The 130,668-nt window shown below is 40.2% G+C and overlaps 1 protein-coding gene and 1 pseudogene across 2 annotated transcripts; both read left to right on the plus strand.

The window, feature by feature from the left end:
• Positions 1-53,353: 53,353 nt before the first annotated feature.
• Positions 53,354-62,874, plus strand: LOC148000662 (glyceraldehyde-3-phosphate dehydrogenase pseudogene; annotated as a pseudogene).
• A 13,876-nt stretch (positions 62,875-76,750) lies between these two features.
• Shcbp1 (SHC binding and spindle associated 1) lies at positions 76,751-114,799 on the plus strand. Of its 2 annotated transcripts, NM_001399215.1 has the most exon segments (13): positions 76,751-76,879; positions 83,838-84,005; positions 84,123-84,238; positions 93,735-93,943; positions 98,110-98,202; positions 100,749-100,982; positions 101,078-101,246; positions 101,550-101,670; positions 104,738-104,869; positions 107,403-107,521; positions 110,033-110,119; positions 110,452-110,593; positions 113,223-114,799. In NM_001399215.1, coding segments are annotated over 13 exon segments (2,007 nt in total). In that variant the 5' UTR covers positions 76,751-76,776; the 3' UTR covers positions 113,537-114,799.
• Positions 114,800-130,668: the final 15,869 nt, after the last annotated feature.

A 130,668-nucleotide genomic window follows, 5' to 3' on the forward strand; every position in this document is an offset into this window, starting at 1 on the left:
GATTACAAAACCATGCATGATGGCATGCAGTTTAATTCTAGCTGGGATAGCTGGATCTCTGGAGCTTGCTGGACAGCTAGCTTAAGTAGCAAGCGTCACACAGTGAGAGAGCACCTGTCAAAAAGAGAGAGAGAGAGAGAGAGAGAGAGAGAGAGAGAGAGAGAGAGAGAGAAAGAAAGAACAGCTACCGTATTTTAAAAAAAAAGTGGGTAGCACCTGAGGAATGGCACTGAAGGTTTTCCTCTGGCTTCTGCATGCATGCACACATACCTACATACACATGTACACCTGCACACTATGCATACACAAACATACACACACTTACACACCTATAAAAGAAATAACAGAAATAAGATCTACATGTCATTTATATCATCTATATTTTATGTAAACTGAATTATAATTCATAATATCCCAGAGATAAAAATAACTGGAGTGGTCATCAGCTACAGAAGGGCTAATGAGAGTCCAGTGTATCTCTCTGTATATAATGAAATACTATTTGGCTATTACAAAGAACAGGATTCTGTGATTTACAACAACATGAAAAAAATAAATATCATTATGTTAAGAGGAACAAATCAAGGTCAGAAAGACATACACACCCTGATCTCATTCATTGAATCTCTGTCACCCTCATAGATTAGAATGGAGAGCTCCATAGACTGTAGAGAGAAACAACAAGGTAGGAGGGACAGAGAGGGTTGATCAACGGGTCCTATTAAGTTAGATAAGAGCTAGAAGTGCCACAGTAGTGATGAAAAATGACAGTAATGTACTAACATTTCAGAAGAACATGGAATAAAAGATCTGAAATATGTTCGCCGCAGATAAGTCGAAGATGTTTAAAGACATAAATATGTCTAACCTGATTTGAGCATGACCCCGTGTACACACATATCAAATCTAACATGGCAACCAAGCCGTATGTATAATGTTTGTGATTTGATATACCCAGTTTAAGATATTAACTTACATTTTAAAATTCATCATAAAGGCAGGGTAATGGCTCATTGCATAAAGTCCTTTTTGGACAAGCGTAAGGACCTAAATTTGTATCTCAGGCACACAAGAAAATCCAGGAATGACAGTTCATGCCTGCAACCTTAGTGCTGGGAAAGTAAAGACCGGTGAATCCTGAGGCTCACTGGCCACCCAGTCTAGTCATAACGTCAAGTTCTAGGTTTAGTGAGAGACATCTTTTCAAAATATAAAGTGTAGGGCATTCAAGAAAATACCTAAAGTCAACCTCTGACCTCCACATATACACGAACGAGCACACACAACACACACACACGCACACACACACACCACACAAACACACGCGCGCGCGCGCGCGCGGCATAGAGGGAAGGAAAATGTCACACTGTCTGGTAAATATTTGAGAAATATAGCAAAAAGAAAAGGAAAGTTGGGCAAGCCTCTAAACTATAGCTGCTGCACCTCCCCCACCCCAACTACCTCTGCCATCCATAGAGCTGCCTCATTCTCACACAAAAGCCTAGTCTCATGGTGCCATCTGGTGGCCATGAGAAGAACTGCTTGATTTAGATCCTCTGCAAAGAGCCATTTTCCCTGAATTTTCCCTCTCACTCCCAAAAAGCCTCAGTGCTAGCCAAATTCTTCCAAGCCCATTTTTCAAAACTACACTTAATTGAATTCAATTATTTTCTATTTGTTTTATAAATAATAAAACGATAAGATTGTTCCTTATTATAATTTAAAGGCTAGATCGGGCTGTCTGGACTAGGTTATAAACTTATGGGTGACATGTATTCTTTATTCTAATAAATTTATGGAAAAGTGAGCAGCCAGCTATCTGTCACTTAAAAACCTCTTTCAAAGCAGAACACTCTGTTCCCATAACTGGCTGAAAGAAAACAGGAAAACAGGTCTACAGCACTCCTGACACACAGGCTTATAGGACAGTCTAGCCACTGTCAGAAATAGCAGAACAAAGTAACACTAGAGATAATCTGATGGCGAGAGGCAAGCGCAGGAACCCAAGCAACAGAAACCAAGACTACTTGGCATCATCGGAGCCCAATTCTCCCACCAAAACAAACATGGAATATCCAAACACACCAGAAAAGCAAGATCTAGTTTCAAAATCATATTTGATCATGATGCTGGAGGACTTCAAGAAAGATGTGAAGAACTCCCTTAGGGAAACACAGGAAAACATTAATAAACAAGTAGAAGCCTACAGAGAGGAATCGCAAAAATCCCTGAAAGAATTCCAGGAAAACACAATCAAACAGTTGAAGGGATTAAAAATGGAAATAGAAGCAACCAAGAAAGAACACATGGAAACAACCCTGGATATAGAAAACCAAAAGAAGAGACAAGGAGCTGTAGATACAAGCTTCACTAACAGAATACAAGAGATGGAAGAGAGAATATCAGGAGCAGAAGATTCCATAGAAATCATTGACTCAACTGTCAAAGATAATGTAAAGCGGAAAAAGCTACTGGTCCAAAACATACAGGAAATCCAGGACTCAATGAGAGGATCAAACCTAAAAATAATAGGTATAGAAGAGAGTGAAGACTCCCAGCTCAAAGGACCAGTAAATATCTTCAACAAAATCATAGAAGAAAACTTCCCTAATCTAAAAAAAGAGATACCCATAGGCATACAAGAAGCCTACAGAACTCCAAATAGATTGGACCAGAAAAGAAACACCTCCCGTCACATAATTGTCAAAACACAAAACGCACAAAATAAAGAAAGAATATTAAAAGCAGTAAGGGAAAAAGGTCAAGTAACATATAAAGGCAGACCTATCAGAATCACACCAGACTTCTCGCCAGAAACTATGAAGGCCAGAAGATCCTGGACTGATGTCATACAGACCCTAAGAGAACACAAATGCCAGCCCAGGTTACTGTATCCTGCAAAACTCTCAATTAACATAGATGGAGAAACCAAGATATTCCATGACAAAACCAAATTTACACAATATCTTTCTACAAATCCAGCACTACAAAGGATAATAAATGGTAAAGCCCAACATAAGGAGGCAAGCTATACCCTAGAAGAAGCAAGAAACTAATCGTCTTGGCAACAAAACAAAGAGAATGAAAGCACACAAACATAAACCCACATCCAAATATGAATATAACGGGAAGCAATAATCACTATTCCTTAATATCTCTCAACATCAATGGCCTCAAATCCCCAATAAAAAGACATAGATTCTTCCTGGTTGCTGCCGCTGCAGAGAGCCCCTGGGCAGCACCCCACGAGCGAACCTGAGCCTTGGGACCACAGGTAAGACCAAATTTTCTGCTGCAAGAAAGCTGCCTGGTGAGCTTGGGACACACGGAAGCAGAATTTCTCTAGGACCGGCACGTTCTGTGTTTACCGGAAGTCCCACACCCGCGGATCCCGGCCCGCAGCAGCTCTCTGCTCCCAGACCCGGTGAGAGAGAGACCGAACCGCCCGGTCAGGTGGGCACTCCTGAGGCTGCAGAGCGGAAGAGACCACCAACACTGCCCACCCCTGCCCACATCCCTGGCCCAAGAGGAAACTGTATAAGGCCTCTGGGCTCCCGTGGGGGAGGGCCCAGGAGCGGCAGGACCCCTGCCTGAGACACCGCGGGAACCTGAAAGAAACAGACCAGATAAACAGTTCTCTGCACCCAAATCCCGTGGGAGGGAGAGCTAAACCTACAGAGAGGCAGACAAGCCTGGGAAACCAGAAGAGACTGCTCCCTGCACACACATCACGGACGCCAGAGGAAAAAGCCAAAGACCATCTGGAACCCTGGTGCACTGAAGCTCCCGGAAGGGGCGGCACAGGTCTTCCTGGTTGCTGCTGCTGCAGAGAGCCCCTGGGCAGCACCCCACGAGCGAACTTGAGCCTCAGGACCACAGGTAAGACCAAATTTTCTGCTGCAAGAAAGCTGCCTGGTGAACTCAAGACACAGGCCCACAGGAACAGCTGAAGACCTGTAGAGAGGAAAAACTACACGCCCGAAAGCAGAACACTCTGTCCCCATAATTGACTGAAAGAGAGGAAAACAGGTCTACAGCACTCCTGACACACAGGCTTATAGGACAGTCTAGCCACTGTCAGAAATAGCAGAACAAAGTAACACTAGAGATAATCTGATGGCGAGAGGCAAGCGCAGGAACCCAAGCAACAGAAACCAAGACTACATGCCATCATCGGAGCCCAATTCTCCCACCAAAACAAACATGGAATATCCAAACACACCAGAAAAGCAAGATCTAGTTTCAAAATCATATTTGATCATGATGCTGGAGGACTTCAAGAAAGATGTGAAGAACTCCCTTAGGGAAACACAGGAAAACATTAATAAACAAGTAGAAGCCTACAGAGAGGAATCGCAAAAATCCCTGAAAGAAATCCAGGAAAACACAATCAAACAGTTGAAGGAATTAAAAATGGAAATAGAAGCAATCAAGAAAGAACACATGGAAACAACCCTGGATATAGAAAACCAAAAGAAGAGACAAGGAGCTGTAGATACAAGCTTCACCAACAGAATACAAGAGATGGAAGAGAGAATATCAGGAGCAGAAGATTCCATAGAAATCATTGACTCAACTGTCAAAGATAATGTAAAGCGGAAAAAGCTACTGGTCCAAAACATACAGGAAATCTAGGACTCAATGAGAAGATCAAACCTAAGGATAATAGGTATAGAAGAGAGTGAAGACTCCCAGCTCAAAGGACCAGTAAATATCTTCAACAAAATCATAGAAGAAAACTTCCCTAACCTAAAAAAAGAGATACCCATAGACATACAAGAAGCCTACAGAACTCCAAATAGATTGGACCAGAAAAGAAACACCTCCCGTCACATAATTGTCAAAACACCAAACGCACAAAATAAAGAAAGAATATTAAAAGCAGTAAGGGAAAAAGGTCAAGTAACATATAAAGGCAGACCTATCAGAATCACACCAGACTTCTCGCCAGAAACTATGAAGGCCAGAAGATCCTGGACTGATGTCATACAGACCCTAAGAGAACACAAATGCCAGCCCAGGTTACTGTATCCAGCAAAACTCTCAATTAACATTGATGGAGAAACCAAGATATTCCATGACAAAACCAAATTTACACAATATCTTTCTACAAATCCAGCACTACAAAGGATAATAAATGGTAAAGCCCAACATAAGGAGGCAAGCTATACCCTAGAAGAAGCAAGAAAGTAATCGTCTTGGCAACAAAACAAAGAGAATGAAAGCACACAAACATAACCTCACATCCAAATATGAATATAAAGGGAAACAATAATCACTATTCCTTAATATCTCTCAATATCAATGGCCTCAACTCCCCAATAAAAAGACACAGATTAATAAACTGGATACGCAACGAGGACCCTGCATTCTGCTGCCTACAGGAAACACACCTCAGAGACAAAGACAGACACTACCTCAGAGTGAAAGGCTGGAAAACAACTTTCCAAGCAAATGGTCAGAAGAAGCAAGCTGGAGTAGCCATTCTAATATCAAATAAAATCAATTTCCAACTAAAAGTCTCAAAAAAGATAAGGAAGGACACTTCATATTCATCAAAGGAAAAATCCACCAAGATGAACTCTCAATCCTAAATATCTATGCCCCAAATACAAGGGCACCTACATATGTAAAAGAAACCTTACTAAAGCTCAAAACACACATTGCACCTCACACAATAATAGTGGGAGATTTCAACACCCCACTCTCATCAATGGACAGATCATGGAAACAGAAATTAAACAGTGATGTCGACAGAATAAGAGAAGTCATGAGCCAAATGGACTTAACGGATACTTATAGAACAGTCTATCCTAAAGCAAAAGGATATACCTTCTTCTCAGCTCCTCATGGTACTTTCTCCAAAATTGACCATCTAATTTTCAAAAAACGGGCCTCAACAGGTACAGAAAGATAGAAATAATCCCATGCGTGCTATCGCACCACCACGGCCTAAAACTGGTCTTCAATAACAATAAGGGAAGAATGCCCACATATACGTGGAAATTGAACAATGCTCTACTCAATGATAACCTGGTCAAGGAAGAAATAAAGAAAGAAATTAAAAACTTATTAGAATTTAATGAAAATGAAGATACAACATTCTCAAACTTATGGGACACAATGAAAGCTGTGCTAAGAGGAAAACTCATAGCGCTGAGTGCCTGCAGAAAGAAACAGGAAAGAGCATGTCAGCAGCTTGACAGCACACCTAAAAGCTGTAGAACAAAAAGAAGCAAATACACCCAGGAGGAGTAGAAGGCAGGAAATAATCAAACTCAGAGCTGAAATCAACCAAGTAGAAACAAAAAGGACCATAGAAAGAATCAACAGAACCAAAAGTTGGTTCTTTGAGAAAATCAACAAGATAGATAAACCCTTAGCCAGACTAACGAGAGGACACAGAGAGTGCGTCCAAATTAACAAAATCAGAAATGAAAAGGGAGACATAACTACAGATTCAGAGGAAATTCAAAAAATCATCAGATCTTACTATAAAAACCTATATTCAACAAAATTTGAAAATCTTCAGGAAATGGACAATTTCCTAGACAGATACCAGGTATCGAAGTTAAATCAGGAACAGATAAACCAGTTAAACAACCCCATAACTCCTATGGAAATAGAAGCAGTCATTAAAGGTCTCCCAACCAAAAAGAGCCCAGGTCCAGACGGGTTTAGTGCAGAATTCTACCAAACCTTCTTAGAAGACCTCATACCAATATTACCCAAACTATTCCACAAAATTGAAACAGATGGAGCCCTACCGAATTCCTTCTACGAAGCCACAATTACTCTTATACCTAAACCATACAAAGACACAACAAAGAAAGAGAACTTCAGACCAATTTCCCTTATGAATATCGACGCAAAAATACTCAATAAAATTCTGGCAAACCGAATCCAAGAGCACATCAAAACAATCATCCACCATGATCAAGTAGGCTTCATCCCAGGCATGCAGGGATGGTTTAATATACGGAAAACCATCAACGTGATCCATTATATAAACAAACTGAAAGAACAGAACCACATGATCATTTCATTAGATGCTGAGAAAGCATTTGACAAAATTCAACACCCCTTCATGATAAAAGTCCTGGAAAGAATAGGAATTCAAGGCCCATACCTAAACATAGTAAAAGCCATATACAGCAAACCAGTTGCTAACATTAAACTAAATGGAGAGAAACTTGAAGCAATCCCACTAAAATCAGGGACTAGACAAGGCTGCCCACTCTCTCCCTACTTATTCAATATAGTTCTTGAAGTTCTAGCCAGAGCAATCAGACAACAAAAGGAGATCAAAGGGATACAGATCGGAAAAGAAGAGGTCAAAATATCACTATTTGCAGATGACATGATAGTATATTTAAGTGATCCCAAAAGCTCCACCAGAGAACTACTAAAGCTGATAAACAACTTCAGCAAAGTGGCTGGGTATAAAATTGACTCAAATAAATCAGTTGCCTTCCTCTATACAAAAGAGAAACAAGCCGAGAAAGAAATTAGGGAAACGACACCCTTCATAATAGACCCAAATAATATAAAGTACCTCGGTGTGACTTTAACCAAGCAAGTAAAAGATCTGTACAATAAGAACTTCAAGACACTGAGGAAAGAAATTGAAGAAGACCTCAGAAGATGGAAAGATCTCCCATGCTCATGGATTGGCAGGATTAATATAGTAAAAATGGCCATTTTACCAAAAGCAATCTACAGATTCAATGCAATCCCCATCAAAATACCAATCCAAATCTTCAAAGAGTTAGACAGAAAAATTTGCAAATTCATCTGGAATAACAAAAAACCCAGGATAGCTAAAGCTATCCTCAACAATAAAAGGACTTCAGGGGGAATCACTATCCCTGAACTCAAGCAGTATTACAGAGCAATAGTGATAAAAACTGCATGGTATTGGTACAGAGACAGACAGATAGACCAATGGAATAGAATTGAAGACCCAGAAATAAACCCACACACCTATGGTCACTTGATTTTTGACAAAGGAGCCAAAACCATCCAATGGAAAAAAGATAGCATTTTCAGCAAATGGTGCTGGTTCAACTGGAGGAAAACATGTAGAAGAATGCAGATCGATCCATGCTTATCACCCTGTACAAAGCTTAAGTCCAAGTGGATCAAGGACCTCCACATCAAACCAGACACACTCAAACTAATAGAAGAAAAACTAGGGAAGCATCTGGAACACATGGGCACTGGAAAAAATTTCCTGAACAAAACACCAATGGCTTATGCTCTAAGATCAAGAATTGACAAATGGGATCTCATAAAACTGCAAAGCTTCTGTAAGGCAAAGGACACTGTGGTTAGGACAAAACGGCAACCAACAGATTGGGAAAAGATCTTTACCAACCCTACAACAGATAGAGGCCTTATATCCAAAATATACAAAGAACTCAAGAAGTTAGACCGCAGGGAAACAAATAACCCTATTAAAAAATGGGGTTCAGAGCTAAACAAAGAATTCACAGCTGAGGAATGCCGAATGGCTGAGAAACACCTAAAGAAATGTTCAACATCTTTAGTCATAAGGGAAATGCAAATCAAAACAACCATGAGATTTCACCTCACACCAGTGCGATTGGCTAAGATCAAAAACTCAGGTGACAGCAGATGCTGGCGAGGATGTGGAGAAAGAGGAACACTCCTCCATTGTTGGTGGGATTGCAGACTGGTAAAACCATTCTGGAAATCAGTCTGGAGGTTCCTCAGAAAATTGGACATTGAACTGCCTGAGGATCCAGCTATACCTCTCTTGGGCATATACCCAAAAGATGCCTCAACATATAAAAGAGACACGTGCTCCACTATGTTCATTGCAGCCTTATTTATAATAGCCAGAAAATGGAAAGAACCCAGATGCCCTTCAACAGAGGAATGGATACAGAAAATGTGGTACATCTACACAATGGAATATTACTCAGCTATCAAAAACAACGAGTTTATGAAATTCGTAGGCAAATGGTTGGAACTGGAAAATATCATCCTGAGTGAGGTAACCCAATCACAGAAAGACATACATGGTATGCACTCATTGATAAGTGGCTATTAGCCCAAATGCTTGAATTACCCTAGATCGCTAGAACAAACGAAACTCAAGACGGATGATCAAAATGTGAATGCTTCACTCCTTCTTTAAATGAGGAAAAAGAATACCCTTGGCAGGGAAGGGAGAGGCAAAGATTAAAACAGAGACTGAAGGAACACCCATTCAGAGCCTGTCCCACATTTGGCCCATACATATACAGCCACCCAATTGGACTAGATGGATGAAGCAAAGAAGTGCAGACCGACAGGAGCCGGATGTAGATCGCTCCTGAGAGACACAGCCAGAATACAGCAAATACAGAGGCGAATGCCAGCAGCAAACCACTGAACTGAGAATAGGTCCCCTATTGAAGGAATCAGAGAAAGAACTGGAAGAGCTTGAAGGGGCTCGAGACCCCAAAAGTACAACAATGCCAAGCAACCAGAGCCTCCAGGGACTAAGCCACTACCTAAAGACTATACATGGACTGACCCTGGGCTCTGACCCCATAGGTAGCAATGAATATACTAGTAAGAGCACCAGTGGAAGGGGAAGCCCTGGGTCCTGCTAAGACTGAACCCCCAGTGAACTAGTCTATGGGGGGAGGGCGGCAATGGTGGGAGGGTTGGGAGGGGAACACCCATAAGGAAGGGGAGGGGGGAGGGGGCTGTTTGCCCGGAAACCGGGAAAGGGAATAACACTCGAAATGTATATAAGAAATACTCAAGTTAATAAAAAAAAAAAAAAAAAAAAAAAAGGATGAAACGAAAAAAAAAAAAAAAAAAAAAAAAAAAAAAAAAAAAAAAAAAGAAATAAAGAAAGAAATTAAAAACTTTTTAGAATTTAATGAAAATGAAGGTACAACATACCCAAACTTATGGGACACAATGAAAGCTGTGCTAAGAGGAAAACTCATAGCGCTGAGTGCCTGCAGAAAGAAACAGGAAAGAGCATATGTCAGCAGCTTGACAGCACACCTAAAAGCTGTAGAACAAAAAGAAGCAAATACACCCAGGAGGAGTAGAAGGCAGGAAATAATCAAACTCAGAGCTGAAATCAACCAAGTAGAAACAAAAAGGACCATAGAAAGAATCAACAGAACCAAAAGTTGGTGTTTTGAGAAAATCAACAAGATAGATAAACCCTTAGCCAGACTAACGAGAGGACACAGAGAGTGCGTCCAAATTAACAAAATCAGAAATGAAAAGGGAGACATAACTACAGATTCAGAGGAAATTCAAAAAATCATCAGATCTTACTATAAAAACCTATATTCAACAAAATTTGAAAATCTTCAGGAAATGGACAATTTCCTAGACAGATACCAGGTATCGAAGTTAAATCAGGAACAGATAAACCAGTTAAACAACCCCATAACTCCTATGGAAATAGAAGCAGTCATTAAAGGTCTCCCAACCAAAAAGAGCCCAGGTCCAGACGGGTTTAGTGCAGAATTCTACCAAACCTTCTTAGAAGACCTCATACCAATATTATCCAAACTATTCCACAAAATTGAAACAGATGGAGCCCTACCGAATTCCTTCTACGAAGCCACAATTACTCTTATACCTAAACCATACAAAGACACAACAAAGAAAGAGAACTTCAGACCAATTTCCCTTATGAATATCGACGCAAAAATACTCAATAAAATTCTGGCAAACCGAATCCAAGAGCACATCAAAACAATCATCCACCATGATCAAGTAGGCTTCATCCCAGGCATGCAGGGATGGTTTAATATACGGAAAACCATCAACGTGATCCATTATATAAACAAACTGAAAGAACAGAACCACATGATCATTTCATTAGATGCTGAGAAAGCATTTGACAAAATTCAACACCCCTTCATGATAAAAGTCCTGGAAAGAATAGGAATTCAAGGCCCATACCTAAACATAGTAAAAGCCATATACAGCAAACCAGTTGCTAACATTAAACTAAATGGAGAGAAACTTGAAGCAATCCCACTAAAATCAGGGACTAGACAAGGCTGCCCACTCTCTCCCTACTTATTCAATATAGTTCTTGAAGTTCTAGCCAGAGCAATCAGACAACAAAAGGAGATCAAAGGGATACAGATCGGAAAAGAAGAGGTCAAAATATCACTATTTGCAGATGACATGATAGTATATTTAAGTGATCCCAAAAGCTCCACCAGAGAACTACTAAAGCTGATAAACAACTTCAGCAAAGTGGCTGGGTATAAAATTGACTCAAATAAATCAGTTGCCTTCCTCTATACAAAAGAGAAACAAGCCGAGAAAGAAATTAGGGAAACGACACCCTTCATAATAGACCCAAATAATATAAAGTACCTCGGTGTGACTTTAACCAAGCAAGTAAAAGATCTGTACAATAAGAACTTCAAGACACTGAGGAAAGAAATTGAAGAAGACCTCAGAAGATGGAAAGATCTCCCATGCTCATGGATTGGCAGGATTAATATAGTAAAAATGGCCATTTTACCAAAAGCAATCTACAGATTCAATGCAATCCCCATCAAAATACCAATCCAAATCTTCAAAGAGTTAGACAGAAAAATTTGCAAATTCATCTGGAATAACAAAAAACCCAGGATAGCTAAAGCTATCCTCAACAATAAAAGGACTTCAGGGGGAATCACTATCCCTGAACTCAAGCAGTATTACAGAGCAATAGTGATAAAAACTGCATGGTATTGGTACAGAGACAGACAGATAGACCAATGGAATAGAATTGAAGACCCAGAAATGAACCCACACACCTATGGTCACTTGATTTTTGACAAAGGAGCCAAAACCATCCAATGGAAAAAAGATAGCATTTTCAGCAAATGGTGCTGGTTCAACTGGAGGAAAACATGTAGAAGAATGCAGATCGATCCATGCTTATCACCCTGTACAAAGCTTAAGTCCAAGTGGATCAAGGACCTCCACATCAAACCAGACACACTCAAACTAATAGAAGAAAAACTAGGGAAACATCTGGAACACATGGGCACTGGAAAAAATTTACTGAACAAAACACCAATGGCTTATGCTCTAAGATCAAGAATCGACAAATGGGATCTCATAAAACTGCAAAGCTTCTGTAAGGCAAAGGACACTGTGGTTAGGACAAAATGGCAACCAACAGATTGGGAAAAGATCTTTACCAATCCTACAACAGATAGAGGCCTTATATCCAAAATATACAAAGAACTCAAGAAGTTAGACCGCAGGGAAACAAATAACCCTATTAAAAAATGGGGTTCAGAGCTAAACAATTCACAGCTGAGGAATGCCGAATGGCTGAGAAACACCTAAAGAAATGTTCAACATCTTTAGTCATAAGGGAAATGCAAATCAAAACAACCCTGAGATTTCACCTCACACCAGTGCGATTGGCTAAGATCAAAAACTCAGGTGACAGCAGATGCTGGCGAGGATGTGGAGAAAGAGGAACACTCCTCCATTGTTGGTGGGATTGCAGACTGGTAAAACCATTCTGGAAATCAGTCTGGAGGTTCCTCAGAAAATTGGACATTGAAATGCCTGAGGATCCAGCTATACCTCTCTTGGGCATATACCCAAAAGATGCCTCAACATATAAAAGAGACACGTGCTCCACTATGTTCATCGAAGCCTTATTTATAATAGCCAGAAGCTGGAAAGAACCCAGATGCCCTTCAACAGAGGAATGGATACAGAAAATGTGGTAGATCTACACAATGGAATATTACTCAGCTATCAAAAACAACGAGTTTATGAAATTCGTAGGCAAATGGTTGGAACTGGAAAATACCATCCTGACTGAGCTACCCAATCACAGAAAGACATACATGGTATGCACTCATTGATAAGTGGCTATTAGCCCAAATGCTTGAATTACCCTAGATCCCTAGAACAAACGAAACTCAAGACGGATGATCAAAATGTGAATGCTTCACTCCTTCTTTAAATGAGGAAAAAGAATACCCTTGGCAGGGAAGGGAGAGGCAAAGATTAAAACAGAGACTGAAGGAACACCCATTCAGAGCCTGCCCCACATGTGGCCCATACATATACAGCCACCCAATTAGACAAGATGGATGAAGCAAAGAAGTGCAGACCAACAGGAGCCGGATGTAGATTGCTCCTGAGAGACACAGCCAGAATACAGCAAATACAGAGGCGAATGCCAGCAGCAAACCACTGAACTGAGAATAGGTCCCCTATTGAAGGAATCAGAGAAAGAACTGGAAGAGCTTGAAGGGGCTCGAGACCCCAAAAGTACAACAATGCCAAGCAACCAGAGCTTCCAGGGACTAAGCCACTACCTAAAGACTATACATGGACTGACCCTGGACTCTGACCCCATAGGTAGCAATGAATATCCTAGTAAGAGCACCAGTGGAAGGGGAAGCCCTGGGTCCTGCTAAGACTGAACCCCCAGTGAACTAGTCTATGGGGGGAGGGCGGCAATGGGGGGGAGGGTTGGGAGGGGAACACCCATAAGGAAGGGGAGGGGGGAGGGGGATGTTTGCCCGGAAACCGGGAAAGGGAATAACACTCGAAATGTATATAAGAAATACTCAAGTTAATAAAAAAAAAAAAAAAAGACATAGATTAACAAACTGGATACGCAACGAGGACCCTGCATTCTGCTGCCTACAGGAAACACACCTCAGAGACAAAGACAGACATTACCTCAGAGTGAAAGAAGGCTGGAAAACAATTTTCCAAGCAAATGGTCAGAAGAAGCAAGCTGGAGTAGCCATTCTAATATCAAATAAAATCAATTTTCAATTAAAAGTCATCAAAAAAGATAAGGAAGGACACTTCATATTCATCAAAGGAAAAATCCACCAAGATGAACTCTCAATCCTAAATATCTATGCCCCAAATACAAGGGCACCTACATACATAAAAGAAACCTTACTAAAGCTCAAAACACACATTGCACCTCACACAATAATAGTGGGAGATTTCAACACCCCACTCTCATCAGTGGACAGATCATGGAAACAGAAATTGAACACAGATGTAGACAGACTAAGAGAAGTCATGAGCCAAATGGACTTAACGGATATTTATAGAACATTCTATCCTAAAGCAAAAGGATATACCTTCTTCTCAGCTCCTCATGGTACTTTCTCCAAAATTGACCATATAATTGGTCAAAAAACGGGCCTCAACAGGTACAGAAAGATAGAAATAATCCCATGCGTGCTATCAGACCACCACAGCCTAAAACTGGTCTTCAATAACAATCAAGGAAGAATGCCCACATATACTTGGAAATTGAACAATGCTCTACTCAATGATAACCTGGTCAAGGAAGAAATAAAGAAAGAAATTAAAAACTTTTTAGAATTTAATGAAAATGAAGGTACAACATACCCAAACTTATGGGACACAATGAAAGCTGTGCTAAGAGGAAAACTCATAGCGCTGAGTGCCTGCAGAAAGAAACAGGAAAGAACATATGTCAGCAGCTTGACAGCACACCTAAAAGCTCTAGAACAAAAAGAAGGACATACACCCAGGAGGAGTAGAAGGCAGGAAATAATCAAACTCAGAGCTGAAATCAACCAAGTAGAAACAAAAAGGACCATAGAAAGAATCAACAGAACCAAAAGTTGGTTCTTTGAGAAAATCAACAAGATAGATAAACCCTTAGCCAAACTAACGAGAGGACACAGAGAGTGCGTCCAAATTAACAAAATCAGAAATGAAAAGGGAGACATAACTACAGATTCAGAGGAAATTCAAAAAATCATCAGATCTTACTATAAAAACCTATATTCAACAAAACTTGAAAATCTTCAGGAAATGGACAATTTCCTAGACAGATACCAGGTATCGAAGTTAAATCAGGAACAGATAAACCAGTTAAACAACCCCATAACTCCTAAGGAAATAGAAGCAGTCATTAAAGGTCTCCCAACCAAAAAGAGCCCAGGTCCAGACGGGTTTAGTGCAGAATTCTACCAAACCTTCATAGAAGACCTCATACCAATATTATCCAAACTATTCCACAAAATTGAAACAGATGGATCACTACCGAATACCTTCTACGAAGCCACAATTACTCTTATACCTAAACCACACAAAGACACAACAAAGAAAGAGAACTTCAGACCAATTTCCCTTATGAATATCGATGCAAAAATGCTCAACAAAATTCTGGCAAACCGAATCCAAGAGCACATCAAAACAATCATCCACCATGACCAAGTAGGCTTCATCCCAGGCATGCAGGGATGGTTTAATATACGGAAAACCATCAACGTGATCCATTATATAAACAAACTGAAAGAACAAACCCACATGATCATTTCATTAGACGCTGAGAAAGCATTTGACAAAATTCAACACCCCTTCATGATAAAAGTCCTGGAGAGAATAGGAATTCAAGGCCCATACCTGAACATAGTAAAAGCCATATACAGCAAACCATTTGCTAACATTAAACTAAATGGAGAGAAACTCGAAGCAATCCCACTAAAATCAGGGACTAGACAAGGCTGCCCACTCTCTCCCTACTTATTCAATATAGTTCTTGAAGTTCTAGCCAGAGCAATCAGACAACAAAAGGAGGTCAAGGGGATACAGATCGGAAAAGAAGAAGTCAAAATATCACTGTTTGCAGATGATATGATAGTGTATTTAAGTGATCCCAAAAGTTCCACCAGAGAACTACTAAAGCTGATAAACAACTTCAGCAAAGTGGCTGGGTATAAAATTAACTCAAATAAATCAGTAGCCTTCCTCTACACAAAAGAGAAACAAGCCGAGAAAGAAATTAGGGAAACGACACCCTTCATAATAGACCCAAATAATATAAAGTACCTCGGTGTGACTTTAACCAAGCAAGTAAAAGATCTGTACAATAAGAACTACAAGACACTGAAGAAGGAAATTGAAAAAGACCTCAGAAGATGGAAAGATCTCCCATGCTCATGGATTGGCAGGATTAATATAGTAAAAATGGCCATTTTACCAAAAGCAATCTACAGATTCAATGCAATCCCCATCAAAATACCAATCCAATTCTTCAAAGAGTTAGACAGAACAATTTGCAAATTCATCTGGAATAACAAAAAACCCAGGATAGCTAAAGCTATCCTCAACAATAAAAGGACTTCAGGGGGAATCACTATCCCTGAACTCAAGCAGTATTACAGAGCAATAGTGATAAAAACTGCATGGTATTGGTACAGAGACAGACAGATAGACCAATGGAATAGAATTGAAGACCCAGAAATAAACCCACACACCTATGGTCACTTGATTTTTGACAAAGGAGCCAAAACCATCCAATGGAAAAAAGATAGCATTTTCAGCAAATGGTGCTGGTTCAACTGGAGGGCAACATGTAGAAGAATGCAGATCGATCCATGCTTATCACCCTGTACAAAGCTTAAGTCCAAGTGGATCAAGGACCTCCACATCAAACCAGACACACTCAAACTAATAGAAGAAAAACTAGGGAAGCATCTGGAACACATGGGCACTGGAAAAAATTTCCTAAACAAAACACCAATGGCTTATGCTCTAAGATCAAGAATCGACAAATGGGATCTCATAAAACTACAAAGCTTCTGTAAGGCAAAGGGCACGGTGGTTAGGACAAAACGGCAACCAACAGATTGGGAAAAGATCTTTACCAATCCTACAACAGATAGAGGCCTTATATCCAAAATATACAAAGAACTCAAGAAGTTAGACCGCAGGGAAACAAATAACCCTATTAAAAAATGGGGTTCAGAGCTAAACAATTCACAGCTGAGGAATGCCGAATGGCTGAGAAACACCTAAAGAAATGTTCAACATCTTTAGTCATAAGGGAAATGCAAATCAAAACAACCCTGAGATTTCACCTCACACCAGTGAGAATGGCTAAGATCAAAAACTCAGGGGACAACAGATGCTGGCGAGGATGTGGAGAAAGAGGAACACTCCTCCATTGTTGGTGGGATTGCAAACTGGTACAACCATTCTGGAAATCAGTCTGGAGAATCCTCAGAAAATTGGACATTGAACTGCCTGAGGATCCAGCTATACCTCTCTTGGGCATATACCCAAAAGATGCCCCAACATATAAAAACGACACGTGCTCCACTATGTTCATTGCAGCCTTATTTATAATAGCCAGAAGCTGGAAAGAACCCAGATGCCCTTCAACAGAGGAATGGATCCAGAAAATGTGGTACATCTACACAATGGAATATTACTCAGCTATCAAAAACAACGACTTTATGAAATTCGTAGGCAAATGGTTGGAACTGGAAAACATCATCCTGAGTGAGCTAACCCAATCACAGAAAGACATACATGGTATACACTCATTGATAAGTGGCTATTAGCCCAAATGCTTGAATTACCCTAGATGCCTAGAGCAAATGAAACTCAAGACGGATGATCAAAATGTGAATGCTTCACTCCTTCTTTAAAAGGGGAACAAGAATACCCTTGGCAGGGAAGAGAGAGGCAAAGATTAAAACAGAGACTGAAGGAACACCCATTCAGAGTCTGCCCCACATGTGGCCCATACATATATAGCTACCCAATTAGACAAGATGGATGAAGCAAAGAAGTGCAGACCGACAGGAGCCGGATGTAGATCGCTCCTGAGAGACACAGCCAGAATACAGCAAATACAGAGGCGAATGCCAGCAGCAAACCACTGAACTGAGAATAGGACCCCCGTTGAAGGAATCAGAGAAAGAACTGGAAGAGCTTGAAGGGGCTCGAGACTCCATATGTACAACAATGCCAAGCAACCAGAGCTTCCAGGGACTAAGCCACTACCCAAAGACTATACATGGACTGACCCTGGACTCTGACCTCATAGGTAGCAATGCATATCCTAGTAAGAGCACCAGTGGAAGGGGAAGCCCTGGGTCCTGCTAAGACTGAACCCCCAGTGAACTATACTGGTGGGGGGAGGGCGGCAATGGGGGGAGGGTCGGGAGGGGAACACCCATAAGGAAGGGGAGGGGGGAGGGGGATGTTTGCCCGGATACCGGGAAAGGGAATAACACTTGAAATGTATATAAGAAATACTCAAGTTAATAAAAATATATATATATAAAAAAAGAAATACTCAAGTTAATAAAAAAATATATTAAAAAAAGAATGTTACATGGGTTTCTGGTTCCTTAAATAACTTGAAAACTACCCTTTTCATGTGATAGATTTATTAATTGGGTTATTATAAGGTTACCTGCATGTACGGCAATATTCGAATGGCCCAATTATAAAATCAAGCAAGGTGACCATCAATGACACCTTGATATCATATACATACACATACACACATACACACACACACACATATGTATATGTATATATATATATATATATATATATATATATATATATATCTCCACATAGTGGTTTTAATATGCTTGGCTCAGGGAGTGGCACCATCAGGAACTGTAGCCTTGTTGGAGGAAATGTGTCACTGTGGAGGTGGGCTTTGAGACGTTTCTCTTATTTGCCTGGGTAACAGTCCTCTTCTGGTTGTAGTTAGATCAAAATGTAGAACTCTCAGCTCCTTCTCCAGCACCATGCCTGCCTGAACACTGCCATCCTTCCTGCCTTGATGATAGTGGACTGAACCTTTGAACCTATAAGCCAACCCCAATAAAATGTTGTCCTTCTAAGAAAAAAAAAAAAACCTCTTTCAAGCTTTTCTAGAATGTAAGCAATGGGTAAATGCATTTGTTTATGATGCCCTTCACTGAGGAGGTTGGAAGCCATGCTCCTACGTATTGTATTTTTAGTTGAGAATCAGGTCCTCACATGAAATCATAACATCTGGAACAGCTGGTGAGACCTGCAAGAAGTCTTCTTTTTTGTTTTTTGTTCTTGTCCTTTTTTTCTTTCTTAAGAAAAGCAGCAATTTGAAGGAGGGGTTTTGTTTCAAAGGGACATTTATAACTTCAGTTAGCAATTATTGAAACTTGCTTTGGCTACCTGTACACAAAATGCCTGTTTCAAGATTCTGGTTGGATATAATGACCACTCCAATACAGTTCTTTTAAAAAAATATATGATAAAGGGCATCAATCCTTCTGAGGTTTTCTACTTGCTGTACAGTGGCTAATTGCACGGTTAAAAGGGACTACTCTTCACCCATTTCTTCTTGTCCTTCAGATTAAAAGATCTTAAAAGCAATGCTTACTCACCCAACTTTATTCAGGAAATTTTCACATTACAGAAGTGCGTTAAATTTTTTTACACTGGGCATAACTTTCTCCTGCTGCTTTAGGTAAGCAGGGCAGAAGCAATGACTTTCTCTCCCCTGTGTAATTAGAATGACCTTACTTTGGGAACACTTTTGTATCCTTCCATATCAAAGTAAGATTTGGAGATGCAAAGGTGAAATTCCTCTTTCTGGAAAAATTAATCAAGTGTGGTTTTCAGTATCACAGTAGACCCTAATGAGACAGGGTCCTATGCCTCTAATGACCTTCTCTTACCAGCTCTGCCACTTGTCATGTTATCCTAAAGTGCCCAGTCTCATGGGTCTAGTCTACATGAAATGAGTGAGGGGTCACAGCTCTCCTTTTTGCAGACTTGTCTCAGAATCTTTCACCACCACCAGCAGCAATTAGCCCTAATTGGCACTCTGGATACCTGTCAAACTGTGAGGTCAGTGATGGAGGGAACAGGCAAAACAAATTACCTTTCTGCTTCTGGAAATGAACTCATTGGTTCTGTGTGGAACTGCTATGTCCCTGTCATATTTGTGCTGGACTGGGGAGGTAGATTAAGGTAGAATTATCTTTTGATACTGTCAACCACTGAGGAAGGTCAGTTCACAACATGGGCAATGCAGAGTGGTTAAATAAGAATGCATTGTCTTGCAGGCCTCTTTTCACCACCCCCATATCACATCACCCCTTACTATATCCTTCATCCACATTCCACTTTCTCCCAATACAATATCATAAATCAAATCAAATGTAGTGTTCTGTCATCATTTGTATCTCCTTTCCTTCAGAGTACACACTGTCTATATTCAAATGCTTTGCAACCCAGACACCCAGTAGCTACAAAGGGATACCATTGTCTTTGATGTCTCTCCAGAAATCTGCCCTAACTACTTCACAAGAGCTGAGGGAGCACCATAAAAATATGTTTTAAAAGACTAATCTGAACCTTTATTTTTGCAGAATATTAATTCTGCTAAGTGACTATATTTGTAATTCTAACATCTTTGTCATGGCTACTTTAAGTTGGAGTTGTGGGGAGGCACCTTTCAAGAATTATCAGGAAACAGTAATCCTTTTCTCTGTTATAAGTAGCCAAACAGAGATGACTTAGTATCACTCAGGAGACATCAAAAAGCAACAGAATGCATCATTCTCCCCCTTACAAAACTCTCTTTCTCCCTTTCACTTTGTTCAGAAGCCAACAGTTTTCTGCAGGCTGAAAACAGAGGAATCCGAAAGGAGTGGGCATTTGACTAACTCCCAATATATAAGTGATGGCTTCACACCACCAGGAAGGGCTCTCCTGGCTGCTGGAGAAGAGCAGTAAACTTGAAACTAAACAAAGAGCATTCAGATTCCACTTTGCATGACTTAGAAAATATCCTTTATCTGAGTTTTTAAGCCTCCCTTTGGGATGGGAGAAGCTAGAAATGGTTGACCTAGAAATAATTCAGTCCTGAGAGCTGGCTAGACCCAGACATTAGCCAAAACCAAAGGGACCTTTTAGGACCATTTATAACTCGATCAATATGTCACCTAGTCCTGCCCTAACTTTATTCAACATTTTGTTGGAATGGAAATATTTAACCCAGAAATGAAACTTCCAGAAGAAGAAACAATGTATTGAGGAGTCTAAGGAAGGAATCTGTTTTCTCTAGTTTCCCCTTTACCTCCCAGAAGAGTCCAAGGCAAGTTGATGAGCTGCAGGTTTCAGCATCTTTTTATTCTCAATGAATACATGTACAACATGTAACAGAAAATACTCAGCCGCAGCTCATCACAAAAGAATAGAGAGCTAAGGAGATAGCTGAGTCAAGGCTCATCTCACAAGCATAAGGACCTGGGTTCTCATTTTAGCAGCTCTGTAAAAAGCTGGACATGGCAGTGCTTCACAGCAGAGGGGAGCCAAGAACAGGTAAATCTTTGGGGTTCTCTGGCAAGCTAACCTCATCTAACTCCAGGCCTGTAAGAGTCTTTGTCTCCAAAACACAAGGTTCAAGGATAGACTTGCAAACATGAAACACACACACACACACACACACACACACACACACACACACACATACACATGGGGTGGGGGAATAGGTAAATGAAGGGTCCTTTATGGCCAGTAATAAAACAGCAAGCTTTCTAGAATTGAGTCTACTTCATTCAGCCTAAGAAATAAATGTCCTTTGCTGAAGTCCAGAATCAAAATGCTTGGAATGAAACAAAAAATATATACTATTGGCTGGAGAAATAATACGCTTTCGTTTACTCTCTTGACAGATGTCATTGTCACCAATGACACCGTAGGCCCTATCCTAGAACAAGGATATAAGACATTAGCTGCTTGTACTTGCTGGTTTTGTTGTCAAATTGACAAGGCCAGAGTCATCAGAAAGAGTCATCAGTCAGTTAAGGAAAGGCCTCCGTTAGACTCAGCTCCAAACAATTTTCTCAATTAGATCATTAGGAGAGGGCCCAGTCCACTGTGGGTGGTACCATCCCTGAGCTGGTAGTTCTGGGTTCTGTAAGAAAGCAGAATGGTTAAGCCATTTGAAGCAAGCCAATAAGCAGTACCCCTTCACGGCCTTTGCGTCAGCTCCTGCCTCCAGGTTCCTACCCTGCTTGAGTTCCTGTCCTGACTTCCTTTGGTGATGAACAGCAGTGTGGAAGTGTAAGCTGAATAAACCCTTTTTCCCCCAGCTTTGTTTTCGTAATAGCATTCCATTGCAGCAAGTGAAATCCTAATTAAGACTCTTTTTCAGTAAGAGATGAGAATAGTTGAGACTGCAAATAGAGGCAGCTACTTGAAACTGCTATCCTTGCTGTATCATCAGAGTACAAGATGTGTAGGAGGAATGCATCTAAGTCCCATCTTTGCAGCATGATTGGGGACCACAATGGGAAGAAGGGTGCCTTTGGTTCAGAGAAGAATTGAAAGTGGATTGGATAAAGAGGGCTTGAGGAAGAGGGAGAAGATGAGTGTAATGGGTATATAAAGAAAAGGAAATACTCAGTAGAAAAGAAAGAAGTAGAAGAAGAGGAAGGCAAAAGGCTAAGACAGCCCAAATAAGATGGTTGTACCCGGACCTCTGTTCCACTTAGAACATAAGCTTGAATCCAACCAGCAGGCAACTGCCATGGAAGAGAATTAGATGGGAGATCACTTTGTCAGATTGCCTGAGAAGACTACCCATTCTGGTCATCAAAACGTATTTCTTGTTCTCTGTTCCTTTCTATGTAGCCATTCTGGAAGCTTCAAATTCATGAACCCAGAAAGATGCCAAGGTTTGAAGAAATGCTGACAATGGAACACAAAAATTAAGTTATATAAGAAGAACAAGTTCAAAAGGTTTATTGCTGGGGATGGAATGTGGCTAAATTGATAGAATGCTTACTAGCATGCAAGAAGTCCTGGATTAGATCACCAACAGGACATAAAACTTGGCACGATGGTGCATGTATGCAATTCCAGCACTCGAGAGGTGATGAGACATTCAAGGTTTTACTTGGGTACATAGAAAGCTCAAGGTAATCGATGCCCCACCAAAATAGTATTGCATATAGTATTGGCCTATGCTCTCTGATTTTACAGCATAAAAGAGACACTTGACCCTTAAATTGGTCTCAAATTTTTCATCATGACATTGATAAAATTCATGCCTAAAGATTTGGGCATGTACACATTTCCTGTGTCAAAAAATGACAAGAAATGCCTTAATCTAGAGGAGGCTCTGTGAGCTCAGGGATAGTATTATCACACAATATTCTAATTTTGCCAAGGCACTGTTTCTGTTCTCTGTGCCTGTTCTGTATATGTACAAATATACAGAATACTAGCATTGAGGATGAAAATGCATTTCAGTAAAGCCTTGCTTCATCCACTTCTAACATTCTGATTTCAATTTTATCTCACCTAAGCAGAGTAAGCTTGCAGTTCTCTTAGAAAACTTGGGTTCACCCAGTGTACGTGATTGTTGGGGGGAGGGCGGTAATGCCGGGAGGATGGGGAGGGGAACAGCCATAGAGAAGGGGAGGGGGGGCTAGGGGGATGTAAATAAGAAATACTCAAGTTAATAAAGATGGAAAAAATACATACATACATACATACATACATACATACATACATACATACATACATACAGTAACTGCCTAAAAAAAACCTTGGGTTCAAAAACCTATGCAATGTCCTGAGACTCAAACTGCAGAGCAGTGACAATAAAATGAACCCCATTTTCCATGACTTTGAGGGGCTATGTTTGAACTGGTCACCTGTCCCTCCCTCAGTCTTGGTCTTGCAGATTTCAACTCCAGGGCCTTGGGCTCTGTGATCCTGACCAGTGCATTATTTATTTATTTTTTTACTTATTATTTATTTTACTTTTAGGATCTAGAGCTGGACATGTGGATAGACAGAGGTATGCTAATAGTCACTTACTTTCCTATTACAAAATGTACCTGAAAATCACATTTTTCCCAAGCCTACCCTTGGACACTTTAAACACTTAAAACCCAATAAAGTTGTTTTGGTTTGATTTGGTGGTTTTTGTTAGTTTGCTTTTTAATTTTTATTTATTTTTTCCCAATTTTACACTGAAGTTAGCAAGTACTATACTATGCAAGAATTCTATCCACTTTCCAAAAAGTAGTTTTCAAAAGTTGTAAGCATCTCAGATATGGCTTTTCACAATAAACTGTTTCATCAAAGTTTTAATCTGCATTAAAATTAAACCGTAAAAATGCTACCATTTCTTAACTGATTTTATCAAAGGCTTTATTCTGCATCTTTATTCTCTCTTTCCTCTCACCAACCCAGGAAATTAAGGATAAAATGTATAGCAACAATGTTCATATTACAAATGTAAATACAAGAAGGTTGGGAAGCATTTGAGTAAGGTCCTCATGCACATTGCAATTCATCCACTCTATTCTGTTAAAGCCCTACACTCATGAGCTGTTTCCCACATCTACAGTTTAGTGAGAAATGAATGTCTCCAAAATTTCTTTCTTTCATAAAGACAGCCTTCATTTTTACCTTTGCTAACATGAGTCTATAATCCAAATAAAGCAAATTATTCATTGTTTACCATGTAACAAACCCAGAGTTTAATTTTTCTCTTGTGTTTTTATAATTTTATTTGTTTTTGTTTGAGACAGAATATATATACATATATATGTATATATTATATATATTCATTCCCTGGATATATATGTATATATATACACATTTCCCTGGATACCCTGGAATGCATTATATAGACCAGGCTGGCCTAGACTCACAGAATTCTGCCTGCATCTACCTCTGCCTCCCAAGTGCTGGGATTAAAGGCATGAGCTGTCACACCCAGCCCTCTTGTATTTCTTTGTAACAGCTCTCAGGACAGTATCACAGATTCAAAATCTTCTCTGCCCTCCCCCCCAAAAAAACTAGTATTTTTTAAGAAAAAGTCTTTTCAATTTATTAGAGGATCTAGGAGTGGTAACTGATATCAATAATCCATGAATGTAGGAGGCTGAGGTAAGAGAATTGACCTGAATGCTAGGCCAATCTTAACTAGAAGAACTTGTCTTAAAACTTAATTAATTAATTAAAACTTACTATAAGAAATATATCATAAATGATGGGAAGCAGCTGTGGGGGGTGGTAATGGGGGGAACCTTTAGAAAGTCCCAGACCTGGGAGGCCCTGTCTGCAAGCACAGTGTGGCATTAGTAAAGTGACAGGGTTTGGTGCTCTGCACATGGGATGGATCCAAAGTTGGGCCAGTCACAGGATGGCCTTTCCTTCCATCTCTGCACCATTTTTATCATTGTATTTCTTTTAAACAGAAACTAGTCTGGATCAAAAATGTTGAAGGTAGGCTGGTGACCCCATTTCTCCACTGGGGCCCTTTCTATTTACTGGAGGTGGTCTCTTCAGGTTCCACCTCCCCACTGTTGTGCATTTCAGCTAAGATCATCCCCATTGAGTCCTAGGAGTCTCACCTCCCAAGTCTCTGGGACTTTCTAAAAGTGCCCCCCCATCTCCACCCCCTGCAGCTGCATATTTCCATTCATTCTCCTGACCCTCTGGGATTCTCTCCTGTCTCCCCTAATCCTGCCCTCACTTTTCACCTCCCCCTCCCACTCAGGCCCCCCTTCTCTCTGCCTCTCATGATTATTTTGTTTCCCCTTCTAAGTGGGATTGAAGCATCCTCACTTGGGCCTTCCCTCTTGTTAAACTTCTTACTGTCTGTGGATTGCATATATCATGGATATTTGGTACTTTTTTACTAATATCCACTTGCAAGTGAATACATATCTGTGCATGCCCTTTTGAGTGTGGGGTACCTTATTCATGATGACATTATCTAATGGATTCATTTGCCTGTAAAATTGATAATATCTTCTTTTTTAATAGCTGAATAGTATTCCATTATGTAAATTAACCACATCTTTCTGTATATGTTCTTTGGTTGAGGGATATCTGTGTTGTTTCCAGCTTGGCCCTCATTCAACACTATGTCCCACTTCACCTCTACTCCCCTAAAGCTAGGCAGGTTCCCAGCAGGGAATGGCCAACCAATGAGTGGCCCAACTTGAGACCTATCCCATGGGCAAGACCCAATCCCTGACACTACTAATGATACTCTGTTATGCCTACAGACAGGAGCCTAGAATAACTGTGCTCTGAGATGCTCTTCCCTGAAACTTACTGAAACAGAGGCAGAGATACCCACAGCCAAACATTAAACAAAACTTGGTGAGTCTTGTGGAAGAGTTGGTGGAAGGATTGAGGGACACAGGAATCCACAAGAAGACAACAGAGTCAAACTAACCTGGACCCTTGGGGGATCCCAGAGACTGAACCACCAACCAAAGAGTGAACAGTGGCTGGACCTATCCCCACCCCCCACCAACGCCCACACATGTGTAGCAGATGTGCAGCTTGGTCTCCATGGATGTTCCCCAACAACTGGAGCAGGAGCCACCTCTGACTCTGTCGCCTGCCTGTGGATCTTATTCCCCTAACTGGGCTGCCTTATCTGGGCTCAGTGATCAAGGATATGCCCAGACCTGCAGTGACTCGATGTCCCAGAGTGGGGGTGCTGAGTGCAGACCTTTCCCTTCTCGGAGAAGAATGGAAGGGGGAATTGGGGGAGGGTTTGTGTGAGAAGGATACCAGTAGAAGAGGAAGCTGATGCAATTGGAATGTAAAGTGAGTGAGTGAGTAAATAAATAAATAAATAAATAAATGGAAAAAAGACTTTGAACATCTTATTTCCAATGCAGCAGATTTCTTGACACAGCTGCCTGTTAGTCTTTTTAAATTAGAAGGCAGATTATTAGTGTTTCATACTTCTTCAAGGAACTAAAACAATATTCCACCAGGTTTCCCCCTTTTAGACAGTTACAAAGACGCCAGCAAAACAATAAGGGGGGAGACAGAGAGAGAGAGAGAGAGAGAGAGAGAGAGAGAGAGAGAGAGAGAGAGAGTTAATCTTTAAATTGCTATAAAAGAAGAGAAAAGCCAAACCAAGAGGGTCATTCCAGACAGAAAAAAAACAAAACAAAACATACACACACAAAAAAAAAACCTCCTTCATAATCAAATAAAATACCAGCAAAGCAGATTGATACACACCTTTAATTCGACTGTTTAAGAAGCATAGGCAGAGCAGCAAACCACTGAACTGAGAACGGGACCCCGTAGAAGGAATCAGAGAAAGAACTGGAAGAGCTTGAAGGGGCTCGAGACCCCATATGAACAACAATGCCAACCAACCAGAGCTTCCAGGGACTAAGCCACTACCTAAAGACTATACATGGCCTGACCCTGGACTCTGACCTCATAGGTAGCAATGAATAGCCTAGTAAGAGCACCAGTGGAATGGGAAGCCCTTGGTCCTGCTAAGACTGAACCCCCAGTGAACGTGATTGTTGGGGGGAGGGCGGCAATGGGGGGAGGATGTGGAGGAGAACACCCATATAGAAGGGGAGGGGGATGGGTTAGGGGGATGTTGTCCCGGAAACCGGGAAAGGGAATAACATTCGAAATGTAAATAAGAAATACTCAAGTTAATAAAGAAAAAAAAGGAAAAAATAAATAAATATCAAATATAATTCTTAAAAAGAAGAAGAAGAAGAAGAAGAAGAAGAAGAAGAAGAAGAAGAAGAAGAAGAAGAAGAAGAAGAAGAAGAAGAAGAAGAAGAAGAAGCAGCAGCAGCATAGGCAGTAGCCACTAGAAAGTCCCAGATGCCAGGGACCAAAGAGGTTCCCAGGACCCAAAAGGGAGAACATTAGCCAAAATACCCAACAAAGGGGAGATAGACCCAGTAGAGACCGTATCCAGTAGATAAGCACAGCCCCCAGTTGAGAGATGGGGCATACACCCCCCCTCAAAAATATTAATTCAGAATTCCTCCTGTCAGTAAGAAATGTAAGGACAGAATGGAGCAGACTGAAGGAGAGGCTGAAAAGCTCTCAGGGAGAACTTTCCCTCGGGATGGAGACCCTCTAACTCCAAAGACCAGACCGAGACACCACAGGATGCAATCAGCAAGAGGATTTGGTTTATTGTCGGGATACACAGGCACAGGCACCTGCGGGCGCTACAGTCACTCGGGGGACTGGCGCACCCCACAGAACCAAGGATGGGCTTTTATAGGATTTTGGGGAGCAGAAGCAAGCATACAGAAGCAGATGCATGGTTACAGGGATATAATTGGTGGATTCTAATATGGCAAGGGTTTAGCCCGGGGGCAAGTTTCCTAGCTACCTTCCTGAAACATAACGACTGACTCGGCCCCCCAAGGGTTCAGCCCGGGGGCAAGTTTCTTAGCTACCTTCTTGGAACATAACGGCTGACTCGGCCCCCCACCAGGGTGTGGGACCTCTCCCGGGGCTTTTCTCATTGTCAGGTGCTCAACGGCAGTCCTCCTGTTGCCAGGCCTTCAACCAAACACATCTTGTTTGGCAACCGCTGTGTACTCAGTGTTCTAACCTTTCCCTGAACCAGTCATCTTAAGTACAGCCTTGCAAAATGGCGTTACTGCTGCTAAGCTGGGGTCTTTCAAGGCCATCCAAAGACTGCCCTACCTAGGGATCCATCCCATCTGCAGACACCAAATTCAAACACTATTATTGATGCCAAGAAGTGCTTGCTGACAGGAGCCCAGTATAGCTGTCCCCTAAGAGGCTCTGCCAGAGCCTGACCAATACAGATGTGAATGTACAGGCATGCAGCGAAACATAGGACTGAGCACAGTGACGTGAAAGGAGCTGTGCAACCCCACAGGAAGAACAACAATATCATCCAACCAGACCCCCCAAAGCTTCCAGGGGCTAAACCACCAACCAAAGAGTACGCATGGCTCCAGTTGGATATGTAGCAAAGGATTACCTTATTGGTCATCAAGGGAGGGGGCCCCCTTGGTCCTGTGGAGGCTCAATGACCCAGGGTATGGGAATGCTAGGGCACTGAGGTAGGAGTGGGTGGGTAATTTGGGGATCACCCTCATAGAGGCAAGGAGGAAGGGGGATAGGGGAGTTGTGGAGGGAAAACTAGGAAGGACGATAACATTTGAAACGTCAACAAATTAAACAACCAATTTTAAAAAACTCTTAAAAATACTTAAGTCAAAATTAAGGCTGAAATAACATTAAACATTTTACCTTTTGTTTTAAAAAAAAAAGAGGAAGAAGCAAAGGCAGGCAGATTTCTGTGACTTTGAGGCCAGGTTAGTTTACATAGTGAGTTCAAGAATAGCCAGGAATATCTAGTAAGACTCTGTCTCAAAAGAAACTATTTTATTATGTAATTAAACATCATGGAGCTATTTGCCAAAAGAAAGGGGAAAAAGGCTATGTCTACTAAAGATTTCTTGCCAAAGTTACTAATTTCTCTTGACAATATTTAATGTTGTGAAAAACAAGTAAGTTTGAGGTTTGATACCTATATTTGTCTGTTTCCATGAAGAAGTTGAAATAGTTTAAAAGAAGAATAATATAGTTAAGTGATCTATCAATAGAGTTCCTTTCCTTCAATAGAACTAAAGTCAAAAATAAAAGTGTTTCCTGTCTAGTTCTTCTTCCTGTTGCACGACACGTGACAAACTTCACAGCTCACAGCCCCTACCATAAGCTTCATTGCTAAACTGTTGTGTGCTCTCTGAAACCATGAGACAAACTAAGTTCTTCCTTGGTCGTTCTGTCAGGCATTCTGTCACATCACTGAGAAAGTTATTAACATAATAGGCATAGGCCACATGGGGCACAGCCCCTGAAAGCCTGTACAAGGGCTTCATAACCTCATAAGTAAGATTTCCCTCGTCCATAATGAGAACAAGAGCTCGGCTTACCGTGGAATATCAGTGCCTCCTCTAGTGACACTATCAACTTCCCTGTATAGAGAATCTTCTGAAATAGTCTTAAAGACCAAGCAAGTCTCCAGAGCTCCTAAACAGAGTGGAGCTCTGATAGCCTTTCAAAAGAATGAGTATATGATATTTTAATACCAGAATTGTGCTTCATTTATGTTCCACTCATGAAATATAAACAAAGTTATGAAATTCACCGTTAGTAAAAGGTGGACGTAAATGTACCAATTTAAAGGCCGCAGAGCCGCCATTGGCACTGTGCTGTTTTTAAGCAAATGATCTGAGCTGGTAGAAAGATTTCTTTTAAAAAGTAAAACTCCTAAGTAAGTTTTACCATGACTGAAGTCAAGCTTTCAGGAGAAGACATAAGTGTTTTTTTTTAATTAATTGAATGCAGCCTTCAAATTCCTTGGTTTAATCTATGAACTCAGAAGAAAAAAAAAAGTCCAACCCAAAAGACAAAGGCTCTGTCCCATTCTGATCTTCCTACCAGAGGCCAAGTTCAAGTGGGTTCGTAGAATTCCCCAGCAACTTGTGAAGGGCCACACCTTGTACCTATTGCTTTACTGTTGCATTGCTTTAAGTAATTTGAAGCTATAAAAGTGAAGCATTGGACTCTGAAATGGCCACACAAATAAGATTTTTGAGCTTACAGATCACAGGGATTTCCATAGGAATTACCACTGATTGTATCCTACATGGGGGAGCTATATAAATCATTATAGTCTAATATTCCATTTCCAAACGACCAGTGGCAGTCAGAATGAGAACATGCTTCCTTATAAGGAATAGAAATATGATTCTCTCTTGTAAGAGGCAGGAAGAATGTCTCTTGGTTGCTATACTATCTATGAACTACCTTATCCTGGTACCAAAGGATCAAGCACATCTATAAAGAACAGTCCCCATCTTGGTTAGACCATTTGTATATCACTGCCTCAAGTTCTGAAGACTATGACTTCAGAGACAATGTTAACTGTGTCCAAAGAGTGATATTAACACTTGTAAAGTAGTATCAATGAAAAATGATTGACAAAAAATTGGATATGATTGTCCTGGGGCTCATAAGGGGAGCATGATACTCATTCCTTCGCAATTTTGTAAAGGACTTTGTTTTGCATAGAAAATATAGGAAACATTTGTAATTTATTAATTACAAGAGAGAATCATATTTCTATTCCTTATAAGGAAGTATGTTCTCATGGCTAACTTGTTTGTTATCAGGGGTAGGACCCTGGCTTGAAGGAATTCTAACTAGTCATCTATTACCAATCTTTTTGTGCTACATAAAAGATTGGACTTCTAATTTCTAAAGTAGCTTTAAATTCCAGTTCCCTAATGATTAACTTGCACAGTACTTTGAAGTCTACATGGGAATTCTAAATCATTTCCAGGGCAAAGAGCTTCTTCTAAAGTACAACAAGAAGTAAAGCTCATGTGATTTGATGACAGATGCAACTCCCATTGCCTTATAGATTGGGTTGGAGATAGACCTGTAAAAGCATGAACTCATTGTTAGACTTAGGTTCAAATCCCTCCTTTACTACTTACAATCATTTGTAACCTAAGCAAGCTTCTTACACGTAGAATGGGACAAATCACTCACATCTGGATATCTGATTTCCAAGATAGTTTAAGGGATAAATATAACAGTGAGTGTGAAGAGTTCAGCCAAGTCCCCATGTAAACCCTGAAACAGGACAGATTACTTCACACTCTGCATCGCCCTAATACCTGAGCCCAGAAAGTGTTCTTCTCTGCATTATTTAAATATTTTCTTTATGTACCTTATACACCAGAGAGAGAGAGAGAGAGAGAGAGAGAGAGAGAGAGAGAGAGAGAGAGAGAGGAGAGAGAGATGAAAGAGAATGGGAAGGAACACAATATTTTACATGTATAAAGGTATAACCTATAATTATTTCTGGACATACACACAACTCCATTTGTTTTAAAAATTCTAGTTTCAAGAAACAATACAAATAATTCATTAAACTAAGCATACGTCTTTCTCTGTAGTTCTTTGTTTTTGTATAGCTAGGCATGCTGTCTCAGTTAAGGTTTCACTGTTCTCTCTCTCTCCCTCTCTCTCTCTCTCTCTCTCTCTCTCTCTCTCTCTCTCTCTCTCTCTCTCTCCCTCCCTCCCTCCCTCCCTCCCCATGTTGACTATCCCAGCTAACACTTGCCCACTCTTTAGACAGCAGACCCGTGATATTTAAGGTCTTAGAAAAGGTCAGAGGTATGGCTCATTTGGTCTGAGGACGCAGTTCATGCTTAACACAATTATATTTCAATTTCTACTGACTAGACTAATACGCATTCCATGGCTGGGAAGAAGTATAAGTTTTCTTTCCTCCAAGAACAACTCCTATGCATTGACTAAGCTCCAAGGAACCTGTATACTGTGATGTGACTGATGTTTGTTTCAATATAGTTGGAGTCTTTCATGTGGAAAATTCTCTATTTAGCAGTTACATGCATAAAGAAAACTTGGAATTCATAAGTGGTTCAGTAAATCACCAACCATTTAAAGTACAGTAAGAGCAAAAGTCTGTACATGATTAGTTACGTACACCAGGGCTAATCAACAATCTTGTGGGGAGTCTAAAAACACAGAAGTCTACATCCAATTGCATGTATTTCAACCCACACATTCCATACTGCCCCTGAAAACTCTAGATCCAGAACTGTTACTATCTGTGTAATCAGATCTTCTAAAGACAATGTGCAGGTTAGGAGTCACATCTCTGGAACGAGGATCATCAACACATTTTTAAACTAAGAGTATGTCTAACTATATGAAGCCATTATATACTGTAAAAATAAAAATAAATATCATCAGTATCTGTTCTTTAATAGTGTACTAGCTTTTTTTAAAACTTCAGAGTTCCTAAACTAGAATTTCAAGAAATAAACCCTTTAGCCTTTGTCTATAAAGTCATATCTGCACAATTTTTCTTACTCCATATTCAGATGTTATTTGCAATCATACTTAAAGTATGAGGCTCAAATAGACATAAATAGTACAAAACATAGGAGACTATTAAGTACAAGTAAAAACAGTTCATCCATATTACAGAATGTGAACTAAAGTGGTCTCCCCAGCAACTTGGAAAACGTAAAATCTTAAGGCATTAATTACTCCACTTCATGAAGGCCTTTTGGTAAGAATATTCATTATAGGGAGAAAGGTGCACAGTAAGAGGCTGAGTTTCAGATGAAGCAGATTCAACAAGTAGAGGAATGAACAGAGAGGCAATGTGCAGGCACATGAACATCTATCTCTTTATCAAAACACCCAGCTCCTAGTGATTCCTGCTTTGAGCTGATGTGAGAAGCATGATAACAGTGGATCAGAGATTCTAGCAGAATCAGCACCACCTGTGAATTTAGATAATCTGTTCTAACCCCAATAAGTAAGCAACCCTAGACTAGGGCTCAGCAAATTAGGTTTTAATAAAATCTCCACTTGTTCTGACACCTGCTCCCAGTTGAAAACCACTATAACATAGATAGGTATAGATAGATATATGATAGATAGATAGATAGATAGATAGATAGATAGATAGATAGATAGATAGATAGATAGATAGAATAAGTAAATAAGTAAGTGAAGTCAAGAGCTCACGAAATGGATTCATGGGTGGAGTGTTTATTGTGAAGGTATGAGGACCTGAGTTTGGATCACCAGAATCTGATATACATGAAAGCCAAGCACTGCAGTATGTGCCTAAAATTCCCATGATAGGAGGCTATGTCCAGAGGGGCAAAGACAGGAAGATCCTGAGGCTTGTTATTCAATGGGTCTCGCTAAAATAGTGAGTTCCAGGATCACTGACAGACCTAGTCTCAAAAATATAACGTAAAAATTGATGAATGAATTAGGCAAAGTCAACCTTCAGTCTTCACTCATGTGTATACACACACCCACACACACACACACACACAGAGAGAGAGAGAGAGAGAGAGAGAGAGAGAGAGAGAGAGAGAGAGGGAGGCTCACATGCAATCAAATTCAGTTAAGGAACTGAAAATCAGTCTTTATTTTCTCATTTCTTAGAGCATTTATTTTGTAGTGTATGTATAGACTGAGAACAAGTTTAAACATTTCTGATTAAAGAAGACGACATTGTATATTTATTAAATTATACTGTTGAGTATTTACTCTTTATTGGGGTGCATTTGCATAAAATCTTTCATAATTCAATTCACTTATTTAAGTAATGGCTTCATTTATTATCATTGGTTTACTTGGAAGGGCAAGTTCATCCTGCTGGTTACTGCCAAACATATGTAATTCCAGTTCAATCTGCAGAGCTATCTTTGGAGGAATGGTATACAAATTCATAGATTTGGAATCATAAAAAGAAAGGGAGAGAGGAAGAGAGAGGGAAGTAAATCAAAACAAGGATGTTTTGAAGATATACACATCCAAGCTGAAATCTCTCCAGATGTTGGCTTCAACCTCTTACATTTATCAAACTCCAGATGTAGTTCTTGCTTGGTAGAAACAGTAGTCCAAAGGGTTCAAGTTTTACTTGTCAACTTAAAAACTGACTAGAAACAGACACAATAAGAGTATTGTTCAGAGACTGAGGTAAAGGCCATCCAGAGACTGCCCCACCTGGGGATCCAACCCATGTATAGCCACCAAACTCAGACAGTATTGCTGATGCCAAGAAGCGCATGCTGACAGGAGCCTGATATGGCTGTCTCCTAATAGGCTCTGCCAGCATGACAAATACAGAGGCAGACGCTTGCAATCAGCCATTGAGAATGGGGTCCCCATTAGAGGAGTTAGAGAAAGGATTGAAGGAGCTGAAGGGGCTCACAACCCTATTAAGAACAACAATACCAACCAACCATAGCTCCCAGGAATGAAACCACCATCCAAAGAGTACACACAGACAGACCTATAGCTCCAGCTGCATATGTTGTGCATATGTAGCAGACGATGGCCATGTTGGGCACCAATGGAAGGAGAAGCCCTTGGTCCTGCCAAGGCTCAACACCCCCCCCCAGTGTAGGGGAATGTCAGGGCGGGGAGGCAGGAAGGGATGAGTGGATGGGTGGGGTAACACCCTCATAGAAGAAGGGGAAGGAGGGATTGGATGGGAGGGTTATGGACAGGAAACCAGAAAAGGGAATAACATTTGAAATGTAAATAAATTAAAAATACAATAAACAAAGAATATTGTCAGGCTAGAGAGAGAGTTCAGCAGTTAAGAGCACTAGCTGTTCTTCCAGAGGTCCTGAGTTCAATTCCCAGCAACCACACAGTGGCTCTCAAGCATCTGTAATGGGATCTGATGCCTTCTACTACTAGTGTACATGAAGACAGCATACAAATATACATAAAATAAATATACATATACATAAAATAAATACAACTTTAAAACACTGTGGTGTATATACATATATAGGGACAAATACATTTAAAAATTTTTAAAAAGGAGAATATTGTCTGAAATTTCAGGTTCCTCCTATCCTGTCTTGGAAGTGCTAAATATCCAACATAACCATTTCACACCAGCAGTTTTTTAAAAAAAAAATCTCTCCTTAATCCTGTGGAAACTGGAAAACTGGATGCCCAAGGGAAGAGGGATGCTTGCTGATGGAAGTGAGGTGGCGGGGGGCGGGAGTGGCAGATGTTGCAGGTGGGAGAGCTCCTTCTCAGAGGTAGCAGGAGGGTGGGACGGGATGGTAAACTCTGAGGGCAGGAGTTGGGGGGGGGGGCAGGTTGACCAGGAAGGGGGACAACTTGTGGAATGTAAATAAATAAAATAATTTTTTAAATTTTTAAATCTCTCTTCTTGGGCTAGAGAGATGGCTCGGTGCTTAAGAAAACTGACTGCTCTTCCAGAGGTCCGGAGTTCAATTCCTAGAAACAGCATGGTGGTTCATGGCCATCTGTAATGAAATCCCATGGCCTCTTCTGGTGTGTCTGAAGACAGCAACAGTATAGTCACATATATAAAATAAGTAAATCTTTTAATAAAATCTCTCATCTGAAGACTAGAACACTGTATTGCTACTTGACCTGGCCATGCTCTGCATAAACATTAGCACCACCCCCTAAACCTGCTTCTCTGGTATCATGAAAACACACAGAGCCACCCTCTGCTGCACGAGCTAGTGGCTGTCACCTGTCAGAGGGCTTCAGGCAGCAAGTGAGGCTGACTTAGCAATATTCGCCTTCAAGGAAAAAAAAAAATGCCTGACATGAGATGGCTCTCAGGCTAACGGACACTTGATGTAATTTCCATGTAAACCATTTCACTGCAACAGGTTCTTGTCTGCTCTTCGGGGCACCTCTGTCCTTATCCTTGACTAGAAGGTGATTTCCAAGAGCTGCTATCCTCACCTCACCCCACAGCTCTTTTCTACTCTGTTGATACAGTGAGTGTCCCCGCCTAGTTACCAGGCAACAAACACTAGCACCACTCACCAACATATCAGGTGATGTTTTAAAGTTCAGCTCCACCTCACTGGCCTTCTCTGATGAAATGCCATATAAGGTTACTGTACCCTGCATTCAGATCACTGTTTCCCGGTTATCTTTCACTTCCATTCATTCTCAGAGCCTCCTTTATACAAAAGTATTCTTTTATTTCTTTTGGTGGCTGTGTTATCACCATATCTCTATAAATTGATTATTCCAACATGTGTCCAATATTTCTTAAAACCAGAAGTATATTTTCCATTTGGACCCTTTGGTAGGTCTATATAACTATGTTATAATCATGCTTTTACAAATAAGGCCGCATCTTTCCAGGTATGTCTCAGGAGTATCCAATTTAAGCTAGTTTGTGTCCAGGAGGCAAACACAATGCCCACAAAACGTATAACCCATTAATAGGAATGCAAATCAAATTCAGGATTTTCTTACAGAGCTCAAAGGCAATTAATTACCTGAAAGAATGGAGGCTCCATGCCTGCAGAGGCCAAAGTTCCCATCCCAGTGATCACATCTGTGCGAACTTGGGAAAGACGGCCATACCCACTGTGTCTCAATGCCTCGCCATATAAATTGGACAAATGCCTTTAGGGATACTGAAAAGAATCTGTAAGATACTATGTGAGTGATCTCTAACCAAGACCCTAAAGCAGTGGGTATTCCACTGATGACAGTTATTATTCAGCATGAGTTAGCAGAAGTGACGATTTTTCCAGTGAGTAATTTAAGCAGGGTTCTCTCCTCTGCTTCTACAGCACAGCACACACTGTTCCTATGCTGGAATCTGTCCATTCTCCTTTCTGTCCTTGTCCTTCACCTCTTTTGCCCAGATATCAGTTGCTGCTCAGTTGCTTTTACTCTTCCCTGGTTGGGCAGTACATTGCATTTTGCTGTTACCTCCTCCCTTCCACTTCTCCCCTTCTCCTGCCACTGGCACTTCTGTCCAGCCAATTTCTAATGATCTAAAAGTCTCCAAGAGAATGAGCCCTGCCTAGTTTTTCCCCTTCTGTGTCTGCAGCCCTGGGATGACACATTGTGAGATTTTAGTAAGTGATAAATGAGCAATTAGTAGTAAATTTGTAGATGGGTGAATGATTGAATGAATGAATGAATGAATGAATGAATGAATGACAATAATGACACAGCCCTCTAAAGAATAAAAGCCAAACAACAAGAAAAATGAGTTAGTTATATTTATTATTTGGCTCTCTTGTAATCACCTTTAAGTCCCCTTCAATTACTTCTCGCTAAAAATAGAATGGAGCTTCTTTACAGATGCCTTTAGTCTTTGCTCCCTCAACCCAAAGATATCTCGTAGAATTTTTTCTCAACTCCTCTCTCCAGTGCATAACTTTAAAACACTGTCTGACATCCTTCTAATTCTTTTTTTTAATTCAGCCAATCATTTTAATTAAGGAGTAAGGTTACATTATATCACTTGGTATATGTGAGAATTTCCTCATCCCTGAGGTAACTGTATCTTCAGGACAGTATTTAACATTTCGATACATAGCAACACACCAAATTGCAGCAGCCTTGTTTTAGGGGAGTTTCTTTTAATGATGATATACATGTAATGATTCAGAGTATAGCATTTTTATCCATTCCTGACAACAAGTCATATGATGCATGTATATCATATGCAAATCACAGTTTCCCTCCACATAGGAACACTATATTACATATAAGTTCTAGCCTTGGGGCCATATAAACTATCTATTAGCCACAGAAATACTAAGAGAATCTTTGGTTAAAAAATATTAATAATTTAATAGTAGCAAACTGTACTTTTCCCCTTAACAGCACGTGGGCAGAAGCATTAGTTATGTTTTTTGTTTTGTTTTGTTTCTTCTTTGTTTTGTATCGAAAATAGATTACACAAAATAAAAAGAACAAAACAGAAATAACACTACCCAATTCCTTCTATGAATCCACAATTATGCATATACCTAAACCACAGAAAGACCCAACAAAGAGAGAGAACTTCAGACCAATTTCTCTTATGAATATTGATGCAAAATTACTTAATAAAATTCTTGCAAACAAAATCTAAGAACACATCAAAATGATCATCTATCATGATCAAGTAGGCTTCATTCCAGGGATGCAGGGATGGTTCAATATACAGAAATCCATCAATGTAATCCACTATATAAACAAATACAAAGAAAAAAAACATGTTCCTATCATTAGAAGGTGAGAAAGCATTTGACAAAATTCAACACCCCTTCATGTTAAAAGTCTTGGAAAGATCAGGAATTCAAGGCCCATACCTCTTCAATAAAGTACTTGAATTCCTAGCCAGAGCAATCAGACAACAAAAGGAAGTAAAAGGGATACAAATTAGAAAGGAAGAAGTCAAAATATCAGTATTTGCAGATGATATGAGAGTATACTTAAGTAACCCCAAAAGTTTCACCAGAGAACGCCTAAGCCTGATTAAAAAAAAAATTCAGCAAGATGACTGGATATAAAATTAACTCAAAAGAATCAGTAGCCTTCCTCTACTCAAAGGATAAACAGGCTGAGAAAGAAATTAGGGAAAGGACACCCTTTACAATAGTCACAAATAATATAAAATACCTCTGTGTGACTCAAACCAAGCAGTGAATATCTGTACCACAAGAACATCGTGTCTCTGAAGAAAGAAATTGAAGATCTCAGAAGATGGAAAGATTTCCCATGCTCACAGATTGGCAGGATTAATATTGTTTATATGGCCATTTTGCCAAAAGCAATCTAAAGATTCAATGCAATCCCCATCAAAATTCCAACTCGATTCGTCACAGAGTCAGAAAGAGCAATTTTCAAATTCATTTGGAATAACAAAAAACCCAGGATAGTGAAAACTATCCTCAACAATAAAAGAACTTCTGGGGGAATCACTATCCCTGAACTCAAGCAGTATTACAGAGGAATACCGATAAAAACTGTGTGGTATTGGGACAGAGACAGGCAGGTAGATCAGTGGAATAGAATTGAAGACCCAGAAATGAACCCAAACACCTATGGTCACTTGATCTTTGACAAAGGAGCTAAAACCATACAGTCGATAAAAGATAACATTTTCAACAAATGGTGCTAGTTCAACTGGAAGTCAGCATTTAGAAGAATGCAAATCAATCCATTCTTATCACCCTGTACAAAGCTCAAGTCCAAGTAGATCAGGACCTACACATCAAACCAGATACACTCAAACTAATAGAAGAAAAAGTGGGGAAAAGCCTTGAATACATGGGCACTGGAGAAAATTTCCTGAAGAAAACACTAATGGTTTATGCTCTAAGATCAAATCAATAAATGGGGCTTTATAAAATGTCAAAGCTTCTATAAAGTAAAGGACACTGTCAGTAGGACAAAACAGCAACCAACAGATTGGGAAAAGATCTGTATCAATCCTACATCTAATAGAGGACTAATATCTAATATATACAAAGAACTCAAGAAGTTAGAATCCAGAGTTTCAAATAATTCTATATTTAAAAGTGGGGTACAGCACTAAACAAAGAATTCTCAGCTGAGGGTTATCGAATGGCTGAGAAGCACCTAAAGAAATGTTTAACACCTAGTCATCAGGGAAATGCAAAACAAAACAACCCTAAGATTCCACCTCACACCAGTCAGAATGGCTAAGATCAAGAACTCAGGCAACAGCAGATGCTGGCAAGGATGTGAAGAAAGAAGAACACTCCTCCATTGTTTGTAGCATTGCAAGCTGGTACAACCACTCTGAAAATCAGTCTGGAAATTTTCTGGTTCCTCAGAAAATTGGACATAGTACTACCTGAGGACCCAGCTATACCTCTCTTGGGCATACACCCAAAAGATGCTCTAACCTATAACAAGGACACATGCCCCACTATGTTCATAGCAGCCTTATTTATAATAGCCAGAAGCTGGAAAGAACCCAGATGTCTCTCAGTAGAGGAATGGATACAGAAAATGTGGTACATCTACACAATGGAATATTACTCAGATATCAAAAACAATGACTTCATGAAATTCATAGGCAAGTGGATGGAACTAGAAAATATCATCCTGAGTGAGGTAACCCAGTCACAAAAAAAAGACAACACATGGTATACACTCAATGATAAGTGTATATTAGCCCCAAAGCCTAGATTACCCAAGATACAATTTACAGACCACATGAAGCTTAAGAAGAAGGATGGCCAAAGTGTGGATGCTTCAGTCCTTCTTAGAAGGGGAAACAAAAATATTTTTAGGAGGAGATATGGAGACAAAGTTTAGACCAGAGACTGAAGGAATGGCAATTCAGAGGCTGCCCCACCTGGGGATCCAGCCCATATACATACAGCTACCAAATCCAGACAATATTGCTGATGCCAAGAAGTGCATCTGACAGAAACCTGATATAGCTGTCTCCTGAGAGTCTCTGCCAGAGCCTGACAAATACAGAGGGGAATGCTCGCAGCCAACCACTGAACTGAGATTGGGGTCCCCATTGGAGGAGTTAGAGAAAGGATTGAAGGAACTAAAGGGGCTTCCAATCCCATAAGAACAACAATACCAACCAACCAGAGCTCTCAGGGACTAAACCACCATCCAAACAGTACATATGGACAGACCCATGGCTTCAGCTGCATATGTAGCAGAGGATGACCTTGTTGGGTACCAGTGGGAGGAGAAGCCCTTGGTCCTGCCAAGGCTCCACCCCCCAGTTTAGGGGAATGTCAGGGCTGGGAGGCGGGAAGGGGTGGGTGGATGGGTGAGGAACACCCTCATAGAAGATGGGATAAGTGGGTTATGGACGGGAAACCAGGAAAGGGGATAACCTTTGAAATGTAAATTTAAAAAATCCAATAATAATAATAATAATAATAATAATAATAATAATAATAATAATAATTAAAACCTTGACAACCAGAACTTTATTGAATTGGAAATCAGAAAGCTGCTGCAAAAATTGGATCAAGTTTTTTTAAAAACTTAATTTCACTTGTCTAAAAGCCAAAAGAAAAGGAGCAAAACTTCACAGGTACGTTGTTTGGGTTGAAGCCAACAAATCAATTTCTATCCACTTTTAAAAGAATAATTGTGTGGTAGAAAAGGCTTCATCAAGTTTCATCTTTTGAAACTGAATTGCTGTGAAATTAAACATAGGAAAACAGAAGCTGCGGAGAAAGAAAGAGGGGGACAGGAAGGAGGGAGGGAGGAAGAAGGAAGGAAGGAAGGTAGGAAGGAAGGTAGGAAGGAAGGAAGAAAGAAAGAAAGAAAGAAAGAAAGAAAGAAAGAAAGAAAGAAAGAAAGAAAGAAAGAAAGAAAGAAAGAAAGAAAGAAAGAGAAAGATCGAACACAGAGTAAACTGAAAGGGAAGAAACATCGTGTGCGGAGGTGGTGTGAGAATTCTCAAGTGAAATCTATAAACAGAATAAGACAATGGATACGGAACAGTTGTGTTTGACAGGGTGGCACAAGAGAAAGAAGAACATTAAAGAACCATATGGTTGGTTTGGTCCCAACAGTCTTTGAAAGGACACTTTTATACTCTACTTAAAAATAACCTCACAGTGATATTCAAAGACATTTTTAAGAAAAGAATTGGGTGAGTTTTAGGGGTTTTCTGCTTTGTTTTGTTTTGTTTTTTCCCCTCCACTTATTACACCAATATCCTTGCTACCAGGATTATGATATTCATACCTCTAGATTCTGCACAAATAATTTAAAGGAATTTGTAGAAACAGATTCTAGAAGCTGTGATATTAAACCCACATTTTTCATAATCCATATATATTACTATACCTGAGGGAGAGAAATAACCTCAAAACATTCTGAAAATGTGCCTGTGTTTGGCCCCTAATGCCACTGAATCTCTTGTGTCTCTGTCCTTTTTACTCTCTCTTGCTCTAGGAGGGAACTTCACAAGATATCTCTGAACAAATGGCTGAGTTTATGCACTCATAGCTCTCAGGAAAATTTCAGTCAGCCCTGACTTTCTTGCTCGTATTCCAGACTCTACCTGCTGCCTCTGGTTTCAGGGTACAGCTGGGGCTGCCCAATCTCCCCCTCCCCTTGTAAATGCCTTGCTGTCCTCTGCTTCATGGATACTAAAGCTCCCAGATTGTCCCTTAACTCTGACATCCCATTCTCAGAAAGCCAGAATGAGCAATCCTTACAAGCAATAACATTATTCTACCCCTCTACGTAGAACCATCTAGTAATTCTCCATTTCAGTGAAGGAAAAAGCCAAAATATTTTCAGGACCCTGAAATTCTGTGGCAGACATAGTGATGAACATAAGTTAAGAATGACTTTATCACCAGGCAGTTGTGAATACAGACAGCTCACAACCATCACTGTCTTCAAACTATTCTTCCCAAGATAGCTATAGGAATATTTGGAAACCCAAATGCCTTACTCTAATCAGAACCACCATGAAACAGGCCATTTAAAGTTTGACACTAAGTGGGTTACCTGAGACTGTACCTGTACTGTACCTCTCCACCTTTACTACTGGCCTTCATTCTTTTCTTTACTTCTCCATAACAACAGCCTATCCAATGATGATTCAGTCCAAGCAATGGCTGCATAATTTAACCCATAACTGCACAGCTTAATCAATGATCTCACATCACAAACTTGTAGACAAATTTCAATCCAGCAACATGGCTGCTCTGACAAGGGATCACATCCAAAGATAAGATCTGGCCGCAATGCAGACATGACCAACACCTTTAACCCCTCTGGGTGGAATGCAGACATACCCTTAGTACATACCTTTGATCCCAAACAATGACTTCTGATTGAGAGACAGACAAAGCTATGAATCAGGGAAATATTTGACAGAACAAGTCAGAGATAAGCTATGCCCAACACTCATGAGAACAGACAGGAAAGAGAGTGAGAGGGAGATGGGCACTTTAGTACAGGTCAGTCCTTCCAGTCAGTTTGGTGCAGTTCAGTTGAGTGCCATTAAGCTCAGGTTAGTTCAGAGCAGTACAGTTCGTGGGGTTCAGAGAGATTTTCCAAGCAAAGCAAATCAGTTAAAAGCTTAGAGAAGCCAATTTGAACCAGGCAGATTGGAAAGGATTTTAAGCCAAAACAGCTGAGTTAACCAGTCAGCCAGCCAGGGTTCAGAAAGAGCTGAAAAGTGTGAATTTATTTAGCAGTAAATCTGGGAAGCTGAAACATTCTAGGCCTAGGTTAGCAGACAGAGGGTAGAAGCTAAGGCCTTCAAGATGTGGATTTACAGAAGATTAGATTGTACAGAGACTAGAAGCCTCCAGGCCTAAGCCCGGGAATATTAGAACAGAGAAGGAAATGCTCTGGGATCATCTCATCCCTTCATCAGAGGAAATAAAAGACACATTTACACCTAAACAGTCTCCACATAACCTGTATCTGGGTATCCTGTCCCACAGCATAGAATTTCTTTGATTCATTTCCCCAGCGCCTCTCCTACTTCAAACCTCACCAATCTTGCTGCCTGCCCCTCTGGCACGCACCATTGATGTTTCTTCAAGAGGATGGGCCTGCCTCTATAGCTCGATGCTCCTGCATGGCTACGCTTCCTGCCTAAGATACAACCCTCACCCCTTCCAATGGTACTGACATGCACTTCCTGCCCTGGCCTTCCCTGAGGTCTTCTTCCATGGGTAGAAAGTCTATGGAAAGTGTTAAGAGAAACAAGTGTTATTTTTTTCTAACACATTTGTTATTCTATCCTATTCTAAATATCTATATTCTTTTGAAGAACTAACTTTAGTTGTTTAAAATAGTGTTTGATAGTAATTTTTCTTAATGCATAAAGGCAGTACTGTAGTTATAAGTTCAGACTCTGTACTCAAACAGACCTGGGTGTGACTGTTTCTACATTTCACCCTGTAGCTGTGCAACTGAGCCTTTGTTCTTATCTGTGAAATATTATTACTGCCCTGTGTATGCTAAATATTAAATGAACATGAAAAGTACAAAGATCCATGCAAACAGGAAAGTATTGAGAAGTAGTCCTAAGAAATCTTAGGCACCAAGAGTCACAGTATAGTAACCTTGCATCCTAACTTAAGGGCAGGGCCTGGGAGATAATCGCAGATATGTTTGACCATGACAATGTTCATCCAAGACAGCAGAGCTGACCTTGGAGGAGCAAGCGTCACCAAGACATGGCAGCCCAACTGAGTACATTGCAGTATGTTGTCAACCAACACAATCTAGGCAATCATGTGGCACAAAGTCCTAATTCTTTACTCTTCCACACTGATTTTATTTACCTTAAACTTTAATCTCCAAGGGCCACATAAAAACAGGCAAAAGGATTTGAAATATCTAGGCCTATCTGTGTTTATTAGAAGATATTTAAACTTTAAAATAAACCATGTGTCTGCTTATTTAAAATTATAAACTTAAATATCATGTTTTTCCAACCCAAAGTTTTTACACTCATTTCCATTTCTATAAAACAGATAAATTTACTTGGCTTAAAAAACAATAATGAAAATAATTTTAAAAAAACATAATGGGTCCAGAATCTCAGCTATTCTTATGTTGTTTTCACACTTTTCCCCCCTGTTAGAGGGAAATGTTCTTGTCCATAACATCAGATCCATACGCTTGGTTGATTCAATGGTCATGCTGAATGGTCCAAGCTGCCAGGCAGAAATGACAGTCCACCTCTAGAATGGCACTAGTAAGAACCACAGTCACACAGCACTGACCATTACATCACGTATCTGTCTTTTCAGATTTATTTGTAAATTATCTGTAGTTTGATCTTTATTTTTAAAGATACATCTACATATAAAAGAATTAACAAAATAGATGGGTGTGGTGGTACATACCTAGCATTTGTGACACTGGGGTAAGAAGATTTCAAGTTCAAGGATAATTTGGCTACTTTTTAAAAATGAAACAAAATAACATTCAGTTAGAGACATTGTATTGAAATTTATCATTTTGCAATGATGGCATACTGTTGTTAAAAGTTTGTGTTAGCATGAAATTAGAGGGCTGAGTAAACAGATTTGGTAACAAGTTACCCTAATGGTATACATGCATCTATTTCATGTGTGTAAAGTATTTGCCTAAGATAAGGGGAGTTCAGAGTGTTTGTGTGTTTTATGTGTGTGTGTAATGATCTGCTGGAAATTGCCTGGTGTTCCCGTGTCTTCATTCACAGACATTATACACTATGCAACCCTATAATTTTCTTCATAACTTTGTACAACTTAATATTCAGGCTAGTCGCCACAGTTCTCTGTACACAGATCTCTCAGGCAGAGAGCTGGTTTTTCAGAAGTGCTGAGACACCCAAGAGCACAGATGAGCCCAACACTTCTGCTCACACTTCTGGCCCAAAAGGAAACCTCACAGAGCCCTCTGAACACAATAACTGAGGAGCAGTCTGGGACAGAACCCTTCCAGTTTCCACATATGCCTGGAGCTAAACCTGTGCCACAGCTTTCTGTACCCAGATCACACTAGGAGAAAGCTGGTCTCCCAGGACTGCTGACACACCTGAGAACACAGGTAAGACAACCACATCTGCTCTGAGGGACTAGCCCAGGGCCATCAGAAAACAGGAATTGAGGAGCAGTCTGAGACAGGATCCTACTGGTTCTTGTCTGCATCCTGAGCTGACCCTGTACCACAGCTCTCTGTATTCAGATCCTGCAGGGGGAGAGCTGACACACAGGCTTCAAGCCACTGTCACAGACAGCAAGACCAGCAAACACCAGAGATAAGCAGATGGTGAGAGGGAAGGACAAGAATCTGAGCAACAGAAACCAAGGCCACTTGACATCATCAGTTACCCCACCACAGAAAGACCTGGACATCCCAACACACTGGAAAAGCAAGAATTTGATTTAAAATCACAACTTACGATGATGTTAGAGGGTTTAAAGAAAGATATAAATAACTCCCTTAAAGAAATACAGAACAACTCAGATAAACAGGGAGAAACCATTAAAGAGGAAACACAATAATCAACCAAACAGGTGAAGGAATTGGAAAAAAAATCCAGGATCTAAAAATGGAAATAGAAACAATAAAGAAGTCACAAAGAGAGACAACCCTGGAGATAGAAAACCTAGGAAACGTTAACACAACCATCAAAGAAAATGTAAAATGCACACAGCTCATAACCCCAAAATCCAGGAAATACAGGACACAATGAGAAGATCAAACCTAAGGATAATAGGTATAGAAGAGAGTGAAGACTCCCAACATAAAGGGCCAGTAAATATTTTCAACAAAACTATAGAAGAAAACTTCCCTAACCTAAAGAAAGAGATGCCCATAAACATACAAGAAGTCTATAGGACCCCAAATAAACTGGACCAGAAAAGAAATTTGTCCCATCACATAATAGTCAAAACACCAAACGCACAAAATAAAGAAAGAATATTAAAAGCAGTAAGGGAAAAAGGTCAAGTAACATATAAAGGCAGACCTATCAGAATTACTCCAGACTTTTCACCAGAGACCATGAAAGTCAGAAGATCCTGGGCAGATGTCATACAGACCCTAAGAGAACACAAATGCCAGCCCAGGATACTATATCCAGCAAAACTCTCAACATAGATGAAAAAAACAAGATATTCCATGACAAAACCAAATTTACCCAATATCTTTCAACAAATCCAGCCCTACAAAGGATAATAAATGGAAAACTCCAACACAAGGAGGGAACCTACACTCCAGAAAAAGCAAGAAAGTAATCTTTTTTCAACTAGCCCAAAAGGAGATAGACACACAAACTTAATTTCACTTCTACAAACAAAAATAACAGGAAACAACAACCTTTGGTCCCTAATATCTTTTAACATCAATGGACTCGATTCCCCAATAAAAAGATATTGACTAACAAACTGGATAGGTACACAGGACCCAGCATTTTGCTACATACAGGAAACACACCTCAAGGACAAATAGACACTACCTTAGAGTAAAAGGCTGGAAAACAATTTGCCAAGCACATGATCCCAAGAAACAAGCTGGAGTAGACATTCTAATATCAAAAAATTGACTTTCAACTAAAAAATATCAAAAAAGACAAGAAAGGTCACTTTATATTTTTCAAAGGAAAAATCCACCAAGATGAACTCTCAATTCTGAGTATCTATGCTCCAAATACAAAGGCACTTACATTCATAAAAGAAACCTTACTCAAAGCACACATTGCACCTCATACAATAATAGTGGGAGACTTCCACACCCCACTCTCAGCAATGGACTGATCATAGAAACAGAAAGTAAACAGAGACAGAGAGAAAATGACAGAAGTTATGAACCAAATGGCTTAACAGATATGTATATAACATTTAATCATAAAACAAAAGAATATACCTTTTTCTCAGCACCTCAAGGTAATTTCTCCTAAATTGACCATATAATCGGTCACACATCAGGCCTCAAAAGATACAAGAAGATTGAAATAATCTCATGCATCCTAATAGATCACCACGGATTAAGGCTGGTCTTCAATGACAACAAAAATGACAGAAAGCCCACACACATGGAGGTTGAACAACACTCTACTCAATGATAACTTGCTCAAGGAAGAAATAAAGAAAGAAATTAAAGACTTTTTAGAATTTAATGAAAATGAATGCACAACATATATAAACTTATGGGACACAATGAAAGCGGTGCTAAGAGGAAAATTCATAGCTCTGAGTGACTCCAAAAAGAAACTAAAGAGAGCATACATAAGCAGCTTGACAGCACACCTAAAAGCTCTAGAACACAAAGAAGCAAATATACCCAAGAGGAGTAGAAGGCAGGAAATAATCAAACTCAGGGCTGAAACCAACCAAGTAGAAACAAAAGGAACTATACAAAGAATCAACAAAATGAAGAGCTGGTTCTTTGAGAAAATCAACAAGATGGATAAACCCTGCTCCAGACTAATCAGAGAGCACAGAGTGTGTATCTGAGTTAACAAAACCAGAAATGAAAAGGGAGAGATAAACAAAAGAATCTACAGAAATTCAAAAAATCATCAGATCCTACCACAAAAGCCTATATCAACAAAACTGGAAAATTTGAAAGAAATGGACAATTTTATAGACAGATACCAGGTACCTAAGTTAAATCATGATCAGATAAATCATCTAAACAGTCCCATAACTCATAAAGAAATAGAAGTAGTTATTAAAAGTCTCCCAACCAAATAAAAGCCCAGAACTACATGGATTTAGTGCAGAATTCTATCAGACCTTCATAGAAGACCAAATACCCATACTGTCCATGCTATTTCACAAAATAGAAACAGAAGGAACACTACCAATTCCTTCCATGAAGCCACAATTATGCATATTCCTAAACCACACAAAGACCCAACAAAGAGAGAGAACTTCAGACCAATTTCCCTTATGAATATTGATGCAAAAATACTCATTAAAATTCTCTCAAACAGAATCCAAGAACACATCACAATGATCATCACCAAGTAGGCTTCATCCAAGGGATGGAGAAATGGTTCATTATAGGGAAATCCATCAAGGTAATCCACTAAGTAAAATATACTCAAAGAAAAAAAATACATGGTCATCTCATTAGATGCTGAGAAAGCATTTCACAAAATTCAACACCCCTTCATGGTAAAAGTCTTGGAAAGATGAGGAATTCAAGGCCCATACCTAAACATAGTAAAAACAATATACTGCAAACCAGTAGCTAACATCAAACTAAATGGAGAGAAACTTGAGCCATTCCCAGTAAAATCAGGGACTAGACAAGGCTGCCCACTCTCTCCCTACTTATTCAATATAGTACTCAAAGTCCTAGCCAGAGCAATCAGACAACAAAATTAGGTCAAAGGGATACAAATAGGAAGGGAAGAAGTCAAAATATCACTATTTGCAGATGATATGATAGTATACATAAATGACCCCAAAAGTTCTACAGGAGAACTACTAAGCCTGATAAACAACTTCAGCAAAGTGGTTGGGTATAAAATTAATTCAAACAAACTAATGGCCTTCCTCTACTCAATGGATAAACAGGCTGAGAAAGAAATTAGGGAACTGATACCCTTCACAATAGTCCCAAATAATGTAAAATACCTCGGTGTGGCTCTAACCAAGCAAGTGAAAGATCTGTATGACAAGAACTTCAAGTCTCTGAAGAAAGAAATTGAAGATCTCAGAAGATGGAAAGATCTTCCATGCTCAAGGATTGGCAGGATTAATATAGTAAAAATGGCCATTTTACCAAAAACAATCTACAGATTCAATGCAATCCCCATCAAAATCCCCATCCAACTTATTTCCTCAAAGAGTTAGTAAGAGCAATTTGCAAATTCATTTGGAATAACAAAAAACCCAGAATAGACAAAACTCTCCTCTACAATAAAAGAACTTCTGGGGGAATCACCATCCCTGACATCAAGCTGTATAACAGAGGAATAGTGATAAAAAAAAAACTGTATGGTATTGGGACAGAGACAGGCAGATAGAACAGTGGAACAGAATTGAAGACCCAGAAATGAATCCACATACCTATGGTCACTTGATCTTTGACAAAGGAGCTAAAACCATCCAGTGGGGGAAAAAAGATAGCATTTTCAACAAGTGGTTATGTAGAAAAATGCAAATTGACTCATTCTTATCACCCTGTACAAAGCTTAAGTCCACGTGGATCAAGAACCTCCACATAGAACCAGATACACTCAAACTAATAGAAGAAAAAAAATGTGGAAAAGCCTTGAACACATGGGCACTGGGGAATTTTTCCTGAACGAACACCAATGGCTTCTGCTGTAAGATCAAGAATCAACAAATTGGGCCTCATAAAATGTCAAAGCTTCTTTAAGGCAAAGGACACTGTCATTAGGACAAAATAGCAACCAACAGATTGGGAAAAGATCTTTACCAATCCAACATCTAATAGAGGGCTAATATCCAAAATACAAAAGAACTCGAGAAGTTAGACTCCAGAGAGTCAAATAAGCCTATTAAAAGTGGGGTACAGACAGTGAACTAGACTGTTGGGGGGAGGGCGGCAATGGGGGGAGGGTTGGGAGGGGAACACCCATAAGGAAGGGGAGGGGGAGGGGGATGTTTGCCCGGAAACCGGGAAAGGGAATAACACTCGAAATGTATATAAGAAATACTCAAGTTAAAAAAAATGGGGTACAGAGCTAAACAAAGAATTCTCACCTGAGGAATAACAAATGGTTCAGAAGTACCTGAAGAAGTGCTCAACATCTTTAGTCATCAGGGAAATACAAATCAAAACAACCCTGAGATTCCACTTCACACTAGTCAGAATGGCTATGATCAAAAACTCAGAGGACAACAGATGCTAGCGAGGATATGTAGAAAGAGGAAAACTCCTCCAGTGTTGGTGGGATTGCAGACTGGTACAACCACTCTGGAAATCAGTCTGGAGTTTCCTCAGAAAATTGGACCTTGCACTACCTGAGGACCCAGCTATATCTCTCTTGGGCATATACCCAAAAGATGCCCCAACACAGGACAAAGACACGTGCTCCACTATTCTCATAGCAGCATTATTTATAATAGCCAGAAGCTGGAAAGAAACCAGATGCCCTTCAACCAAGGAATGGATACAGAAAAAGTGGTACATCTACACAATGGAGTACTACTCAGCTATCAAAATGACTTCATGAAATTCATAGGCAAATGGATTGAACTAGAAAATATCATCCTGAGTGAAGTAACCCAATTACAAAAAAACACACATGGTATGGACTCACTGGTAAGTGGATATTAACCAAAAGGCTGGAATTACCCAAGATACAATCCAAGACCACATGAAGCTCTAGAAGAATGCCCAAAATGTGGATGCTTCACTACAGGGGGGAACAAAAATATTCATAGGAGGAGATATGGAGACAAAGTTTGGAGCAGAGACTGAAGGAATGGTCATTCAGTGGCTGCCCCACCTGGGTATACAGCATATATAACATTTGAATAACAAATAACATTTGTATAACAATGTAAATAAAAATATATCCAATAAAAGAAGAGAGAGAGAGAGAGAGAGAGAGAGAGAGAGAGAGAGAGATTGATTCTAAACCTCTCACTTAGGACCAAATGAGTATATGTATATGAATATATGCATTCTATGCTTGAACCAGAAGTGCCTATATAAGTAGAGAAAGGAAAAAATACTATTTCAATTCATTACACAAAAAAATATGGGGACATGGATGATTTTAGCCCAGTTTCACCTTGTCTCTATTGTAAGTGTAAATCTTCCCACCAGAAAATATTTGTAATATGGCCCACGTGTATACAGTCCTAAAGCCAAAGGTTCTAGATGCTGAACAGAATGCTTACAGGAAGAAGACAAAAGTAGTCTCTAAGTCTCTAGTGAAGAGTGGTTTTTCAGAAAGAACCTATACAACAGATATTTTTTAAGAGGATTAATTATAAATCACACTAAAACCTATGATGAGATTCCCATGTACATACATTAGATAGCTAAAATATAAACAAATAACCATACAGAGCAATTAGAATCACAGTGTTTTGCCGACCAAAATATAAACACGGTATTCATGTTAAACTCTTATAGTTCTTATAGAATTAAACATGCGTTTAGCATTTCACCTAGCAATCTTGGACCCTCAGGTACTTATACAGGAGAAATAAAGGTAATTTCCTCAAAAATGTATATGGAAACATTACTATAGTAGTTTATCCACGATCTCACCACACTGGGAATGGCCCTAATGTCCCTCTGCTGAAAAAGTCATTCTCTTGATGAGGTACATGGCTACGTTCAATTTGCAAAATGCATAGAATTGTGCACCTATTTGGTTGAATTTTTCTTTAAATAAATTATATCTCAAGACATAAAAGTTTGTTATAAACAATGGAGGCTGATATTTGTTGCTGAAAATTGTATGATGACTAGTGCTGGTATTACTATACATGTGAACTCTACGAAGAAAGAACTTATTTTGTTCCCAAGCATTGAGCACAGAGCACACCACTTAGTAGATATTCAATAAATATTTATTGAATAAATACTTGAATGTGCATTCTCTAATGTTTCTTTTAGATTTTTCATGCTCCAAGACAATCCCTAATCATAGGGAACTACATTCTAAGAGCAGGCCCTCCACCCCAGAATGAAAAAGCTTCACAATGGGTCAGGAGAAAGGGCTTTGGGATTGTGAATGACTTTACAGTAATGGAGCTGTAAGGGTTAGATTTACATATTCCTTAACTTTGGAGCTTGTGTTTAGAGAATACATCTCATGGCTATTTCTAGTCAGTAGTACCCAAAACACAGAAAGGACTCTTTGAATCTCTCATAGCATACTCTTTAACAACAGATATTTTTAAGAAATTTATTCTTGGAGTGAACTTTGAGCAGTAACAGGATCTGAAAATAATCTGTTAATAAAGCTAGAACTGGCTAAAGCGACAGTATTGAACTGCACAAACCAGTATGAGAAATTGGAAACTACAACTAGATGAGAAGTCTACGTATGCTCAGAACAAACTAAAACCTTTACTAGTTTTAGTATTACATATCACATATTACATATCTTTTCACATTAATTGCAAAAATATTATTATAGAAATTAAAATGGGAGGGAAATATGCATATCATTTCTAGAATCCTAGAACTCTATTTATATTTTGATGTAGGTAAATCTAATTTTCAACAAATCTTTTTAAAATCCCAAGGTAAGGAATGCATTCTACCCATACTGAGTAGAAATTACCCAGTTTAGAGACATAAACACTACCATTTTCAGAATAATTACCAAATGAACCTCTTTTTTTATGTTTGTCTCAAGTTAGACAAATACACCAAAGATATCAGTTCTTCTTAATAAAAATCAATGGCTTCCCAAAACACTCTAGTTCTGTACCAGGAGGCCATCAGTAGATAAGAACAAAGTCTCTGACTCTAAGCACACTAGATAGAATAGCATCCAGATTCTAAAGTCCAAGGTGTGCACTTCTGAAGATGAAAGAAATTAAGATAGGTTGGGATGGCACACTTCATAGAAAGCAACCAAATGAAATAGATAAGAACAACTAAGACTGGGGCTGGAGAGATGGCTCAGCGGTTAAGAGCACTGACTGCTCTTTCAGAGGTCCTGAGTTCAATTCCCAGCAACCACATGGTGGCTCACAACCATCCGTAATGTCATCTTGGCGCCCTCTTCTGGCAGACAGGCATATATGCAGCTAGAATACTGTATACATAATAAATAAATCTTAAAAAAAAAAAAAAAAGAACAACAAAAACTGGATTGAACTGGGCCAGCCACAGAGAGAAAGAGGATTTCATATTCACTTGGAAAAGATGCTGGTGAGAGAACTGGAGTTAAGAAAAGAAGACCAGGCTCTCTGCTCCTCCCTGTTCCAGAGACAGCCACATCTTCTTGTGCAGTGCCAGCCTCGTCTCATAGACAAGATGGTGAAGGTCGGTGTGAACGGATTTGGCCGTATCGGGCGCCTGGTTACCAGGGCTGCCTTCTCTTGTGACAAAGTGGACATTGTTGCCATCAACGACCCCTTCATTGACCCCAACTACATGGTCTACATATTCCAATATGACTCTACCCACGGCAAGTTCAAGGGCACAGTCAAGGCTGTGAATGGGAAGCTTGTCATCAACGGGAAGGCCATCACCGTCTTCCAGGAGCGTGATCCCGCTAATGGGGTGACGCTGGTGCTGAGTATGTCGTGGAGTCTACTGGCGTCTTCACCACCATGGAGAAGGCTGGGGCTCACCTGAAGGGTGGGGCCAAAAGGGTCATCATCTCTGCCCCTTCCGCTGATGCCCCCATGTTTGTGATGGGTGTGAACCACGAGAAATATGACAACTCCCTCAAGATTGTCAGTAATGCATCCTGCACCACCAACTGCTTAGCCCCCCTGGCCAAGGTCATCCATGACAACTTTGGCATCGTGGAAGGGCTCATGACCACAGTCCATGCCATCACTGCAACTCAGAAGACTGTGGATGGCCCCTCTGGAAAGCTGTGGCGTGATGGCCGTGGGGCAGCCCAGAATATCATCCCTGCACCCACTGGTGCTGCCAAGGCTGTGGGCAAGGTCATCCCAGAACTGAACGGGAAGCTCACTGGCATGGCCTTCCGTGTTCCTACCCCCAATGTATCCGTTGTGGATTTGACATGCCGCCTGGAGAAACCTGCCAGGTACGATGACATCAAGAAGGTGGTGGGGGGCTGGGGATTTAGCTCAGTGGTAGAGCGCTTACCTAGGAAGCGCAAGGCCCTGGGTTCGGTCCCCAGCTCCGAAAAAAAAGAACCAAAAAAAAAAAAAAAAAAAAAAGAAGAAGGTGGTGAAGCAGGCGTCGAGGGCCCACTAAAGGGCATCATCCTGGGCTACACTGAGGACCAGGTTGTCTCCTGCGACTTCAACAGCAACTCCCACTCTTCCACCTTTGATGCTGGGGCTGGCATTGCTCTCAACGACAACTTTGTAAAGCTCATTTCCTGGTAAGACAATGAATACGGCTACAGCAACAACGTGGTGGACCTCACCGCCTACATGGCCTCCAAGGAGTAAGAAACCCTGGACCACCCACCCCAGCAAGAATACTGAGAGCAAGAGAGAGGCCCTCAGTTGCTGAGGAGTCCCCATCCCAACTCAGCCCCCAACACTGAGCATCTCCCTCATAATTCCATCCCAGACCCCATAATAACAGGAGGGGCCTAGGGAGCCCTCCCTTCTCTCTCCAATACCATCAATAAAGTTCGCTGCACCCTCAAAAAAAAAAAAGAGAAAGAAAAGAAAAGAAGACCAGAGATGAGGAAAAGAAATACAAGGACAAATCCCTAAAATTCAAAGCAGTAGACTAATTCCATGTGATTTCTTTTTTTTTTTTTCTTTTTTCTTTTTTTCGGAGCTGGGGACTGAACCCAGGGCCCACTGAGCTAAATCCCCAACCCCTCCATGTGATTTCTAATACTCTTTCCAATTCTATAGGTGCATATTTATAAAAGCATTGGCCTACAAAACTCCAAAGGAATTCAGAGCCACTTGGCACATAGAAACAGTGCTAAAATTTAAAGTCAAGATTGGCAATAATAGATCCTTTAGGACTGTCATTTCACACATATTCTCTAGAAGGATGATTAGGTTCACAATCTACCTAGGATTATAAGTTTGTAATAGGAATATTTAAAAACACTTACCCAGAAAATTCTGGAAAGAAACCAGGAAAGATGATGTTAACATTCAGGGATCATAGGTGTTCACAGAGACAGAAGCAGTAATCAGGGACCTGCATGGGTCTGAGCTAGGTCTTCTGCATGTGAGTTAGTTATTTAGTTAGATGTTCTTGTAGGACTCTCTACAGTAAAAGAAAAGGATGTCTCTGACTCTCTTGTCTCCATTTGGGGCTCTTTCTTCCTACTGGGTTGCCTTGTCCAGCCTCGATATGAGGGTCTGTGCCTAGTTCTATTATAACTTGCTAAGCCATCTTTGGTTGTTACTCCTGGAAGGCCTGCTCTACTTTATTTGAAGGGAAATGGAGAAGGAAATCAGGGGAAGAGGAGAGGGGAGGGGACTGGAAAGAGTGGAGGGTTGGGGAAAACTACAGTAGGGATGTAATGTATGAGAGAAGATGAAAAGAAAGAGAGAGAGAGAGGTGTTAAACATTGGTAGTTTCTTAATAAAGTCTGTTTTAAACCATTAAGGAGTTATACATAAGTCCAGGGCATAATACACTGGAAAGCAGAAGTAATTTATATCTAAATTTCAGTGTTGTCTGAGCTCACAAAGTAGAAGCTTGCAATCTCTTTCCTTCTTCCAAGTAAAATATGGCAATGAGTAAAACTGGAAAGTAATTGAGTGTAATAAGTTTATAAGAAATTATACTAATGGTCAAACCACAGCACCCTAACAATCTTTGTGTTCAATAATCCAAATCTTATGACCAGCAAAGTGAAAATATTTCCGGGAAACTGTTGTTATCAGAGTCTAAATTAACCATCTTGCCATGATCTCTTTGACTATTTGCTTGTTATCATCATCTTCTCTGGCCTCTGAAAGGAAAAATAAGGCTTAGTTTTAACATGCTAAGTGAAATTAGCCAGGACCACAGGTATATTTTAGTCCTCATAGGAGGACTCTAGACTTAAGATTTAATCAAGATTTATCTAGATTTCTTAGATTCAAAAATAGAATGGTAACAGTGTGGAAGGGAGAAGGAGTTGGTGGAAGTGGAAAAGAAGAGAGGAATGGAAAGAAAGGAAATATTGTGTGTTCTTTTTAAATATTGTATCTAGATTTTAAAATGCAGGCATGGGACTATTTGTGTGGATGGAAGGGGAAAAGGGGATGAGTATGTGCAGAAAATTGTGCATGTATGAAAATGTCATAAAGAAACAGTATTTTGCTTGATTACAGAAAATAATAAAAAAAAATTTTAAGTCACACAAAAAGCAAAACATGATAGAAATTCTGCCCTTCTCAATTCAAGGTACTGTTAATTATTCATTGACTTTGGATGAAATAAACCAGTAAACTACTTAAAAATACTTGACAGGGACAGAAATAGGCTTAGTAAGTAAAGGTGCCTGTTAGAACCCGCATGGAAGGAGAGAACAGACTCCCCCACTGTATCATGTTCACACTACTCCTACCATCAATTACAAAAATAAAAAGTACCTCATAATTAAAGTACCTCATAAATATTTAACCTAACATTTCATCATAAGGGTCTCATCATCTCTTTGTATTTTACTTAAGTTGATACCACCGTCTATTTCTAAATGAAGCAGATTATAACTTAAATATTGTTAAAAAAAAAAACCATGTCTTAAAGGTCATCACTTGGTCCAACTGGATAAAAAGAAAGATTAGTGATGGACTATAAGATTTCTATCACAATTTCACAGTTCAACGCCAAGACTTGGTAATATATAGTAGTATATATTTTATGACTTCTGATTATTAGGAACAAAAGATATTTCTATGCCCCTGTGCTGTCTATAATTGGGTATCTTTATGTTGTTATTTTGGAACCAGGTATAACATTCTAATGCCTACTTTCTTTCTCCCACAAAGATTGACTCTCAGAGATGCAGAGAAAGCAGAGTGAACAATGGCTGTTCTTCATCAAGAGCAGTGTCTGCCGGGGCTGGGGATTTAGCTCAGTGGTAGAGCGCTTACCTAGGAAGCGCAAGGCCCTGGGTTCGGTCCCCAGCTCAAAAAAAAAAACAAAAAAAAAAAAAAAAAAACAAAGAGCAGTGTCTGCCGATACATTTCACTGAAAGTCTCCTTAAGCAATCATAAGCATTACATCCAAGAACCAAATTATGCTGGTAATATGTTTTATTTTAACTTTAACTTTTATCTCACTATATGCTTTTGATTTACTGAAACTGATGGGGTGAGAGTGGCAGCATTTGCTATAGAAATTCTTTAAGGAAAAACTAGAGACATTAATTGCTTCCTTGCCCTTTAACTGAATTTCTCCTCTTGAGCCTCCTTGTCTACTCTTTATAAAGGTAATACTCCTTTGACAAGTCTCCTAAGGCACCAGGGATTAATAGATGTTAGAGCACAACAAACCCCAGGAGAGTCTCTAAGAGCTCTAGTCTTTGTTATAAAAACTTTACTGATGAATATCTACGTTGAAGTCTGATGTCTCTGACTTTGCACATTATTTTATAAGGTAATTGATCATATTAATACTGTTGTCTAACAATTGTGTAACAGCCAGAGTCTCTGACTTTTCACTATTTCTAAATAAACAGAATTTACCATTTCCTTTTGATAAGGATGAAACTTTACTTCCACAAGAAAATGAAATTTTAACAACACATATGAATATTCTATTATAATTGAAAATTAAACTCCCAAGATAAATATCTTCAAAGAGAATTTATTAAACAACTCTAACCATTATTGATTGCTTACAGACTCTAACAGAGCACAACTGTATTCAGCATATACGGCCATTTGAAAAAAATGGGCTAGGGTGATAGAACAGTGGATAAAGTCGTTGCATGAGAACCAGAGTTTGGTTCCCTAGAATCTATGTAAACGTAACATGGTGGCTTACCTGCAAACCCAGTGCTCAAGAAGCAGACACAGTGGACCTCCAGGGCAAACTAGATTTCCAGATTATCTGTCAGCGAATTCTAGGTTCAGCATGAGAACTTTCCTCAGTAAAATACGTGGACAATCATCCAGGAAAATATCTGATACCAACTTTGAATCTTTGGCCTCCGCATATAGGTACACACACACACACACACACACACACACACACACACACACACACACATGCATGCATTCTTACATATATACATCCGTGTATACAACACATGTATACATGTAAAAGTAAATAAATAATAAAATTATTTATGGAAGGTGATTTGTGTCCTATAGAAAACATTATGACGATAAGTAAATTTTCATTAGTAATGTTTACTCTTGACATTGTTGGTTAACTAAGAACTACCCACGTTATGGAACCAGGTTCCTTGTCACCTTCAGTGACTCTGCTTTCCATTCCAGCTCACAGGCAGCCATTTTGCACACACACCTGAGATAAATTTCTTGCATATCTGCTGCATGGTATGATTTTTTGTGACATTCCCTGGTTACCAAGATGCTCTTTTGCTACAAAACCCTTTCATATAATCTATTTTTGTTTGTTTTCTCTGAGACAGGGCTTCTCTGTGCCTCCCAAGTGCTGGGATTAAAGGCATGGGCTACCATGTTCAGCTATTCTTTTGCACATAAATATTCTAGAAGAAACAACCTCATAAAATTACAACAATTTATATTATGCAAACAGAATACACTGAAATTGACTCTTGAAATAATTTGTATAAAGAATATAATCTTTAAGGGAAAACTGATTAAATATTCAAATTTCCTTTAAACTACCTTATAAAGAAATCTTTATAAGGAAAAACAGTAATTTGTCTGGATATAACATGAGGGACATTTAAAGTATTCACAATTACTTCATCTCAAAACATGGCTTCTTTTTCCGTATGAACTTCTAGGCAAGATTTTGAGGAAATCACTTTTAAGTAATAGTCATTGGGGTTGGAGAGATGGGTCAGCAGTTAAGAGCTCTGATTGCTCTTTCAGAGAACCTGGGTTCAATTCTTAGAACCCACATAGCAGCTCACAACCATCTGTAACTCCAGTTTCGTGGACTCCAATGCTCTCCTCTGACCTCCATAGGCGCCAAGCATGCAGGTGGTGCACAGATATACATACAGACAAAACACCCAAACATATGAAATAATTTTTAAAACAGTAGTAGCTACTGATTTAAATCAGAAGACAATAGCACCACAAGATTGATCATAAGAATCTATTAACTGTATTATGATAGAAATACCCATACAATCTGGTGGGAATTCCTGGATCCTATAAGACTCAGAGTTTCGCTGTATTCTATAAAGGAGGTCACTATGCTATAAATATAATTTGCAAAGAATTCATTCCTCAGAAGTTATGATTCATTGTTGAAAATGAAATTGAACATTTAAAAGATTGGTGAAGTAGAAAATGGTGTTAGGTTTATAGTTAAGATTTGAGCATTTTACTTCAAAATATTAATAATATCATACAATTGTGCCGGGAGCCGAGCCCGCTTACACACCCTCTGTTTCAGGAATGTCAAGCCCACTTACACCGTCTGAGAAACCAAGCCAGTTACCTGTTCTTATCAACACACCTGCAATTTGAGGTTTAGGGTTATATAGGAGCCTAAAGAACAATGAGAGGGTGGTGTCAGTAGTGGAATTGGTCTTGGGCCCTGCATGGCCTTCCGGCTTGCTTGTCTTTAAAAGTCACTGCAGGGAAATCAAATTTGAGAGCTTGATTTGGGGGGAGGGGGGGCTCCAGTGCCATTCTCGAGTTCCTTCAGTCTGCGATTCTGTCTCCATTGCCCTGCCAGCCCCGCGAGGGGTCGGGCAGGGTCCGCTGGCCTCGCTGGCCGCTGATGAAATACCACTCACTACTCTCACTGACCCGGTGAGGCGGCGGAGGGGAGCCCAAAGGGGCTCTCGCTCCTGGCGCCAAGCGCCCGTCTGCACGCGGGGACGCGACCCGCCTGGGACAGTGCCAGGTGGGGAGTTTGACCTACGCCTGTCAAATGGTAACGCAGGTGTCCTAAGGCGAACTCAGGGAGGACAGAAACCTCCGGTGGAGCAAAACAGCAAAAGCTCTTGATTTTCGGTTCGAATACAGACCTTGAAAGCGGGGCCTCACAATCTTGACCTTTTGGGTTTTAAGCAGGGGGTGTCAGAAAAGTTACCACAGGGACAGCCGGCAGCCACGGAATTGGGATGTATATTTCCGGAACCTGCCTTGGGAACTCCGGGTAGAGAGCTTGGTCAGACCTTAATCTCCTTCTTCGCACACCCCCGCAGGCCGGGCCGCACAATTGTAGAAGGCACAGCGTAAGGAACACACTGAAGGAACCAGATTTGTTAACATATGGGTCTATTTTCTTCAAAGGCAGAAAAATGACTGCTGCCTGGTTACCTGGACAGTTAGGGTGGATGTTGTCTCACAATCTGGTGATCTTTTTGCTATTCTATGGAGCCAGCCTTCCTGAATCCCCCAATATCCTGAGCATTGGTTAAACCTTTATCCTGAGCTTATGAATGAATGAATAGAAATCATTCTCATGAAAAGGGTTCTGTGTACTTCACATCCTTCATCAATAGAATCTATCTCTATGCTTATTACAAATCCTTCCTCACGAGGCCTTGCCCTGAGCCCTGTTTAATAATCAATAGAACTCATTCTTATAGTAAAGCTCAGAGCTGCCCTGCTACTTTGCTAAGGGGTTTTGACATAGCTGTGCCTAAAGCGTTGTTTTAATGATTTTCATGTGGAAAGATTTTTCTAAAGTTTTATTGTACTTAAATGTGCAAATTCTGGACATGAAACTCTATAAGTTTCAAACCCGTACCACTGAAATGGTACTTCACCTCATATGAATCATTTCCCTGTCAGCTGTGAGGCTTGAAGGGAAGGCAGTAGTCCCAACAATGAAATTGTAATAAGCTGTCAAGGACCAGCCTCAACTTGGAGAGGGGTTCCTGAGAGAAGGGATGTTTGAGGATGGAGCAAAAAGGACTTGAAGTCAATCAGAGGGTACAAGCTGATGGCCTGTGATCTTCTCAAGACAGCTTTTTTAGACAACCCTCTGCTTGAGACAGCTTTCTGTAGAGTTCTCCAGACAGCTCTCCAGATGGCTCTGCTCTCAGAGACCCAGGCGGAGAATCTTTTATTCACATATCAATTTTGTCATTTACTCCAGGTATTTGATTAACCCACAAATCAGCATTCCAAGACCTCCTGAGTGCAAGCACATGTTTTTTAACATTGCAAATGAATTCAGAGATCTGCCTGCCAAGTAAGCATAGACAATAAACTTAGTTGGGAGGGATCTTGCCCTGCAATCACCTCCCTAAATCTTTTTATCTCCCTCCTTAGTATCTTTCTGATAAGCCGTCTAATGGTGCCTTTGTTCTTTTAGGTCCATGGAACTCCTCATATAATTCAGATTGCATTCTTATATTTTGCATAGTTGAGAAATTATATATTTTAAACCCATGTTCTCAGAATTCTTTTCCACAGCCTTAAGGGCTACCCTGAAAGTCTCAGTGTTTACCATTTTTGTTAAGGACATAGACACACTCCATATCCCAGACTCAGGCTGCTTCAGATTTTCATGGAGTCATTAAACTTGACCAGGAGAACATTCCCAGATAATCTCCTCAGGGAGAATATTTCCTGAAGGAGGAACATAAAGAAAAAGTACACACCACACACACACACACACACACACACACACACACACACACACACACACCACAAACAAGCCTCATACCCAGCAACTGTCAATACTGGTGGAGTAACATGCCCTGCTGGCCTGTTGAAGGAGCAGGAAACCATGTCGCACCATCCCTTCCACATGGTCAAGCAGGACTTGGCAGTACGCAGTTCAAAAAATAATTTTTATTCATTCTTTCTGAAGGACCCTAGTTCTCACTGAAGTGTAAGAGTTATTAAGAGGCTTGGGCTGACAGAAAGTAGGTAGGTTATGGAGACCCTAGGGTCTTTCGCCAGTTTTATACCCATTGCTTCAGGTCAAGATTAGGCCAAGTACCAGCTTCGTGCCTCAGGTCAAGGCTAGGCCAAGTTCCATTCTCCACCCACAATTCCCAGGAATAGCAGGGACAGGACATTTTTGAAAATCTGCAGAACGTACTGATAGTCACATGCCCCTCTGGTCCCAGATAAAGCTCAAAGGCATGCCATATAAGTTTAAACTGTAACCTTGCTGATGGAACCTGTACCACTAAAAAGTATAAAAACTGCTTGTTACAGCCATTTGGGGTCACCTTCTAGTCAGATCCACAACCAATGCATTAGGGGTAGGAACACAGAAGACCATGCCATTGAGCTTCCCATTCAGCTCTGGGATGATCTTACCCACAGGCTTGGCAGCACCAATGGGTGCAGAGATGATGTTCTGGGCTACCCCATGGCCACCATGCTACAGCTTTCCAGAGGGGTCATCCACAGTGTTTGGAGTTGCAGTGATGGCATGGACTGTGGCCATGAGCCCTTCCACAATGCCAAAGTTGTCATGGATGACCTTGGCCAGCAGTTGGTGGTGCAGGATGCATTGCTTACAGTCTTGAGTGAGTTGACATATTTCTTGTGGTTCACACCCATTACAAACATGGGCAAAGGGGTGGAGACGATGAACCTTTTGGCCCCAACCTTCAAGTGGGTCCCGGTTTTCTCCATGGTAGTGAAGATGCCAGTAGACTCCACATACTCGGCACCAGCATCGCCCCGCTTGATGTTAGTGGGATCTCACTCCTGGAAGATGGTGACGGCTTCCCATTCTCAGTCTTTACTGTGCCATTGATTTGCAATGGGTAGAGTCATCCTGGAACATGTAGACCATGAAGCTGAGGTCAGTGAAGGGTTGTTGATGGCAACAATCTCCACTCTGCCAGATGCAGAGCAGAAGGCAGCCCTGGTAACCAGGCACCCAATACAGCCAAATACGTTCACAACGACCTTCACCATCTTGTCTGGCACTGCACCAGAAGATGCAGTTGTCTCCGGAACAGGGAGGAGCAGAGAACCAAAACTTTTTTATATAAAAAAGTCAGTATTATTTTGCAGCTATTGATATTTACTGATAATGATTTAAAATTTACCAGGTATTCTTGATCTCTTGGGGGTGAAAAGGAATTCAAGTGCATAGTGAAAATTAGCAAGATTCTGCCACATTTCAATGGCGCTTTTTGTGAGAATTCAGCAGTGACGTCTCTGCTGCTAGACTCTTCCCTACCTTTAAGGTCAATAGGAACAATATAAACTGGAAGGGTCAGAGCATAGAAGCACACACACACAGAGAAAAGAATGCTAGTTATCAAACAGCTATGACAAGTGAGTTTACACCTCCATTTAAGGGCTACCATGAAAACCTGTCAGCAAAACTTAAAAGTGTAAACCACTCCGTTAAGTAAGAGGCTGTCACTCATCTGAATCTTCTAGTGAATAGTGCCATGTACTTTTGAAAAATGCCTCCAGACATTTTAAATAAATATTAAAGAATTCGAGATTAGTAAATGGTCAAAGGTCAACATAAAAGATACAATTCTGGTAACTTTTGGTGGTTTGGTCCCTGGGAGTTCTGGTGGGATCTGGTTGGTTGATATTGTTGTTCTTCCTATGGGGTTGCAAATCCCTTCAGCTCCTTCAGTCTTTTCTCTAACTCCTCCACTGGGGTCCCATAGTTTAATCCAATGTTTAGCTGCAAGCATAATCATCTGTATCAGTAAGGCTCTGGCAGAACCTCTCAGGGGACACCCATATCAGATTCCTGTCGGCAAGCACTTCTTGGCATCAGCTATAGTGACTGCATTTGGTGGCTGCATATGGGATAGATCCCCAGGTGGGACAACCTCTGTATGACCTTTTCTTCAGTATTAGGATAAAATGGCAACCAACAGATTAGGAAAAGATCTTTACCAATCCTACATCTGATAGAGGGCTAATATCCAAAATATACAAATAACTCACGAAGTTAGACTCCAGAGAGCCAAATCACCATATTAAAAAATGGGGTACAGAGCTAAACAAAACATTCTCAGCTGAGGAATATCAAATGGCCAAAAAGCACCTGAAGAAATGTTCAACATCCTGAGTCATTAGGGAAATGCATATCAAAACAACCCTGAGATTCCACCTCACACCAGTCGGAATGGCTAAGATAAAAAACTCAGGTGACAGCAGATGTTGGCGAGGATGTGGAGAAAGAGGAACACTCCTCCATTGTTGGTGGGATTGCAGACTGGTACAACCTCTCTTGGAATCAGTCTGGAGGTTCCTCAGAAAATTGGACATTGAACTACCTGAGGACCCAGCTGTACCTCTCTTGGGCATATACCCAAAAGATGCTTCAACATACAACAAAGACACGTGCTCCACTATGTTCATAGCAGCCTTATTTATAATAGCCAGAAGCTGGAAAGAACCCAGATGCCCTTCAACAGAGGAATGGATAAAAAATGTGGTACATCTACACAATGGAGTACTACTCAGCTATCAAAAACAGTGACTTCAAGAAATTCATAGGCAAATGGAATGACTCATAGAAAATATCCTGAGTGAGGTTACTCAATCACAGAAAAACACACTTGGTATGCACTCATTGATAAGTGGATATTAGCAAAATGCTCAAATTGCCCAAGATGCCATCTACAGACCACAGGAAGCTCAAGAAGAATGACCAAAATGCAGATGCTCCCACTCCTTCTTAAAAGGGGGAAAAATATCCATAGGAGGGGATATGGAAACAAAGTTTAAAGCAGTGACTCAAGGAATGGCCATTCAGAGTCTGATACACATGTGAGATATATATATTCAACCAAAACTAGATAAGATTGATGAAGCTAAAAAAAAAAAATGCATGCGGAAAGGGAATGGATATAGATCTCTCCTGAGAGACACATCCAGAGCACGTCCAATACAGAGGTCAATGCTAGCAGCAAACCACCGAATGGAGAATAGGACCCCCTTGGGGGGAATTAGAGGAAGGATTGAAAGAGTTGAAGGAGCTTGCAACCCCATATGTACAACAATGCCAACCAACCAGAGCTTCCAGGGACTAAACCACTACTGAAAGACTATACATGGACTGACCCTGGACTCCAACTGCATACGTAGCAGAGAATAGCCTTGTTGGGGCACCAGTGGAAGGGGAAGCCCTTGGTCTTGCCAAGGTTGGACCCCCAGTGCAGGGGAATATGGGGGAGGGCAATAAGGGGGATGTATAGGTGGAATACCTGTATGGGGGATGGGGAGAGGAGGGAATGAGGGCTTACGAACAGGAAACCGGGAAGGGGAATAACCTTTGAAATGTAAGTAAAGAAATATATAATAAAAAATTTAAAAAAAAAAGAAAATTAGAGTCGAATCCCAGATTCAAGATCATTTTCTACCATAAGAGTTCAAGAGTTCAAAGCCATCAAAGCCAGTGGGGTGAGACAGGGAGGGGAGGGGAGGGGCAGAGTGTGTGTGGGGCGGGTATGGGGAGGAAGAAAGTAAAAAGGGTATTTTACCATTTAACGACCATGACGGTTTCATCACATATTTAATATTTGTTTTGTTTGCTTTAACAAAAAAGAATCTTTCGGTTTTTATTGGGCTTTCTTTCTTATTGGGGAAAATAAACCTTCCTTAAATAAAAAAAAAAAAACTAAGAGTATCATTTCTATACAATTTATTATTTTCTTATCTTCAATGGGTACATAGAAAATAAAAAGTTAGTGACATGTATGGCTTTTTTTTTTCATCTTTCTGGTACCAGTATAAGAAACATTCAAAAGTCCACGGCAAATTTAAAAATTCATTACACTAATTGATAAAGGGAAGTTTCAAACTTACTTTTTGTCCCAGTGTTTGAAGAGAACTGCTGAAAATAGCAGAGGTTGGCAACCAGAAGGTAAATGGAACTCACACATCAGAAACTAAAGACAAGTGCTAAATGGGAGCATGAACTAAGTAATCAAAAGCAACACAATCAGGACATGTTCAACAACACACAACTATATATATTGCACCAGCTCCAGCTGCCTATGACTTTGAAGTCACGGTTGGGAGTTCCACACTCAGGTAGACCTGCTCCCACCATTCACAAAGGAGAAGATCACATACGTAATTTCATATCTGAAATTTCAAATTGCAAGTATTTTCCATGAATGATTACTTTTTGTAGACAATGTATGCTGTGGTTTAAAGTAAGGCTGATGAACTAGCCCAAGAGCCATATCATGCTGGGAACTTACTATGTGAAATACCAATGTACGTGCTAAGAGTGATTAGGATGTTCTGTTCTGAGAACTAGAATAACATGTTACAAGGTGCTGTGAACACACAGTAAAAAGGTCTAGTCGTGGATGGAAAGTGAAGAAGACTTATTTGAATGTTTATGAGTTACAATGAATAAATAAACAAACTACATTGCATGAGACATGAGATACACAAATGCTGTGTCCTCGCAACTGGAATAATGTATAAAGTGAAGACTTAGATTCTGCCACCTACCTATTTTCTCTTCCTTAAGTTTTTCTGAATTCTTAATTCTAAGCATTGGTGTTGTACTGTGCACTGCTGGGTGCTTTGCCCCTTGTTCATCTTTTCTTGGTAAACTCCTTCATAGCCATGATTCATGCTTTATTTCAGGAGGAAAGATGCTGAAGTCCCCAGAATCAACACCCATGGCATGAGAATTATGAAAGAATCCTTTCTGTAGGGAGTAAATGTTAACAACATTAAATTTGTATTTACCCACTTTAGGCCTATTCACTGTTACAAACACCCTTTGTGTTTTATTATAAATAAAGTTCTATATAATCCTCACGCAGACCCTACATTTTGCAACAGGCATCACAGTGAACAAGCAGATGAGTGGCAAATCTCTTCATTTGTTCACCCATTCCAAAGCAAACTACCCACCAGGCAACCACACCACCCTAGCCATACTCTAAGACTCTAGGTACTGCAGTCTGTATGTTCACAAATAACCTAATCTTAGGAGTAGAGCGAGGCATATAAGCAAGTAAATAAATAAGCAAGATAACTGTTAGAACGTGTAATATAGAGATGGAGTGATGGTCAAGAGCACTGGCTGCTCTTCCTAAGGACACATTTTGATTCTCAGAACACACATGGTCGTTCACAAACATCATTAACTTCAGTTCCAAAGGATCTGACAACCTTTCTGACATGAGAAACACTTTGACACCATATACGGAGATGCAGAATTTTGAGATTTCCATGCTGGTTTTCAGTCTTACGTTGGTCCAGCATTTCCTCACTATGTCCCCTGTGATCCCCTTTTGAATGGCAATATATAGTCTCTGCCACTGTATGTTGAATGTATATGATCTGTTTTTATATTTTGATTTTACAGGGGATTACAGTTAAGAGATTGCCATGAGGCTCAGAAGAGAATTTGCATTTTGGACTTTTAAACTGAAACTGTGATAAACTGTGGGGACTTTGGAAACTGAACTAGATGCATTTTTGCAACATAATATTGCTAGAAGCCTATGGGGGCCAGGGAATAGAATGTGGTGGCTTGAATACAGATTACTGCCATAGGCTCATATATTTGAGGTTTTGAAGCTTCAAAAGCCTCCCACCATCTCCAGAGCACTCTGATTTACACAGGAGGTTCCAGATGTGAGCTTTCAGCTGTTCTTGCTGCCTTGCCTTCCCTCCTTCATAAAAGACTCTAATCTTCTTGAACCATAAACCAAATTATACACTTTCTTTTATCAGTTTCCTTGATCATGGTGTTTTATCATAGTAATAGAAAAGTAAGTAACTGAGTCATAGAAGCTTTCTAGAATTGTCTACAATTGAATTAGTGGATTTTCTATTACTAAACACAGGAGCCCAAGTGCAGAAAATAAGGGACTGTATATAGAAAGTGTTTGAAGTACATGAACTGAGATCTATAGACATCTAAAAACAAGGATAGAAAAATCTGTCTATGGAAAGTATGAAAAGATCAGAGGATGAAGCTGAAGAAGAGTGATTAAAAGGCTAAAAGTTTATTCTGAAAATAAGACAAGCTAGGCTAAGTGTGGTAATGTAGACCTGTAATTCCAGCAGGAAGGTTATGAGTTCAGGGCCAGTCTAGACTACACAGCAAATTCCAGGCCACTCTAGGACACCTAGTGAGAATTTGTCATTGGAAATTTTCAGAAAAACAATACTGTGAGGTTTTATAAGAAATAAAATAATATCAGAATTTAGATTTAAATAGATTATACAGTACAGAGCAGACTATGCTGGGAGGTGGGCTGTTGAAGCAAAGGGATGATACTGATGTTTCCACTCTTCCAGGCTGAGCTCTCCTTGGAATAGCACAGCTTCCCACAACATTGGATTGGACTAGTCTACAGAAAACTAAAGGCTTGATTCTGACAATTCTTTTCTTTTCTTCTGTTAATGAAAAAATATTTTTTCCATACAACATAACTCAAGAAGTGACATCGAGGATGAGGAAGAAGTTCAGGTGCTACTGAGAAACTTGTGGCAAGGCACTGAAGAGGGCAATTTAGAAAGAAAAATGAGCTGAACAAAAAAAACTTTGTCTCTTGGGAGCCACTTGATGACTAACAGCAGCCACCAGAGCAAGATTCCATGCAAAAGCTACTGAGTTAGCTTGGAGAAAGTACTCAAGTTCTTCATGACTTCTGCACCTCATTGTGAAGTGAGTAGTCTGTACTGCTACTTCTTATCTCATTGGAACTTTTTTTTCTTTTTAAGAAAACAGACTTCTTGAGTACATAGCAAGGAGACCCGGTGAGAGAGAGACCCAACCGCCTGGTCAGGTGGGCACTCCTGAGGCTGCAGAGCGGAAGAGACCACCAACACTGCTCACCCCTGCCCACATCCCTGGCCCAAGAGGAAACTGTATAAGGCCTCTGGGCTCCCGTGGGGGAGGGCCCAGGAGCGGCAGGACTTCTGCGCCTGAGACACCGCTACCAGAACCTGAAAGAAACAGACCGGATAAACAGTTCTCTGCACCCAAATCCCGTGGGAGGGAGAGCTAAACCTTCAGAGAGGCAGACAAGCCTGGGAAACCAGAAGAGACTGCTCCCTGCACACACATCTCGGACGCCAGAGGAAAAAGCCAAAGACCATCTGGAACCCCGGTGCACTGAAGCTCCCGGAAGGGGCGGCACAGGTCTTCCTGGTTGCTGCCGCTGCAGAGAGCCCCTGGGCAGCAACCCACGAGCGAACCTGAGCCTCGGGACCACAGGTAAGACCAAATTTTCTGCTGCAAGAAAGCTGCCTGGTGAACTCAAGACACAGGCCCACAAGAACAGCTGAAGACCTGTAGAGAGGAAAAACTACACGCCTGAAAGCAGAACACACTGTCCCCATAACTGACTGAAAGAGAGGAAAACAGGTCTACAGCACTCCTGACACACAGGCTTATAGGTCAGTCTAGCCACTGTCAGAAATAGCAGAACAAAGTAACACTAGAGATAATCTGATGGCGAGAGGCAAGCGCAGGAACCCAAGCAACAGAAACCAAGACTGCATGCCATCATCGGAGCCCAATTCTCCCGCCAAAACAAACATGGAATATCCAAACACACCAGAAAAGCAAGATCTAGTTTCAAAATCATATTTGATCATGATGCTGGAGGACTTCAAGAAAGACATGAACACACTTAGGGAAACACAGGAAATCATTAATAAACAAGTAGAGGCCTACAGAGAGGAATGGCAAAAATCCCTGAAAGAATTCCAGGAAAACACAATCAAACAGATGACGGAATTAAAAATGGAAATAGAAGCAATCAAGAAAGAACACATGGAAACAACCCTGGATATAGAAAACCAAAAGAAGAGACAAGGAGCTGTAGATACAAGCTTCACCAACAGAATACAAGAGATGGAAGAGAGAATCTCAGGAGCGGAAGATTCCATAGAAATCATTGACTCAACTGTCAAAGATAATGTAAAGCGGAAAAAGCTACTGGTCCAAAACATACAGGAAATCCAGGACTCAATGAGAAGATCAAACCTAAGGATAATAGGTATAGAAGAGAGTGAAGACTCCCAGCTCAAAGGACCAGTAAATATCTTCAACAAAATCATAGAAGAAAACTTCCCTAACCTAAAAAAAGAGATACCCATAGGCATACAAGAAGCCTACAGAACTCCAAATAGATTGGACCAGAAAAGAAACACCTCCCGTCACATAATTGTCAAAACACCAAACGCACAAAATAAAGAAAGAATATTAAAAGCAGTAAGGGAAAAAGGTCAAGTAACATATAAAGGGAGACCTATCAGAATCACACCAGACTTCTCGCCAGAAACTATGAAGGCCAGAAAATCCTGGACTGATGTCATACAGACCCTAAGAGAACACAAATGCCAGCCCAGGTTACTGTATCCAGCAAAACTCTCAATTAACATTGATGGAGAAACCAAGATATTCCATGACAAAACCAAATTTACACAATATCTTTCTACAAATCCAGCACTACAAAGGATAATAAATGGTAAAGCCCACCATAAGGAGGCAAGCTATACCCTAGAAGAAGCAAGAAACTAATCGTCTTGGCAACAAAACAAAGAGAATGATAGCACACAAACATAACCTCACATCCAAATATGAATATAAAGGGAAACAATAATCACTATTCCTTAATATCTCTCAATATCAATGGCCTCAACTCCCCAATAAAAAGACATAGATTAACAAACTGGATACGCAACGAGGACCCTGCATTCTGCTGCCTACAGGAAACACACCTCAGAGACAAAGACAGACACTACCTCAGAGTGAAAGGCTGGAAAACAACTTTCCAAGCAAATGGTCAGAAGAAGCAAGCTGGAGTAGCCATTCTAATATCAAATAAAATCAATTTCCAACTAAAAGTCATCAAAAAAGATAAGGAAGGACACTTCATATTCATCAAAGGAAAAATCCACCAAGATGAACTCTCAATCCTAAATATCTATGCCCCAAATACAAGGGCACCTACATACGTAAAAGAAACCTTACTAAAGCTCAAAACACACATTGCACCTCACACAATAATAGTGGGAGATTTCAACACCCCACTCTCATCAATGGACAGATCATGGAAACAGAAATTAAACAGTGATGTCGACAGACTAAGAGAAGTCATGAGCCAAATGGACTTAACGGATATTTATAGAACATTCTATCCTAAAGCAAAAGGATATACCTTCTTCTCAGCTCCTCATGGTACTTTCTCCAAAATTGACCATATAATTGGTCAAAAAACGGGCCTCAACAGGTACAGAAAGATAGAAATAATCCCATGCGTGCTATCGGACCACCACGGCCTAAAACTGGTCTTCAATAACAATAAGGGAAGAATGCCCACATATACGTGGAAATTGAACAATGCTCTACTCAATGATAACCTGGTCAAGGAAGAAATAAAGAAAGAAATTAAAAACTTATTAGAATTTAATGAAAATGAAGATACAACATACTCAAACTTATGGGACACAATGAAAGCTGTGCTAAGAGGAAAACTCATAGCGCTGAGTGCCTGCAGAAAGAAACAGGAAAGAGCATATGTCAGCAGCTTGACAGCACACCTAAAAGCTCTAGAACAAAAAGAAGCAAATACACCCAGGAGGAGTAGAAGGCAGGAAATAATCAAACTCAGAGCTGAAATCAACCAAGTAGAAACAAAAAGGACCATAGAAAGAATCAACAGGACCAAAAGTTGGTTCTTTGAGAAAATCAACAAGATAGATAAACCCTTAGCCAGACTAACGAGAGGACACAGAGAGTGCGTCCAAATTAACAAAATCAGAAATGAAAAGGGAGACATAACTACAGATTCAGAGGAAATTCAAAAAATCATCAGATCTTACTATAAAAACCTATATTCAACAAAATTTGAAAATCTTCAGGAAATGGACTATTTCCTAGACAGATACCAGGTATCAAAGTTAAATCAGGAACAGATAAACCAGTTAAACAACCCCATAACTCCTATGGAAATAGAAGCAGTCATTAAAGGTCTCCCAACCAAAAAGAGCCCAGGTCCAGACGGGTTTAGTGCAGAATTCTATCAAACCTTCATAGAAGACCTCATACCAATATTATCCAAACTATTCCACAAAATTGAAACAGATGGAGCCCTACCGAATTCCTTCTACGAATCTACAATTACTCTTATACCTAAACCACACAAAGACACAACAAAGAAAGAGAACTTCAGACCAATTTCCCTTATGAATATCGACGCAAAAATACTCAATAAAATTCTGGCAAACCGAATTCAAGAGCACATCAAAACAATCATCCACCATGATCAAGTAGGCTTCATCCCAGGCATGCAGGGATGGTTTAATATACGGAAAACCATCAACGTGATCCATTATATAAACAAACTGAAAGAACAGAACCACATGATCATTTCATTAGATGCTGAGAAAGCATTTGACAAAATTCAACACCCCTTCATGATAAAAGTCCTGGAAAGAATAGGAATTCAAGGCCCATACCTAAACATAGTAAAAGCCATATACAGCAAACCAGTTGCTAACATTAAACTAAATGGAGAGAAACTTGAAGCAATCCCACTAAAATCAGGGACTAGACAAGGCTGCCCACTCTCTCCCTACTTATTCAATATAGTTCTTGAAGTTCTAGCCAGAGCAATCAGACAACAAAAGGAGATCAAAGGGATACAGATCGGAAAAGAAGAGGTCAAAATATCACTATTTGCAGATGACATGATAGTATATTTAAGTGATCCCAAAAGTTCCACCAGAGAACTACTAAAGCTGATAAACAACTTCAGCAAAGTGGCTGGGTATAAAATTAACTCAAATAAATCAGTTGCCTTCCTCTATACAAAAGAGAAACAAGCCGAGAAAGAAATTAGGGAAACGACACCCTTCATAATAGACCCAAATAATATAAAGTACCTCGGTGTGACTTTAACCAAGCAAGTAAAAGATCTGTACAATAAGAACTTCAAGTCACTGAAGAAAGAAATTGAAGAAGACCTCAGAAGATGGAAAGATCTCCCATGCTCATGGATTGGCAGGATTAATATAGTAAAAATGGCCATTTTACCAAAAGCAATCTACAGATTCAATGCAATCCCCATCAAAATACCAATCCAATTCTTCAAAGAGTTAGACAGAACAATTTGCAAATTCATCTGGAATAACAAAAAACCCAGGATAGCTAAAGCTATCCTCAACAATAAAAGGACTTCAGGGGGAATCACTATCCCTGAACTCAAGCAGTATTACAGAGCAATAGTGATAAAAACTGCATGGTATTGGTACAGAGACAGACAGATAGACCAATGGAATAGAATTGAAGACCCAGAAATGAACCCACACACCTATGGTCACTTGATTTTTGACAAAGGAGCCAAAACCATCCAATGGAAAAAAGATAGCATTTTCAGCAAATGGTGCTGGTTCAACTGGAGGGCAACATGTAGAAGAATGCAGATCGATCCATGCTTATCACCCTGTACAAAGCTTAAGTCGAAGTGGATCAAGGACCTCCACATCAAACCAGACACACTCAAACTAATAGAAGAAAAACTAGGGAAGCATCTGGAACACATGGGCACTGGAAAAAATTTCCTGAACAAAACACCAATGGCTTATGCTCTAAGATCAAGAATTGACAAATGGGATCTCATAAAACTGCAAAGCTTCTGTAAGGCAAAGGACACTGTGGTTAGGACAAAACGGCAACCAACAGATTGGGAAAAGATCTTTACCAACCCTACAACTGATAGAGGCCTTATATCCAAAATATACAAAGAACTCAAGAAGTTAGACCGCAGGGAAACAAATAACCCTATTAAAAAATGGGGTTCAGAGCTAAACAAAGAATTCACAGCTGAGGAATGCCGAATGGCTGAGAAACACCTAAAGAAATGTTCAACATCTTTAGTCATAAGGGAAATGCAAATCAAAACAACCCTGAGATTTCACCTCACACCAGTGCGATTGGCTAAGATCAAAAACTCAGGTGACAGCAGATGCTGGCGAGGTTGTGGAGAAAGAGGAACACTCCTCCATTGTTGGTGGGATTGCAGACTGGTAAAACCATTCTGGAAATCAGTCTGGAGGTTCCTCAGAAAATTGGACATTGAACTGCCTGAGGATCCAGCTATACCTCTCTTGGGCATATACCCAAAAGATGCCTCAACATATAAAAGAGACACGTGCTCCACTATGTTCATCGCAGCCTTATTTATAATAGCCAGAAAATGGAAAGAACCCAGATGCCCTTCAACAGAGGAATGGATACAGAAAATGTGGTACATCTACACAATGGAATACTACTCAGCTATCAAAAACAACGAGTTTATGAAATTCGTAGGCAAATGGTTGGAACTGGAAAATATCATCCTGAGTGAACTAACCCAATCACAGAAAGACATACATGGTATGCACTCATTGATAAGTGGCTATTAGCCCAAATGCTTGAATTACCCTAGATCCCTTGAACAAACGAAACTCAAGACGGATGATCAAAATGTGAATGCTTCACTCCTTCTTTAAATGAGGAAAAAGAATACCCTTGGCAGGGAAGGGAGAGGCAAAGATTAAAACAGAGACTGAAGGAACACCCATTCAGAGCCTGTCCCACATTTGGCCCATACATATACAGCCACCCAATTGGACTAGATGGATGAAGCAAAGAAGTGCAGACCGACAGGAGCCGGATGTAGATCGCTCCTGAGAGACACAGCCAGAATACAGCAAATACAGAGGCGAATGCCAGCAGCAAACCACTGAACCGAGAATAGGTCCCCTATTGAAGGAATCAGAGAAAGAACTGGAAGAGCTTAAAGGGGCTCGAGACCCCAAAAGTACAACAATGCCAAGCAACCAGAGCTTCCAGGGACTAAGCCACTACCTAAAGACTATACATGGACTGACCCTGGACTCTGACCCCATAGGTAGCAATGAATATCCTAGTAAGAGCACCAGTGGAAGGGGAAGCCCTGGGTCCTGCTAAGACTGAACCCCCAGTGAACTAGTCTATGGGGGAAGGGCGGCAATGGTGGGAGGGTTGGGAGGGGAACACCCATAAGGAAGGGGAGGGGGGAGGGGGATGTTTGCCCGGAAACCGGGAAAGGGAATAACACTCGAAATGTATATAAGAAATACTCAAGTTAATAAAAAAAAAAAATTACAGTTGGTTGAGTACATAGCAAGGGGCAGATTACTGGGGGATAACAAGACTAATTCAAGAAGACTTATAAAATATTTATGTATAATTTACAAATATTTATGTGTCTGTGGTACATGCATGTTCATTTGAGTGTGAGGACATACTTGTAGACGACAGAGGTTTAGGTCTATCTTTTTCTATTTTCTATTTTCTATTCCACCTTATTTTTTGAGCTAAGATCTCTCACTGAACCTGAAATTTGCCAATTTGTATAGACTTGCTGGTCAGTAAGATCCAGGGTGGTCCTGTCTCCAAACCATCCTTCCAGCATTGGGAGTATAAATAATTACTACCATATCTAGTTTTTTATGTGGGTTTGGGGACCAAACATGTCCTTATGCTTGCCTAGAGAATATCGCATCAGCTGAAACATTTTTCCAGCTCCATAGAATGATTTTTGAAGTTTAAATAAGATATTGCAAGTAAAAGTTGCTGGCAGTATTTTGCATAGTAAATACTGTTACAGTTACAGTTTAATTTATTAAAAGCTAATCAATTACCATACTAAATATAACATTTTGAGACCATTTTTTACCATGTCACCCTAACTGGACTGGAATTTGATTTGTAGAGCGATCTGGCCTGGAACTCCTAGAGACCTACCTCCTGTCTCTGTCTCTGCCTCTGCCTCTAGAGTACTCGAATTAAAGGCATGCGCCACCACAGCCCATCTAAATATAACATTACTTGAAACTACCCAGTGTCTGGTTCTTGTTGGTGACAGTGACAGAGCTGCTAATGCCAACATTATAGTACTATTTCATCCTGTAGCCAGCTCCTGAGTCATGAAGGGAATTTTTTTTCATGGCAATAGCACTCACTAGCAGTGGCTGAAACACATACATGTTTTTGTTTTTATGTCTTTTTTTTTTTACTTTTTGTAATTATCCATTGTAATTGACAACCATACTAATGAGGCCAATTAAGACTTTTAAGTCCCTTTTATTGAAAATCAGACTTGAGCCTCTAAAAAGTCACTGGTGACAAAGCTCAGGATTATATAGTTTTAAAGGCAAAACCCACTAAGGTACACCAAAGTAAAATGAGTGTTAGAGTAAACTTGAAGCATTGCTAGCAGAAAATAGTTATTTTAGACATAACTTGCCAATTACTTCGGTTAATACCTCTGGATGATGGCCAAGGCCCTGGAAATTTTAAAGGTGTTGCCAAGGCCATCTAGTCTAATAACTCTTTAAGCAAACAGAAAATAGAGTCAATCAATATGGCATATCTTAATCCTTTCGCTTTCATTATCTTTTCTACTATGCTCAACATCCAAGTTCTCCTTGATGATTTTTGAGAAATAATTCCAAATTATATCAACATTCAACTTGCTTCTCTTTGGCTAAACAAGATTGTGAAGAACTTGGTCCAGAAGAGTCCGCCGATCCCGTAGGTGGCGCTAACGCACTGTCAGAGCAGTTGCTGAAAGCCGACGAGGCTCCTCGATCCGAGTGCGGACGCTGGCCATGTCGTCATCGCGTTCCGGTTTGTGACAGCCGCCCGCGTAAATTCGAAATGGCTGATGATTTGCAGGCGGGTGTAGTTCTGGAACCTGACGCTATGGTTCCACCGAGACCTGAGTTGGCGGCGGAGGAGGAACCGGCGTCCTGGAAGGAAGGTGAGCACCTCAGCCCGCGCCGGAGGGCTGTGCGGTGGTTGCCGCCGGGCCTGGCCAGCCTTAGGACGCGGTCCCTGCTTGGGGAGTGGTGCGCCGGGCTTGGCCCCAGTCTCACCCTCCGTCCTTTGACTCAACTTCCCGAGAGAAGGGGCTGGGTCTGGGCGGACATTCCCCAAATGGAAGGGACACAGGGAGCTTTGCATTCATCTATTTGCTGAGCCAAATTTGTTTGCCCCCCCCCCTTCATCTAAGGGATCATGTGCTACACTTCTCCTTTTTAAAAACAACCTTGAACTCTGATCCTAAACACCGAGGACAGATAACAGCAGAGCTGAGTTCGAATAGAATCCAGAAATAGAAATAGCCCAGATTTTCTAACCCTCAGGTTCTTTGTACCTTGTCATGGGGATTCCATTTTTAATTTTTATTTGCCAAACTGTGTCCTTACGTATGCTAGGAAAGCTCTCTACCACTGAGCTACATCCCCAGTTCCTTTTTTGTTTTGAGTCAGGAGCTATACATAGACCTGGCTGATCTGAAACTCACTATGTAGACCAGGCCAGCCTCCCTCCCATTCAGAGTTCCACCTGTACCGGGGTTAAAGGCATGAGCCACCACATCTGACCCTAGTGATTTTTATAAAAGCTAGTTTATATGAACACATTCAGTTATAATGTGTAACGAAGAGAGTTCGGTTGAAGTGAGAAATCACAGGTGTGACTTAATTCTGCAACCAAAAGTTTCATATATACAGTTTACTGCCTTAGAAAACAGCCAGTTTTTCTGATGTGAAAATGTTATAATATGAGGAGTCAAGTCAGTTTTAAAGTGGCTATAAGGCTAAACTTGTATACTGTCATATATGAAATATTAAAAGTTGCATTTACAAGTCAGGAGTGATGGTGCATTGAGTGGTAGGAGCAGGAGCAATGGGAATAAAGGGCCATCCTTGGTTACCTAGTAAGTTGGAGACCAATCTGGGCTACACGAAACTCTGTCTCCATAAAAACAAAACAAAACAACAGTCACAGTAAAACACTGAACTTAGAGAAACAGAGTTTACTTGATGGTTTCCCAAAGGATAGGGAAACCGGGGACGTGTTTGTCAAAGGAGACTTAATGAACAGCATGAAAAGTAGAGCTTTCTTGTAGTCATTTCTTTTTTTTTTTTTTTTTTTTTTTTTTTGTTCTTTTTTTCGGAGCTGGGGACCGAACCCAGGGCCTTGCGCTTCCTAGGCAAGCGCTCTACCACTGAGCTAAATCCCCAACCCCCTTGTAGCCATTTCTTAATATGTAAATATTAACATGAATGTCTACCGTAGATGAGTTTATTTTTCTACTTTGTTTCTTGTGAAATTTTTAATTTAATTTTAATTTAAAAGACAAATACAGCTGAAAAGCATTTGGAATGCATTAACTTAATAAACCCTAGTTTCTACCAATCAAAGAACTAAGAAGGCTGCCAGCAGCTGAGAGTTATCTACCTGACTGTAACTCTCCTTTTATATCTCCACCAATCTATTTGAAGAATGTCTTGGTTTATGATTTATTTTATTCTGTTACTATTTTTTAAAAAACCTAATGAAGCTGCTTCTACATTGGAACGTAGAATTTGGATATGATGGTTTGTATAATCAGCCAGGGAGTGGCACTATTAGAAGGTGTGGCCTTGTTGGAATAGGTGGAATAGGCTTGGGCTTTAAGACCCTCATCCTAGCTGCCTAGAAGTCAGTATTCTGTTAACAGCCTTCAAACTCTCAGTTCCTCCTGCACCAGGCCTACCTGGATGCTGCCATGTTCCTACCTTGATGATAATGGACTGAACTTCTAAACATGCAAGCCAGCCACAATTAAATGTTGTCTTTATAAGACTTGCCTTGGTCATGGTGTCTGTTCCCAGCAGTAAGACCCTAACTAAGACATTGACTATCTTCTGGGGTGATGGTTACTGTATTGGCTAATTTTATGTCATCTGTACACAGCTAGAGGTATCTGAAAGGTCTGAACCTATATTGAGAAAATGCCTTCATAAAATCTTATCAGGCTGTAGAACATTTTCTTAATTAATAATTGATGGGGAGGATACAACCTAATTAATCATGGATGGTGCTATCCCTGAGCTTGTGGTCCTAGGTTCTCTAAGAAAAGAGTCTGAGCAAGCCATGATGTTCAGGCCAACAAGCAGCACCCTTCCATGGCCTCTGCATCAGCTCTTGTCTCCTGCTCCCTGCCCTGCTTTAGTTCCTGCCTGTTTTTGATTATGAACTGTTATGTGCAATGATGCATGAAATAAACCCTTTCCTCCCCAAGTTGCCCCCCCATTAATTTATTTATTTTACAACCCAATTGCAGCCCCCCTCCCTCCTCTTCTTCCAGTCCCATCCTCCCATCCTCCCTTCCCTTCTCTGAGGAGGAGAAGCCTCCCTTGACCACTCTGCCCTGGGACATCCATTCACCCAGTTAGGGGAACAGGATTCACAGACAGGCAACAGAATCAGGGACAGCCCCCACTTCAATTGGGTGACCCACATGAAGACCAAGCTGCACTTGTGCAGGAGGCCTAGGTCCAGCCCATGCATGCTTTTGGTTGGTGTTTCAGTCTGGAAACCCCCAAGGATCCAGGTTAGTTGACTCTGTTGTCTTCTTGTGGAGTCCCTATCCACTCCGAGTCCCTCAATTCTTACCCCAACTCTTCCACAAGACTCCCTGAGCCCTGTCTAATGTTTGGCTGTGGGCCTCTGTATCTGTTTAGGTCAGTTGATGGGTGGAGCCTCTCAGAGGACAGTTATGGCCGGCTGCGGTCTTCGAGCATAACAGAGCATCAATAGTGTCAGGGATTGGTTCTTCATTATGGGATGGGCCTCGAGTTGGGCCAGTAATTTGTTGGCCATTCCCTCAGTCTGTCTTAGTCTCTGCGCTTCTTTTATAGGCAGGACAAATTTTAGGTCAAAAGTTTTGTGGGTAGGTAGGTTTCTTTATCCCTCCACTGGGAGTCTTGCTTAGCTCCAGGAGGGGGCCATTTTAGGCCCCATATCCCCCACTGCTGTAGTCTCCAGAGTCACCCTCAGAGACTCTCGGGAGCCTCCCCATCTCAGGCCTCTGGTACATCCTAGAGATGCCCCACTCTCCCTACACCTGATTCTCCCCCCACACACACTTCCCTTCCCCATCCCCTCTCCCACCCAGTTTCCTCCCTCCATCCACCACAAATGATTATTTTATTTTCCATTCTGAATGAGATTCAAGCGTCCTCCCTTGGGCCCTCCTTGTTATCTAGCTTCTTTGGGTCTGTGGATTGTATCGTGAGTATGTTGTACTTTATGGCTAATATCCACTTATAAGTGAATACATACCACGCATGTCTGTTTGGGTATGGGTTATTTCACTGGGATAATATTTTTTAGTTCTATCCATTTGCCTGAAAATTTCATGGTGTCCTTTTTAATAGTTAAATAGTTTAATAGTTAAATAGTTCATTCGAATAAATGAACCCCATTTTCTTTATCCATTCTTTGGTTGATTGGCATCTGGGTTGTTTCCAGTTACTGGCTATAAAGCTGCTATAGTTGAGCTTTTTACTATAGTTGAGCAGTTGTCCTTGTGGTATGATGGAGCATCTTTTGGGTCTGTGCCCAGGAGTGGTATAGCTGGGTCTTAAGGTAAAACTATTCCCAATTTTCTGAGAAATCACCAAATTTACTTCCAGAGCAATCGTGCAAGTTTGCACTCCTATCAGCAGTGGAGGAGTGCTCCCCGTGCTCTGCATCCTCACCAGCGTGTGGTGTCACTTGAGTTTTTGATCTTAGCCATTAGGATGAGTGTAAAAGGGAATCTCAGAGTCCTTTTGATTTTCATTTTCCTGATGACTAAGAACATTGAACATTTCTTAAAGTGTTTCTTGGCCATTAGAGATTCCTCTGTTGACTCCATTTTTTAATTGAGTTATTTGGTTTGTTTTTGTTGATGTCTAACTTCTTGAGCTCTTTATATATTTTGGATATTAGCCCTCTGTCAGATGTAGGGTTGGAAAACATATTTTCCTATTCCATAGGCTGTTGTTTTGTCCTAATGACAGTGTTGTGAGAGAGAATGAGAGTGCACAAACCTCAAAGCCTACCCCCCAGTGACAGACCTCATCCAACAGTGACCTAATCCTTCCTAAAGGGACTACCAACTGGGAACCAAACATTCAGTTGTATGAATCTCATGTCCACTACAGCAAGCAATGACCTTTGGGTATACTTTGGTTAATAATACTGGTTGCCTGATAGACATGGAAATGAGAAGAAGGAAGAAACGGAAGGAGGAAATAAGGCGAGGGAAGAAAATCTAGTAAAAATTTCATATACTTTCCTTGAGGCTTCAAGAATGCACTCTGCCAGTCTTAAGAACCACCATTTGCACTGTTTGTTTAGTAATTACTTTGCCTACTTTTTTATAATAGAACTAGATAAGCTAGTATTCAATTGTAGCTTATGAGGCTTAATTACACACAGCTCATACTTAAAATGGCTTACATTTTCTATTCCTTGCCTTATACAGACTTACTGGAAATAAAAATCTACCTAGTTGTCTTCATGAGGTAAACCTTACACAACGTTAAGAATTTCATTCTATTTTTTGAGGGGCCACTGACAGACTTGTGGTGTAGAAAATGAAGAGATCACAGCACTGGTTTTCAGAAATTGATCTATTAATTTTTATGTGAATGTGTGTGTGTTTGTTTGAGATCATGTGCACTATATGTAGTCCCTAAGCAGTGCCCAAAATCTGTCAAAGCAGTGGCCAGCCCCTCCTTCCCACTTCAGCCCACAGCACTGCTGTAAGAAGCCAAAAATCTGTCAAAATGGTGGCCCCTGTCAGAACAGTGTGAGGCGCTGTCTGAGGTACATCTTCACTTCTTTCCTGCCTCAGCCTACAGCCTGTGTGAAATACAACCGCAGGAGCTGCCCCACAGTGGTAGCATCTCCTTTCTAGCCTCCCTAAGCAGATCCACAGAGATGGAGCCTCAGCCAAAGCTGGCCGTGGCTGGAAAGACTTCCTACCCTAATTCATGAGCACAGTTTATGGAAAAGAGGATTTTTAAAAAAGCCACCAATCCAGGGCAGGAAAAACCCACCAGTCTCTGAGCTCCCAAAAACAAAAACAAACAAACAAAAACCAACAAAACAGCCAACAAATCCTAATCCTAATTCTGGAAATCTCTGCCCTGAAAAGCTCTGCTCTCCTAAGAATTCCCGTATAAGCCCTGCCCTTTTTCCAGTTCCCTACTGTCTACTCCTAGGAGCAGAGGCAGCCATCCCTGGATTTGTCTCTCCACACCCTGGACCCTCCAGTAAATCTCTTTTATGAGATTTGCTGACTAGTGTGACTCTCTTATTGGAAGAAGCCAAGAAGCGATGAAGAGAAGAAGTGGAGTGCGGCTGAAGCTCCTGAGCTCCTGAGCTCAGCTAGTGATACCCTGTCCTGGGAGCTGTCACATCTCTGCTCAGGAGGCTTCCTCTCAGAGCTGTGTGGTTTCTGGGCCCCTGTGTCTCAGGATGCCCTTCCACTGGGATATCTTTCCCCTCAGAGCTGTATGATTCCTGGGCTTCTAAGGCCCAGGATACACTTCTGTTCAAGCAGGAACACTTATGCCCTGTACCTGTAACAACTTGCTTCGGCCACAAGAGGGCATTGGGTTTCCTGGAATTGGAGATTATGAGCTGCCACGTACTGGAAATTAAACTCTGGTGTTCTGTAAGAAGAGTATGTTTTTAACTGCTGAGCCATCTCCCCAGCCCCTTGTAGTTCCTTTTTAAAATATATATTGATCGGATTGTTTTAGAGGAAAAATTAGCTACAAGATAATTGGTCTAACCCTGCTAATTATAGTAAAAAATAAAAATCCTGGGATCTGGAGAGGTGGCTCAGTAGTTAGTACTGCTTTTACAGTGGATCCCCCACATTCAAATTCCAGCATCCATGTGGGACAGCTTACAGCTGCTTGTGAGTCTAGGTGTAGGGAGTTCCAATGCCTCTGGCCTTTGGCATCCTACTCATACCCACACAGGGTTAAACCATACAAATAATTAAAAACAAAAATCCTTTAAAACCATAGCTGCTAGCTTTGAAAGAGAACTAGTGTTGCTTCCAAAATTGTCAAAAATATCTGAAAATTTCTAAATTCAAGTATGAGTTAGATTTTGAGATTTTTTTGTAAGCTTTAAAAACTAGTGATATTACTGCTCATGCGAATTTAAGTAGGGCATTTATCCTTAAATCCTTACTTGTATTTTGTTTGGATTATCTAAATAGACTTGCAATTAGGAACACTTTCTGATAACTAGATGTTGCAGATTATTTCTAATGCTTTGAATTAATCAGCAGTCTGCTTGTCCAAACGCTGAAGGTCCTTGTCCCCAATTAGTTTTCGATCAATTAATTAAGAGCCAGTGGCTGGGTGGAGAGCCCTAACCCTAACTTTTAGATTGTGCAGGCTAGGAACTAGAAGAAAGGGAGGGAGGAATTGTCATGATTCAGAGGGAGATGTATCAGATTTAGAGCTGCAGGAGGAAAATTCGAAATGTAGGTGAGAAGAAATGTGAACCCCAAAAAGAGCTGCTCAGAAATGGCTTGGGCAGCAAAGGAAGCTAACCAGAAGGAGCCAAAGCAACAAAGATAAAATATAGAATTAGAAGGTGTTAAACCAGGATTACAAGAGGGAAATGTGTGCTAGCTGTGGGAAGGAGTAGAACTGCCCAGCCTTTGAGCTAGCCAAGGCATTTTAAAATTAACTGATGTGTGTGTGTGTGTGTGTGTGTGTGTGTGTGTGTGTGTGTGTGTGTGTGTGTGTCTTCCATTCGTGAATTCAGAAAGCTCCTGGGCAGGTGCACAAGTTCCACCAGCTGAGAGCCAAAGTGGTGTAGCCCATTATCACTACACTAGATAGTTGAGTCTTTGTGTTATATTGTTTCAGGTTTATTCCAGGATACAGATCCATGCAGTGATTGTGGCTATCATGCTAATCCAGGTGCTACTGTAAAAACTCTAATGCCAGAAGGAAAAATTCTTTTTCCACAAATTATCCAAACAAATGAACTTCTGTTTTATGAGCGATTCAGAGCCTATCAAGATTACATTTTAGGTGAGTAATTTCTTATAGTTTTATTTTGCAAGTAGCTTGCCTACAGATTGTCACTTGTTCTGAGATGAATTTATTAACTTCTCATCTATACATTTCCATTTCTGATTTAATTTGTAGCTGACTGTAAGGCCTCTGAAGTAAAGGAATTCACAGTCAGCTTCTTGGAAAAGGTCCTTGAACCATCTGGATGGTGGGCAGTCTGGCACACTAATGTGTTTGAGGTGTTGGTTGAGGTAAGTTGAATTCTCTTATGAATATACTTTGCCAAGCTGTCTTCTGTGTTTCTGACTTTGTTTCCCAGGTCCTGGATTGAATTAATCTGTTTCTTTTTAATCCTCCTTGGAGTCATTGATCATTTTTAATAATAAATTTTAAACTACTTTTTTTTTTTTTTTTATTAACTTGAGTATTTCTTATATACATTTCGAGTGTTATTCCCTTTCCCGGTATCCGGGCAAACATCCCCCTCCCCCCTCCCCTTCCTTATGGGTGTTCCCCTCCCGACCCTCCCCCCATTGCCGCCCTCCCCCCCACAGTCTAGTTCCCTGGGGGTTCAGTCTTAGCAGGACCCAGGGCTTTCCCTTCCACTGGTGCTCTTACTAGGATATTCATTGCTACCTATGAGGTCAGAGTCCAGGGTCAGTCCATGTATAGTCTTTAGGTAGTGGCTTAGTCCCTGGAAGCTCTGGTTGCTTAGCATTGTTGTACATATGGGGTCTCGAGCCCCTTCAAGATCTTCCAGTTCTTTCTCTGATTCCTTCAATGGGGGTTCTATTCTCAGTTCAGTGGTTTGCTGCTGGCATTCGCCTCTGTATTTGCTGTATTCTGGCTGTGTCTCTCAGGAGCGATCTACATCCGGCTCCTGTCGGTCTGCACTTCTTTGCTTCATCCATCTTGTCTAATTGGGTGGCTGTATATGTATGGGCCACATGTGGGGCAGGCTCTGAATGGGTGTTCCTTCAGTCTCTGTTTTAATCTTTGCCTCTCTCTTCCCTGCCAAGGGTATTCTTGTTCCCCTTTTAAAGAAGGGGTGAAGCATTCACATTTTGATCATCCGTCTTGAGTTTCATTTGCTCTAGGCATCTAGGGTAATTCAAGCATTTGGGCTAATAGCCACTGATCAATGAGTGCATACCATGTATGTCTTTCTGTGATTGGGTTAGCTCACTCAGGATGATGTTTTCCAGTTCCAACCATTTGCCTACGAATTTCATAAAGTCGTTGTTTTTGATAGCTGAGTAATATTCCATTGTGTAGATGTACCACATTTTCTGTATCCATTCCTCTGTTGAAGGGCATCTGGGTTCTTTCCAGCTTCTGGCTATTATAAATAAGGCTGCAATGAACATAATGGAGCACGTGTCTTTTTTATATGTTGGGGCATCTTTTGGGTATATGCCCAAGAGAGGAATAGCTGGATCCTCAGGCAGTTCAATGTCCAATTTTCTGAGGATCCTCCAGACTGATTTCCAGAATGGTTGTACCAGTTTGCAATCCCACCAACAATAGAGGAGTGTTCCTCTTTCTCCACATCCTTGCCAGCATCTGTTGTCCCCTGAGTTTTTGATCATAGCCATTCTCACTGGTGTGAGGTGAAATCTCAGGGTTGTTTTGATTTGCATTTCCCTTATGACTAAAGATGTTGAACATTTCTTTAGGTGTTTCTCAGCCATTTGGCATTCCTCAGCTGTGAATTCTTTGTTTAGCTCTGAACCCCATTTTTTAATAGGGTTATTTGTTTCCCTGCGGTCTAACTTCTTGAGTTCTTTGTATATTTTGGATATAAGGCCTCTATCTGTTGTAGGATTGGTAAAGATCTTTTCCCAATCTGTTGGTTGCCGTTTTGTCCTAACCACAGTGTCCTTTGCCTTACAGAAGCTTTGCAGTTTTATGAGATCCCATTTGTCGATTCTTGAACTTAGAGCATAAGCCATTGGTGTTTTGTTTAGGAAATTTTTTCCAGTGCCCATGTGTTCCAGATGCTTCCCTAGTTTTTCTTCTATTAGTTTGAGTGTGTCTGCTTTGATGTGGAGGTCCTTGATCCACTTGGACTTAAGCTTTGTACAGGGTGATAAGCATGGATCGATCTGCATTCTTCTACATGTTGCCCTCCAGTTGAACCAGCACCATTTGCTGAAAATGCTGTCTTTTTTCCATTTGATGGTTTTGGCTCCTTTGTCAAAAATCAAGTGACCATAGGTGTGTGGGTTCATTTCTGGGTCTTCAATTCTATTCCATTGGTCTATCTGTCTGTCTCTGTACCAATACCATGCATTTTTTATCACTATTGCTCTGTAATACTGCTTGAGTTCAGGGATAGTGATTCCCCCTGAAGTCCTTTTATTGTTGAGGATAGCTTTAGCTATCCTGGGTTTTTTGTTATTCCAGATGAATTTGCAAATTGTTCTGTCTAACTCTTTGAAGAATTGGATTGGTATTTTGATGGGGATTGCATTGAATCTGTAGATTGCTTTTGGTAAAATGGCCATTTTTACTATATTAATCCTGCCAATCCATGAGCATGGGAGATCTTTCCATCTTCTGAGGTCTTCTTCAATTTCCTTCTTCAGTGTCTTGAAGTTCTTATTGTACAGATCTTTTACTTGCTTGGTTAAAGTCACACCGAGGTACTTTATATTATTTGGGTCTATTATGAAGGGTGTCGTTTCCCTAATTTCTTTCTCGGCTTGTTTCTCTTTTGTATAGAGGAAGGCAACTGATTTATTTGAGTTAATTTTATACCCAGCCACTTTGCTGAAGTTGTCTATCAGCTTTAGTAGTTCTCTGGTGGAACTTTTGGGATCACTTAAATATACTATCATATCATCTGCAAATAGTGATATTTTGACTTCTTCTTTTCCGATCTGTATCCCCTTGACCTCCTTTTGTTGTCTGATTGCTCTGGCTAGAACTTCAAGAACTATATTGAATAAGTAGGGAGAGAGTGGGCAGCCTTGTCTAGTCCCTGATTTTAGTGGGATTGCTTCAAGTTTCTCTCCATTTAGTTTAATGTTAGCAACTGGTTTGCTATATATGGCTTTTACTATGTTCAGGTATGGGCCTTGAATTCCTATTCTTTCCAGGACTTTTATCATGAAGGGGTGTTGAATTTTGTCAAATGCTTTCTCAGCATCTAATGAAATGATCATGTGGTTCTGTTCTTTCAGTTTGTTTATATAATGGATCACGTTGATGGTTTTCCGTATATTAAACCATCCCTGCATGCCTGGGATGAAGCCTACTTGATCATGGTGGATGATTGTTTTGATGTGCTCTTGAATTCGGTTTGCCAGAATTTTATTGAGTATTTTTGCGTCGATATTCATAAGGGAAATTGGTCTGAAGTTCTCTTTCTTTGTTGTGTCTTTGTGTGGTTTAGGTATAAGAGTAATTGTGGCTTCGTAGAAGGAATTCGGTAGGGCTCCATCTGTTTCAATTTTGTGGAATAGTTTGGATAATATTGGTATGAGGTCTTCTATGAAGGTTTAGTAGAATTCTGCACTAAACCCGTCTGGACCTGGGCTCTTTTTGGTTGGGAGACCTTTAATGACTGCTTCTATTTCCTTAGGAGTTATGGGGTTGTTTAACTGGTTTATCTGTTCCTGATTTAACTTCGATACCTGGTATCTGTCTAGGAAATTGTCCATTTCCTGAAGATTTTCAAATTTTGTTGACTATAGGTTTTTATAGTAAGATCTGATGATTTTTTGAATTTCCTCTGAATCTGTAGTTATGTCTCCCTTTTCATTTCTGATTTTGTTAATTTGGACGCACTCTCTGTGTCCTCTCGTTAGTCTGGCTAAGGGTTTATCTATCTTGTTGATTTTCTCAAAGAACCAACTTTTGGTTCTGTTGATTCTTTCTATGGTCCTTTTTGTTTCTACTTGGTTGATTTCCGCTCTGAGTTTGATTATTTCCTGCCTTCTACTCCTCCTGGGTGTATTTGCTTCTTTTTGTTCTAGAGCTTTTAGGTGTGCTGTCAAGCTGCTGACATATGCTCTTTCCTGTTTCTTTCTGCAGGCACTCAGCGCTATGAGTTTTCCTCTTAGCACAGCTTTCATTGTGTCCCATAAGTTTGAGTATGTTGTATCTTCATTTTCATTAAATTCTAATAAGTTTTTAATTTCTTTCTTTATTTCTTCCTTGACCAGGTTATCATTGAGTAGAGCATTGTTCAATTTCCACGTATATGTGGGCATTCTTCCCTTATTGTTATTGAAGACCAGTTTTAGGCCGTGGTGGTCCGATAGCACGCATGGGATTATTTCTATCTTTCTGTACCTGTTGAGGCCCGTTTTTTGACCAATTATATGGTCAATTTTGGAGAAAGTACCATGAGGAGCTGAGAAGAAGGTATATCCTTTTGCTTTAGGATAGACTGTTCTATAAATATCCGTTAAGTCCATTTGGCTCATGACTTCTCTTATTCTGTCTACATCTCTGTTTAATTTCTGTTTCCATGATCTGTCCATTGATGAGAGTGGGGTGTTGAAATCTCCCACTATTATTGTGTGAGGTGCAATGTGTGTTTTGAGCTTTAGTAAGGTTTCTTTTACATATGTAGGTGCCCTTGTATTTGGGGCATAGATATTTAGGATTGAGAGTTCATCTTGATGGATTTTTCCTTTGATGAATATGAAGTGTCCTTCCTTATCTTTTTTGATGACTTTTAGTTGAAAATTGATTTTATTTGATATTAGAATGGCTACTCCAGCTTGCTTCTTCTGACCATTTGCTTGGAAAATTGTTTTCCAGCCTTTCACTCTGAGGTAATGTCTGTCTTTGTCTCTGAGGTGTGTTTCCTGTAGGCAGCAGAATGCAGGGTCCTCGTTGCGTATCCAGTTTGTTAATCTCTGTCTTTTTATTGGGGAGTTGAGGCCATTGATGTTGAGAGGTATTAAGGAATAGTGATTATTGCTTCCCGTTATATTCATATTTGGATGTGAGGTTATGTTTGTGTGCTTTCATTCTCTTTGTTTTGTTGCCAAGACGATTAGTTTCTTGCTTCTTCTAGGGTATAGCCTGCCTCCTTATGTTGGGCTTTACCATTTATTATCCTTTGTAGTGCTGGATTTGTAGAAAGATATTGTGTAAATTTGGTTTTGTCATGGAATATCTTGGTTTCTCCATCTATGTTAATTGAGAGTTTTGCAGGATACAGTAACCTGGGCTGGCATTTGTGTTCTCTTAGGGTCTGTATGACATCAGTCCAGGATCTTCTGGCCTTCATAGTTTCTGGCGAGAAGTCTGGTGTGATTCTGATAGGTCTGCCTTTATATGTTACTTGACCTTTTTCCCTTACTGCTTTTAATATTCTTTCTTTATTTTGTGCGTTTGGTGTTTTGACAATTATGTGACGGGAGGTGTTTCTTTTCTGGTCCAATCTATTTGGAGTTCTGTAGGCTTCTTGTATGCCTATGGGTATCTCTTTTTTTAGGTTAGGGAAGTTTTCTTCTATGATTTTGTTGAAGATATTTACTGGTCCTTTGAGCTGGGAGTCTTCACTCTCTTCTATACCTATTATCCTTAGGTTTGATCTTCTCATTGAGTCCTGGATTTCCTGTATGTTTTGGACCAGTAGCTTTTTCCACTTTACATTATCTTTGACAGTTGAGTCAATGATTTCTATGGAATCTTCTGCTCCTGAGATTCTCTCTTCCATCTCTTGTATTCTGTTGGTGAAGCTTGTATCTACAGCTCCTTGTCTCTTCTTTTGGTTTTCTATATCCAGGGTTGTTTCCTTGTATTCTTTCTTGATTGCTTCTATTTCCATTTTTAATTCTTTCAACTGTTTGATTGTGTTTTCCTGGAATTCTTTCAGGGATTTTTGCGATTCCTCTCTGTAGGCTTCTACTTGTTCTCTAAGGGAGTTCTTCACGTCTTTCTTGAAGTCCTCCAGCATCATGATCAAATATGATTTTGAAACTAGATCTTGCTTTTCTGGTGTGTTTGGATATTCCATGTTTGTTTTGGTGGGAGAATTGGGCTCCGATGATGCCATGTAGTCTTGGTTTCTGTTGCTTGGGTTCCTGCGCTTGCCTCTCGCCATCAGCTTATCTCTAGTGTTACTTTGTTCTGCTATTTCTGACAGTGGCTAGACTGTCCTATAAGCCTGTGTGTCAGGAGTGCTGTAGACCTGTTTTCCTCTCTTTCAGTCAGTTATGGGGACAGAGTGTTCTGCTTTCGGGCGTGTAGGTTTTCCTCTCTAGTGGTCTTCAGCTGTTCCTGTGGGCCTGTGTCTTGAGTTCACCAGGCAGCTTTCTTGCAGCAGAAAAGTTGGTCTTACCTGTGGTCCCGAGGCTCAAGTTCGCTCGTGGGGTGCTGCCCACGTGCTCTCTGCAGCGGCAGCAACCAGGAAGACCTGTGCCGCCCCTTCCGGGAGCTTCAGTGCACCAGGGTTCCAGATGGCCTTTGGTGTTTTACTCTGGCATCCGAGATGTGTGCACAGAGAGCAGTCTCTTCTGGTTTCCCAGGCTTGTCTGCCTCCCTGAAGGTTTAGCTCTCCCTCCCACGGGATTTGGGTGCAGAGAACTGTTTATCCGGTCTGTTTCCTTCAGGTTCCGGTGGTGTCTCAGGCAGGGGTCCTGCCGCTCCTGGGCCCTCCCCCACGGGAGCCCAGAGGCCTTATACAGTTTCCTCTTGGGCCAGGGATGTGGGCAGGGGTGGGCAGTGTTGGTGGTCTCTTCCGCTCTGCAGCCTCAGGAGTGCCCACCTGACCAGGCGGTGAGGCCTCTTTCCCAAGGGGTCTGGGAGCAGAGAGCTGCTGCGGGCTGGGATCCTCGGGCGTGGGACCTCCGGCAAACACAGGCCGTGCCCGGTCCTTGATGAACTCTGCCTCTGTGTGTCCCGATCTCACCAGGCAGCTCTCTTGCAGCAGACAAGTTGGTCTTACCTGTGGTCCCGAGGCTCAATTTTGCTCTCGGGGTGCTGCTCATGGGCTCTCTGCGGCGGCAGCTTTAAACTACTTTTTAAGGGTTAAAGGTGCTAGTTTTATTGATGCATGGCCTCCTCGTACATGTGTGACATACGCTGTTTTCATTTATTGTCCTCCCCAGAAACCCCTTCCTGTTAGTTCTGACTTCTGCTTTCTTATCACGTGTATTCCTTTACCCTATTTTATACCTCCATTAAGATATTTTCCTCCATTTTCATGATCGTATTTCATATTTCTATTTAAAATTTTTATATATTTTATGTTTATTAATTGTGTGTGTGTGCGTGTGTGTGCACACGCATGTGTGCGTGCGCTCCCGTGCACTTGTATATTCATGTAGAAATCAGAGGACAGCATATGTAAGTCAGTTCTTTTCTTCCACCTTCTAGATTCAGGGGACTGACCCCAGGAAGTCAGGTTTGGCAGGAAGTACCTTTATCTGCTGAGCCTTGCCAAACTCTTTCTAGATTCATGACCACAAGTGTATGGCAGAAAATTTTTTGTTTTCATTTGGTATTTTACCTATTTCAGTATCTGAATTCAGCTGTTGAAAAGTTGTGTTATTTTTGGGAGCATCCTGTTACTTTACTTTTTCCTATTGTTTGCGTATTTTGTGATGGAATTTACACGTTTGTTGGTTTAGAAAACTTTTCTGGTTTTACTTGGAGATTTTACATGAACAGCTTCCTGGTTTTAATTCTCAATTAAATTAAATCCTTCCTTCAGGTTTTAATTCCCAGTAACATTCAGTGAGTAGAACACAGTTCTGATAGCGCAACACTAAAGTGTAGAAGATATAGAAATACACTTAAAATCAATTAAAGCCACTGATACATCACTGATGACCGTAAGCCAGACAGTGGGAAATTCATGTAGAATATGTTATTAAGTTAAAAATTATTTAAGATAAATGTGTCTTTAATACATTAATGAGGTAAAAGAAAGAGGCTGGGAAAAAATAGAAGAGAAGAAAGGTTAAATAAATGAAAAGATGAAAGGTTGAGAAGTGTTAGGAGGAAAGAGGAAGGAGCAAGGGATTGAACACAAAAATTGGGGGGAAAACCCTCAGGAGTGAAAAAGTTCTAAGTTACCTCGATATGTGGAGAGTAATAAAAATTAAAATATTATTTAAACAAAAACCATTAAATATTACTAAAACTACAGGACAGAATTCAAAGGGGGGGGTGTAATAAAAGAAAGGGAAAAAAGATTACCCACTAATGAAAAAGTTCACAAATTAGGTGAATGTCAGAAGTGAAATAATTAAAAAAAAAATTAACCATTTTTAAAAATAAATAAAATAAAAATACATCTGATATTATATTGAAGACAAAAAGCTGAGGGACAGCAAAATATAATGGGAATAATGATGATGATGATGATGATGATGATGATGATGATGATGATGATGATGAGATATTGGAGCAACCACACGGTGGCTCACAACCATCTGTAATGAGATCCGATGCCCTCTTCTGGTGTGTCTGAAGGTAGCTACAGTGTGCTTATATAGAATAAATAAATAAATCTTTAAAAAAAAAAGAAAGTCTTAAATATTAATCAGATTGCCGGAGAGATGCAGGTAGAGTATGGGGACGTCCGAATTTCAGAACTCACAGCCGTGGATGACAGAGGTGACTCGAGGTTGATGGCCCTGTTGAGTTTAGGCTCAGGGCAGTGGATCTCCAGGGTTCTTGGCAGCTGAGGACAGGGCTGCTTTTCTCTGTGTGATCAGAGCCTCTGCTGCTGGCACATTCCTGCTTTTCAGCATCAGACCTTTCTGCTCTCTATGTTCAGACTCTCGTTATTATGGTTGTTCTTCATAATGAGTCTCCAGTTTTAGCTCAGTTTCAAATAAGTAACAATCCTGTCTTGTGGCCTCCTGGTCGTATAGAGTAACAGTAAAATTCCAGAGAATCACTGCTTCACCGAAAGTCAAAACTGGTTTTGAAGTTTGTGAAACCTGTGGTCTTGTTCACCTGGCTCGCCTGCTGAAGGAAGCGCCTGTTTTCCCTCCCACTGCTAAGGACCTCTAGTTACCTGTCTTTTTCTCAGTACATTTCAGTTTTTCTATCACTGCCTTTTGAATTTCTAATGCTGTTCCTCTTTCTCTTTGAAATATTCTCATGTTAAAAATTTAGGTCCTTGAAAACTGGAAAATGTCATTTGCATGGGGTAGGGAAAGTAGACGGTTACTGGGCTTGTGTACCTTTATCTTTCCTTTGGCTCATGCTGGTGTTCAACCTGTATTTTAGTGTCTGAAGTCCACCAGATCTGCTTCACCTTAACAGTTTATCTTTCACTGTCTCACCAAGGCAATTTCCTTTCTGCAATCTTTCCCATAAGTTGTCCTGTTTAGCTTTCTCCTTGATTATATTCTGAGGATAAGAGCCATTTCTATTTTGTTTATCCTTAGAAGGCACTCTGACACGTTACAGACTTTTAAAAAGTAGGTTATACTCATAGGTAGCAATGAATATCCTAGTAAGAGCACCGGTGGAATGGGAAGCCCTCGGTCCTGCCAAGACTGAACCCCCAGTGAACATGATTGTTGGGGGGAGGGCGGTAATGGGGGGAGGATGGGGAGGGGAACACCCATAAAGAAGGGGAGGAGGGGTTAGGGAGATGTTTGCCCGGAAACCGGGAAAGGGAATAACAATCGAAATGCAAATAAGAAATACCCAAGTTAATAAAGAAAAAAAAATAAAATAAAAAGTAGGTTATAAATAGTATTTTATATGTGCATTTCCACTTTGATTCCTGGGTATTAAAATGAGTCACATTTTGAATTTCAGGTTACAAATGTGGACTTTGCAGCATTGAAGGCAGTGGTGAAGCTTGCAGAGCCGTGTATCTATGAATCTAAATTGAGCACTTTTACCTTGGCCAATGTGAAGGAGCTTTTGGACCTGAAGGAGTTTCATCTGCCTCTGCAGGAGCTGTGGGTGGTATCAGATGACTCACATGAAGTTCACCAGATGGCCCTTGCGATCGAGCACGTCAGGTACAAAGGAGCATCGATGGAAGTAACCTTGTGGTCAAAACTGTAGTTTAATTGAAATAAATCCCTTTCCTTTTTCCTTTCCTTTTTCCTTTCCTTTTTCCTTTCCTTTTTCCTTTCCCTTTCCCTTTTTCCCTTTTTCCCTTTTTCCCTTTTTCCCTTTTTCCCTTTTTCCCTTTTTCCCTTTTTTTTCCTTTTTCCCTTTTTCCCTTTTTCCCTTTCCCTTTCCCTTTCCCTTTCCCTTTCCCTTTCCCTTTCCCTTCCTATCATGAGGCTTGAACCTAGGCCCTCATACAGAGTAGAAAATGTCTTTACCACTGAGCCACATATCCATGCCCTAGGAAAATCTTTTAAAAATAAAAACAAAAACCTTAATGTCTTACATTTTCATTTTGTTTTCACTTCAAACCCATAAAAAAAAAGTTGAAAAATATAGTACATGGAATCTTGTTTATCATTAAAATTCTTCAAGTGTTTACAAAAGATAAAGAATTCTTAATTTGGTTCTTATTGATGCTAAAGCTTGTGATTGGTACATTTGAATGGAGTAGGACAAAAAAAAGATGAAATGTAAGAAAATAAAGTTCGATAGTACTAGTTGGAATAGTATACATCATTTGCAAGAATATGTCTAACAGAGAGACTTTTCTCATTCTACTTTGAAGGGTTTTAGAGGATGTGTTCATGTGTCTTCTTTTATAGGTGGTGGTGTCCCTTTAAATGAAAAAATGTGTCTGTAATATCTGGATTACTAAATATACTTTATTTTTTAAAAGATTTTATTTTATGTGTATTAGTATTTTGCCTACATTTATAAATGTGCACCACATATATAAATGTACACCCGATGAACATGGAGGCATTAGAGCTCCTGGAGCTAGAGTTATAGGGTTGTTGTGGTGTTGGTGCCAGGAACTGAAACATGGGTCCTCTGCAAGGTCAGTTAGTGTTCTTAATTCATGACTCATCTCTTTGTGTGCTGTTAAAATTACTTCAGATAAATTATCCGTCATAGTTGATATTATAGTCTCTCTCTCTCTCTCTCTCTCTCTCTCTCTCTCTCTCTCTCTCGTGTGTGTGTGTGTGTAAGAAATTTTGCTTTTAGCTGCTTGGACATATATCATGACTCTTTAATTAGACTCTAAAACCTGAATCTGATTTGCTAAGTAGAATATTGTTTTATTACTTAATAATAATCTTGGGGATTTGTTTTATGTATGTGAGTACACTGTCGCTGTCTTCAGACACACCAGAAGAGGGCTTTGGACCCCATTACAGATGGTTGTGAGCCACCATTTGGTTGCTGGGAATTGAACTCAGGACCTTGGAAGAGAAGGCAGTGCTGTTAACTGCTGAGCCATCTCTCCAGCCCCAATTTTTTATTTTCAAGTTCTATATAATCTATGTACATGCTAGTATATTTATTCTTTATTTTATATTTGCCTCTTTTAGGTGGGGAATATAAATACAACTCCTCATAGAAATACATTTCTTCTATGTTAATATAATAGGCACTGATAAACTCATTATTATTATTAAGCTTTATTTGTCTAAACAAATTTGTCTTTCATGAATAAAATTTTAAAGAAAATTTTAGAGATACAAAAAATAATTAAATTAGATGTGTATTTTAGGAACTGGAAGATTAAATGATGTCAGTGATATTGTTTGGTGTTCTGTAGTCTAAAAGGTACTTTCTGCTTTCTATACCTTTAGTGGCTTAAGCTGGTTTTCCTGAGTCCTCCCTAACACCCAGGCTTACTATGGTCAGATTTGCCTTTGGAACTGAGATTTTTATTTCTAAGCCTCTTGAGTACTCAATATTAAAACAAAATAAAACAAAACCAAAAATAGTGATTATCACCGAGACTTCCATACATAACTAGAAATGGCAATGAGTGCTAAATTAGACTTAATTTATTGAAATTGCTATCCTACAATTGCTTCTTAGGGGAAGTAGCATATAAACTTGAGTCTAGAAGGTTACCTAGGCAAGGAGGATGGGTCCAGGATGTCTGTGATATTAAGATACTGAAAGCCTTGCACAGTCAGAACACAGTCCCGGAATGCCAGACCTGACATTTTAAGTCAGAAGGTACAGAGCTTTGTCAGCCAATTAACCAGTTCTGTAACAGAACATTGGAAAAGCACTGCAACATTTTCATTGTTTGCAAAATAGGATCAGCTTTGTGTTTTAGGGGGTAATGACTGCACCGTAAAAAGAGATTAAAGAATAATAATAATACAAATCAAGATTTTTAAATGAAAAAAGTTCACTTAGGCTTCTTTTGTAAAGTAAAAGGAGGGAGCTAGGATGGGGATTTCAGTTAAGAGGTGTGGGCAGGGGACCCAAACATAAATGCTTGCACTGGAATGGGGACATTGATAGGACAGGGCAGAAGCTGAGTAGAGCAACTGGGACTTGAGCATCTAGACAGCTTACATTTGACTCATTTGGTTTATTTGAGGTTTCTGCTTTGAAAAAGCAAACTCTGGGGGGTTGGTATGGGTAATAATTTGGGTTAGGTATGAAAATATATTTAAATATTTACCAGGTTGAGAAAGTGAGAGGCACTTAACCAACATGCTACAAGGAAATTTGAAGGATATAAAATTGGAAGCAGAAGTGTTTTAAAGATACATTCTAAAAATGAATAACTAATATGCCTGAGATTTGTTTTGAAATAATCTTATATCAAGGTGATATGTGAGTTGGGTAGAGACAAAAAAAATTACCTGTTAGCTGATTTTTTTTTTTTTGGAAGCTGCTATTCATAATATTATCTGTGTTTTCTTTTGCTATATATGTTTGAAATCCTTCAAAAATATGTTAAAACATCTAGGGAGTTTTAAAGAAATTATGGATGTTGCCTTCCCCTCTGGATCCTGATTTATTGATTTAGATTAAGTTTTTTGTTGTTTTTCTGATTTGTTGATTTAGATTAAATTTTTGTTGTTGTTTGTTTGAGACGGACTTACTATGTAACTAGAACTAACCTAGGACTCAGTATGCAGACCAGGTTTGTGTCACAATCATAGAGATTTATTTACTTCTGCCTCCAAAGTCTGGAGACTAAAGGTATGCACCACCATCCAGCTAGGAAATAGAATTCTTAAAGTGTACACCAGGAGTCCCTCATGTGTAGCTGTGGCTGGGAGCTGATGCTTCCTATTAAGTTCCTGCATCATCTCCTTTACTGCTTTAATAAAAAGCAGTAAATTCTATCAGTAAGTCCCAGATTTATATCTCTATTTTTTATCCCTTGTTTCTGGAAGGGGGAAAGGCTATATTGCTCTGTCCATTGGACATTACTCATTTGTAATTCAAATCAGCATCCCATCTCAAATACACTTAAAGCACAACTTTTATTTAAATCCTAATTTCTTTACTACCTGAGTAAATGGCACTGCCATCTGTTAAGTTATAGATAGTTGTGATGTAATCGAAGTCTTGCCAGGAGTAGTGACCCACACCTATAATCCCAGCATTCCTGAGGCAGGAGGATTAGGAGTTCAAAGCCAGCTTAGTCTACAGAACACAATTCTCTCTCAAAAAACTAAACAGACAAAAACTAGCCCCACTTAAAGCAAGCAAGCAAACAAACAAAAAGCAGGCCACCCTAATAGCAGTAGTATAATAGAGAAAGTAACTTATGTGAAGGTTTTATCTCATAGGACTCATGAGTGTCAACTGTAGCAAATACTCAGCATTGATATATCTTATAAAATAATGTGTACTTGATGTGTTGGTAGGTGGGGAATTCTAGCTGTAACACAAAAAATGTTATGACATGAAACTAAAGTTTTATATCCTGTTGTTAAGACAAAATACCCCAACAAAAGCAACTTAGTGAAAAAGGGATTTCTTTTCGCTTACTGCCTCAGGGGCTGAGTAGACCATCACAGTAAGGAAGGTAGTATGACCATCCCTACACCTCGTACAGGCAGTGTGGATGCAGAGAAATAACAACAGGTACAGCCGAGCTAAAACCCTGTACTCAGTATTTCTGCAAGATTTTATCTCCTAAGCATTTCCTCATCTTTCCAAATATTGCCACTTGCTGGGGACAAGTGTTCACCCACATGAGCCCATGATGGACATATTTAAGCCACACCTCCATCCTTTTGAGCCAGTGGTTGAATTTTATTGATATCAAGCTTCTTTTCAGATTTTTCTACAAAAACATCTGGAGAAGTTGGGATGAGGAAGAGGAGGATGAGTATGATTATTTTGTCAGATGTGTTGAACCTCGATTGAGATTGTAAGTATTTATTACAGATGTGGTAGATACAAACCCAGGAGCTTCATGGGCCAGAAGTAGATTGGTGTACCAATAGTGCATTTGTGACAAGTTATTAAATAAACCTTGTGGGAGAAAAGACACCTGCATTGTGTGTGTGTGTGTGTGTGTGTGTGTGTGTGTGTGTGTGTGTGTGTGTGTTGAGATAGAATCTTTCTATAGCCCAACCTAGGTTTGAACTTGTGATTGTCTTGCCTCAGTCTCCCTAGTATTCTGATAATAGGGCTGTGCCCCCATGCCATGCTATATTTATAAACTAAATTTAAACAAGTTTTAAGAGTATCTAGGTTAAAAGCTTGTAAATCTGAATTGTTGTGAGCTAGATCAACCCAAAGCCTCCTCAGCATCCCCCAATAAGGGGGGAGGGGTGGACAACTCTAGCTCTGTGTCCTTGTACAGGAGCAGATGTGGCAAAAAACAGAGTAGGACCAGGGCCAGAGCCTTAAAAGAGTTATGGTTTTAGCTCCTGGGAACTTGACTTTCCCCTCTGAAGGGATGTGGTTATCGGTCCCAAGGCAACTGTATCCAAGGAATCCTACATTTTCTTTGCCAGCGTTATCCCTGCTGACCTTGGCCATTTCCCCTGTACAAACAATATATGAGACGCTCTGCTTTTTAATTAACTTTCTTGGAATAAGTCATTAGCTTATACAAGGCCTTCTGATCCCTACAATATGTCTTCTGTATTTTTCATTCCATGGCCGCCTCCTCTATACTTAGCCATTTGAGACCGTTATTTCTGAATATTCAGTTCACTGAATAATATTCAACTGATATAGTACATTAAGATTCCTGAACATTGTCAAGACACTGAGTATTTTCTGTTCTGGTTCCTGTTTAACAGTGGTGATTGATTTTTATGGAGGTGTTTAATTGTAGGTGAATATCCTATGTATCTGGCACATTTGATCTTTACCTAGAAAAATTATGTTCTGGTTTGCGAGTCTTGCATGTGTTAGCAAGGATTAATTAGTATAGTGTCATATACTGGCAAATGGGAAAACTTAAGGGAAATTGGTTTTTCGTTGTAGAGAAGAAAATATACTTCATTGAAAAAATGGAATGATTGAAATGTTGGCAGATGGGAAAAGCTCCCTGTGCTGATAGAAGCACTGTCAACAGGCAACATTTAAATGGAATCAAACCATATAGTCTTTATTTTATATTGTGTATATTTTCCTTTCTAATTCAAAATACACTGTACCAAAATTTAGGAATCTGAAATATGAATTTGGTATATTATTTTCAAACTATGGAGTATCAATATAATAAAAACAAAAGCCAATTAACATGGTTGCAGAAATGCTAAAAGACCTTTTTTTTTTTAAATTTGAGCCTGGTTTTCATACTTGGTTGATCTGATATGTCAATCGGTTATGGTTTAGATTTTTTGTTTGAAAAGTGGATTTGCACATTACCTTTAGATGCGTATGGGTTAACTAAAGAACACCAAGTCCATTCTTTTCTCGTGTCTCCTAATATTTGAAAAGCCAAGAAATTTATTTTCTCTAAAATATTATTTGAGGGGCTGGAGAGATGGCTCAGTGTAGGAGCACTGACTGCTTTTCTGTAGGTCCTGAGTTAAATCCCCAGCAGTCACATGGTGGCTCATAACCATCTGTAATGGTATCCAGTCAATATAATTTGATATATATACTTAGGGTATGGTTTTCTTCTCCCATCTCATTCAGAGCATTACTGATTTAAAACAATGAAACTCTTCTCTAAAACAAAATTTCTAAGGCAATAATTCTCAACATTTAGTATATATTAGTTTCTGTGAAGAACATTAGAAAGTCCATTTGTGTTCTAGAGAACAATTTAATTGCCAGGGCTTTTACATTTTTAGATGCTCCACAGGTGCGTATGATAATCAGTTACGGTTAAAAAAAATCCTCTGATCTGAGGCTACTTAACATATTTTTAACTGAGAAATAAAACAGATATTTAATATATAATGTTCAGGCGTTAACAGAGCTTCTCAGGGGACAACTATACTAGGCTCCTATCAAAAATCGTGTCTGGATTTGGTGTCTGCAGATGGGATGGATCCTTAGGTGGGGCGGTCTCTGCTCCTTCAGTCTCTGCTCCACTTTTTGTCCCTGCATTTCCTTTAGACAAGAACAATTCTGGGTTAAATTTTTTGGATATAGATGTTCACAGCCAACCGTTAGACTGAGCACAGGTCTATAGTTAGTACAAGAAAAGTGGTTTATAAATGAAGATGGCTCTTGTGAATTCGCAGCTGGAGGGGAGGGGTGGGATAAAAGCCAGGGAAAGGAAATAAAAGGCTCACCCAAGAGGGTGACTCGCTCACAGGCCAATGGATCAAGAATGAGAATTATAGGTTTGCAGATGTCAGATGGGTAGGGGAAGGGATAGAAAGGTAAGAAGTGACCCAGGAAAAATGGCTTGTGAACAGAGTGTTAAAGCAATAATAAAATAAGCTGAATCTTTAAGGACTAAATCCAGTCTTAATGATAGGAAACTTGCTTTTAAACTTTCAGGTATTATGATATACTTGAAGATCGAGTTCCCTCAGGACTTATCGTTGACTACCACAATCTGTTGTCTCAATGTGAAGAGAGTTACAGGAAATTTTTAAATCTGAGAAGCAGTTTGTCAAGTTGTAATTCTGACTCTGAGCAGGAAAATATCTCCATGGTGGAAGGGTTAAATTTGTATTCAGAAATTGAACAGTTGAAGCAAAAGCTAAAACTTATTGAGAATCCTTTGTTGAGGTATGTGTATTTTTGCTGTTCTTAATTATTTAGCATGTCATCTTTCTAGCTATCTTAGTGAGAACTGATGGGTCTTCGTGATTTTTTTTTTAAAGATACGTTTTTGGTTATCAGAAAAACTCTAATATCCAAGCAAAGGGTACTCGTCAAAATGGCCAGAAGGTCATCCATGTGGTTTCCTCCACCATGAAGACAGGTCTGCTTCGGTCTCTATTTAGGGACAGGTTTTGTGAGGAGTCTTGCAAAGAAGAAACGGAAATTCAGGTAAAAAAAAAGTTATTGTTCGAAGTGACTACTTTTGATTCACTCCAAATTTTCATCAATTCTATAAAGTATAGGGACTTTTTGGAGCTGGTTTTCTGTGAGATCCAAATTGTCAGAGCACTGTTCTCCAACACACATTATCTGCCTGTCACTTCAGTGACAAGCACACGGCTGAGCTGAGAGCACTGGGAAAAGATAAGAGGCAGAGTTTCAATTAATTTTCATGTGGTGCATAAAAGCGCTTGAAGTACTACCTAAGTGGCTTTGGGGGGTGTATTTTTACAAGATGCTGTTGTTTTCTAGTTCCATAGTGATCTGTTGTCTGGTATAAATGCCTGCTATGATGGTGACACTGTCATTGTTTGTCCTGGCCATTATGTAGTTCATGGCACCTGCTGCATAGCTGACTCCATTGAGTTGGAAGGTGAGTATAGAAGATCATAACCAAACTTTATCTGTAACAAGTAAACAGTAAGTTAGTGAGCTTGATTAATGCCAACAATGAATCAACATCTGATTTCATTTTGGGTTTTGGTTTACCCTTGCCACAGCCTGTGCCTGTCACCATCTCCTTATTCCCTATAACTGTTCGAACCCTTTGATCCCCAATTTTCCTTCTACTTTCATATCGCATGTTTATATTATTTCTCACACCCCTCTCCTTTAAGGCTTTTTCTTCCTCTCATTGGTCCTTTTCTAGTTTCATAACAAATACATACATCTCCTCTCATATAAATACAAATACATAAAAATGAGAACTAAGATAGACATGTAAGAGAAAGTGAGGTATTTGTCTTTCTGATCTGGATTACCTCACTTCGTATTTTCTACATCCATTTACCTGTGAACTTTATAATTTCATTTCTGTTTTTAAATAATTGAGTTGTGTATGTGTACCACAGTATGTGTAGTGTGTTTATGTACAACAGTTTATTATCCATCTGTTGATACACGTCTATTCTGATTCTATTTTTTTTTTTCAATTATGAATGGAACAGAAATAAAAGCGAATGAACAAGCATCTCTCTAGTAGTTTTGGAGAGCTCTTCAAGTATATGTCCTGGAATGGTATAGCAGGTCATGTAGTTCTGTTTTTAGCAATTGAGATAAGCTTGCACGCTGATTTCTATAGTCCTTATCACACTCCTACTAATAGTGCTTAAGGATTCTCCACGTCTTTCACCAGCATTTGGTTATCATTTATTTTCTTAAGGATGGCCATTTCGACTATGGCAAGATGAAGTCTCCTGGTTGTTTTAATTTGCATTTCTCTAATGTCTAAGAATGTTACAGACTAAAGATATTTATTGGCCATTTGCACTACCACTTTGAATACTCTCTATTCAGTTCCATGGCCTTTTTCAATGGGATCCTTGTTTTCTTTTAGTACTTTAAGTCCTTTTTATATTCTATATATAAACTATCTGTTGAATATACAGGTGGAAAATATTTTCTCCCATTTTGAAGGGTACATTTTGCCTCAGTTAACATCCTTTGCTGTACAGATAATTTTTAATTTCATTAGGTCAAATTTATTGTTCGTTGGTCTTATCTCCTGAATACACAGTCCTTTTTTATGCATAGATCTTGAGGTCTTCCCTGTTTGTTCCTCTAACAGTTTCAGAGTTAGGGGGCTTATGTTTAGACATTTGACCCATTTGGGATTGGTTTTCTGTGTGAGTGTGTGTGTGTGTGTGTCTGTGTGTGTGTCTGTGTGTGTGTCTGTGTGTGTGATGAAGGGTCATCTAGTTTCATTCTCCTACGTGCATATATCTTTCTCCAAACACACTTTGTTAAAGAAACTGTCTTTTCTTCAATGAATATTTTTGGAGTCTTTGTCAAAAATAAAGTGGCTATAGCTGCATGGGTTTATATCGGGATCTTATGTTCCATTGATCTACATGTCCTACATGTGTGCATGTATGCACACAAACCCACACCATGCTGTTTATGGTACATGGTGATTTTTTTTCTTAAATTCAGTATTGCTTTGGCTTTATTAGTACTCTTTAAGACTAAAAGAGGTACTTACTTTTTTCCTTGACAGCTCATATACAAATACTATGTATTATAATTCATCCTTTTTCATTACCTTCTATCATTTTCCTTTTTTCTCTGAACCACTTTTTCCTATATAGTACCCACATGATAAATCCTCCCCTATCCTCTCCAGCCTCCCTTAGCAGTCATAAGCTCCTCAGGAAGGAATGAAGTCTCACAGACACCTCATCTATCCATGATGAAAAACTGAAGCCTCAGTCTTGCATAGGCATCTGCAACTGCAGTCTGTTCATGGCTGCAACGACCACGTCATATGTGGATGGCAGTATTTTATGATACTTTTTTCAGTGTTCTGATTGTTAAGTTTTGCTGTGCCTGACTTCTGTGATATCTCATGGGCGTTGGATAGTGGTTATTCAGAGGAGGTCACTTAGACGTCACTCAGCACTTTGACCTCTGCAAAGGCTAAAACAATGTTTAGAAGGCAGTTAGACAGTGCGTTCATTTTTGTTGACAAAGGTAGTGTGCTTTTCCCTTGGGACCAGGAGACCAGGTTTAGAGTACCATACCTGGTAATCTATCCTGAGGCACAGACTGCATGTCCACTTACAAAGCAGTTAGTTATTCCCAAAATAGCCAAGCTACCATTGTATCAGTGAGCATATCGTGTCTGGCCGGTGTGTTTTATCGCGCGTGATCAACAGGTAGGTGAGACTGTTGACAAGGTTCTTCTAGTGCCCTGGATAGCACCTTCTGGGACTGTGAACCTTAGCAAGCATAGAGGGCATTTCCTACACAGTTCCATATCTCTGTGTCCTACAACTAAGATATGTTACTCTCACGTTGTAGTGGCTGACTAAGAGCAATGACAACAGCCTGTGTTCTTTTGTTGACTTCTGAAACCTTCTGCCCACAAGTCACAGGACAGTATCCCACATCTGGTATTGGACTCTTATTTAAAAGCTTCTTTTTTCTTATTTAAATTCATAAAATAATAATTATTATTATTATTTATAAAGCACTAGGTTTCCGTATAGCTTTTTTATGTTTTCTCAGTTTTCTTTCCCTTTCCCCTATCTTCCCAGTACCCTTGTTTCCCTGCCCAAACCCTTTCACGCCTCATACCCTACTTTCCAGTCCCTATGTTTGACTCCCTCCTCCTTCAGTGCTTCTTCTGCTCGTGGAATCTTTCTTGCCTCTGTAAAGAATTTGAATTTTAAAAAAATTAAATTTTGAGGCTATTTATTCAAGAAAGAAATTTGGGGTTCCCTTTGTGGCCCTCGGATATTCCACTCAGTGTAATAATTTCTAGTTCTATCCATTTTCCTGCAAATTTACTCTCTTCCTTTCTTAGGTTGTATGGAATTACATTGTGAATACGTGCTTCATTTTCACTGTTCACTCATCAGTTGTTATTTTGGATCTTCGTAATCTTTTGCATGTAGATGTTTTCCTTCATTCTTTCTAAGTTGTTTCACGCTCTTCCATAGGATACGGTCCCCCAGATGATATCATCATTGAAAAGAGGGGCAAAGGAGATACTTTTGTGGATTGCACGGGTATGGATGTTAAAATTTCAGGCATAAAATTTATTCAGCATGATTCTGTAGAAGGAATCTTAAGTAAGTATCCAATGTTTGGTGTATTTTTTGTTTTGAGCTTTGAGAGAAAAGTTGACTGGGCATAGAAGTTAAAATTTAATGAAATTGAATATATGGAAGGCAAATTAATAACTTGCATAGCATGAATGACAAGGAAACATCAAAGTAAAAAATAACTTGTTATTCTTGGAAACATTAATTTCTTTTCTGTCAGTGGGGATTTTATTTTATTTTTGCTGTTGTTGTTGCTTGTTGTTTGCTTTTGTTCTTGTTTTTGAGATAAAGTCTCACTCTGAACTGGTTGTCCTGGAATTCACAGCAAATGGTGATCCTACCTCAGGCTCCTGAGCTCTGGATTTATAGGCATATTTCCCCATATCTTACACAAGTGTAACAGTGGTAAAGTGGTAAAATCATTTAGAGGTTGGACCTGGTAGTAGGTAATTAGATTACAGGAGCTCTATTCTCAGGAGTGGATTAATATAAGTCTCATAGGAGCAGATGAGTTTCCAGGGAGTACGTTCTTATAAGAATGAGCACGATACCTCTGTAATCTTGCTTTCTTGCTATACATGTGCCCCTTCTGCATGCAATTCCTTTTTCTTATGCCTCTGCACATGGTAACGTATCTGGGGAGATCTTATCAGATACCATGCTGTTCTGAGTTTACAGATACTAGAATCATGTATAAGGTATTTTGTTACAGACATACATAAAGGGACCAAGACATTGCTCTAGTATTAGTTTTATAGGATGTGTAATCCACCTCTTCTCAAGGTCCTTTTTCTTTTTCCAAGAAAAGCTGTTCATTAATATGTGTGTATCAATAATAATATACAAATATTATATACCTTTTTCTGTAATGAATATATACTTTCACATATCTTAGTTTAAGTCTTCTCTCTTTTTTGTATTTGTGAATGTGGTTCCCTACTTATCATCCTCAGGGTGAGAGGGGTTAGGAAACAAACTTGGGTCAGTCACCATTTTCTATATTGTCAGAGGCAGGATCTCTTTGTTGTTAACTGCAGTTGATATCAGGTGCTTCTCCTGTGTCCAGCTCGCATCTCACTACAGAGTCACTGGAATTGCATGTGTGAACTACTATGCCTGACTTTACAGGGTTCTGGGCATTTAAACTCATCTCCTCATGTTTTGGCAAATGCTTTACCCACTGTCAGTCACTCATTACTAAGTAGCCTTTGGTTTTTAGAAAATATTTAAAAGTGTATACTACTGTATATTGTATGAGTTTGTAACTTGTTTAACAAAATTTAAATGATACCTCTAAAAAATATCCTATTGTCTAATTATGATCTATACTATTACAGTTTGTATAAACTTTCTACTTTTCCATTTAATTTTGAAAATATCAGCCATTTTAACTTTAATAAACTTTCTAGTTCTCCCTTCTGTGAAAATCCAGTCATTTTATCCTTTATAAACTTTACTTAGTAAAAATCATCCATCTTTTATTTACTGATTTTCTTTCTTAATAACATGAGGACCATATGTGCTTGATTATTGAGAGTGAGTACTTAGAAAGCAAATCTTTATCATCAATATGCAAAGGACAGTAAAAAGTAATCTAAATCAGTAAAAATGGCATGCAGATTTTGGGTTTACTCATCTCAGCAGGAAGCCTGTCAGCACTAGGAAAAGGTGTGGCCTAATTGTTATATTTTGAATTCCCAAGAGATCATAGAATTTAAGCTTTAAGTTTTTATTACTTCACATAGCATGGCATGTTTCTGCCCACATGTTGCTTTCAAAATTTATGGTGGATTTTGTTTTTAAGGTTGCTGTCAGCCTACTGGCTGCTTTCACCAAATTACTACCACATCACACACATAAACATTATGTGGTCAGAGACATGAAATAGTATATAATTTAAGTTTAAAGCCATGCATCCACTTATGCTATAAAGGCTGATTATATAAGTTTCAAGCAAGTTGATTATACTGTTCTCTTAAAGGCTGGTGTGGTTTGAATGAGAATGGCCCCAAATTGGCCCATGTCTTTGAGTGCTTGCTTCCCAGTCGGTAGACTCTAGGGAAGGATTGGGAGGTGTGGTCTTGTTGGAGAGGGTGTGGTTTCAGAGGTGGCCCTTACAGATTTCAAACTTGCACACCAGGCTGAGTCTCACTCTTTGCCTGCTGGCTGATGATCAGGATGTAAAGTTCTCTGGTACTTTTCTAGCACTAAGTCTCTCTATCTGACACCATGCTCTTCACTGGGATGATAATGAACTGACCCTCTAAAACTGTTAGTCCCACACATACATTAAATGTTTTCCCTTGTAAGAGTTGTCCTGGTCATGACGTCTCTTCATAGCAGTAGACTAGTGACCCAACAGCTGAAGACACAACAGGATAGGTTAAGTGCCCAATCGTAAATGATCTCAACATATTTTAGCTGCAAACTGCATCAAAAGTTAAGTCTTTTGGGGATCAAGAGACATTTTTATAAAAAGTTATCACAACATCTAATGCTAGCTTTAAACTGTTTCTGATATTGATGAATTACTTAAAATAGTTGAATATTTTTGTTACAGTTATTCACCATGGCAAGACCACCCTGGAAAACTGTGTACTGCAATGTGAAACTACAGGAGTCACAGTGCGCACATCAGCAGAACTTTTTATGAAAAACTCAGATGTATATGGTGCCAAGGTATTGCTTTATCTTTGGAAAGAAGTAGTTACGGTGTTTAAGTTTGAAATAAATCAAATATGATACCAAGATATAAATCTATTATAGTTTCACTGAAAATCAGACACTAATATCTCCTAGTCATCTAAAATGTAGGTGGTCATGAAACATACAACTGCTATAGCATTTTATAAACAGGGCACTGAGAATAAAATTGAGTATCTAATGTTTTAAATGGTAAACCTTAAAAATTATTATTATAATTTTTATTTATTTTCCTAATTATTTATTTTATTTTAATAAAATATTTATTTTATTAAAATAAAATTATTATTTTATTTATATTATTATAATTATTATTAAAATTATTATACTTTTGGAACTGGAGAGGTTGTTCAGTGGTTAAGAGCACATAGTGCGCTTGTAGAGGACCCAGATTCAGACCGCAGTACCCATGTCAAGCATACTAACGTCTATGTGTAACTTGAGCTCTAGGTGTCCTGACATCCTTTTTGTGAACTCTGGGTTCACAAAATTCAAATTCAAATTCTCACATTCCTACACACAGACCTACACATATACACATAATTTTTAAAATCTTTTTAAAAATTTAAACTCATAACTTTGTAAGTTTCTAACAATTGAAGCTACTACTGTAAGTGCTTAAGAATTTCACACACGAATACACAGATGCACCTTCTTTTCCCTCTCCAATTCTTCCCCTACCTCTCTACTCCTTTTCCCTCCCAACTTCTTGTGTTTCTTCTTTAAACCCTAGGAATCTGTTTATTGCTGCTTATATGCATATGTGGTTTAGGGCATGAGCCACCTTAGGCTTGTATATTTAAATGCTTGTGTCCAACTAATTATTGAGACAGTGGTCATTTTGAATAGCTGTATCTTTCAACAAAATTGTTAAATAATTTATTAATATAATAAAAACTTGATTTGTCTAGAATGAAACATGTAATAAGCATTAAGTGTGATACTCTTTACTCCTTATAAATGTCTTTATAAGTGTGTGTATATGTGTGTATATGTGTGTGTAATTTTATGTGTGTGCTAGTGTGTCTTTGTGCAGAGTAATGTGCATGTATGTTAGTACGTGTACATGTGTGTTGAGTTACACATGCATATTTAAGATATTAGTTGACACTGAGTGTCTTCAACAATCGCTTTTACAATATTTTTTTGAAGTAGAGTTTCACTGGATATGGAGCTCAGTTAGTCTGGCTGATCGGTGAGATATAGTGATCCTCCTGTTTCTCTCCTTCTAGGACTGGAGTTACATGTTCATACTGTGTTTGGAATCCAAGTATTTCATGCTTGTATTGTAGGCATTTTAGTAAATGAACCATTTCTTCAGTCCCATGATTGCAATTTTTGGAAGTGATTAATTATCAATAGTTGTTCATCATCATAGTATTGCTTGGTGCCCCAATATTGCTTTGTGGCAATATAGATTAGAACTGCCTAATAAAGGCCAACAAAATGACACTGGGTTAGATGCTTGCTGCTAGACCTGAAAACCTTGGTCCTTGGGAAACAGAATGATGAAAGGGGGGTATTGATTAATGTTGGTTGCAGTAGAGAGAAGCTCACCAGGATGATTTGCAGAAGCAGCAGAGAGGTTCGGCCTTCTGGGAAGACTGAACCATGATTAGTTCACTCCAGTTACTTTTATTCAATCATTACACAAGAGTAATTGCTGGGAAGACTGAGAAAGGGTCTACTTACCAAAGTTATCTGGACCTTTTTGCCCAAGAGAGCAGACGACCCACACAAATCCTGGTTCCTTTTTATCACGGCTAGCCATAATCAAAAGTAAGAACGCCAAGTCTGCCAGGAATGTTCTAGGACCAGGGTTTGTGCAGGTGCAAGCTCTCATGTAGTACCAAGTGCAGACCTTCCCAAGAGATGACATTTCAAGGTTAACACAGTCTTAGAACAATTTCTCAACCTCTACTGATTTACCTAAATGTAGCAAGGGCTTTGCTGAAACATTTCATTTAAAGACAGACACAAAGGCTTTACTATGCACATCACAACAGGAGAGAACCAACTCCTACAAATTGTCTTCTGACTTTCACAGACATATCATGTCATATGTATACACACGTTTGTACATTCACAGACACCTCTAATATAAATAAACATGAAAGAAAGAAAAAAAAGGAAGGAAAAGAAATAAAATTTTATCTTTAAAACAGTATATTTCACATTTATCCCATCTGAAAGGCTAAAAAGTTACAGTAATAAACCTTTATATCTTTTCTTTTTTAAATATTTGTTTATATACGAGTGTTTCACCTGCTTCTGTGTCTATGCACCACACACATATGCTCCTGGTGCTCATGGAGGGAGGCCAGAAGAGGGTGTCAGATCTCCTGAACTAGGTTCATGATTGTGAGCCACCATATGGATGCTAGGAATTGAGCCCTGGGTCCTCTAGAACAGTAGCCAGTGGTCCTTAACTGAGTAACCATCTCCAGCTTCTGGTTTGACTTTTTAAAGTAACCTCATCTTTTACAGGGTGCTGGTATAGAAATATATCCTGGAAGTAAATGTACCCTGACTGACAATGGAATCCATCATTGCAAGGAAGGAATCCTCATTAAGGTGGGTATCAGCTGAAGCATCTTTTTCTAAAGGTTAGAATGATCTTACCCCGAAAAATTTATGTTTATTTCATTCTTATGTTGTGCTTTGTTTTGTAAAGTGTAAACAGTGCTTAAATTTTAATAACAGTAACAGTGATTAAAAATCTAATAATCTTTTATCTTTAGATCTACAGAAATAACAACACTTAATGTGTGAGCTTAATGCTACAACTTATTGATAAGCATAGCTCTTTCACTTTTAATTTTAGAAATAGTCTGAGGAAGGGTAGAGAATTTATGAAACATGTTTTATCTGACAATTCCTTAAGACATTTCTTTTCAATGTCGCAGGACTTCCTTGATGAGCATTACGATATTCCCAAAATATCTATGATAAATAACGTCATACATAATAATGAAGGTTATGGTGTTGTTTTGGTGAAGCCTACAATTTTCTGTGACCTACTGGAACATGCCCAAGATGAAACTAATGGTATGCTATATTTAGTAGTTTAACTTTAAAGACTGTAAATGTGTTTATTAATTGAATATAAAGCTAGATATAGTTTACTGTATTTCAGCACCAAATTCTGATGAGAACTTTGGTTTTCTCCCTCAAAAATATTCCTGGAAGTCTGGGGATATAGTTCAGCTTGTAGAGTGCTGGCCTAACATGCACAAAACTGTAGGTTTAGTCCCAGCATTTAGGAGTTCGGAGCAGGAGGATTTAAAGTTCTAAAGTTCAAAGTTAAACTTAACTACAGAGAGTCAAAGATCACTTTTCAAAAGAACAGAAATAAAGAAATTTGAGTATGCTTGGTTGTAGAGCTAGAACAGGGTCATAGAGAATGGTGAAGCCATTATAGAATCTAAGCATGGAAGATACTTTTAAATGTAGCTTATTGATCTATTCATTTGGAGCTTTGGTGTGGTTTCAGTAAGTCTTCTTGGCTCCCTGTGTGTAAAACAGAATGACTTCTTTAGATATTTGTGGAAGGTGGAAGTAGGAAATGAATTATCTAAATTTGAGGTTTCTTTTGCCTTTACTTTCCATTGGTAAAAGTAAGTTTCTCCCTGTCACCACTTTTTCTGGCAGAAAAAGGTAAACACACCTAGTGGAAATTTGTAAATCTCAAGCCACTGATGTAAATCACTTTTAAACATTAGACATAAGGAAGTAAAAAGTATTAGTATGGCTGTGGATATTTTGAGTGGTTTAAAGAATAGGCCTTGTCATCCCTCAGGAGCCATTCCCCTCAGAACAGAACAAGGTAAAACTGAGATAAATGTTGAACAGAATCTTATCTTGAAAGCTCTGGTGGAAGAATCTACTTCCAAGTTTATTCGTGTGGTTCATTTGCAGAATCAGTAGTGTAGATTTTAGGACTCAGGTCTGTCATAGCTGGACCCATTCTGCAGCCCCACTGATTAGATACACAGACTCCAGCTCATTTCTCATGCTTTGAGTCTTCAGCAGCCAGCTAGAAAAAAACTTTCTTAAATAGCCTTAATCACATTGCTAGATGATAATACAAAAGATTTTTGGCATTTTAACAATCATAAGGATGTCAGGAGCCATCTAGAAAAGGCTAAGGCCAGCAGATGACCTTCCTGGAGGTGGCCCACCATTTTTGCATGGTCTATGATGGCTGAGCTCTGAGAGGCAAGGTCCCCAGAGACTTCATCTCAGGATGGCTTCTTGCCCCTGCTATGCCTTTCCTGCCACTGTTACGTAGCCTAAGGATTCCTGGTCATTAGCCCGCCCTATTGAGCAGATTTCCTGCAGATCAATATAAAGGTAAACTTTCAATAATGCTGTTTAGATGAATTAATGATTTCATAAAATTCCTGATTTGGTTCAAATAATTTTAGGAAGAAAGTTTTAAGATGGTTTTATTTGTTTTACTAGAAATATATAATAAAGTTAGAATCAAGAATAAAATGAGCCCCCTCATAAATATTAAGTAAAAGCTACATAATAAGCAGTACAATGAACTTTCAAAATTACACTGAAAAGAGATAGGTGCTTGGAAAAAGTTTGTGTTAAAGAGAAAATGTTCAGGTGCAAGGATGAAGCCACAGGTGTGCACTGTGATGAGGCAAAGCCATGTAAAAACTTTTGCTTTGAACTTAGATAATGAGCTGACAATATGAAACACTGCTTTGTACTTGTTATTAACTCTCTGTAACTTCCCTTTCATGTAACTTTTTATCTATGAGGTAATTCTTCTTACATAGAGAAATTTTTGTCTGAAAATTTTGTCTAAAGCTATAAAAAGGCTGAAAGCAATAAAGACAAGTAGTACAGCCCGTTCTACTTCACCCGTTTTGTGTATTCTCTGTGTGAGTGACTTTTTTCCTTTCCTTTTCTGTCTGTTTCAAAAGAGTTAATGAGCTTCCTGGCCAGTGAGAGGCTTCTTAGCTGACTGACCAGAGGAAGACGCACTAGCAATAAATCCTCCTTATAACTGCCCAGCGCTTACGCATTAAGAATTAAGCGCTTTTTAGCACTTACTGAGGCACAGAACAGTAACAAAGAGTTGTTTCCCCAGCACTTATTCAAGCATAGAGAGTTAAAGAGAAAAGAAGCCAGTAGTTTTCAGCCAGAGAATAAGCATGAGGGTGTTACGTGTCCAGCGGCCACCAGCTTCCACTCCCCAGTAGCTAAGAGGCACAAAGCTGGAGATCATCAGCTTTGGCTTTCATCCAACTCTGTGTTCCACCTCCACTCCGAACCAGAAGACCAGGGCAGGCCGCCAACTCTTGAAGACAGGAACTAGCTGATAGATTGTGATTTTATTTAACAAAAGTAGCACTATTATAGTATTGTTTGCATCCTAGCTCCCAATGCATAGCTTAGCAGATAGTAAATGTCTAGGAAAATATCTTTCCAGTGGCTGAGATTTTAGGATGTAGAAGGTAAAGAAAGTTTAAAATTGATGATTCTATTGTTACGAAACTTTGCAAGAAGATCCAAGTAGCCACTCATTGAGATTCTTATGGTAAAGAAATCCTATAATAAACTCTTTGCAGAAAGTATTTGAATCTAAATGACTGTATTAGAAATATCTCCTTGTTGGTTTAGACTGTATATTTAACTTCATTATAATTTGTTTCCTCAGACAATACAGTTCAGAAAAATAAAGAGGCAGATGTCACTGAAGGATTAGATCTGGAAGAAATGCTTCAGTGTGTGTCTAACAAAATGGAGCCTTATGCCACAGCAGACTTTAATGAACAAGCTAAGGGAAACTGTGAAATTATAAATGAACTGCTTGCTATTTCCATGCAAAAAGGCCGGATGAAGAAAAGACTGAGTGAACTTGGGATCGTACAAGCTGACGACGACTTAATGTCACAGGAGATGTTTATTGAAATTGTGGGGAACCAGTTTAAGTGGAATGGCAAGGGGAGTTTTGGCACCTTTCTTTATTAGCTACAATGAGACCAATAGCTCACAAAGTATTGTGTTTTGACATGTCCTAAGCACGCTACTTATATACGTTGCTTCATTTGCTTCATAACTGTATATTATATAAAGTGTACTTGATTAAGCTCGTGTGAAATATGGGTTTATTTCTACCTAAATGTATTATATACAGAGCACACCTTTGTAGGAAAGCCATAAAAAACAGAAAATATGAATGTACATGTAGCTCAATAGTAGAGCATTTGTCTAACACGTCCAAGGCCCAAGGTTCAATACCCAGCTCTCCCCCTCGCTTCCCTCCCCAAAAAGAAAGAAAACTAATTGGAGATTTCTTATCTAGAAAATCCCCTTTTTTAACGGAATAGCTCTGCTATATTGAGCCTTCTAGTACTTTTTTTTTCTTGTAAATACCCTTTAGCATTGAAGGTGAAAGAGAAAGAGGTGCAAGATGTGAGAGTAAGTGTGCAGTAGGTGTCATGTGTTCAGTGTCCTTTGTTTGTTTGTGATAGTGTCTCTCTAGAAACTCAGTGTGTAAACCATGCTGGTCTCAGGCTCATTGACTCGCCTTACCTCTGCCTCCCATGTGCTGAGATTAGAGACACATGCCACCATACCTAGTTTGAATGGGATACTTTTTTAATTGAAATTATTGTCATTAAATAGGTCACAGGTATGTGTTCAGAGCCAGTATTGAATATAAATGATTATAAGAATATTTAATTGCATGTAAAACTTTTGAAGTATGCAAAAGTATGTTACAGTTAACATTTTTTTCCTGACTTTTTAGGCATGTGAAAATTTCATAAAACTGTTGTTTGAAATTTTTCTATTTTCTCTGCTCATCAGCTAAAACCTCTCAAAGCCTCTTCCCACAGGTAAAGCTTAATGAGCTGGGTCAACAATGCTCCCATCCAGGTGGTCCAAATGCAGTGAGACCAGGACCTGAGATATTGGGATTTAGACATCACATGGTGAAAGCTCAGAGTAACCTGATTTGATGAGTTTGAATTGAGGGATAAATGTGTAGCAGGACAGGTCTTTCTTGTTTTGTATATGAAGGCTTCAAACTACCAGGGTATCACAATTAAAGACCAGTTTTGAAATGTACTGGCCCAATGGACTGAGGATTAGGGAGACAAAATATATAAATATATTTATTACAGTTCCTCGCATTGTGGTGACCTATAACCATAAATAATATAAAATAAAAATTAGAAAAATTAATAATATATCACATTTAATAAAAATAATGTCTTTCCTTGAAATTCAGTATAAGAGTTTCTGTTTCATGTTTTAACTTATTTCACTACTAATTGTTTTTAACCTTCCCACCGGGGAAGATGCGCCAGCTAACAATAGTGCTCCTCGGTGTTTGTCCTCTGTTTCGTGCTTTTCTCCCAGGCTTGTCTAATAATTACCAGGTGAAAAGTAGCTGCAGTTTACCTGAACCATGAAGCCACAAAGCTCTTGTTTCCTAAAGTCTCTCATTAATTGTTAATACCCTGGGCACCCTTCCACTCGTGGGACAGATTAACAACTCCACTGCAAGTTGAGTAATGGGCCATGCAACCTTGATTCCCAGAGGAAGAAAGGAAAGTCCCTACTGAGTGTTGCGAGGGGAGCTCAGGCAATCCCTGTAGAGGGACTTGGTGAGCACAGGGTCTTTGCCCACAAATGGGTGATAAGACAAATGAATAGGTTATTGAAAGACAGGCACAAGATCCACTGAAATGCAAATCCCTGCAGAGCTGGAAAAGGTCTGACTCCGGACTGCAAGTTTGGGCCAGGAACCACCATGCTCTGTCCCTTCAGCACACTCAAACCCTGAGGAACATATCCATGTCAATCAAGACTCACTGGCTAATCAGAGCCTTAGGCAGATCTGCCAGTCAGAAGGGGAGAAGGGCCCCCCTTGGGTGCTAAGCGCCTGGTTGCGTTTATCCGCTAGACAGACTTGAGTAGTTCCATGTGATGAGCTCTGAGCCCTGCTTATGGGTGTTGTGAGGTGCGCTCAGTCAAGCTCCGAAGTTGCAACATGGCGAGCACAGGGTCATTGCCCACAACAGGAAGTAGCAGGGGACTAAGCCGCGGGAGCTGGTGTGGTGTGGTCTTTCCTGGGGCTGGGTAGGAACCGGCAGCCACCTGTGAGGTTTCCTTGTGGCCCTAGCCACTCGCTGCATCTGCGCAGAGTATTTGGAACAAGGGCTTAGGTGTAGAAACATCCTTGGCAGAATGAGAAACTCGGAGAGCCTTCGTTTCTACAAGTTCTGCCCTTGGCATTTAACATTAAGGTGTACAATCCATTTGTAATTAATTTTGTGGCGGTTGTAAAAGACCTCTCCTGTGTTGGGTAGCAACTCAATATAAATCTGGTGTAAAAGAGCAGCGTCAATGATGTGCAGGATGCACCAATGCTTAGTGTCAGAAGCCAGGTCCGCGATCTCTTGAAGGTGGGGAATAGCGTCCGCGGGGCCAAGACTTGGTCTTGCGAGATATTTTAGGTTGCTTTTTAATAAGACGTTTACCTTTCTTACGTCTAAGTTACTTTGCAGCAGTAACTGTCTGGTCTGAGTTCCCGAGGCCGGAAACTGCTGTCTCTGACATTTAGTACCTCTTCAGCCTTTGTCCTTATGTCCACCTGCTAGTTGCAGGAAGAAAAAGGGACACTTTGAGAAGTGATTTTAATCTTTACTTTTAAGTTCTCCAAAGGAAAAAAAACCTAAAAAGTTATCTCTTAATTACTAAGCTTCCTTTTAATTTTTAAGTTATTCTACTCTGCAATTCTTCCTGTCTTGCTCTATACTCCTGCTCTAATATAACAATGGCCTTGCAATGTCTTTGTTCCTAGTTTTCTGTACCTTTCCTAGGGGAATAGATCACATGGTTTTTCCAAGCTGTTTTTTTTTTTTTACAAAAGTTCACCAAAAGTTCAAACATAAATTCAAATAATAAATAAGACGTTTACAGCAGAGAATGTTTACATATGTATCCATTAAGACTAGACATTCATTATCTGTCACTAGCTCTACAGATTCCTGGAGAGTTAAAGACCATTACTGAGTTATCATTGAAGTTTTGTATAGATAAACCCAATCAATATTTTATTTTCTGACTTTGTACCTATAATAAATTGTTAGTTCCCTTTTTATGACCTTTGGTTAATTGTTTTACAACCTCTTACAATGTGTTCTAAGTTGTGGCTGCCTGCTTTCAGAAGCAATTAACTTGGACTTCACAGTTTGTTCGTATGTTTCTGCTGACTTAATAGATGCCTCCCATTTCCTTCCATATAAGGGGTGTACAAGGTGCTATACTTCTTAAGCTTACTTAGCATAAGACATAGTTTGTACAAGACCTGCCCACCCCAGCTTTAATACTTTCTATCTCCTCATTTTCCTGTTTTTCACCATCTGGGACCTTCTACTTAGGATCCCATTACCAAAGAATGTTTTAGGGCACCGATGTACTTAATAATTCTGGGATGTCTTTGCTGTGTAAATCTCCCATCTGTCTACATGGCTAGACTTGCAGTCTCCAATCCACATTTAAATTGTTCAAACCTTAACCTGGAACCTGAAACAAAAAGAAACTTAACCTCCCCACCAGATAGGAGAGAAACAAGGATAGAGGAGAAAGAGATCCTTGAATCTAATTTCTTTGCTTTTGTTTCTTCTTTGACCACATCTACAAACAAACCACAACCAACCTTCCTAAAGGACCAACAACCTTCCATCCTGCCTCTTACGGCACTCACATTTATGTACCCTCCAAAAAGTTCTTGGAATTCCAGATGTCACACGATCACACAAATCTGTAGCTGTCAAAACATTGCTTCTAGTAGAGCTGACACAAATCATGGTCAGTGGTTGCAGATAGAAGCAGCCTCACATCACTACATCTGGGATTAAAACAAAAGCACATTAAAAAAAAAAAGACAAAATTCAAGAATTCTCAAAAATGTCACTAAATACCAGAGTTGGATGACAACTATTATTAAAGAGATTTTTAAATTAATCTTTTAATTGTATATGGAGTGATTTCTCCCTGGGAAGGCATATTAATTCTAGAACAACTGCATCTTCAGCCTTTCTAAAAAAAAAAAAATGTTTCTGAGACAAACTATGTTTGCTTGGGTTCCCCTTGCTCCTAGTCTCTTGCTCCCCCAGGGCAATATCCTTGCTTTTCTCTTGAGTAAACGTCCTAAATCCTTAAATTAAAGGGATATAACAGTTTGAAAATGTGAGTCATGTAATAAACTGCCCATCACGGGGAAAAGACTTGCACGTGGAGTGGCTTCTGCCTTCAGATCAGAACAGGAGGAACAGTTCACTGTAGTCTGCAGGGTGAAACAGGGCAGGCTACATCACAGACTAAAGTTTCAGGGTTAGCACCATTATGAAGAAGGACCTTATTCAGGCGGGGAGATAATTTTGTAATTTCACAGCATTCATTAACTCATGAATATGACTGAAAACAGACCAGATCCATGGGTATACAATTTGGGAAGGTTGTGTTGAGCAAATAAACATTGAATTTCTAATTAGGGGGCTGTCCAGTGGAGATTTCTACAATCTTCATTAACATTTAGTCACCTCAGAGGGTTGACACATAGGCCTTTGGCTGTACCTGTGTGTGTCAGGTTACAAATCTCAGCAGCTAACAAAGAACAAGAGAGGGTCAAGGTCAGACAGTAGCTAATTAATGCCATTTCATCTACCAGGTGATGGCCTGTTCTCCCCACCCCCCGCTGGGCATGGAATCTATCATCCGGAATTCAACACGTATTCCAATTCACCAGAATTATCAGTCCCCGTCCTACATCTTCTCCACTTTGCTCCCACCTCTCCGTCCAAAAGCCCGTGTTTTTTTTTTTAAAGTCCATATAACTGTGCATTTTTCAATTATATTTATCTTTTAAAGACGTCAATTGGTGTTACTTTTTAAATTTTATATTCTTAATTCATCACTGCTCTAATCTCTCATTTGTTTCTATTCTCCAGTGTCTCTGGGTTATTAAGAATTGTATTCCTTTTTCACAGTGCTTTGATTATTTGTTTTTACTTAGAGCAATATCTTCTGAGCTTAGGCTTGCCTCATGCTATATAGTTAAGACTTGCTTTGAACGCCTAATCCTGCCTCTACTATCCAGTGCCTGGAAGACAGTCCTGCAGCTCCTTCCAGGCTGGGCCCTGACTGGTCAGTGAGAAGGAAGAGACCAGTGAGTGAGTTTCCCTCCTACCTCCCTGACTTTTTAGGGGAAATTTGAAATAAAGAGGGACCTGTGTGAGAATTGAGTTTGTCAACTACCTTTGAAGCCGGTGTATTCACAGCAAAGAAAGGTATGTGGAGGAAGGAAGGAAGCTCTCCTGCTTTGACAGTAGCTGGCATTAGCATCGGGTAGGCAGGTCAATTTTAGATGGTCAATAAAAGTTCAAAATGGCCATTTTTGTAGGTTCACAGACCAGGGCAACCAAGATTCTAAATAAGGATCTGAATTTATTTCTAAAAACCAAATTACTGTAGTTACACTAGTTCAACCAACACAGAAGATTTTGACAACCTGGTGCGTCTGTGCCTGACAGAGATGTGATTTTGCCTGGTTGAAAGTGCACAGCCTGAGATGAGAGATTGAGTAATATTTGCTGTGCTCTAGTATACCTGTCTATCCCTGGAGAACGCTGGACCATAAAGCCTGTTTCAACTTTTTAAAATAATTTTTGAGAATATTATTATGTAATTTCAGCCTCTTTGTTAATGTTAAATCTCAAAATCTGGGGCAAACGACTTAGGCACCTGTTTAACAAATCAGAGTGGACCTGGCTGTGAGTTCCCGCAGCATCTGTCAGTCTCTCCTGGGACAGGGTATTGCTGCCATATCCACCCTCTAGATTAGAGACTGGGCTGCCTCTCCTTATGTAACCCAACCATTTTGGTTACCTGCTAGCGGCTTTAAAGCCTGAAGGTCTTTGGACATTCTAGCTCTCTAGCTATACTGAAATGCTGGTGACAACTCTGAGGGAAAAAAGCAGCCTGCTTAGGCGATTGGCACCTGTAGCCTAACAGTGGAGGATTAAGTAATGTGGATTTTGTTCTATCTCAGCAGGAACTGTGTGACTCTAAGTTTCAGCCTGCTAGTTTGAAGTTGCGGGAAGAAAAAGAGAGACTTTGAAAAGTGTTTATAGCATTTATTACCAAGTTGTAAAAGGTTTCCTATGGAAGTTCTCTAAGAAAAAAGGGGGAAAAGCAAAATGCAAAAGGAGGATAAGGGAAAATTCTACACCTCTTTGTCTAAGTGTTCTGTCCAAAAGAACAAAAACAAAACAAAACAAAACAAAACAAAACAAAAGACCAAAAAAAAAAAAAAACCCAAAAAAACAAAAGTTCTCCTCAGCTCAGTTCTTACTCTTCTCTTGGTCCTCAGCACGTATACATCTTTCAGATGATCACATAGTAAAAAGTTCATCACCAGTTTACACAGATTCACATCATAAACTGAATAAGAAGTTTACAACAGAGAATGTTTGCATGCATATCCATTAGGAGTAATTATCTGGCTAAACATTCATCACCTGTCTCAGCTCCACAGGTTCGCTGAGAGTTAAAAATCTGAGTTATTAGAAAAATTTTGTATAGATAAACACAATCAATATTTTATCTTCTGTCCTAGCACCTATAATAAATTGTTAGTTGCCTTTTTATGACCTTTGGTTAATTGTTTTACAACCTCTTGAAATATGCTCTGAGTAGTAGAAAGTCTGGTTTCTATCTAGAAGCAATTAACTGGTGACACATGGGAGACTAACAGTTCTCATTGCAGTTCTGACTATCAGAAAAGGACCTAATAGCAGTTCCACTATAAAAGAGCTTAATAAATACTGATATAATTTTAGGAATTATTATAGGGTCATTATTAAGAATCCATTTGTCTATATAGCATCACTACAAGACAGTTCATCTTTGAAGATCTGCAGGGATCTGCTCAAAAGGGGTGGGCTAATACCTAGCGATTGTTATATAAAAGCAAAGAAGTGCAGGCCGACAGGAGCCGGATGTAGATCGCGCCTGAGAGACACAGCCACAATACAGCAAACACAGAGGCGAATGCCAGCAGCAAACCACTGAACTGAGAATAGGACCCCCGTTGAAGGAATCAGAGAAAGAACTGGAAGAGCTTGAAGGGGCTCGAGACCCCATATGTACAACAATGCCAAGCAACCAGAGCTTCCAGGGACTAAGTCACTACCTAAAGACTATACATGGACTGACCTTGGACTCCAACCTCATAGGTAGCAATGAATATCCTAGTAAGAGCACCAGTGAAAGGGGAAGCCCTGGGTCCTGCCAAGACTGAACCCCCAGTGAACGTGATTGTTGGGGGGAGGGCGGCAATGGGGGGAGGATGGGGAGGGGAACACCCATAAGGAAGGGGAGGGGGGAGGGGTTAGGGGGATGTTGACCCAGAAACCGGGAAAGGGAATAACAATCGAAATGTAAATAAGAAATACTCAAGTTGTCTACGGCAAAAAAAAAAAAAAAAAAAAAAAAAATACTCAAGTTAATAAAGATGGAGGGGAAAAAAGTAAAAATAAAAAATAAAAAATAAAAAACATTTTTGAAAACTGTACTATAGATCCAAGCTGTTTTTAGAAATACACACACACACACACACACACACACACACACACAATCACACACACACATGACAAAACTCCAAAACACCAGTCAGGCATATGATGTTCTGCCAGTAATCCCAGCTGTGGTGAGGTGGAGACAGGTGGAGCCCTGGGATCCATAGCCAAGACAGCCTAGCCTAAATTATTGATCTCAACTGAGAGAAGGCTTCAAAATCAAGGTAGATATCATCTGAGGAACAGTACTCAAGGTCAACATTTGGTCAAGAGGTGCATGCAAACATACATGAACACACACTATGTAAAAATGGAACATAATTCAGACTAAAAGCTGTGGCACATGCCAGAACATAGATTTTGCACAAAAAGAAATAAACCAGTTGCCAAGAGACACATATTATATGATTTTATTTGTACAATGAGCATGGAGACATCAAATTGGTAGCAATGGAAAGTAGCACGGTGGTTGTCAGGGGCTGTGAGAGGGAGAAGTGAAGAGTTAGTATTTCTTGGCTACAGAATTTCAGTTTGAGATGGTAAAAGAATTCTGGTGTGGATGGGAATCATAATCCCACAATACTGTGAATGTACTTCATGCTACTCAACTATCAGCTTAAAAAGATAAAAATGATAGATTTTATATAATATATATTTTATAATAATAATAAGAAAAGGGTTCACCTCCACCATGAGGTGATAGGGGGGTTGGGCCCTGCATAGGTGCAACACAGTAACAGTAATGTTAATTTGCTTTGGTCAGTTTCTTAATGTTTCACTGCGTTTATATATGTGTACCTTAAAAATAAAGTAACATTAAAATGTCTTCCAAGGACTTTTCTAAGGTATCTGTTGAAATCCCCAAGTATTGAAATCCCTTTGAGTGACTTAGTGTAAAGGAGGCAGCTGTTGGCTGTGAGGAAGGCAGAGTCATAGAGAAGCCTGAGTGCTCTGCGCAGCACCAACTCCCAGGCACTACTCAGTTTACTTTCCTTTATAAACCTTTACAGAATGAAATTTTATGCCCATCTGTTTGGGTTGATTAATCACATGTACTTTCATAATAAAGCATTAGATGCTTCCTTTGTCCTCAAATGTCTTTTTTTAAAGGTTTGTCACTGAGGCTGGGGTGTGAAACCCCTGGCTGCACTGGGGTGGCCTGCAACAGGCAATGATTTCTTTATTCTCTAAATGTTTGCCTCATCTTTGTCCATGGAGAGATGTTTAAATTCATGCTGACATAAGAAAATATGCCCAGTGCTTCTTTAGATATTTCCACTAACATTTCATGTAACAAATATCAGTTCATTACTCCCAGGATGGCGAGCAACCTCAAGACAGGATAAGCAGGAAACAACACAACACTTAGCATTCGATATTGAGGGACTCAGATTCCAGCTCTGAGTCCGACCAGTGAAGCACTAGGCAGCGTCCTAGAACCTTCATCAGCAAAACTGACTAAACAGCACATACCTTTCAGGATTACTGCAAAATCAACAGTGAAGTGTGGAAGACTGTGCAGGCCCTGTCACCTAACCGACACTAAATTAACACGTTACGATTTCTGTCACTGGTGTTAGTGTTCGAGAGTCCATGCAGGATAGGGAACAACAGTAAGTATATATATTTTTTCACATCATTAAGAATAATGAGAGATTGAGACTAAGACAACTCTAGCAATTAGCATTTTGGGTGGATTTCAATGACACCCTTTTCACTTGGTCTTGCTAACTCTGAACTTGGCTAATCTTCAATCCATCTTTTTATCTGTTTTTAAAAACAAAAATTATCAATCATATAAGATGCAATATTAAGGCAAACTGACAACTGCTTTCTCTTTTTCTAATTATTTCCTTAATTGCACTGTGTGTGTGGGAGTGTGGGGGCCCCTCAGAGACTAGAAGTGTCTGGTCCCCTGGAGCTGGAGTTAGAAGCAATTGTGAACCTTCCAACGTGGGTGCTGGGAACCAGCCCTTGGTCTTCCTCTTCAATGGCAGTCAATGCTCTTAACCACTGAGCCATCGCTCCAGCCTTTTAAAATTCTATCACATTTCCTGGTAAGGACTATCATAAACAACAGATGCTGTCAGAAAACAAACAAACAAACAAACAAACAAACACAGGTTGTGATTTAGCAATTAAGAGCTAGAAGACATGCACAGTGCAACAGGTGTCTCTCTGTCCTCAGCCTTCTGTCAGATTTTCATCGGTTGTATTAATGGAGCCAGCCCTCAGGTGGGATATTCTCAGAGATTAGACACAATATTGCCAAGCAAATTTGTAGAGCAAATACATGCTTTCCCAAACTATTGTATATTCTTCAAGCCTATGACTTTCCCTAAATGATTTTTGTTTGTTTTAATTAGTTTTTCTATGCTGTGATAAACATCACAATCAACACCAACTTGATGGTTTTATTTATTGTGTTTCACAACTTATAATCTATCATGGAGGGAAATCAGGGCAGCAACCCTGGCAAGCAGAACCTGGAAACAGAAATTATAGCAAAGACCACGGAGGAATGCTGTCTCCTTGCTTGCTCCCCATGTTTGGTTCAGCTTGTTTTTTCATATGACCAAGGACTCGCCCAGGGGTCACACTGTCCACAATTCATTGGGCTTTCTCACATCTATAACTAATCAAGAAAATGCCCAACATATTTGCCCACAGGCCAGTCTGAGGGAGGCCTTTTCTCAATTAAGAAGTCCTATTTCAAGATGAGCCTCACTTGTGTAGGGTTAACAATTAAAAAAAAAAAAAAAAAAGACCAACAGTAACAAGAGGAAAACCCAGAATGATGTTTTCTGATATTTCCTGTATTTCACTTCCCCTAGAAAGAGTGGGACCCAAAAGCTGAGTCATGTTGGGCTGTACCTAAGGACAGTAACGCATTTGCACACTTTTCTCCCATTTAATTTATCTTAGACATTTTATTCCAGCAAACCTTCAGAGGGCAGAGGGGAAATCCCATTCACCCCTATCATAGTCTGCCCTGCCCTGCTGCACATCAGCTCAGTGGCTTACCAATGGCAACGTTTTAATGCAGGTTTTCTTTCTTTTAAAGTTCAGGGGTACAGTGCTTCTGAACAGAAAGAACTGCACTAAGTCCATTATTAGGCACCAAATAGCTTTGAGAATAGGTTTAGTAATGTTTCTTTTCTATTTTTTAAAGATGTATTTATTTATTTTATGCATATGAGTACACTGGTTGTTTTCAGACACACCAGAAGAGAGCATTGGATCACATATAGATGGCTGTAAACCACCATGTGGTTGCTGGGAATTGAACTCAGGACCTCTGGAAGAGAAGTCAGTGCTCTTAACCCCTGAGCCATTTCTCCAGCCCTTGATAATGTTTCTTAATGAATCTATCCAAAAATTGCATGGTAAAACAACACTTGCCTTCAAAACTTAAACAGTTGTGAAGCCTTTCAATAACAACTAATATTTCATTCATGGTTTGTCAAGTTGCTTGTGCATGTCTCATGCTGCCATATTTATTTATTGACTTGTGTGGGTGGATGTGCCTACTTACACACATGTGAGTGCATAGTGCACATGTAGAGACAAGAAGACAACATTCAGGAGTTAGTTCTCTCCTTCCACCATATCTATTCTAAGACTAAAACTCAGATCATCAACTCAATGAGAAATTTCACCAGCCTTAAATAAATTCTTTAAATCTATATTGATATCCCTCAAACTTTGTATACTCAAGTTGACTGGAAAACAAAACAAAAAAAAGATACTATCTTAGTTCATTTTCTGTAATTATAACCACATGCTACAGCCTGGGTAATGTTTTAAAGAAAATAGATTTGTTGGGCTCATGACTGTGGAGACTGGGAGTTCAAGAACACAGCAACAGTGTCTGATAAGGGCCCTCTCGCTATATCATAACATGATGAGGGCATCACCTAGTGAGACGGAGCAAATGTGACAATGAGGTTTCTCTACTTGTCCTTATAAAGCCACTGTGCCATCATGGAGATTCAATTCATGATCATATGTAAACTCATGTTACTGGGCAGGTATTGAAAACCCTGAACAAGGGGCTGGAGAGATGGCTCAGCGGTTAAGAGCACTGACTGCTCTTCCAGCGACCACATGGTGGCTCACAATCACCTGCAACACAGTCTGATTCCCTCTTCTGGTGTGTCTGAAGAGAGTAACAGGGTACTCACTTATATAAAATAAATAAAATCTAAAAACAAAAAAACAAAAACAAAAACACTGAACAAGGACTGTAGACACGGCTCGGTAGTTAAGAGCACTACTCTTCCAGAGGACCTGTTCAATTCCCAGCAACCAAATGGTGGCTGACAACCATCTTTAATGTTTTCTGATGCCCTCTTCTGGTGTGTCTGAAGACAATGACAGTGTGCTTACACATATAAAATAAATAAAGTCTTTTAAAAATAAAAGAAAGAAAACACTGAGCAAAAGCCCCGATTCTTTGCACACAGCAATAGATGTTTTATTGCTTTTAATAGAAAAAAATCTTGCTTCATCAGAAAACAAATAGGCTGCCCTATGACAAGCAAGAGAAGTGGATCCCACCTTTCTCCCTGTGTTCGTCCTTGACAAGTACTATGAGTCTGTGAGTAATGGGCACTTGCTGTGCACAGAACGGGAGAGATTCATCAGGTTTATGCTAGATACTGTTTAATGTGCTTCCTGCAGGTGGCCTCCCAACAGATATCTTCAGAAAGACGTTAAAAGACATAGAGCAATGAAGGTTATTATCTCTGGGTTTTACTTTCTTTTTCCTTTGGACAACTCTTGTCATAGAACAGGCTACTGAAGAGACAAGACGTGAGGGCTCTTGGTGATCACCGTTTGACTCTCACCCTCCCCCACACTGACCCTCTTATCAATGTCACATCTAGGGATGGCCAGGTCCCCTATGTAAAATTGTATAGTAATAGCACAGACACATCCTCTTTACATTGTAAATCAACTTAGATGTTTTACAGTATTTGATACAGTGTTGATTCTAAGAAAACACATTGATAATTAGGAAATCATGACAAGTAGATAGATTTATGCATGTTTGTTACAGAAATAACATCTTTTAAATAGTTTCTTATGCCTTCTCTCTCCTTCCATTTTTCCTCATTCATATCCTTCTATATCTCCTTTTCATTTCCATTTCCTTTTTTTCCATGAGGACAGTGATGTATTAAGATAGGATCTCACATGTAGCCCAGAGTAGTATTGAATTGAAAATCCTCTTACCTCTACCTATGAAGGGTGCATTCAGTAATTGCCCATCCTGCACTCTCCTTTCCAACTCTCCCATCCACACTCCTTTTTTGTTCAGTCCTGCTGTGGGTTGCCCTGATGCTATTCATATTCTAATGTTAACTCTGCATCCTCCAGAGGGCTGCCCCAGGGTTAGGGTTAGGGTTAGGGTTAGGGTTAGGGTTAGGGTTAGGGTTAGGGTTAGGGTTAGGGGGTTAGGGTTAGGGTTAGGGTTAGGGTTAGGGTTAGGGTTAGGGTTAGGGTTAGGGTTAGGGGGTTAGGGTTAGGGTTAGGGTTAGGGTTAGGGTTAGGGTTAGGGTTAGGGGGTTAGGGTTAGGGTTAGGGTTAGGGTTAGGGTTAGGGTTAGGGTTAGGGTTAGGGTTAGGGTTAGGGGGTTAGGGTTAGGGTTAGGGTTAGGGTTAGGGTTAGGGTTAGGGTTAGGGTTAGGGTTAGGGTTAGGGTTAGGGTTAGGGGGTTAGGGTTAGGGTTAGGGTTAGGGTTAGGGTTAGGGTTAGGGTTAGGGTTAGGGTTAGGGTTAGGGTTAGGGGGTTAGGGTTAGGGTTAGGGTTAGGGTTAGGGTTAGGGTTAGGGTTAGGGTTAGGGTTAGGGTTAGGGTTAGGGGGTTAGGGTTAGGGTTAGGGTTAGGGTTAGGGTTAGGGTTAGGGTTAGGGGGTTAGGGTTAGGGTTAGGGTTAGGGTTAGGGTTAGGGTTAGGGTTAGGGTTAGGGTTAGGGTTAGGGTTAGGGTTAGGGTTAGGGTTAGGGTTAGGGTTAGGGTTAGGGTTAGGGTTAGGGTTAGGGTTAGGGTTAGGGTTAGGGTTAGGGTTAGGGTTAGGGTTAGGGTTAGGGTTAGGGTTAGGGTTTTAGGGTTAGGGTTAGGGTTAGGGTTAGGGTTAGGGTTAGGGTTAGGGTTAGGGTTAGGGTTAGGGTTAGGGTTAGGGTTAGGGTTAGGGTTAGGGTTAGGGTTAGGGTTAGGGTTAGGGTTAGGGTTAGGGTTAGGGTTAGGGTTAGGGTTAGGGTTAGGGTTAGGGTTAGGGTTAGGGTTAGGGTTAGGGTTAGGGTTAGGGTTAGGGTTAGGGTTAGGGTTAGGGTTAGGGTTAGGGTTAGGGTTAGGGTTAGGGTTAGGGTTAGGGTTAGGGTTAGGGTTAGGGTTAGGGTTAGGGTTAGGGTTAGGGTTAGGGTTAGGGTTAGGGTTAGGGTTAGGGTTAGGGTTAGGGTTAGGGTTAGGGTTAGGGTTAGGGTTAGGGTTAGGGTTAGGGTTAGGGTTAGGGTTAGGGTTAGGGTTAGGGTTAGGGTTAGGGTTAGGGTTAGGGTTAGGGTTAGGGTTAGGGTTAGGGTTAGGGTTAGGGTTAGGGTTAGGGTTAGGGTTAGGGTTAGGGTTAGGGTTAGGGTTAGGGTTAGGGTTAGGGTTAGGGTTAGGGTTAGGGTTAGGGTTAGGGTTAGGGTTAGGGTTAGGGTTAGGGTTAGGGTTAGGGTTAGGGTTAGGGTTAGGGTTAGGGTTAGGGTTAGGGTTAGGGTTAGGGTTAGGGTTAGGGTTAGGGTTAGGGTTAGGGTTAGGGTTAGGGTTAGGGTTAGGGTTAGGGTTAGGGTTAGGGGTTAGGGTTAGGGTTAGGGTTAGGGTTAGGGTTAGGGTTAGGGTTAGGGTTAGGGTTAGGGTTAGGGTTAGGGTTAGGGTTAGGGTTAGGGTTAGGGTTAGGGTTAGGGTTAGGGTTAGGGTTAGGGTTAGGGTTAGGGTTAGGGTTAGGGTTAGGGTTAGGGTTAGGGTTAGGGTTAGGGTTAGGGTTAGGGTTAGGGTTAGGGTTAGGGTTAGGGTTAGGGTTAGGGTTAGGGTTAGGGTTAGGGTTAGGGTTAGGGTTAGGGTTAGGGTTAGGGTTAGGGTTAGGGTTAGGGTTAGGGTTAGGGTTAGGGTTAGGGTTAGGGTTAGGGTTAGGGTTAGGGTTAGGGTTAGGGTTAGGGTTAGGGTTAGGGTTAGGGTTAGGGTTAGGGTTAGGGTTAGGGTTAGGGTTAGGGTTAGGGTTAGGGTTAGGGTTAGGGTTAGGGTTAGGGTTAGGGTTAGGGTTAGGGTTAGGGTTAGGGTTAGGGTTAGGGTTAGGGTTAGGGTTAGGGTTAGGGTTAGGGTTAGGGTTAGGGTTAGGGTTAGGGTTAGGGTTAGGGTTAGGGTTAGGGTTAGGGTTAGGGTTAGGGTTAGGGTTAGGGTTAGGGTTAGGGTTAGGGTTAGGGTTAGGGTTAGGGTTAGGGTTAGGGTTAGGGTTAGGGTTAGGGTTAGGGTTAGGGTTAGGGTTAGGGTTAGGGTTAGGGTTAGGGTTAGGGTTAGGGTTAGGGTTAGGGTTAGGGTTAGGGTTAGGGTTAGGGTTAGGGTTAGGGTTAGGGTTAGGGTTAGGGTTAGGGTTAGGGTTAGGGTTAGGGTTAGGGTTAGGGTTAGGGTTAGGGTTAGGGTTAGGGTTAGGGTTAGGGTTAGGGTTAGGGTTAGGGTTAGGGTTAGGGTTAGGGTTAGGGTTAGGGTTAGGGTTAGGGTTAGGGTTAGGGTTAGGGTTAGGGTTAGGGTTAGGGTTAGGGTTAGGGTTAGGGTTAGGGTTAGGGTTAGGGTTAGGGTTAGGGTTAGGGTTAGGGTTAGGGTTAGGGTTAGGGTTAGGGTTAGGGTTAGGGTTAGGGTTAGGGTTAGGGTTAGGGTTAGGGTTAGGGTTAGGGTTAGGGTTAGGGTTAGGGTTAGGGTTAGGGTTAGGGTTAGGGTTAGGGTTAGGGTTAGGGTTAGGGTTAGGGTTAGGGTTAGGGTTAGGGTTAGGGTTAGGGTTAGGGTTAGGGTTAGGGTTAGGGTTAGGGTTAGGGTTAGGGTTAGGGTTAGGGTTAGGGTTAGGGTTAGGGTTAGGGTTAGGGTTAGGGTTAGGGTTAGGGTTAGGGTTAGGGTTAGGGTTAGGGTTAGGGTTAGGGTTAGGGTTAGGGTTAGGGTTAGGGTTAGGGTTAGGGTTAGGGTTAGGGTTAGGGTTAGGGTTAGGGTTAGGGTTAGGGTTAGGGTTAGGGTTAGGGTTAGGGTTAGGGTTAGGGTTAGGGTTAGGGTTAGGGTTAGGGTTAGGGTTAGGGTTAGGGTTAGGGTTAGGGTTAGGGTTAGGGTTAGGGTTAGGGTTAGGGTTAGGGTTAGGGTTAGGGTTAGGGTTAGGGTTAGGGTTAGGGTTAGGGTTAGGGTTAGGGTTAGGGTTAGGGTTAGGGTTAGGGTTAGGGTTAGGGTTAGGGTTAGGGTTAGGGTTAGGGTTAGGGTTAGGGTTAGGGTTAGGGTTAGGGTTAGGGTTAGGGTTAGGGTTAGGGTTAGGGTTAGGGTTAGGGTTAGGGTTAGGGTTAGGGTTAGGGTTAGGGTTAGGGTTAGGGTTAGGGTTAGGGTTAGGGTTAGGGTTAGGGTTAGGGTTAGGGTTAGGGTTAGGGTTAGGGTTAGGGTTAGGGTTAGGGTTAGGGTTAGGGTTAGGGTTAGGGTTAGGGTTAGGGTTAGGGTTAGGGTTAGGGTTAGGGTTAGGGTTAGGGTTAGGGTTAGGGTTAGGGTTAGGGTTAGGGTTAGGGTTAGGGTTAGGGTTAGGGTTAGGGTTAGGGTTAGGGTTAGGGTTAGGGTTAGGGTTAGGGTTAGGGTTAGGGTTAGGGTTAGGGTTAGGGTTAGGGTTAGGGTTAGGGTTAGGGTTAGGGTTAGGGTTAGGGTTAGGGTTAGGGTTAGGGTTAGGGTTAGGGTTAGGGTTAGGGTTAGGGTTAGGGTTAGGGTTAGGGTTAGGGTTAGGGTTAGGGTTAGGGTTAGGGTTAGGGTTAGGGTTAGGGTTAGGGTTAGGGTTAGGGTTAGGGTTAGGGTTAGGGTTAGGGTTAGGGTTAGGGTTAGGGTTAGGGTTAGGGTTAGGGTTAGGGTTAGGGTTAGGGTTAGGGTTAGGGTTAGGGTTAGGGTTAGGGTTAGGGTTAGGGTTAGGGTTAGGGTTAGGGTTAGGGTTAGGGTTAGGGTTAGGGTTAGGGTTAGGGTTAGGGTTAGGGTTAGGGTTAGGGTTAGGGTTAGGGTTAGGGTTAGGGTTAGGGTTAGGGTTAGGGTTAGGGTTAGGGTTAGGGTTAGGGTTAGGGTTAGGGTTAGGGTTAGGGTTAGGGTTAGGGTTAGGGTTAGGGTTAGGGTTAGGGTTAGGGTTAGGGTTAGGGTTAGGGTTAGGGTTAGGGTTAGGGTTAGGGTTAGGGTTAGGGTTAGGGTTAGGGTTAGGGTTAGGGTTAGGGTTAGGGTTAGGGTTAGGGTTAGGGTTAGGGTTAGGGTTAGGGTT

This window comes from Rattus norvegicus, chromosome 16 (assembly GCF_021556685.1).
Source record: "Rattus norvegicus strain SHRSP/BbbUtx chromosome 16, alternate assembly SHRSP_T2T, whole genome shotgun sequence".
NCBI lineage: Eukaryota > Metazoa > Chordata > Mammalia > Rodentia > Muridae > Rattus > Rattus norvegicus.

Coding starts and splice junctions, on each gene's coding strand:
- Shcbp1 (XM_087588872.1), top strand. CDS start 76,777: ATGGCTGATGATTTGCAGGCGGGTGTAGTTCTGGAACCTGACGCTATG. Junction 93,944..98,109: donor CTTGCGATCGAGCACGTCAG/GTACAAAGGAGC, acceptor GCTTCTTTTCAG/ATTTTTCTACAAAAACATCT. Junction 110,594..113,222: donor TGCCCAAGATGAAACTAATG/GTATGCTATATT, acceptor TTGTTTCCTCAG/ACAATACAGTTCAGAAAAAT.